This window comes from Lytechinus variegatus, chromosome 3, assembly GCF_018143015.1.
Source record: "Lytechinus variegatus isolate NC3 chromosome 3, Lvar_3.0, whole genome shotgun sequence".
In the NCBI taxonomy this organism is placed as follows: domain Eukaryota; kingdom Metazoa; phylum Echinodermata; class Echinoidea; order Temnopleuroida; family Toxopneustidae; genus Lytechinus; species Lytechinus variegatus.
The window spans coordinates 31,464,316-31,588,438 of NC_054742.1; the positions used below are offsets into that span (position 1 = coordinate 31,464,316).

The 124,123-nt window shown below is 35.1% G+C and overlaps 3 protein-coding genes and 1 long non-coding RNA gene across 6 annotated transcripts; 2 read left to right on the top strand and 2 right to left on the bottom strand.

Annotated features, from left to right (window-relative positions):
- Nucleotides 1–33,858: 33,858 nt before the first annotated feature.
- Nucleotides 33,859–63,562, top strand: LOC121412004 (ras-related protein Rab-27A-like). The gene is made up of 4 exons (XM_041604918.1): nt 33,859–33,873; nt 34,761–34,843; nt 55,744–55,971; nt 60,577–63,562. Exons 1-4 carry the CDS (start codon nt 33,859–33,861, stop codon nt 60,779–60,781), a joined length of 531 nt encoding a protein of 176 aa, XP_041460852.1. The 3' UTR covers nt 60,782–63,562.
- Nucleotides 63,563–72,326: 8,764 nt separating this feature from the next.
- On the bottom strand, nt 72,327–89,863 carry LOC121410768 (UBX domain-containing protein 6-like). The gene is made up of 10 exons (XM_041603060.1): nt 89,713–89,863; nt 88,255–88,403; nt 82,477–82,532; nt 80,169–80,309; nt 79,554–79,651; nt 78,374–78,528; nt 77,860–78,079; nt 76,353–76,483; nt 74,166–74,311; nt 72,327–73,267 (listed from the first exon to the last, which is right to left on the bottom strand). The coding sequence occupies exons 1-10, from the start codon at nt 89,811–89,813 to the stop codon at nt 73,139–73,141; spliced, it is 1,326 nt and encodes a 441-aa protein (XP_041458994.1). The 5' UTR covers nt 89,814–89,863; the 3' UTR covers nt 72,327–73,138.
- A 4,211-nt stretch (nt 89,864–94,074) lies between these two features.
- Nucleotides 94,075–107,121, bottom strand: LOC121410769 (cholinesterase 2-like). 3 transcript variants are annotated; one of them, XM_041603061.1, is made up of 8 exons: nt 106,514–107,120; nt 104,848–105,010; nt 103,855–103,932; nt 100,977–101,095; nt 100,223–100,393; nt 99,411–99,919; nt 98,488–98,661; nt 94,075–94,672 (listed from the first exon to the last, which is right to left on the bottom strand). In XM_041603061.1, the coding sequence occupies exons 1-8, from the start codon at nt 106,901–106,903 to the stop codon at nt 94,486–94,488; spliced, it is 1,791 nt and encodes a 596-aa protein (XP_041458995.1). In that variant the 5' UTR covers nt 106,904–107,120; the 3' UTR covers nt 94,075–94,485. The 3 variants fall into 3 exon arrangements, with proteins under 3 accessions (XP_041458995.1, XP_041458996.1, XP_041458997.1); XM_041603062.1 differs by lacking the exon at nt 103,855–103,932 and having other exon boundaries at nt 106,514–107,121; XM_041603063.1 differs by lacking the exon at nt 100,223–100,393 and having other exon boundaries at nt 106,514–107,121.
- A 1,474-nt stretch (nt 107,122–108,595) lies between these two features.
- Nucleotides 108,596–114,303, top strand: LOC121412199. The gene is made up of 4 exons (XR_005969567.1): nt 108,596–108,734; nt 110,502–110,636; nt 112,977–113,094; nt 114,150–114,303. It is a non-coding gene; the product is annotated as an uncharacterized LOC121412199 (long non-coding RNA).
- The last annotated feature ends 9,820 nt before the right edge of the window (nt 114,304–124,123 follow it).

Below are 124,123 nucleotides of genomic sequence, written 5' to 3' on the forward strand. Positions count from 1 at the left end.
CCTATCAAATGAGTATTGATTGCAAGCTGATACTGATGGCATCCTTCTCACTGAAAGCTTGGATGATCCAATATTAGATACATGTAGGTGGGACCCTATTGATTTTGAAACATAATTATGCCTCCCTGAGTAGTGCTTTCCAGCAAATATCTGTTGCTAGGGTAACCAAGATATGTAACCTTTGATCAAACATTTCTAAACTTAGACAACAATCTTATTTATCTTCTTAATTTGATATTTAGTGGCAACATGGATGTGATTCACAAACTGTGGGACTATATTTAAGAATGACATTGACTGCAACTATGGCAAGCCATTGTGATACTGGTAACTTTCACGAATGAAAACATTCCTTTCTTCAGTACTCTTAAAAATATAATGTAACTTTAAGTTATTATAGTTCAAAAATGACTGGACTTTTGAGCAGTGAAATACTCAACCTCAAAAGAATTTGAGCATTTTAATGGGCATTTTAAATGAGGATGGAAAGAAAGAATGTTGTATATACCGTGTTTACAAGCTGCATCGGCTCACGGTGCAGACGGAGAGCTGGTGCAGAATCAGCTTGCGGATTATCCTGCATCGCGTTTACATGATGCCCTAGCTTGCAGCGCAGAATTGGCTAGCAGGGTAAAAACACAGATCGATGGATTAAATTTACATTGTGAAATGCGCTAATTGCTGGTGCAGACTTGGCCATGTGTTTACACAAAGAAAAATTGCCCTGTCTGCACATGCAGGCTCGCGGTTCTAATCCTACTATTTTGGCGGAGCAAAATTGCCATGTCTGCACCGCGAGCCGGTGCAAGTTAATCGCATTTACATGGATAAAAAAGGCAAGTCTGCATCGTGAGCCGATGCAGCATGTAAACACGGTCATAGTTGCTAGATTTCCCAATAGAATTTTGGTTTCTATTGCAAGATTCAACATTCTTCATTGTATGGGTTTTTTCTTTACTATATTTTAGCTCTAAATTAGGTCTGTCATTAAAATTGCAATCAATAATAGTGGTTATCCACAAGATTGATTTTTTCCACAATGAGTGCAATATATATTACAAAATATTACTGATTTGGTCATGTCAGAAACTACCTTGCCATTGATAGGTGAAATTTCAGTCAATGTGGGGGGGGGGGGAATTTTGCAAAAAAGAGGATAAATCTTTCAAATTTTATTGTGAGCTTACTTGCAAATTTGTGACAAGATATTTGACACAGGTATGTGACAAAATACAAATCAATTTTCAAATGACATGGTTTAGAAGTACGGTATTTCAAAATATATATTTATGTATTTATTTTTATTTATCTATTTAAACGGGCTAGCCCCATTAGAGATTGAAATACTGTTTTTAATGGGGCCACTGCGTAACATAAAATCATAGAAAACAAACATGTACGGAACGTAAACAAAAAAATTGAAGTAAAACAAATGAAAGTCATTGAGTCATTGAATAAATCGTTAATGAACAAATTCTGAAAAAAAAACCTTGTATGTGTAGACATACAGGAAAATCAAAATTTTTCACTTTAATACAGTATCCATGATTAATAATTGTTATCAAAGCACACCATCATATTATGGATATCATAAAAGAAAAATGCATCCTGGAAAAGACATTAGAAGTTAATGAGATATTGATGATATGGATGATGCTCAGTAGATTGTGCCCATATATTGAGGGGAATCAACTACATGTATTTCCTTTTAGGTTGTAGGAAATAAAGATGATCAAGGGACTCCGAAACGGGTTCAATTATTCAAGAAATAAAAAAAGCCCCCAAACTTTAGGTTGTGATCAGACATGTTGCATGAATTATGAATGCATCATTTGTTAAGATGGTTGGATGAATTAAAAAATAAAGAATGATAGATAAGAAAAATATTTAAATGATATGTCAGAAAGCTTACTGATCTGATCATGAAGAATGAATGGGATTTTTGTCTGAATACTATGTTTAGAAAACAAATTGTACTATTTGTTTGATAGTTGACTATATCTCTTCCATACACTCTTGAAATAAAGTGACTAGATCAGTAGTTAGATGGATGTAACTGGTATATCTAGTCACATTTCTGATGTATATTGTAGTCAGAAAAATCTCTGTTCTTGTAAAATACGACTAGAATATAGTAAAATATGACTAAAATAACAGTTGCACCCAGTTTACCTGATTAACTAGTCTTTTGACCGATTTGTTTTGAAAGTGTACCATACCAATCTTTATTAGATGTGAACATAGTTTGAGAGCTTTTTATGAAACATCTTTTACCAACATATTTGTTCTCAACCAATCAGATGCATAACTTTCAGGGGTTATTGTAGTTGTCATTCAATGAAATATCACTGACAAATCACTTCATGATTATGGCCCTCACAGTCTATGAAACTGATAAAGATCTTGATCTGAACCCATAGATTGTCTTGTAAAAAAATATGACTGGAGAAGCTGTTTATAGATAAATAACTGTAGTTGCAGTAAACACCAAAAAATCTGTAAAACCAAAGTTATTAAATTGACAGTATATCAATCATTGTAGATCTAGATCTGGTGCAGTATATTAAACTAAAATATAAACTGAAAGCCTGAAATTTAAGCTGAAGATCGCCAGCACAGCTAAGTACATGTGGGCGGTGTAGTATTATCGTTTGGAAAAAGGCCCAACATCTGGTGGGTGTTTCATAAAGCTGTTCGAAAGTTAAGAGCGACTTTAAGAATGACTGGTGATCCTTTCTTGTTGTAAATGGTATATTGAATTGGCAATGGTTTCGCGCGTAAGGGTTCACCAGTCCTTCTTAAAGTCGCTCTTAACTTACGAATAGCTTTAGGAAACCGCCCCCTGGCTGGAATGGAATGCCAGGCTTATTCGGTTAATTTTTCAGCAACTGCATGATTTCTTCAAGAATCTTTTGCTACTTCGCAGACCCCTGAAAGGTGATTTTACAAACTTTCTTAAAATTTAAAATTGTTACCACAAATGGCATTCAAACCAAGGAACTCCTTGATTAAACATATTTGACACTCGGTCAATTTTATCCCTGAGAGCTGCTGAAGAGAAAGGGTTCATAATATTGAGTGATAGAAAGGCAAACTTATTTTGTGAATTGGAATTCAGGTTACAGTACTCTGCTTTGAAAATTTATGAGTGAGTAAAGTGAGTGAGCTGAAAAATTCTTTGGAATTGATGTTGCATACAGATCAAATCAGCCAGTGATAAGTTATATTTTGTTTACAATAAATAAAGTGACAGTAAGAAAAAAATGATTGAAATCGAAGTTACAGAACCATATTTTAAACTTTCTTTAAATCCCAGAAAGTCTTGAGCAGAATGCTGTTTTTTTTATTATGATACTAGAATTTCAGCTACATGTATGTTAGCTTTTTTTCTTTTGAGTGGAGACAATTGTCTTTTTCTAAATTCGATTTCCAATAAAAAATTGGCAGCTATATTCACGTCAGTGGTTGCCTGGAGGCCATTCACATCACCAAGCCTAGAATATTATATAATTGGCAAGGAGGTACCATGTTACGTGATTCCAGACAGAACTTGATTTTAAACCCCTCAGGAACCAGAGAGAAGATTGCATTTGAAGTGGGTCACTGACCAGTTATCGATGTTATGTTTGCTCTTGGAAATGATTCTAGGACATCTACCCCCTGGACATCTACCCCCCGGACATCCACCCCCGGACATCTACCCCCCGACATCCACCCCCTTAGGACAAGTACCCCCTAGGACAAGTACCCCCTAGGACATCCACCCCCCGGACATCCACCCCCCGACATCTACCCCCGGACATCCACCCCCGGACATCTACCCCCCGGACATCTACCCCCCGGACATCCACCCCCCGGACATCCACCCCCTTAGGACAAGTACCCCCTAGGACAAGTACCCTCTAGGACATCTACACCCCGGATATCTACCCCCTCATCTTTAAATTGATTTTGAATTGATAAGATATATATTTTTGCTCGTCTGTGAGCGATCATAACGAACGAGCAATTTTGACAAAAAATGACAGGGGGTAGATGTCCGGGGGGTGGATGTCTCTGGGGTAGATGTCCGGGGGTAGATGTCCTAGAGGGTACTTGTCCTAAGGGGGTGGATGTCCGGGGGGTGGATGTCCGGGGGGTAGATGTCCGGGGGGTAGATGTCCGGGGGTTAGATGTCCGGGGGGTAGATGTCCGGGGGGTGGATGTCCTAGAGGGTACTTGTCCTAGGGGGTACTTGTCCTAAGGGGGTGGATGTCCGGGGGGTGGAAGTCCGGGGGGTGGATGTCCGGGGGGTAGATGTCCAGGGGGTAGATGTCCGGATACGAATAAAGCGTAAATGTCTGATGGAAACATGGAAAAGGCCTGCTATGATATGTCTAAATCTCGTCACTTGATTCTTTAACATTCCTCTGCTTCCGGATGGATTGATTAATGTACTTCTTTCACCTGCAACTGATGTTGAAGGATATTGAAGGAATGTTTCCAATGATGTTTTACCTCTTCATTTGAGAATCATACCATGAACCTACATGTTTTATGTATGACTCAACTTCATTTGGATCTTAATTGATTATTCTAAATGATTGGCTGTACATGTATGTTGCTCCTGGGACAGATTTGATTTACATTTTAATGAGTTTTTTCCTCTGAGTTTCCTGGATGATGATCACACTATTCCTCAAATGAAATGAACTATTTTGTAGATATTGAAAAAGAAATGAACATTCAAAATACAATAGCATTATAATGAATAACAAATGATGCTGCTATCTGACTACAGTGTCGATGCCATGTGAGAATCTTTGGAGCAAATTGCAGCCTTGAATGTCATTAAAGTGATTAGACATGACAGAGCAGAGACAAGATGTACCAAGGCACATGGTCCGATGAGTCGAAAGTCATGTTTCTAATTTCACGCTGAGTTGGTTAGAAATGTATGTTGGGCCAGGAGCAAATGATAAGAGTGTCACTGACATCGGCTTCTTCGCTGCTGCTGTGCAAAACTGTCATGACTGCATGTAGGACTTGTAAAACATTTGTGTGAATACGCTCAAGGCACAGAAATGCTTTGAAGATTTACTTGATCTTTGGTCAGACTTGTACCCAGGATATAATATGAGCATATGTGGGTTTTGTTTGTTGCTATTGAGGTTCTGTCTCTCCACTCCCCTCCTCATTCTGTTCGATTTTACTGGTTAGGAAGGAATCATAGAAAAGTAGAATAAAATCACAAGGAGTAGTGGATAGTGTTGAACATATTTATGTGTGGCAAAATGAACCCCACCTACACCACATTACCCAAATGAAGCAAGGCTTGGCCTTCTGTTGTTTCCTGTCTTATACCATGGTCACATTTGTTCTACGGCGGCCATACGGCGAGTCGAAAACAGTCGTTTTATTAATTTTTATTCAAACCACCTATATGTAGTTGTTACAAGAAAGTGTTAAAAAGTCTGTTTTCGACTCTCCGTACGGCCGCCATAGAACAAATGTGACCATGGTATAAATATGACTTAAGTTTTGCAATTGTTGTTGAGCTTTTAAGGAGCAAGGAGGTGATTTGGATTTACATTTATCAGCCTGATTGACACTTTTGAGACCGCTAACATGGACCTACAACAAACACCTAACTACAGACTTGAATTCACCAAATTTTCTTCTGAATTCATCCTCAAAATTATTTCAAAGCAATCACATGTATGTGAGTCATGAATAAACTTTTGTACATGACCTTAATCTGATATGGTAGTCTTAAATGGATTACATTAAATACAAGTATCTTTGTCTGATTTGTTTGACATCTAATCATTACATGTACTTCTGTATTCATCTCTATTCATTTGTAAAGAGCATGTTGACTTATGGGTAGAATGTCATTCATGTATACCCAAGTAGTCTAGGCGAGGGGTGAAAAAAATGTTCAGATTCTGCTGAAATCATGAAACTTGGCACACTTGATCAATTTAAGATACTAAACATTTTCAGGGGTGGTGCCAAAATGAACTCTAATTAGCAAAGGGACGGTTGTTAGGAAGCCTATTTTCATTAGCAACCAGTACAAAGGATGTCTATGGACCAATGATTTTAAATTATTACGATGCAATTTGGCATTTTAAATTTCAAATCTCTTTTAGTAGCTACTTTTGAAACTGTGTTACCATGGTAACAGCTTATTACAACAAATAATCATTTCTTGTATTTCTCAGATATTGTGTTGCCATGGTTACCATACACTTTAGCAAAGAAAATGTCAGGAAAACTCATTGAGGGTCAAACTACTTCCTCATTTTTCAGATAGTTCTCATGGAAGTTGGCACACATATTCATTTTGGGGTAAAGATGTGCAAGATTTATTTTCTTAATGTTATGGAAACTGCGTTACCATGGTAACAGTATGGGGCAGTGTTTTATTCACCTTCTGTTGTATATCTACTTTCCAACTGGCACCTTTGGGGAGGGGGATAGTTTGTACAAGTAAAGGCCTACTTCATACTCAAGTGAAATTTGCAATTAGATACTAATGACATTGACATACAGTATAGTACTAACGTACAGATGGAGGGGGGGGGAGGGTGGAATGGACCCAAAAAAATTCGCCACCAAGAAAACAAGAAGACAACGCCTCTGGCAGTCTTTTCTGTATTACACCATCCAGTAGAACGGTAGTGCTGACTTGAAAGGAATATACAAAATTAACACCATTCATAATGATAATAAAATATTGATTTCATGCACCCCAAATGACCTTTGACCTCGATCATGTGACCTGAAATTAATGCCTGACTTTTTCACTACTTTACACACAAAGAAGGTATTCCCTTTACGAAGGTTGAGTGATTTCTTTACATTTCCCCCTATTTTGATTTGTATAATTCATTAATTGATTGGTTGACTGAATTTATATCATTTATTATTTTATTCATTTCTTTATTTATTACTATCTTGAATGATTTAATCAATTTATTTATCCATCAAATTATAATTGTTATTATTTATTTATTTCTTTTGGAGGGATGGGCAATTCTGTACATCAGTTTGATTGAAATATAAATCATTGGACACCTAGCACTCTTCATGAAAGACAGTGAAAATTCTGTACCCTTTAATTTTATGGGTTTTTTTCAAGTCATTATGTCAATGAAATATCTATCTTATTTAGCTTTTGTAATTGCAGTGTAGAGACAATTTAATTTTTTTGCGGCCATCACTGACTGTGCAGCCTGCCTGTAATATAGCCACATTGATGTAGCTGTTTAGCTAACTGCACTGACAGGGGTGATTTAACACCGAGTATAAAAACCTTCATGGCACTCACATACACCTGCTCCCATCCAAAAATCAATTACCACATCAAATACGGGTCAAAAACTGGACATGTTAAAGTAGTAGAAATTGATGGAATGGGAATCTGATTTGTTATAGGATTTGTATTGTGATGGATCAAACTGCATAGAAATGGAAATGTGGGAATTGCGTGGTGATTTTTCAATTATGGTGTGGGGTGATTCCATACGTGTCGTACGGGACATTTAGAGAACATTTGACAGTTTTTGACAAGAAAAAACAAAAAATGTTCCACTAACTATAGGTGGTCATCAGCTACTACCAGGGTGCAAGAAAAACAAAGACTTAACATGACTTGAATTCACATCCTGTATAATACAGATTAAAAATAGTAATGTGTCGTACGGACGCAGAAAAGGTGGCTTTTTTAGAAACCTCAAGTTTGTACTCAAAAGTCTGTGAGTTGGGCAGATAAATTTCATAGAAACTGAACTCAAATTGACACTCAATTACCTAAGAACAAACACATTTATATAAGAAAGCAAAATAAACATGCATGAATAAATAAAGCAAATTATAATTTTCGAGAACATTGTGGCGTACGGGACATTCAAAATGTGTCGTACGGGACATCTCTAAATTGAAGCCAAACTTTCTTACTTTATGTCACTTTGACTTCTTCAATCACATTATTTGGCTGATGATAATGATAATCCCATCAAACTAAGACATTCATTAGGTTAGAAACCGCTATTAGGTGAATATTTCTGTCAATATATCATAAACAAAATAATGTGTCGTACGGGACAATTGTGTGTCGTACAGGACACTTGTGTGTCGTACGGGACACTTGTGTGTCGTACGGGACACTTGTGTGTTGTACTGGGCACTTGCGTGTTGTACTGGGCACTTGCGTGTTGTACTGGGCAGCCTGAATAAATAAACATGAACTTTTTATCAATCAGAAGGAGCATTACCCCTAAATTCTTGCTTATTTATGAATAATCTTTTAATAAGCAGTCATTCAGGACAATACAATTAAGTAACCTCAATATATACCATTGGGAGCAATATGTTATAATTTTTTTCATGATGGGAAATGTACAAGTGTTCACAGCATTTTACGAGCTGAAAAACTTCAGGTTTTGTGTGAAGTTATATTTTAGGGAACTAATTGATGATTTCCCAACACTATTTAAACAATAAATGAATGAAACTTTGTATAAATTATGGGGCTAAAATGATGATGTTATGATTTTTTTATATAAAATGTATATCTACATGATATATGTCACCACTGTCACTTTTTTTCCTTTTTTTGGTCACAATTTTTTTCTAAAGAAATGCGGTTCTACTTTTCCAAACCCATCTGCATTTCATGAAACCATATGGTTTGTCTTATTTTCCAGGTTTTTTTTACAACTTGAAAAAAGTAAGGAGTTTCAATACTGTATATGAAAAAATAGTGATCATCAAGGGAAGTCCAAATAGATGATCCTGATGATTGATATGTATTTTTTTACATCTTATAATAATTCCACATTAGCATGCAAGAGGGAGTCATCTTCCAGGCTAGGTAAAAATAATTCTAAAAGTTTTCTTTTCATGCTCAATGAAAAGAAATTAACCTTCTCTGATCACCAGTTTAGCTGAAGGGATTCACAAAAGAATAAGCCTACATGAAATCAATTAAAATGTTTAGAATCACCTATTTCATGTTCTATGGAGATAAACAAAGTACTTTTTCAGTTCACTTTATGTTAAATCAATTAAATGACTTAAATATGCCTACTATTTATGGTTTCTGAATCCAAATCCTGCAATTAAATGCATTATTATATTGTGTGTCGTACGGGACATGTCCCGTACGACACAGCGTGTGTCGTACGGGACATTTTTTAATAGGACAATAATTGAAAAATGAAGGGCAGTAATTAGATCCGTATGGGATAAATCAATCACCCATGGGTCAAACAAAGAGAAACTCATTTTATGAAATTGCATCATCAAAAATAAAATTGTAGGAAAAACTTTTGTATTGTCATGTGTCGTACGGGACATTGCCAAAAATAGGTTCGGAAAAATCAGGACTGCCCCTATTATGGATCATGAAAATGTTGTAGATATTATTTGGAACCATCAATGATATATTATTCTATTGACCTGCAATATTTTCGATCTTCTCTTGCTTTGCAAATAATTGTTTCAGGTGGAATTTGTACTTGACTATTCAATGAGAAAAATTATTGAAAATTTAAAATTCCATTGTTCTCCCCCCAAAAAACTATATCTGTCTTCACTTTTGGTTAAAACTCATAATTTTCATAAAATTTAGGTATCATAGTAAAATAATACACTACTTATGACTTATTGAAAGCATGTTGAAATTTATGATATTTTTGAAGTTCTAGTGTGGAATCGCCCTGTGAAAGAAATCTAAGCGGTGACATTTACTTGATTTAATTGGTTTTCCAGTGTTAGTATGTTGAATCTTTGTGCATTTGTATAAAATAAGAGATCCCCAAAAGATTTTATTTTCTAGACATCATTCAAGTTCATATTTCTTTTAAAAATAGATCTACAAAATTAAAGTTTGTTGCTCCAAGATAATGCACCACATTTTATTACTTTCCCTTAGACGTACTGAATGTATGCAGTCACTGAATTCAAGTTCTATTTTTGTTATAAACATGTAGGTACTTTCGTCATATGAATCTGTCTCAATTTTTCATGATTTACATCACTATGCAGTATGGCATATCTCATTCATGGCATTCCTCCACCTGTTATGAATAATTTATGTGTCATTTCTCCTGCCATTTGCCATTTCTCACCAATAAATCAAATTTCTGTTTGGTGGTAAGATACATAATGACAGATGTTAAAGGAGACTTGATTATGATCATATGCTCATCCCATTCAATCTGACAAGAAAATTGTTCTGATGTATCAGATAGGAATTTATTTGATTAGAATGACTACTGTTTTCATTTTGTGTACCAGTATTTTTGCAGCAAAAGTTGATAAAAGTCACGCTTATTAAACTAGCAAAAATCTCTCCATATATGTATTTTGTAGAAATCAAATGATCTTCAAGTTCCGTGTTTGGGAGAATCCATGATAAATGAATGAATGCAATCCGATACATATTATAACACTGGCATGTAGAATTGAGAAAGTAGACACCCATGAAGTCCAAGGTGTTCAAAAGGAATATGAAATGCCTCTCTGAGTAGACTGTGGAAAACAAGTATGATAATGAAAGGTAGTGAGAACACTACTGCTTTTATGTGCAAGGGTGTGTGAAGGATGGGGGTTGCAATATAGAAATCACAGTACTATACTTCAATATCAATAACAATCCCCTGCATGCCCCCCCCAAAAAAAAAAAATATGAATGAATTAATAAATAAATAGATAAATAAGTGAATACGTGAATTTAAAAAGAAAAAAAGAAGTAATTAAAATTATAAGGAAGTATAAATAAAAATGAAAAGGAATAGATTTAAAGGTCAAGTCCACCCCAGCAAAATGTTGATTTGAATAAATATAGAAAAATCAAACTAGCATAACACTGAAAAATCATCAAAATTGGATGTAAAATAAGAAAGTTATGGCATTTTAAAGTTTTGCTTATTTTTCACAAAACAGTGATATGCACAACTCAGTGACATGCAAATGAGTCAGTTGATGATGTCCATCACTCACCATTTCTTTTGTTTTTTATTGTTTGAATTATACAATATTTCACAGATTTGACAATGAGGACCAACTTGACTGAACCATATAGTATTAAAAAAAATGCTAATTCCATATGTTTAGGGAGCAATTAATCCTTGTTTCACTTGTCAATGAGGAGAAAATTATAATATTTCATTTTTCATATAATAAAATACAAAAGAAATAGTGAGTGGATGACATCATCAGTCTCCTCATTTGCATACTGACCAGGATATGCATATAACTGTTTTGTGAAATTAAGCAGAACTTTAAAATGTCATAACTTTCTTATTTCACATCCAATTTTTATGAAATTTTCAGTGTAATGCTTGTTGGATTTTTCTCTTTTTATTTAAATCATCTTTTTGTTGGGGTGGACTTGTCCTTTAAGAAAAAAAAAATGGATAGATAGTTTAATGAACCATTATTGAATATTAACAGATAGTGTTGAAATTACTTTTTAGTTTTAGGGAGCCATTTTGAAAAAAAAACTGAGCCATTTTTCATTTTACCAGAGCCATTTTCAGTTTTTGAGAGCCATTCTTTTTTCATGATTCAATGCATGGTTTACATTGCAGTTTGTCCTGCTTATTACAAATTCATTTAATGTTTAACATTGTTTATTTCATTGCTATTTATTTTAACATTGTTTATTTTAATTGCTTTTTATCTTAAAATAATATGTATTTAATTATTTATTTTTTCTTCATTGCTATTAATTGTTAAATGATTATTTAATCTAGTGTTGTTCATTTAATGTTTATTGTTTGCATCTCTTGTATTAAATCAATTGGAAGTTATTTTACAATTTTGTCCATCAAATTGAATCAAATGAAGTTTATCAAATTTGAGTTACATCAACAAACCATTTCCCCTGTAGCTGTATGCCTCTCATACAGTCCAGCCACAGTGAAACAGATTGTAATTTTAGTCATTCTCATTCCGGCTGTTTTATCATTGGATGATTAAGCGAAAAGAGCCTATTGCCTCACTACATCAAGCAAAGAATGGGGAGACACTGATAGTGAACTGGTCTTAATGTCCCGAGAGACCAATTTGTCAGACATAATGAAGAAGTTGAGATGATATACCCTGGCTCTTCAATGAGCCATTCCGATAAACATCATCACGAATCTCCATTGATTGTGAAAGACGATTTGGTAAATTAAATACCGACTGCTCTGTCATTGATACCGCTCTATTTGAAAACCACATGCCATACGGTAACAGACTCCTCTCAGACAGAGTGAATGTTCTGGGTAGTCATTATATTCCAATAAACTTTATTTTCAATATTATTTGAATGAAGTTTATCTAAATGCTTTGTTGGACAGAAAACGTAAAATTTTGAAAATCATTTCAAAGAGTGAATAGATTTCAAAATCCAAACCAATTGTCTTTGTTTGATTGCTTGACCAATATAGTATAAAATTAATCCAGCTACCTAAAGACATTTTAGTAATATATTCACCTCTTTTACCCTTAAAAAATTATTTTGCATATAGGGGAGTTAATATATTCTAAATATTTTGCTTGTTATATACTTGTCAGTAAGATTTATTCAATTAACCCCACCCACAAAAAAGTTAACTCTTTGGGGTGCTCATGAGACTAAAGTATTTGTTCCTGAATTTCTACATTTCCATTGACATCCTGTACTCTGTTGTTAATATCATTAGAAAGACTTGATGGCAATCATAGGTTGGTGTATGTTAGGGGTTCTTGCTGATTATTCTCCCTGCATCTATCCATACTGGATTAGAAAGATATCTGATTGATAGAAGAGGCCCTCTGATGGGTCGACTAAAGGATATCAAAATGACCGATTTCATTGGTTTAAAGGGATGAGTTAGCATTTACAAATTCAACAAATAGGCTTCTGAAGGAATGTGAGGTATAATTATCTCTTGAGAATCAAAAATAAGTTTCTAGGATTCAAATCCATATTTTGAGTTTTCTTTGACAATAGCCAAACCAGAAATATTTGAAATAAAATGTTATAAAATGTTACTTAGAGTGTACTCCAAATGCTCAGTGATTATTGTACCTTTAAGATCAAGAGCACGAGAGTGTCAAAGGTAGCAAACAAGAAAAAAGGACAATTGATTGAGGCAGTCATGACCAGCATTGTTTATTTCAGCTGACGTTCTTTTTAGACGTTTTATTTCTTTGTTATGCTATGTTATTTTCTGTAGTAATTTCTATACTTCATAAATCAGCTTCTTTTTTTCTGGCATCTACATATCATCAATGGAGATAATTTCATAGTGATACTTTTTTTGCAAAAAAATATTTTTGAATGAAAAATACTAGATTCATATCTTGATTAGATGAATATCACACACTTGCTGATGAAAGAAAACAACATTACAACAGGTAAAGAGCAAGGTCAACAGATGTCAAAAATAGAAAAGTAGGATGGTCAGCGTGGAGAGTAGCAGATAGAGATGAGTGGATGTAAGGGTAAAGGAGATGAGTCAGAGAATGAGAGGCATGGACAGGAGGGGGGGCAAGGGAGATAATGGATGAAGATATGAACTGAACAAGGAGGAGATGATGGTAGAGAGAAAACGAATGGGACAAAGGGGGTTGAAATAGGAGAGGATGGAAGAGAGAGGGGAAGGTAGGGAGAGAAAAAAGGAAGAAGAGAGAGACTGGAGAGGAAGAGATTGTAGGGGAAGAGGAGATTTGGTATAAGATTTATAGAAGATGAAGTCATGAAGATAGAGATGTGTTTGCAAATATATTTCTTGTAATCAGATTTTGAATGAGAATGTGGTGAGAAATTGGTATATCAATCTACAAGATAATAGGTAAGAAAAAAATGATAAGAAATCAACAGGCATGGAATAAATCTTTCTTCTATTGTAAGCAATTCTGTAATGAAATTATTTGTCATTCTGTGACCTTCCGTTCCACCTAAGAAATGTACATTGGACTCACATGAGCTCACTTGAGCATGGAACAGATTCAATTAAGCTAGGTTTGACATTTTGCCTGCAGGTAAAGTACATTAGCTTGATTAAGTTAGAAGTATCATAATTCCCAATAAATATGGAATCATCCAGACTATAAGGACAGATAATTTTCGCTAGTTATCCTTTGCATTCTTGAATTGTGTTTTGAACATACTTTCTTCCATGATATTTTTTTTCCAAGTATCAAGTACCCCCAAAATTCATTCAGTTGAAATTTCTAGCAAATTGTCTTTCTTTTATTTTAATAGACCAAACCTATTACAGGTGTAAAGTAAACTCACTCACTTCACACTTCTGTTTGAATTAATTGTAAAATTCACAAAATTACACAAAATGATTAAGATTTTGTTATGCAGTAATTGTTATAGTCATTTTGGTTGGTAAGTAAAACAAACAGGAATCTTAAATAGGGATCATTAAAAAATTAAACAATATTTGCTCTGTGTGTTTGAAACATGATGTTGCGATACGTAATCATGGACTGCGGTCACAATAAACCTACATGTATACTCTGTATATTTCGGTATACTTTGCTGTTTTTTACATTATGGTCTGCTTGATTAGATCAATTTTTTTTGTGGAGTCTGCATAATTTTGTCATAAAAACGGTTGATGCATCCCAACGGATAAGGTCATAGTGGACTAATTTGAGTGACGACCATCCCCTGCCCGATGCAAGAAATAAGCCGTGGTCTCCTTGGATCAATGTAAATTGTGCAGGTGCAAGTACATCTTAGAGATGGATCTCACACATATGGTTCCTGCGGTGTATGCGGGGGATCATGTGAGAGGGGTTTTAAGTCAACTGAAAATTAGTAACAAAAAATTTTCACTTGCATGACCCCCCCCCAAGAAAAAAATCAATAAACAAATATCCAAGATTTAATATGAAGTTATAGGGAATGGATCAATAACAAGAAGGTTCTGACCCCCCCAAAAAAAAAAAAAAATTGTGTATATTTTATAAGCTAACATTGCAATGTGTAAGGCAAGCAAGGGCAAAAAGAGGTGATATGTACTTGAAAAAATAAAAGATAATACCCACTTTTCACGAAAATAGGAAAAGAATTTTACATTGAATTACAAAATGTTAGTTATATTATTGTTGATACTCTCTGTTCAGATTTAATGGGGTGCAATCTACCCCTTGCTGCCTGCCCCTTGTTCATAAATTCTCTGAATCTTTCATTGCATTGTGATTGGTTGAAGGTCAAAGCTAGCACATCCAAGAGAGATTCTGATTTATTTATGATGGATGTTTAATCCTAGGGACTTATAGTAATCTGGAGCAAGTCCCAAGAAGGCTATATTTATGTTTACATATTTGATGACATACATGCACATGAATAGAAATGCTAGCTACTATACTGTAATATAGAAATATAGAATGCTGTATGATTGCCTAGGAAAAAAGTATTTTGAAGTGATGCTTGTCTTGATATTTATTTGTCTTTGTGAACAGAATAGTCTACTAGTAGTATTCTGGCAATATTCATCTCATTTTCTGAAAAAAACAAACATTTTGTTTACTCTACAAGTAGACAATTTCTCCTAATAAGTTGATTTACATTTCACAACTATTGTATCCAATTGTAATTTATTGTTATGGCCAGGTGTCATGATTTTTTTCTATTCTCATCATGTTTTGGCTGTTTAGATTAAGTAATTTATAACAATGAATGGAATGATTTGTATTCAGGTACTTTACAAAGGTGTGCAAAATTTGCTTGCACTACTTAATACCCCTTTCACAAACCCAATTATGCGGATAATATCCGCATAATTTGGTTGTAAAATCGGAGCGGGACCAGAGTTATCCGCATTATTTCGATGCTGCAATTATCCGCATAATAACAGCATCGGGACCAGATTTTGGCTTTGTGAACGCATTTCTAAAGTAATGTGGATAATTGCCATGGTGCGGTCACAAAGCTCACCCTTTTCCAACACAACCCCATCGGAGGGGGCATGTGCAGTTGCCATGACAATTATCCACCTTTTTCAGGTCGGGCGCTCGTACAAAAATAGTGCGGATTATTTTCGGAGTTTGTGAATGCAATTTTTATTGAATTATCCGTATTACTCTTAGGCGGATAATTGGAGGATGGGTTTGTGAAAGGGGTATAAGTTGCATGCTGCCATTCTCCACTATGGTGCAGTTACATTTCCCCTACGACGGCCGTATGGCAGTCCAAAACAGCTGTTTTATTCATTTTCATTCAAACCCCCTATTTTTAGATGGTGCAGAAAAATGTTAAAACGGGTGTTTTCGACTCGTGGTACGGGAAATGTGACTCCGCCATTACAGTTTAGATCAATATCTCTTAACTTGTGTTTACATCTTCATATTCTCCAAGCTGAATTTATATTGAAAATAACTAGAAAGACTATCTCACTTAATCAAGAAATCATTAATTTGCATGTTCTATACCAAAATACAGAAAATTGTCATTTCAGATTAATGTTTGAAGAAATAGTAAATATAAGGAGACACTTTGACGCTGATATCATTGAGAATTGCTAAAAATTGCTCCACACATTCAAAATCACAGGTAGATACTGTTAGAGTGCAGAGGGAAATGTCATCCCTAATTATGTTTGCACTGGGTGCCATGTAAATATATACTAATGCAACTTTGAATTTGTAACTGAATCAATTGTTGACTCTGCTGTAAGAGAAAGACTGTTTGAGGATTTTATTATGTATGTGTACATAGCACAGGAATGACAGGGTCCTAATAAAATCCTCTTTACATCCACAAGATCATTTGGAAGAGGAGAAATATTTACCAAGGCTTACTGAAGTTGTTATCAATGAGAGGGTATGTGTTATGTACAGAAGCAAAGAAAAGAAATGACAAAGTATTTTTATTTTCTTTCTTTCATAACAAATAATGACTTGAGATTCTATGAAAATAGTATAAATGAATATTTTAACCTGAAAAATGTGTTTTCCATGAAATGATGTGAATTCTGTTTTCTTCATTAATTCTTTCATTAACTCATCTGTTTTGCCTATTTTGGAAAACTGGGACAAATTCTATAATATCTTGGATATATGGATGTACATTTTTGAAATCATCATTGGTTAGCATAATATCATGGGATGAGAGGGCACTGTATGTGAAAACTTAAGATCATTAGGATGCACTCCTATGTATGCCAAACACCCCAAATTAATCTAGGGGATAAATTTTGAACATTGATAGCAAGCAGTCATTTAAGCTGTTAAAACAAAAAAATAGCCAGTGTAGACAACAATACCTTTTCTTCAATTGTCACAGCAAAACATGAGCAAAAATAAACATTTATGATTGTGTTTTCATCAGTTAATATATGTCTACACCCTGAAAGTTTTTCAGTGTGATTACAGATTAGGCTTGTTATTTTCTCTAGCCTGTCACATCATCTGTTCCTAGTTCTAGGAATATGTTTAGCTTTGTGGACCACGGTTTTAATGATACATAAACAACTTAGATACTCGTTTAGAATCTTATTAATTGGATGGAGTCAAGAATAATGATTAATCAAGACTAATGATTATTGTCATTATTCCACCAATTAATAATTCCCTTGGTGGAATTAAGCCCTGATAGCCAAGAATAATTTCATGTAATTATTGGCCTCCTTTACGCACAAGGGTCATGATAAAGTGGGATAATGTTCATTAGAATTCACTTTCTATATGTAGGGTTATTCAGATGCCTGCTATGACAAAGCAAATGATTCACAGAAGCAAGTAATATGTTACAGAAAGCAAAGATGTTGCAGAAGGAAGGAAAGAAACACCCCCCCTCCCCCCCCCGAGATCCTTTATTTGTCTGAAATTTCTAAGAATAAACGCTGAATAGGAATAATCAATAACAACTCTTGGCTTTTCAGGAATCAAGATTTTACCAGGGACTTAGAGAATTCATATCTGATGAAGTGAAAATGTTCATCATTGAAATATCCTTGTTCAAGGCAAAGCTTGTCAACAATATCATTTTTCTGTAGTTCACTATTTTTATCTGATACAGGCATTCTCACTGCAAGTAAAATTCATGAAGATTTAATGTATTATCAAAAGTATAGTCCTATGTGTAAAACAGCGATATCAACAAGAATGTGTTTTGGGATTATAGCCTGTTAAAAGGAGGCTTCATGTAAAATGTAAATCAATCTAACATAGTTAATTACTTCATATGTAGGGACAGTGATTTTCTGTGATCACGAAAAATGGATGAATTCATGGAATCAGCCTTTTGAAATGGAAAGTGGCTTTTCAAACGGAAAATCATGGAAAACCTATTTTTCCTCAACATGCACAGAATAGCAACAGAAATTACTCCCGTATCCTCAGCAAAATGCAATATCAACTGGCCCCAAAACACGATCTCACTTCGTTGTTATACATGACAATCCACACATCGTGACTGCACTCAACTCCATCACTCAATCATATTGAAATTACATTCACGTCTGCATAGAGGCACAATAAACATGGCCGTGTGTTGCTGCCATCTGCGTTTGGTCATATATCATGATTGCGGTACCCCTCAAATCCAAAATGGCGAATAGGCGAAAGTCGTTGACAGCTGAAAACGATGTCCAAAAAGTCCCCAAATTATCTATAAAATCTCATTCAACCCCAAAATAATGCTAAAAATATGAAAGGTGAGGATGTCTTCATGTTAGTCATGATTCTTTAAATAGTTTTTGTACTCTCTTTGATTACAATAGATTTTAAGCGTTGTGAGTACAGTGGCAGATACAAATTTTGACCTTTTGCGAGCATTGTGATATCGCAACTCATAGCGGTTTGATTTTCTATGTATATGGAATGGTCAGTGTTTCATGTACACAAAGTCTATAGGGAAACAGAATTTTCGTTTTCAGACATGCTAAAATGGAATTTAAGATTTGCTGAAATGGAAAAGGCAATTTTTAGAAAAGAAAAATCACTGTCCCTACATATATGTATATGACTGTCTATTCCTAAAAATATTTGATGTGAATATGAGTAAAACATGTCTTAGTGGATGAATTTTGCAATATTTATGCAATCACTTAACTCAAAGAAAACTGTTAAAAAGGGCATTTTGAAAAAAAAATTTACCAAGAGAGAGCAAAAAATATCTTCAACCATCCAAGGAAAAAATTCCACAAAAAATCTTAAGATGAAATATGATTTGAATGGTTTCTACACCTATGCATGATAAGAATGTTAGTGATACTACAAACATACTGTTTTAGACAGCTTAAGTGTAAATGGTTTTTCTGATGTAATTAAACCTGACTACACCTCTTTCATATGTATGTAGCCTTACTTAATATATACTTATATTTCTCTGTGATCCTAGAATAGCAACTAGTTTTTCATTTGTACATGTTAGGATAAATGAGAGGGCCGGAGGGGGGGGGGGGAGTTGCAATGATATAAAAGTGCCTCCTTAGAAACATTTTAATAGACCTTTTGTGTTTTTCATATTGCTATGAAAACTTGCTTTCAGCCAGTTAGTAGCAGATAAGTTCACTTGCAGTTGTCAGTTGAATCACACAACACAAATCACTCTGAAATTCCCCCCGATGAACATACGTGACTGGGTTATCACGTGTCTTGGTTGAGTGGGTGCATGCAAAAAAAATGTATTGCTTTCTTATATTGAAAAGAGAATAATTGTTATGATTGAAATGCCTATTAGGAATCAGCTGAAATTTTATCTGTAGGTGGAAAGAGATTACTTGCCAGGGATGTTGTTTTCAGGCTAATGCTGATATCCAGGCTCTAGCAATATGTTTTTAGGCCATGGTTCTGGCTTCATTGTACGTTATTTCAGGTCGTGATGTGAACTTTGTGTTGTGTTCATTCTAAGAAATTTTAAGGAGTGTATAGTCATTCACCTGTGGACACTTGAATGCAAAGCCTACATTGTATAGGCGGTGGTACAATTAAATAGCTTGTGTGTATGTTATTTAAGTAAATGTCCTGCTTCACTTTACAATAGTTTACTGAGGCAGATGTAGAACCAATGAAATAAGTGAGAAAAAATCGGTAGAGCATTTGCACAAGCAACTTCACCTTTGAAATTCCCTATAGCGTTGACATTAGGCGGTTTCAGACCGCCTCGAAGTTCGCCAGTTCCAGGTATTCTCTGATCGGGAAATTTACCCCGATCAGAAAATACCAGGTATTTTGGTGTTCGCCAGTTCCAGGTATTCTCTGATCGGGAAATTTACTCCGATCAGAAAATACCAGGTATTTTGGTGTTCGCCAGTTCCAGGTATTCTCTGATCGGGAAATTTACTCCGATCAGAAAATACCAGGTATTTTGGTAATGTGAAAGCAAACTACGCGTAATTTCCCCGAAAGAAAATACCCGCTAAATAGTAGGTACTTGGCGAAATTACGAGAACTTTCGTGGGGATTTTTCCAACATTACGAAAATTTGTGTTTAAAAACAGATCTCCTCTGACACCCCAATTTCAAATTCCAAGCTGCAGTCGACCCCACCCCAGTTTAAACGAGAAAAACTTAACTTTCCCCAAAAACTGAAAATGGGGTGTCGATACCCCACTTGAGTTCCCATTGACTTACACGCAAGGCCTTATCAGCAGTCAAATGAACCCCACCCCAGTTTAAACGAGAGAATTGAAGCTCTCCCAAAATCTGAAATTGGGGTTTCAGATTCCCCACCTGACCTCCCATTGACATAACATGCAGGGCAATGGGGTTCCTGTGTTATAAGCTGGTGGGGTATTTTTTAAACACAGGATTCACGTAATGAAGGTCGCAGGTATTTTGGCGATGTGAAAGCAAATTACGGGAACTTTTATCCCAGCGTGTCGTTGGGCGCGGTGGCGTGGGTGGCTGCTGGGCTAATGATTTTGAATCTCCCGCCTTGCCTGCTTATCAGACCACACTGCGCATGCTCGTAACTCCGGGAACTTATCCCGAAGGATGTGTTTCGGGGCGGTGTGAATGCAGGAATAATTAACGGGTATTTTTTAGCCTTAAAAAGTTCTCGTAATTTAACGGGGATTCTTGTGATCGAGGCGGTTTGAAACCACCTTTAAAGTGTATTTTGATGGTGTGTATCAAGGGGAGAATTATCATTCGCTTTCTTGAAGTCAGTGCAGTTAAAGAGAAATGCCAGTAGTTGCAGTAAACACTGATTTCATGAGATAGTCTGTAAAACCAGGCTTAATTGTCAGTATATCATCGAGGATCTAGATCTGGTACAGTTACATAAACTGAACTTTGTGAAATCTTGAAATCTACGCTGAAAAATGTTCACACTGAAGATCACCAACAGAGATAGGCACACGTGGGAAAATGTATTATTATTGCTGGAATAAAGACCCAACGGAAGTGACAGAATCCACGCTTATTTTGCTTATTATTTTCTCAGCAATTACACAATTTCTTCCAGAATCCTTTGGCACATATTTTTTATTCATACAAACAGACACTTGGGTGGTCAGTATATTAGATTCTGTAAAAAGTTATTCTGAGATCGTTACCAATACTGGAATTTATCTTTAAACTAACATTTAAGGTATATTTGAAAAGTGATGAGAATTAATTAAAACAAAATTGATAAGGCTTGTCCATGCGTAGGTTTGACTATGGAGCGAAACTCTCTTTCACCTAAGAATATCTGGCTTTTTCATCCGAGTGATTCTGTTGTTCATTTTTCTCATAACTTCTTCTGGAGGGATTATGTCTGAGGCATTTTATTCTGTGGTTAGTGAGATGTGGTCATCCATGGAGAGAATGATTGATGCAATGGTCAGATGAGATATTCCACTAGGTGGTTTCAGACCGCCTCGAAGTTCGCCAGTTCCAGGTATTCTCTGATCGGGAAATTTACCCCGATCAGAAAATACCAGGTATTTTGGTAATGTGAAAGCAAACTATGCGTAATTTCCCCGAAAGAAAATACCCGCTAAATAGTAGGTACTTGGCGAAATTACGAGAACTTTCGTGGGGATTTTTCCAAGGTCGCAGGTATTTTGGCGATGTGAAAGCAAATTACGGGAACTTTTAGCCCAGCGTGTCGTTGGGCGCGGCGGCGTGGGTGGCTGCTGGGCTAGTGATTTTGAATCTCGTGCCTTGCCTGCTTATCAGACCATACTGCGCATGCTCGTAACTTCGGGAACTTATCCCGAAGGATGTGTTTCGGGGCGGTGTGAATGCAGGAATAATTAACAGGTATTTTGTAGTCTTAAAAAGTTCTCGTAATTTAACGGGGATTCTTGTGATCGAGGTGGTTTGAAACCACCTACTGTCCTCTGCTGTCCAGCAGGGGTTCTTGACTAAAGTAAATTCCATTGAACAACTTATTAATGCATGCAATTTCACTCTATTCAGGTTTGCATGCATATTTTAGTGCATGTAATTAAGCAAAGAGAAAGTTGTCATGCAGCATTTTATTGTCGAGCACTTATGAGCAGTTGTTAATTAGAAGTGAATGATCTCTTTTGTCTTATAAAGATTTATTCTGAAAATATATTGCAGTAATAGCTGTGAAATAATCCTCCCCTTTAAGATTTCAATTATTCCTTAAGCAAGGTAATACTTCCATTATGATTTGACTTTCATGGTTGATTTGAGTTGACCTGAATTGCGATGCAGTGATCCATTTTGATCTTATCCTCTTTAATTGAACCAGAGGGGTATTCATTCATTTATATGCTTATTTACTGTTCATTTAATTATTTCTTTTAAAGGTTGTTACCTGGTTTAAAACAATGTCATGGAAAAGACAGGGGTAAGGCAGGTTTAGAGATAGGATAGATAGGATACAAGGTAGAAAATTAAAATTACAACAACACCCACACAAACCCTCACCCACACCTAGTCACACATACCCTCCCTGCTTTCTGCTGTTGCCTATTGAGCTTAGTGCCCTCTTGAGTCCTATCTCCTACAGATGTCTAACAATGATATGATAAGTTTCATGGAATTCACAATGTATGCACATTCTCTACCAATGGGAATCATGATTTACCCCAAGCTCGTATCCTGTGTCCTAGGGCTACTTTGCTGCTGATGTAGGAAGGTTGTCATCTGCATACAGATGAGCTCTGTGTCACATAAACATATCTTTTCATGATATGAGAATAGTAAAAAATAACTTTGATTCACTCATTCATGCCTGTATACAATGTATGCACATTCTCCACTCATGGGGGAGTGTTTTAGCAAGTCATTATGAGTGGCCCTCACAAATTCTGGGGAGTCTACAATGACCTTGGCATCCTATTAGGTGCCCACTTGGCACTTTGATGGAGAGGGGCAACATGGTGGATGCTTAGGTGGTTTCAGACCACCTCAAAGTTAGTCCAGATCATCAGAATTGAAATGACAGTTCTATCTCATCCAGCCCAGTTCATCCCACTCTGAAATTGGATTGTGCAAAATACAAAAAAAATTTGAAAGTATTGATACTTATTGACATTTTATTGCATTCTCAGGAATTGGCTTGATTTGTAGTTTACACTTTATTTGCAATTTCATGAACCAATGTTATACGTTTCTTTCTTGAAATGTAAAATCTTGATTTAGATTCCTCCCATGTTACTCTTTCATCATATGTCTCATTTGATTTATTTGATAATTGTTGGTATGAATATACATGTAAGAATTAATATGAAGGATGAAGGTATCATACCTTGCCATCAAACTATTATTTTTGGAAAGTTTGAAATTATTACTCTCTGCAGTAATGTAGAGGCCATTTAAAGCGGCTATGAAGTGTTGAGGTGATATATGTTTTTCATGATTTAATGACAGAAAGAAAATGAACATGATTTATTGAATAGAATGGATTGAAATTGATACTCACAAGTCCTTATGCTTTGAAATACCAGCAAGTTATACCAGTTCATTTGTTCTATGCTATCTGATTACTGGTGTCCTGGTCATGTGATGTAGGCACATGACCCAGTAAAGTCATGTGATGTAGACACAGTAAGCGCAGTGGTTTCATGAGTGTTGACCTAGTAAATTTCCATGATGCATTCTTCTATGATTTATGAAATACAAAGTGTAGGATGTTAACTCATTTCAAATCTGATGAAATATTTTCTGCATCTTTTGTCGGATGGGTTGTCAGATCCAACCACTTTTCTCTTAATTGGCTAAGGAGAAGCGCAGATGTCTCATGTGGTTCTAACTTTTGGGTGAATCACACTTTGTGGGATAAAACATTCTAAGTCTAACAAGTGCCTTTATGAAGTGCTCCCCTATTCATACACTGTTGCATGTTCAGGGATTTTATTTCATCAGTAATTTTCTATTTTGAGTATAGATTTGATTTAGGGTATGAAGTTGCTCTCCTCCAGTGGATTCTCGATTAAATCATTGATTAATTTGTTGCTTTAGTATACATACCACACTTTCTTCTCTTCAGTTCTCCATGACATTCTTTTACTTACCCCCCCTTGTACCAAAGTGCATGATGATCGAGCCTCTTCAATTTATATGATACTCCCAACTACATTTAATTAATTCTGAGTAATTTATTATAAAGATTCAACTTAGGTGACCTTTTGTGACCTACGTTCAAATAAAGGTTGTTATACATGACAATGCACCCTTTTGATATATATAACATAAAAATAATTGCTATTCAATATTGTTTGAATCGTTTACAGGTACATGAATTGCTTACCACATACTTAAGTGCGTATTAGTGAAAAGTTTGCACTTTGAAAAAGTCCTGGGAATTGAAAAATATACAACATGTGTATAATTTTTTTCACATATATTTGTTTGGGTCTCATCTATCAAATGAAAGTAAAAATGTTGGCAGTATGTTACTCTTGAGTGAGCACTGTCCATTTTTGTAAAGCTTGCAGAAATCACTTTGTGCAGAAATTCTCATTTTCGCGCTGTGTCAAGGATAAGAGGCAAAAACAAACTGACCATGTTGTACATTTCTAACACATTTTTTTCTTTTGATTTTTTTAGCAAATTGAAATAAAACAGATACATTAAAATTATTTGTAACAACTTTGTCACCCAAATTCACATTTTACACTAAGCACAACCTTTACCCTTTTTTGTGCAAGCTGGATCTGAGGACATAACTGATTGTAAAAAAAAAGTATATTTCCGACTTCATCTGCATTCTTTCACTAAGTTTTTATCATTTAAAATGGGACCACATTTCATAATTCATTTAATACTTGTTTCTCCATGCTTTTCCCAAGCTTGACAGTCATTAACAAAATGAAAATCATGCTTAAGCCATTTCATGTGAATCTGTGTAAAGTAGATATCATCACGATGACCTCAGTGTGTGGGGAGGGGCAGGGGGGGGTGCAATAGTGCTTTATAAAGTGTTTTGGGCAAGGAAAGAGGTTAAAAAGGTAAAAGATATCTTCCAATTTATCTTCCTAGCTAAAGTTCATATTTATGTAACTTTTTCCAAGTTCTGTGCAAATCATTTTTCCTGAACTTTTCAAAAGGAAGTGGTGCTCACTCAAGTGGAAAGATTTTTTAAGTTATATAGTCATTTGTACGAATCCTTAAATGTGGAAAAGCTTCAGAATATTACAACACCAGTAATCAGATAGATGAACTAATATAACTTGCTGGTATTTATAGGCATACAGGATTATTTTTTTATTGTAAATTTTTTTAATGCACACTATATATATCATTTTCTTTGCTTCATTGTTTTTCCGTGTAAGAAATATATTTCAAATGTTCATATGTTGGGTATATTGAATAATGGATCATTGAGATGAGGTTTCATGGCACATTTCATTTCGAATTTATTTTTGGTATTGTAGCAATTTAATTATACCAGGATATATCTGCTTTGGGTATTTATATCCAAGACTTCATTGTTTTATGAGGGCCATCTAAGAGAGTTCCATCAATTTATCTGAGGATAAGTGGACACTTTACTTTGAATATATCATATAATTTCAAGCTTGTTCAAATCAGTCATATCCACATTTGTCTGATCATGACAAAACATCTGTTTAGTGAGCTTGTGCTGGTCTAAAACTGAGAAATATTTCATAACTTGCCTGAAACTTGACAAAAGTTTGTGATGGTTATAGCTTGCAGCAAAGTATTATATGGTAGAAATGAAATGATTATGAGCTCACATTTTCTAGCATTCATTGGTGCATTGCTTTTTATCTCATGTACGGAGAAGAAGTCCAATTTCCATTGAAGCATAAAACACACAGCTACTAAAAGAAGAGAGTATGAAAAACTATGAAAAGAAGTTGACCTTTTAGAAGAAAATATTGTATAATTCATGGATACATTTTGTCATGATCCATCAGTGTATTTCTCTCATAGAGTAGTGATGATTTTGGATTATGCCTGCCCCCACGCGCTCGCCCACATCCAAGATTGTCTTCCATTACTAGTACTATAGGAAAATCAAATTTTAAATGGAGCATGAAAATATGATTTGTTCATAGTCAGAAAAGCATGAATCTTGAGTTAATATTTAATATTACTTTAACACGCTCCTACTCTTCTATAGGGGCCTTCTATGACTAGTATTTAGCATATTGATTATAAACCACTTGGGTTCATTGACGAAGAAAAATTAATCCAAGATAATCAAGCAAATAGTGCATTCTCTAAATTCAACAGAAACATCCGCGTTCTGACTATCCAGACCCTGTCTTTACAAAGAGTTGCTAGAGATTCAAATTAAGATCATATTGTGATTGATCTCATCTTTTTTTATTTCAACTACACAGTTTGGGTTCAACTCTTTGAGTTTGATTTGAATTTATTAAACTTGACCTTATATGATAGGCTCCTGATTAATCTCATTCCTACAAACTTATTTTTTTTAAAGGTGACAGGTCATTCTGATGAATATTTTATTACAGCATTTTCCTTGTATTGTGGGTTATTATCGCTTTGGTACTTTTTGTTTGGGGGAACTTTTTATTTTATCACACCATTTATGTCCCCTTTCTCCTCTGAATGTATGCCAAATGTGCTCCTATACAGTAGTGGGGGTCTCTGTTTAGAAATGTTTTCCACTGGAGCTATAGTAAATGGTAATTTCAACACATATGGAGAGACTTGATTTGGCATGCAGGCTGTGGTTTTTATTGACTGATTTGATGTGTTTATCCATTTATATATATTTTGTCATACAATTTTCCATCTTGTCTGAACACCCTTAGTCAATCTCTCACAATGAAGTGGAATGAGAGATGAAAGCACGCTCCTAGTGATTACAACATGTCTGTGGAGAGTGTGTTGACTTTCATATTGACTTGATAACTTTCAGAGTTCTCTAATCAAAGCTTTAGGAAGATCAACAATTTGACGATGTTTAGTCTTGACCTCAGAAATAGAGATTTCTTAATTGACAGTTTAAGAAATTCTACACTCTAAATATCGTGGATTTTGGATCAATCCAGATTTGGTGTGGTAAAATTACTGGTCAGGCGAACATTGGACTAATGCCAGCCTGACACTTGCACGATTTTGTGTCACGCATTGGCACTACTCAAGTCGTGCTAGTGCGTAAACTAGTCTTGAACTGGCGTGAAGTGTGCGTAAACACGTAGTGACTGCGTGCCATGTCGGGACAAGAATTTTGAAATGATCAAAATTTTGGTCACGACAAAATTTAGCGACCGGGTCGTGAACTATGCGCAAACTGTTCGTGAACTCGTCGGGACGATGCGGGAGGATGCGTGGCAGTGCGCGCCATGCCACGACTGTCACGAATAGTTCAAGAACAGCTCGCGTCGTGTTCACGAATATTTAAGCACGACACCGTCGGAACTGCGCAAACTCGTCGTGCCAGTTCGTGTCAATGTGGACACTGACGGGCACGCATTCATGGACTATTCGTGAACTCATTGTGAACTTGTCGTGAACAAGTCATAAACAGTGCGGGAGCCTCCCAGTTCGTGCCCCAAATGGCACGACTTGCCACGACAAAATCGTGGCCAAAAGTCGTGCAAGTGTCGGCCTGGCTTTAGAAATAAGCTTGGAACGTGTTGCTAAATTGCTATTTAGCCCCACCTATAGTACGGGGTTAAGGAAATTTTAGCGTGTGTAAAAAAGGGTACGAGTGAAGTACTTTTACTACGAATGATCGACAAAAACCACTAGTCCGGGGTTAGCGAGTTTCGTGTGTAAAAAGCAAGCATTCCTTATCCGGGGTTAGCAATAACAATTTGGCATGTGTGAAAAGGAAAAAAACATAGTACGGGGTTAAAGATAGTACGGGGTTAGCGATATTCCGGGGCTAAGAAAATCCTGTGTAAAAAGGGTAATAGTAAACTTTGAAGTCAATTTTTTTCTGAAACGGGTTCGCACCGTTGTATGTGTGATACGACGGTTCGGAAGACCGCCGACGATATGTCACTATATAGACAAGGATTAACTTTCCCAAATGAGTCTTTCTAATTGTATGAATATTGCATCTTTTTCCATTTTGATAATGAGTTATTAGCAAAAGGGCAATTATACTTTCATGGTTCATTCATACATTGAGAGAGATAAGAACTACATTGATGAATGAAAGATAAGATGGCTATGTCAATCTAAGCCATTCACATTAAGAAATTATGGTTTGTGTATTGCATCAGAAGAAATTAAGGAGATAATAAAATAAGGATTTTTTTCTATATGTGTAAATATGTCGTCATTGCTGTAATGATAAGTTTGCGCAGAAAGAATAAAATAAAGAAGCAGATAATGGTTTATGGAAAATGGTTGTTTTTAGGAAAAATTATTTTTACATTTAAGAGGACTGTGCAGATATGAAATTGGCTATTTCGGAATGATCGGGGATAGTTTGAAAATGGATGGTAAAGAATAATTTAAGGATATGGCAGACAGCTAGGTAATGATATATGGTGTCTATAATCTACTTTACACCTATGTGTACATTTGCATCACATGATCATTCCATCAACTTCATTCTCTCAAATGGTGAGTCCATAGGAATGCACAAGGCAAGAAAAACAAAATTCAGGTCACCATTCTAAAAACATGCATGAACTTTAATCCTGCTTTCGAGTTTGTTTGTAGTAGATGATGGGTGGAAAAGGGAAAATATTGTAAGCATATGAAACAGAATACCTCTCCGGCCCTCAGGCATTTTCATTCCATCTGCCAGACGATGAATATTCCTGTCTTAGAAACCTTTTTTGAAACAAGTGAAATATGGATATAGAAGGCTGTTTGGCAGGAGCAACATTTCCCAAGTGAGAGAAGTAAGAGAATCTCATCTTCCTGTCACTGTAGAGTGAAATTGCCTTTATATTGAACATCATCAATGATTTTCTGACTCCATGATGTGCCCACTCATTTAAAGCAAAACAAGTCCAATCATTGCCATATTATGCAAAGCTGTACATTATTTACTGATTTAATACATGGGGAATTTACTGGTCTAATTAATCATGCTAATTGATAGTATTTTTAATGAGATAAGTAAGTTGTTAATTGAATTTTAGTAATAAAATATATGACTAAAGAAAATGATATTCTCAACCATTTCATTGCATAGTAATGTGATCTGCTAATGTGTGATGCTCTATGAAATAATAATTATCAGATTGTTGTATGATTTGATAAGTACTTATTTGATATTGGTGAAAATATACTTTTGTAATCATGATTTTGACTAATATATTCTGAAACAGGCCATGACTTAGACTCAAAATCGAAAACGAAAATGCATGTTATTATTTTTCATTTATGAAGGTTTGGACAATTTTCCAAATTAACTTTTTTATTTTGCTTTTATCATTATTTACAGGTATATAAGCATTTAATGTTTTCAATGATATTTTTGGCAATTGGCCACGGTGAATGACAATTTCATGTCTGAAATGGGCATCAAAGCACAGTAGACTATGATGGTGTTATGCACTTGTACCTGTTGTGACCCAAAAGTGCATTTCCTATCAATCTTATCAAAATTGTGACATTTTAACAATTTTGCATGCTGATGCTTGTTAACAACAAAAACATTTTTTTTTTTACTGAGATAGCTGATTGACATAAAATGATTGAGACTTGCTTTGGCACCCAGGAACATTTCACCAGTTGTGCATAAAGTTGTACGTAACTGACAAATAGCTTCATGAAACAGTCCCCTGAAGCTACCATCAGCCAATCCTCACTTGGTTGAGATATTTGGTACTTGAGGATGCTAATGTTCTGAACTGGACCAATATTGATACCAAGAGGATCCTTGGTGCGTAGGTAGACAGCAGGAGAATTTGCAGCCTATCTCCATCAGCCCAAGTTGTTTCATTGTCCCGTAACACAAAGGTTAGCGATTGATCATATGCTTGATTTTCACGATTGATTGTACATTGCAATCAATCGTAGGAAAATGTTCTACGATCATTGCTAAGCTTTGTGTTACGGACCAGATATATCTTATCCAGGAACCAATCGTGGTCAGAACAATCCTAATATCATTTTTAATGTATGACCAAATGATCTGGCTAATTCTTGGGTTTAATTTTCAGATTATATTCCTTAGTCATTTACATGTGATACTCCATTTATGAATTTGCACATTATCCCATCTTGATCCACACTTGACTTGCTAGCTAAACCACAACAGTCCCGAGGTTAGACTGTATCTTGGACTGAAGGAGTGGGGTTTCTTGAGATGAATCTCAAAGAGGGCTGGGCTGGCTGTTCAGCCTCAAATCTAGAGAAAATGTGGGCTGATGGAGAAACACCTTTAAGAGTCTGGATCGAGCATCGATTTCCTCACCTGCCTACCATTATAATTGACAATACAGCAGCTGACTCGGAATGGAAGCTTTTAATTTGTAACAAGTTGATACAATGGATGACTATTAACCCATTCCGTCTTGAAACCAGACAGATCCTGTGTTACGCCTGGTGTTATGACGGAGGTATTGAGAGATGAGTATACTCATATCTTGTTAATAAAGCAACTCAGCTGTGGAGATAAACGGGAAATAATGCTCTTTTCAGGAAGGAGTTTAACTCAATGATGGTTGATTGATTAAGTGCATGCTGAATACCAAAGTCATATTATTTTAGTAAGCACTGTTAATTAAATGGTAGATTTTTTTTATTTACTTGTTGTCTTAATTAGTACATTTAATATCTCAACTCATGGTTATAATTTGAGAATTCTCAAATTTATTGTTTTTTTTAAGCAAAGTATATAAGTGTATTTTCATATTGTAAATATTTCTCAAAAAGATATCTAAATTTTGTAAAAATGAACAAAACACATATAATTCCCAAATGCTATATTCATTTAATGATATTCCCCAAATCTGCTGCAAATCATGATTTATACCGTAACAACCTTTGCCGAAAGTGTTCAAGAATGATACTAAAAAGGCTGTTTTTAAGCCTTGAATTCTCTTTTTTCTATTAACATATATTATAAATGGCTTTCACTTTGAAAAACTTTCAAACATACCTGTATATCCTTGAATTTCTTGCTCTCCATTCTTTGTTCTGAAATTGCTCATGTAATGCCATTTTTTAACTTCTGAAATATTATGGGATCTGTAGACGCCATTGTGAACTTGTAAAACTGTCTGGTTGTCGAGATAAATTCTACAGACTGCAACACATTATGTGTTTGTGTGATAGAAGGAGTTTGTTTTCAAGTCTGCTGTATTATGTAGAGATGTAGAGACACCAAATATTCAGAGAGGTTGCCATATGGATTCACTTGAATATTGTGGTAAAGAGATTGTAACTCGTATTGAAATGGCAGTATTTGTCACATAGAGCACATTAGTCTGGGTAGTGTGCTCTTAAGTCTTAAGAGATTTACATGCACACAGTTGAATTTGTTGTCAATTGGACCGATATTTATTTCATACATTGAATTATGATGTTACTGGCTTTTCATAGAGATGGGATTGGATTCATCATTATTCAGATTGTGTCTTAGTAAAGAGTCAGGTCAAGTTTAAAACTAGAAATCATCATTTTGTAACCCTATTTTGTTATTTCAAGTCAAGACCAATCCAGTGTACCCTGTAAATCCCAAGAGAAGTAGGAGATAGCATTTCTGAGACATCAGAGTTCTTAAGAGCTGTCCACCTACTCTCTGACACTCTTTCCTTGTCAGACAATATGGAGCCTTGCATGAGAGTCATGTCACATGATCGCTACATGGGCCAGTTACAAATAAATGTCTAGAGTGTGTTTAGAAAGAAATTTGCATGTTTAATTCTCAAGTCAATGGGGAATAAGCGTGGTTTGGGAGAAGAAAAGTAAGGAGTGTTTGTGACTTGCCTAGCAATATGGAAACATTGGTAATGCGATGAGGCAAAGAATTTGTTGCATTCAAAAACCAGGTCATACGTGATCTTATGAGGTATCAGGTCCTTCTGAGGTTCTCATTCTGTGCAAGCTTCTTTCTCATATTCTTACCTCTCTATCGAGCTTATGCTTTATCTATGTGTCTCATATGTTACTTCTCTTGTTCATGATACAAAGAATGTTGTAATAAATTCCATCAATATCAAACAATAGTTATTAAATCTAGAATCTGTTAATCTTTTGTTGTATCATTATGTTTATCATTTTTGTCTCACCTGCGAAGCAAAGTGAGACTATAGGCGCCGCTTTTCCGACGGCGGCGGCGACGGCGGCGGCGGCGGCGGCGTCAACATCAAATCTTAACCTGAGGTTAAGTTTTTGAAATGACATCATAACTTAGAAAGTATATGGACCTAGTTCATGAAACTTGGCCATAAGGTTAATCAAGTATTACTGAACATCCTATTAGAGTTTCATGTCACATGACCAAGGTCAAAGGTCATTTAGGGTCAATGAACTTAGACCATGTTGGAGGAATCAACATCGAAATCTTAACCTGTGGTTAAGTTTTTGAAATGTCATCATAACTTAGAAAATATATGGACCTAGTTCATGAAACTTGGACATAAGGTTAATCAAGTATCACTGAACATCCTGCATGAGTTTCACGTCACATGACCAAGGTCAAAGGTCATTTAGGGTCAATGAACTTTGGCCGAACTGGGGATATCTGTTGAATTCCCATCATAACTTTGAAAGTTTATGGATCTGATTCATGAAACTTGGACATAATAGTCATCAAGCATCACTGAAAATTTTGTGCAAGTTTCAGGTCTCATGATTAAGGTCAAAGGTCATTTAGGGTCAATGAACTTTGGCCGAATCAGGGGTATCTGTTGAATTACCATCATAACTTTGATAGTTTATTGGTCTAGTTCATTAAACTTGGACATTAGAGTAATCAAGTATCACTGAACATCCTGTGCACGTTTCAGGTCACATGACCAAGGTCAAAGGTCAATGAACTTTGGCCGAATTGGGTGTATCTGTTGAATTACCATCATAACTTTGAAAGTTTATGGATCTGATTCATGAAACTTGTACATAAGAGTAATCAAGTATCACTGAATATCCTGTTTGAGTTTCAGGTCACATGATCAAGGTCAAAGGTCATGTAAGGTCAATGAACTTTGGCCATGTTGGGGTTTTTTGTGAATCTCTGTAAGTTTATTGGTCTAGTTCATAAAAAGTGGATATAAGAGTAACCATGTATCACTGAACATCTTGTGCGAGTTAGAGTAGTATTCAAAGTCAGCACTGCTGCTATATTGAACCGCGTGATGCAGGTGAGACGGCCAGAGGCATTCCACTTGTTGTGTTTTTTTCTTTATTCCTTTGCATTTTTTTCTCCTCTCTAATCATTTCTTTTTTTTTTTTCTTTATATCTCTTTCTCTCTTTATTTCTCTTTTTCTCTTTAATATTTTTACCCCCTCTCTCAACCCTCAGATCCTCTCCTTTGTCTTCATCTTCTTCATTCTGTTCTTCCTCATCCTTTGAAATCTTTAGTCTTAAATTCTTGTCCATGGCACCTTTGCTATATGCCTCTAATGAGGGTAAATATTGACAAGTGCATGTCTAGCTTTGATAACATACATCTTACCATTTCACTCAGCAGATCTTCAGGGCCCCATCTTACAAAGAGTTACCATTGATCCAATCAATCTTAAATCCATCTGTGACATACTTTTTTTATACAGGAAATTGCAAAAAATGTGCTTTGTAAACAAAGGAGAACACACTAACTTGTTATGAAATCAATATGGATATACATTTATATCTAGAAAAGTTTTTGAACATACATCCATATTTCCAAGTTGACTTTGCTGGCTTTCCATAGTTGTGATTGATTGGATCAATCGCAACTCTTTGTAAGATAGGGCCCTGAAGTAGATATTCCAATTATCACCAATTGGTTACTCCAGAGTTTGTAAAATAGATGTTAGAAAACTTGAATTTATTACTTATTACAAACGTGATAGAATGTACCTGATTATCTAATGAAGATATAAAACAAGTTAGTACATACACACTCTTTGTTATCATCATCATCATGTACAGTAAATTGGTCTGACAGTTTCAGATTTATGACTAATTGCTGTCTAAACAGTGTAACTGTAATTAATGATGTAATGAGTTCACATGAACACTTTAACCCAATTAACCACATATTTTTCATTGACTGTATGCAGGGACCACCACTCAAGAAAGATGGGATTTCCATTGGCTTAACTCTTAAAATGCCTAAAACATTCTAAGCATTTTGTAGTTCCAATAAACCTCAAATTGCTCTTGGTTTAAAACTATTTTGGAAGTTGAACTTTGAAGTGATCTTTATTAGATATGAAGTAAGAAGTAAGATTGTGTTTCTCAGAATTTGTTTTTTTTTACTATGAAATGGTTTGCATTTGGCTTTATTTTTTATTTTTCACTTTTTTTACAGACACATAGACCTAAAGGTGCAGATCCTACAACAAGAGGCCAAAGAGTACATTTACAATTATGGGACACAGCAGGTCAAGAAAGGTAAGAGATTATTCATCCATTTTATGAGAAAATAAAACAGGTTGGGTTTTCCCCCTTTGCCTACAAATAGTCTATTCAGTTACAACAAACACATATTTTTCTGCTAGCTGTTTGCTTTTTAGATTGGCATGATTACTTGCTGTTTTTTTTATTTAATGTAAATGTCATTCTTTATTTATGAGAAACCTGGAATACACTTCAGACTTGTATCAACTTCTATTTTTGATAAACATGTAGAAATGTACAAATCACCACCTACCATACTTTCCTTTAATATATACACCAGAGAATGTTCTGGCCCATATTCTTTGGAAAAAAACTTATAAGTGTCAAACATTTGCATACACTCTAAATTCCAAGGATTTAGAATAAATCCAGATCGGCTGTGAATAGTGACTAGCCGAATTTTGAATTTATTTTAAATCTTAAGGATTAAATTTTGAATAAAATTCAAATCTTTTACATTTATATGTCAATCAACAAGGTTTAAATCTAAATCTAATATTTGGCTGGTCACTATTCACAGCTGATCTGGATTTATTTTAAATCCTTGGAATTTAGAATGTACACCATATTTTTCCTGTGAATTTATATGGATCTTTCCATGTTTTAATTGTAAGGAACCTGTTAAATTTATCATTTCAAGACGGTTTGTAATCCTTTTAGAGCCAAATGATTTTATCATTTCAAGAGGGTTTGTAATCCTTTGTGAGCCAAATGTGATGATAAATTTATAATGAGGATTTGCATCACATTTGGTTTTCCATTGGCCATGGTTTTAAATTAAACCAAGTTCATAACATGGGACAGACTATGTTAAGTTTAAGTAAAGGGAATTAAGTGACTTGGGTGATAGTTGAGTTTATTGTGTTCATAATGTTGATTAAGTATTTAAAATAATATATATTTGTGATATGTGACATATTCAGAGCATATTAGAATTCTTGTTCAAATAGTATTTATTTATAAGACACAGCAACTCAAGCTCCAGGTTTAAGATTAAACATTTACACAAACTTTGCCACTAAAGGTTTGATAAATGAGTGCTTGGAATCCCCATGAGTGGGGTGAATGTCAATCTTTTAAGTTAGATTCAGATGATCTTTTTGAAAATACCACTGACATTTCAAGCTATTAACACCCACAGAAGATATGCATCAGCATTTGTTTACTCCCTAAGAAAAAAGTAAAAAATTATCTTGTTCTGCATGGCCTCAGACAGATAAATCATGAAATGTCAAGAGTAAGACATTTTTTCGGCAGACTCCAAGCTTAGGAATATGTTGTCGATGGAGTTGCACAATACTGCAATCATAGGCAAGTCATCTTTTCAAAGCTTGAGTGGCTCTGATGTTCTGATAAATCTAGGTCTAACCTGTGTGATGGTGATTTAAATCAACAATTAAAACAGATTATGGGGGTAATGTATATCATGTGAAACTCATTACATATTCAGGAAAGCAACATCAGTCTCAAGACTTAAATGGTTAATTCCATTTAAAGGGCCCAATAGCCTAGTGGCCACGTAATCTATATTTTAAACATACTATATTCAATATAATAATGGGTGAAGTTAACATGATAACAGTGATTCCACCAGATATTAATGATATTGATATAACATTGACAATTTGGGTTCTCTGCAGCCCTTTTAAATGGGGATTGATCATTTTATGTTTTATATTAGGAGTAAAATTGGGACAAGTTCTCTTCATTGAATATGCACATTCATTGTACTCTTTATATTAAACTGGTTCTTTCTTTTCTAAAGAAATGCAACTCTAGAAAAAAAATCACTGGTGTAGCCCACACAGTCCTCCTCCTCACACCAAAGTAAGAATCAAAATGAAAGCCTGGGAAATCTTAGAACAGGATTGGCAGAACTCAAGCTTTGCGTAAATGTCATGAACCATTCAGAAAGTAGGAAACCCAACAAAAAATGATTTCAGATAATACCGGTTTGAATTGAAATCCAGCGATCAGTGTTTCAATTGAAGAAGTCGGTGAACATCCGTATTATTATCATGATTGGCAGACTTGATATTTTGTGTGGGATCTGGATAGCATGATATGAAATCGAAGACAAAATGAATTTTTTCATAAATGGTGTGGAAATATGGTGACAGGACATTTGCTCCTACAACATTTGCTTAAAGTTTTTGGTTCAGAATAATGTAAAGATACGGATTAGGGTTTATTTAGTGACAGAAGATAGATTTTATGTTTGGCTTAATGTGCGGATTTTCCATTGGAGCAATTGTCACCAGAGCAAATGTCATTGAGCTGTTAATATAGGGTCTCTTGAGCATGGTACGTCTACAGAATTATTTTACATTTTCATATGAAAATTGAGTATGATGATGGTGGCAATGATCATAATGACAATGATAGTGATAATGTTAATGATGGTGATGATGACAGCAATGGTAATAATAATGATGGTGGTGGTGGCAGAGATGCTGCTTCTGCTGCTGCTAATGATGATAATACTGATGACAATGATGGTGATGATGATCATGATAATGATGACAATGATGGTGATGATGACAAAGATTATGATGATGATGATAATGATTGTGATGATGCTGATGATGATGATAATGATGATGATGACGATCATGATGATGATGATGATGATGATAATAATGATGACAATAATTGTGATGATGATGATGATTATGGTGCAGGTGGGTTGTTCCATCATACCTTTCATATTATTGTTTGGCTATAAACTATTGTTACACCCCTTAGAATGGAGGTTTGTAGGAATCAGTGTACTTGGGGGCCATCACATATTGTGCATTGAATTCACCCAATACTCATGAGACTTTGTATACACATTTGTCTTGAAATGAAGACATGCGGTTCACATTTTTGTTAATGTGTCAGGTACTGTGTTGTCATGGTAATAGGATAATGGATGGGCTCAGCTCTATGATACGCGAGAAGTCCCAGTCGCAGTCTCAATCCACAAAGAAAAAATAAAAAAAATATTCATATCCCTAAATAAAGAAAAACAAATTAACGAAAAAAAAACAACATACTAACGATCCTATTTTTCCCCTTCTATTATTGCAAACATTGCAAATTATTTTTTATAGTTATTTTACTCTTACCTTCGAATTTATTTCTATTGCAAAATTCTACATACATGTATTAATCTTTAAAGTTATTCGTATTTCATTTAAGAAGTTAACCAAAATGTGTGTTGACTGTTCATTTTCATTTGAAGAGCTAGGTGGTTCATAGATAAAAAAAATTCAAAGACCTGAAGAAGAAATACTAATTAAAAAATAAAGAGCAATTATCCCTCCAATATCAATAAAATGCATGTTGGAGAGCAATGTTTGTGCCTCTAGCATTTCTCTGTTGCTCGATCCTAGCATTTGAATTATTGCAGGGGTAAAAAACATTGCAGGGATAATGGCTCAAATTATGTATCTTTTCAGCTTGCTGGGAGCAATATGTTCAATGTGATGGATGCAGAAATTTAGAAGAGAACTTAAGAAAATGGTTTCATTGCCCCAAGATTCTGCATTTATTTTGACTGTGACTTCTGACTATTATTTATTCAAGCTACACTAAAACCATTATCTCTCTCCCTCTCTTTATCTCTCTCTTTCACTGTCTGTTTTACTTGAACCCTTTCTCTCTCTTTTAACTTGAAGCTTGTCGCCAATTGGCACAACAGAATATGTATAAATCCAATAGAGCTGCAATTCCTATGGCATGTTAAGAGTTAATCTCCCCCTGTCTGCTTGCCTGATTCATTGCATGCCTCCCCCCTCTCTCCCTCCACTCTCTATCTCCCCACCCCTCTATGTGTCTCTCCATCTTCATCTCTTTGTCATCCATACATGTAATATCCCATATATCTACCTCTGTCTCCCTCTCCCGTATTCTGTCTCCTTTTCTGTCTTCTGCACTCCCTATTTATCTTTTGCTCTGACTAAACTGAGACAGAGCTTGAGGCATCTGTCAGATTCTCTTACCCCAATCCTAGAAGGTAGCTTCTATTTTCTTTGGTAAGTCCTATACTTTGTCAGGGTCTCTATCAAGCACACAAGCTGCACTCAAAGATATTACATTTTGCATTGGCATTCATCCCTGTGTCAACTTGACAAAATCAAAATCAAAACTCAAACTCCTTCTGTTAGAAAGCACAAGATATGCATTTTCCGGTTCTCGGGAGCTCTTATGTTAAGTAAATGGTTTCAACTGGGATATTTCTTTTTTTGTTTTTGCAATGTATGTTTTAACAATTAGTGTCCTTTTAATCGCTTATTATTCTCTGGGCCCTGAAATATAAAGAGATGGAATTGATACAATTAAATGTAACTATTTGTGTCTGTATATTCATATAGACTTTAGTTTTGCTTCATGTTTACCTGCAACTGATTGCCTTTTTCATTGCTATAGGGCCCTTGATGTTTTATTTCATGTGCAGAGAATTTACATTGACCCGCAATATTAACACATTTTTTCCTTTTCAGCGAGTGAGTAAGACAGCTTAGTGTTTTATTAAGATATTCAAATAACAGTGGGGTGATGGATCTATGAAAAGGGGGATTTATGAAGAAGAGAGTTCCCAATGAGATGTAAAATATAAGATTCAAATACCAGAAGAAGAAAAGGCATAATTCTTTATTTAGCCTGTATTCCAAGTTAAGATACTGCTCAGAATTGCATGGTTCATGTTAATTGCCTCTAAGACGGGAAAGGAATAAGAGTGTGCCCCCATGAAGCATATACCGAATAAATATAAGTAAATGCCAAGAGGCCTCTGTAATATTAGCTTTTACATCAATATCATCACGCCAAGATTTACAGCTCAACTGGGAACCAATTGGGGGATTTAGAGGTATGAATTTCCCCCAAAGCTTAGGATAAGGTAGTGCTGAGGGTTCATGGGGCATTATGATGTTGTTTTCTTTCATGTATTTCATTTTTTTCTGTTCATTATAGTCTTGGGTTTATTCATCCATCAAATTGTTTTCATTTTTTTTGCTTTTTTATCCATATATGTATTTTTTCATTCATTCATAATATATCTAGAGATGAATTGTAAAATTTAACCATACATGTAGGTAAACAAAACATATTTGATTTGATATATCTACAATAAAAACATTACTGACAACTGTAAAATACTGTACTGAACAGACTTCACTAAATTTTGTTAATATATAAAATTACTTTTTTAAATGTGTATCAATTTGTCGGCGGTCATCCGAAGCGTCATATCCACATACGACGATGCGAACCCATTTCAGAGAAAATCGACTTCAAAGTTTACTGTAATTTTCACACTTAGTTCTCCAGCCTTACAACATATTCACTGCTAGAAAAATACATGGTTGGAAAGACCAAGACAATTGCTTGACAATGGTATCTTTATTTCTACACAAAAGCAAGGATCAGAGAAAATATCGCAAAAGAGCTCCATGCTTGTAATCTCGGTTTGAGCGGTTTAGATTTCCCCTGTACAAAAACACCATAGGGAATACAACAACCCTGAAAGCGATTTCAATGCGCGCGGTCAGTCAAAACGTTGTATTGCTTTTCACGTGCAAAGTCAATGTAGTGCAGACAGCCGATGCGACAGTTTGGCTGCCCGCACACATTGAAATCGTGGTCAGTCAAAACTTATCGCTCTGCTACGTACGCGTTTCCAATAGGATTTGTGCATTTTATTTAAAAAGTTTATGGCATCGCCATGAAAATCCCCTTATATCTCAAAAACTAAAATAAATTGCTGCCTAGAAATTCAGTTATGAATAGAATAGGACTTGTACATTCATTTTCTGCAAAAATCTCAAAATCAATTTTTTTGTGGACCAAAATTGACTGATACGACGGTTCGGATGAGTGCCGACGAATTGTATTTTCCCTCTACAGGAAATTACCCAGTGGAATATATGACAGCATGTTAACATAATGAATTAATTTTGTCAGTCTGGGATATAATGCATGGACATCCAGAATTCTGTTTGTGTCCTTATAAATGTTCATATTTGAGTCGAGTCAGTGCATCTGAAAAAAAAGTTGTTTCATCTTCTATACGTGACAGAGAATTTGTAGTAGTACCTATTTTAGAACCCCTTAATTACAATATGTCATTTTCATTATTAGTTCCATCTCCATTGGCCCAAATTCTCTTATTGTTCTTTTATTTCTTATCCAAAAATTTATCTCAATCATATTAAGATTGATTGTTTTGGAGAGGCAAATGGCTGGATATTTCATGAAATATTTCGGTAGATTACAATTTTTTAGACATTGTAAGGTTAATGGAGCCTTATTTTCATGCAGAATCATCCCAATCTTTTCTTTCTTGAATCTAAACCTAAATGTAATTCCAAAAAAGGCTGATCAGGCTAGAACTATGATTGTGCATACTTTGGCTTGTGAAGAACCATGGTATTGGAACGTATGTATAACCGCAGACAAAGTTGATTCATTCTATTTTAGGTACATGTAAGGCATGATGTGGTTTTAGGCTTCATTTCACTGCTCATGACAAATGATTTGTACATGACATGAGTACATATGAGATGGATTAGCATCCTTTGAAAAGAATTGAAAAAAGACGGCTTTGAATAGATTTTTTGTAAAAAAAAAAAACCCATTTGGCTAAGAAATTCTGTCAGGTGAAACTTCTGCAATGAACCACAACAAACTTTTCATGACTTCATGAAGATTTTATGAAGTGCCAGTTTATTAGAGTTTCATCATTTAATTGCATTTGAAAATGAAAATCTTGATGACTTGAATTATCAGATGTGCACAAATTTGCTATGTTTTTTTCAGTATATCTTCTGCAGCATAATCATAAAGCATTTAAAAGGATTAAAACCTGTTACATTAAACCGCAAGCTGAAAAGTTCATAGGCTTTAGAGAACACAATGAATCTCCTAAGATGATGTTGATGTTTATTATTTGTGAGAGAAACAGATGTTTTTCCTCATCAAGCAATGATTAGGGCACTTTACGGGATAATGATAGCATGTAGTGATTACATTTTGCAGGTGATTTTTTACAAGAAGAATTGTGTAGTATGGGGAGCTGTTAAGGGGTAACTCAATCTTGGATTATCGTGTAGTGGTGAATTTTGAAATAAACATATCTTGATCTACCTCTCCAGTGTTTAGATATTTTCTTGAAAAAAAAACTTATTTCACAACATATTCTCATTATGTTTTGCTTAAAATACTGCTGAAATCGACTTTGTGTTACATATTAAACAGAAATACCAGTAGTTGCAGTAAACACTGATTTCATGAGAAAGTCTGTAAAACAAGGCTTAATTGTCAGTATATCATCGAGAATCTAGATCTGGTACAGGTACATAAACTGAACTTTGTGAAATCTTGAAATCTACGCTGAAAAATGTTCACACTGAAGATCACCAACACAAATAAGCGCACGTGGGACAGTGTATAACAATTGCTTTGAATGTCGGGCCTGAAGCTTTACCCGAATCCTGTGCTTATTTACTGATTTCTCAGCAATTACACAATTTCTTCCAGAATCCCTGGGCACTTATGTTTTATTTATACAAATAGACACTTTGGTGGTCATTTAATTGGATTCTGTACAAACTCATTTTGATATCGTTACCAAAACTAGCATTTACCTTTAACTTCCTGCAACAATTTTTAACACTTACATCAATATTCAGTTAAAGTAGAAAAAAAGTTTGGTGACAAGTATTGATAGTGGCATGACACCTATTTAGGGTTTTGACTGAGTGTGCAGCCTATCTGCAAGTCATAGTAATGAGAATGATTTATAATAATGTCAATATTTGTTTGTGTTTGCAACAAGGATGATTTATGGTAAATGTTCTGTCATAAGATTAAGGAGAGTAAATCATATAATAGAAAATATGATCTTGAACTTAAAAAGTTAATGAGTGATTAAGTGATTCACCTGACAATTTGTCAGTGATTTTAAAAACCGGCATAAACCTTGGCTGGTCTCCAAAATAAAATTTTGAGTTAATCGCATTCAAAGTTTGGATGTTTTTCAAGAGCTGATAACTTTAATTTTAAAGAAACCTGAGCACAATTATTTATACCAAGTTAAAACATGCAAGGTGGGGCATCATGGTCTAGTGTTTAAGGCCCGTTTTTCAAGACTAGGGATGGGGGTTCAATTCCCAGCCATGGCATGTTTTCATTCAGCAAGAAATTTACCCACATTATGCTGCACTCAACCCAGGTGAGGTAAATGGGTACCAAAGGAAGTAATTCCTAAAAAAGCTGTGAGCACTGGAATAGGTAGACTAGCTTATCCGGGGTAATATAGGAACACCTTGAGCACCTAATATGATGGATATGTGCGCTATACAGTGCGTATCAAAAAAAGTTTACACTTAGAAAAAATCCTGTAAAATTATACATTTGTAATATCCTGAAGATTTTTCCACATTTTAACATCAGTACAGCTCCATTAAGCAAATGACGATATAACTGTCGAAAAATATTTCCGCTTGAGTGAGCACCACTTAGTTTTGAAAAGTTATTGAAAAAGGATTTGCGCAAAACTTTGAAAAAATTAAGTGAATAAAAGTAGACCTTGATCATGTAGAACACGTGGAACTTAGCCAGTAAAATTGATTTAAAGATATCTTTTACCCTTTTAAAACTTGTTTCCTTGCCCAAAACACTTCGAAGAGTGCATTGCGCACCACCCCACTCCCCCACACACATGAGGCCATCGTGACGATATTTGCTTTACACTGAGCTGTGATTTACATGAAATTGCTTAGGCTTGATTTTCTTTTTGTTAATCATTGTCAAGCTTGGAAAAAGTGTTTGTGCCAGTTCTTAAAATCACTCACAAATTAATATCCATTGACCATTTAGCGTATCAATGGGAGATGAAAAGAAAAGAAGAAAAAATGGCAAGGCAGATTTTAAGTTTTTCATTCTATCTAAAGCATTTTTCAAAATCATTGATTATATACCAGCATAGGGGAAATCCCTTCCCCCCCCCAACCAAATGCCCATCAAAATGCAACAAGATTGTATGGATATTGCTAAACGAGAGAGGCCTTGATCAAACAACTTCATCTCCAGGAGGTATCTTGTGCATCATGTCATGTGTAAGGCCAAGTGGATACATCTTCCTTTTCCATTCTTGATCTGCAACAATGCAGGTAAAACTTAGTTACCTGCAATAAGGCTTTAATTTCATAAGATTTTGTGGCAACACCGCCCTTAGGGTGAGAGTGATAATTGAACTGATGGATAAAAGTGAAACAGATGTTTGTTGGAGGAGTAACAGCATTGTTTTGTAAGTGACCGTATCTTAGAGCAGAAGACGCAGCTGAATTAGGTCTCCTTGCATCAATCATGGAGGGCATCTGTAAGCACTGTTCACGTTGTAATCCCTCTCAGGAACCAACACAGTTCCTCCAAAATCGAAATACGAAGCTTGTCAACTATTTAAACAGTAAAGGAGATAGAAGCAGTATCTTCACAACATGCATTAAATTAGACAAAGGTATTGTGTTATACCAAAATTTCTAGCTCCACCATCCATAAGGAATATAATTTGGACCTGTGACAAATCTGATACAAGTCATTTTCAAATTTATCAGCTGTTAAGAAGGTTGTATATCTTTATCTAGTTAATAATAATAATAATAATGACAATGATAATAATAGTAATAATAATAACAATAGTAATAATAATAATAATGATAGGCATTTATATAGCGCCATCTATCTAGAAAAATCTATTCCAAGGTGCATTGTTTATTATTATTATCCCGGCTTCAGCTCGAGCTGCCTTACAGCGCTCAGTGCATTTGAGGAATTAATCCTGCCGGATATCAGGTTGAGTGCAGCACTATGTGGACAAATTTCTTGCTCAAGGAAATTATGCCATGGCTGGGATTCAAACCCACAACCCTCTGTTTCAAAGTCTGAAGACTAATCCACTTGGCCCAACGCTCCACATTAGATGTGTATTTCTAATGATTTCTAACAATTTACCTTTTAAAAAAAAAAATTCATTTGCATACTAATGACTTTTGTATTCTCAACATAGGCTGCGGAAGCGGGGTGGGGGGGGGCATGTCCCCCCCCCTAAATTTTTAGCTGATGTCCTTTTTTTTTTTTTGCCTGTGTCCCCCTCAATTTTTTTGACTTGTCAAAAAATTGTGGTGGTGCCCCCCTAAAATTTTTGGCTTCCGCCGCCAATGAATATCAAAATCTACAAAGTCGTTTGTGGCATTTCAATTTGTTTTAATGATTACTCTTTATAAAGATAAAATACAGGCTACTGTTTTCTTATTCTATTCTATGTTTATTTAGAAATAGTGTTATGTATTAAATACAGCATGTGTGGATACAACTTCACCGTGTTTTTGAAAGCAGCAGTCTCTGATGGAATCCCCAATTTTGCCTGAATAGAGGTCGTTTGTCTAATTTGTTTTTCTTTCATTTGAGAGGAGGTGGGAAGAGAATGTTGAGGATAAAAGATCAAGATGGCAGTAGATGTATAACCTTAGTTTGTCTTGTTAAGGTGATTTTGAAGATGACAAATATCTATAAATCTGATTGTTTTTGAAGGTGTATTTTAACCCTATCTAGGCCGGAGGGGGGGGGCTCGGAGGCCCCCCTGAACGAGTCGCGCGATATTTACGCTGCACAAAATTTTTTGATCACGCCTCTCGCTGACTTTATACTCGCAAGTCTTGTGCAACTTTTGAGACCAAATTTGCGTCACCCGGGTACGTGGTTCCGAAGTTACGCATCGTTATGTAAGTGCATGTCAGACCAAAAATTGCTCAAAAACGTGAATTCCTGTACAAAGTCAATGTAAATTGTGTTTTCAACCAAAAATCATAAATGTATGATTATTTTTAGTTTTGCTGGCCTAAATGTATGTATTTTATGTTGTTTATGATCTTAGAAGAGTCCCCAACGAATTTCATTGAAAAAACAATGAAAAACAAAAGGTCAAAAAAACAGAAATACATAAGAAATTGCAAAAACAATATAATACATAAGAAATTGATCTGATATCACAATTTTTTCATGTGCACTTGCTAAGAACATCACAAAGAGTTTCTATGCCAAAAATTAGAACATTTGGAGCTTTATTTATGGAGTTAAGAGGAAAAAGTATGATTTCGCATACTAATTACGCATAAATTAGCATAGTTACTTAATAACAATTCGCATGAAATAAATTACTATACCATTTTGTAGATTATATCCCAGACAACCTGTGTGCCAATTTTCGGCGCGATCGCGCGGTCAACGGCCGAGATCTCAAGGGGGGGCCTGGGAGGCCCCCCTCGGCCATATGAACTCCCAAAATACCCCGGCCTAGATAGGGTTAAATACTACTTGAATGAGCTTCACCATTATTTTTCTCTAATTTTTCTGCTTTTATTAAAGTGAACTTATTGTCAGGATGAACAACAAGAGTATAATATGATGTTTGGCTACTTTGGCTATCATTCATTAACAATGATAATAATGACTATTGTGATTATATTTTCAGTAAAATTTATTTCAAAAATGATAGCTGCTGAAAAATAGATAATCAATCACGTTTGCATGAAATAAAAAGGATCTGACATGTGCAGGGTAAGTTATATATTTCATGGATGATAGTACTAACAAAATATAAATATTTGTGCAGGATACTCTTTACATACACACATATCACTGACTTATACCAAAAAAATTGCTTCAATATATTGACATTTATCTAATCTAAACATTTTGAGTATCAATCTTCTAAATTATCATTGCAGAAAAGTAAGTCCATTACTGTTCAGCGATGTGGAATTGATTTGAATTTTGAACATTTTTCTTTAAATTAAGTGTGCCCTACATTTCTAGTTGCAAACTGCAATAATCTTGTTGGAAAGGATGTCACTAATGGGGAAAGAGAAAAACACAATTTATCACAGTCCTTAGGGCTTTATTTGCTTTTTGCAATGAAGTGCATCCACTTATTATCCTGGTTCTTCTGTCTGTTCCTTCGTACTGTCAATCGAATGAGGATGAAATGAGTTTAATACTGCAAACCAGTAAGTCACCTCACAGGGCCCCCATCATATTATATTTAAAGATGTATTTTCAGGATCTATGTTTAAAGACCCAGACCGGACCCAAAAATGAAATTGACAAATTATATACCAATCGAATGCTTATAAGCTACTAAATACAGCATTGTGAGCTTTATTCATTTTCACCCTTCCCAGCTGAGTATTTTGCTTAAGAATATTCCAATTATCGGGCTTCGAACCCGGCTTAGAAAATAGGCTTTATTGTGCTTTTCAAATGCCTCGAGACCGTGACGTCACGTTGTGTAAGAAGCGTCGCGATTCCATAGGTTTGTACACAGAAAAACTGGGGGTTTTTTTTGCTTTCCAGATTACGCATTTCATTTTCTTCACTTCCATCACAGAGTGATATCACATACATTTTTTCCTACATGCTTAAATTATGAAATCTACAGTTTTTAACTAGTTTTTGCCATATTTTATTTCCTGCTTATTTGGCGTAGATTTCAAATCTATCTGCATTCAGATTATGTATCACAACTTTTCCTGACATAGCAATTTAGGCCCAATAAGACCAAAACAAAGAAGTCACAAAAAAGGCAGTGAATAGTTGTAGGTTTCCATCAATTTCAACAGTGAATAATTGTGAGTGCCATTTTCATCTGAAAACGGGAAAAAAATTGGATTCATAATATAGAAATGGAAGAAAATACCCAATGCTTTTGTACACAAACCTATGGAATCGAACCCTCCAGACACAACATGACGTCATCCTTTCCAGGCGACGTGGGGTGCTCAATCGAAGCGTACTTTGGAGGAGCAGTTTCTTTGATTTTTATCTAATATTTCTAAAAAATGGAAGGAGATGTATAGAATATTTTTGGTATATTTGTATTGTATGAATCATTGCCTTTCTTTTAATATATGATTGTTTTTACACCGGTCAGGGTCTTTAAAAGATGGAGAAACAAATGTATGTGGAATGGAGGACGGTTTCATATTTAATTTGAAATTCTGCAAATTTCTTCAATCTTGAATGTGATGCCTTGGCTGATCATATATCAATGCCATGATACAGACTTTATGAAATGTCATGAATGGATATTCTTTCCTGAGTGAACATACATGTATTTAATATGTTCTGCATGTTGAAAAATGGTTATGAAGAAATTCTAGAAATATAGGATATCAATTGAAGTTCACTTGGAATAGCACTTTTACATTCTTCAGTATAGTTGAAAAATGCATTTTGATTGGTGGAAGTAGCCTACATTATAGGAAGCAGTAGAATGATTATATCATTACAGAATTACTTTTACCAAAAGAAATTGCAAAACCACCTGTAAAGATTACCTATGCTTAATATTAGCAAATGTTACTTTACCCGCCGGTGAGTTTAATCAAGAATTTAGATTGGGGTACAGGGTGGAGATAACTTAGCTCCACCCTGTAATAGTCAAGTTTGTTGGTGTGCTTTCAAATTTCATTGATACAGGATTTGTAATCATACCTCCCTATACAGATTTCAAATGCTGAGTGAATACAAAATAGCATATGATCTGTATGTAAATTTCTGCGATTTCTGCCTTTCATGGCAGTATTATATTTTCAAATTAACAACACTGCCATCAAGCAATGAAACAATCTCTATCTGTATGTTGTTGTTGCTGATCTTGAAAGAAAACCCCAAATTATGAATAATAATTCTTTTTAAGGACAAGTTCATCTCAACTAAAAATAAAATAAAGAAAAATCCAATAAGCAAAACACCGAAAATTTCATCAATGTACAATAAGAAAGTTATGACATCTTTAAGTGTTGCTTAATTATACAAAAAATTTATATGCACATCCTGGTCGGTATGCAAATGAGGGGACTGATGACATCGCCCACTCACTATTGCTTTTGTATTTTATCATATGAAATATGAAATATTTTCTCATTGTCTTACGAAAAAAAGTTTTGTTCCTCCTTGAACATGTGAAATTATCATTGTTTTGACATTTTATGGTTCATTCAAGTAGGTCCTTATTGCCAAAAACTGTAAAAATTATTATATTGTATAATTCAAACAATAAAAAGCGAAAGAAATAATGAGTGAGGTTCATCATCATTCTCTCATTTGCATGTCAGTGAGTTGTGCATATGACTGATTTGTGAAAAATAGGTGAAACTTTAAAATGTCATAATTTTCTTATTTGACATCTGAGTTTGATGAAATTTTCAGTGATATACTGATTTTCTTTTATTGATTTGAATCAACAATTTCTGGGGAGGACTTGACCTTTAAATGAGATTTTGAGGCCTTAACCTCTCATTCAGTTCAATACGCTCAACACTGGATTAGGATTGTGGCCCTCTTTTTTATATGTTGCCTAATGAGCACAGCATTTCTTTATGATAAAATGGCTGACATAGCAGTAAAAGTCAAATAAGAGGCAATCAAATATATCACAAAAAAATATAGTCTATAGAGGTTTTATTCATTTAAGCATATAAATGATATAACATAAAAATATAATATTGGATTTTCAAATATAATTTCTCAGCAAATTATTAAAGGTATTGTAATTTGTAATCTGGTAAAGAAGAAAATTATCAATTTTTTTTTACATACATTCCCAAGTCATCTTTTTTTTTCAAATCAAATTTATCCTCAGATAAATTATCCTGCTAATCTTCAAGTTAAGATGCATTTTAGTTTCGGCTCAGGATAGTTATTCCATGAAACTAAGCATTACATATACCGGCACTAGAATGTACTCCATAGGCCAAGGCCACATTTTGCTATCAAGCAAAATCCCTCATATGGGATTTCTTTAATCTCAAGATTAATACATGTAATCCCCAACAAGGGTTGAGCAGGACAGAACCCCAAATTTGAACAAACCCGGACTGATTGAAACCAGTCTTTATATACCATGTTTCAGCTATAGACACCGTGTTTGAGCATGACCTTACTATAGATATTCTTTTACATCTAGGGATCATACTTCCATGCAGGCTTGCTTCCATGCTCTCCTTGCTTTAGACTCTAAGCTTTTTATGCCTCCATCTATCTAGAAGGGTGCTGGAGGCATTATTGGTTCACAAGTTTATTGTAGCAAATTGTTTCAAAGTAAAGGTTAACTTGAGGATGTCATGTGGGGGAGGTGAGACTCTGTACATATGCAGTAAACACCCGCGACCTTAAAGGTATTGTTTAACTTTGTGAGCAGCCGATTTGAAAAATCCTCAAACCAAGATGAAACATGTGTTACAAGTGCATGTATTAGAACTAATAAACCCTGAAACAAACCATTATTGAGAATGAGAAGCTAAAACTACAAGGCAAATCCCGATGTTGTAAATAGCCGTCTTATTGACGCATAAATAGTACACATTAGTGTATGGGACAAAATTAAGATGGTGAATCCGGTCAATTTATATTTCAATTTTTGAAGCACTAAATAATGATTTTCAAACGCAATTTTTCTGGGCTTCATTTTTGTAACATATCACAGACACAGGTGACAAGTGTGACCTTCTAGCTCAGATTTTTTAAAAGTCAAACCAATGTTAACCAATCACTTTAAATGAGAGTAAGGGGGTTTATTAGACTTTTATGTTCGGGTGAAAATTTTCACATTTTTACATAAGTGATTTTCAATGCATGTATTTTGAGATGTTGAAATAAAGCATATGGATATCTTTTTTATTAAAAAAAATGAAAAACTAAGAATATTGATTGAAGTTAAGGCTCATTTTTATTATCAGGAGAAATATGGATACTTACTGGATATGATATCATATCATCTTCCTTGGATGGAATCACACGTTTTAATTACTTGAAAAATTATTTGATAGTGGATTTGATATTCATGGCTTATAATTGACTTGAGAGTTTTCAAAAGTATGCCTATTTCATCTGCATGCCAACAATTAACCATTTTTGAGAGGCTTTCTGTGCTTTGTGTGCATCATGTATTCCACTAGATAAAAATGACTTCGGGAGAATGAAATCTTATTACCACTGTGTTGTGAATTTTACAAAGGTTTAGCATGAATTATCTGTGCACTAATGGCATAGCTGATGTGCCATCAATCTATGAAATCCATACCCTTATTCTAGCTCGGCAACTTTTAAGTGGCATTATCAGATCGATTTATTTGTACTATTTCCACATTAAATAAAAGATTATTTAATAAGGCACTAAACGTTTTATAAAATTGCACTAATCAAATAAAATCAAATAAATCAACTGCTACTACAGAATTCAGATTGTTAACTATAAAAGAAGGCTGGATGAGAAGTACATGAATTTATTTACTTAATTTGGCATTTATTGGCCAAAAACATTGGGGGAAAAAGAAGGAAATAGTTCATTATGTTCAGGTTATTGTGCTTTTATTTCGATTTTGTGTATGGAAAGGTCAATAAGTCTACAACTCTAGTCCCTTTTTAGGCCTTAGAGAGTGTCATTAATAGTGTAATTTATCATTTAGTATTAACATTTGAAGCTCATTTTATTACTCATATGACCTGGAATCTTTTACAAACTGATCAAATATAAATATGTATGGTGATTGTTGCTCTAGAAGTTTTTAACAGGTAGATATAACTTCATAGGTTTGATGGGGAGTCTTTTGCGGCAGACTATAGTATACATGCGTCCTGTTTGAGATGTAAACATCTGAACCTACGAGGGGGTAACACAATCCCATTTTAGGCTCGCTGTCGTAGGAGACCCCCCTTGCGATTGATGTGAGGGCATGGGTTTGGTGTCATGTCTGTTGTGAAGGCGCATTCCTGTTTTCTGCTCTGCTGCAATAAACAACAAGTACCCCTTTTCCCCCATTTGCTCTGGCATTTTGAATAATGCTAAAACCTATTTTGTACCCTTTTCCGTATTCCCTGTGCTGTGTGCCTGCATTTATTGGAAAAGTGCAGTTGGCCACAGAATTTAAAGGTATTGTTCAACTTGTAACAAACATTCTTCAAATAAGTTACTCTAAATTGAAGGAAATCTTTCAATTAATTTCTTTTACCATTATATATATTTTCATCAGTATTCAGGATTGTTTTTGGTTTCAATTTTTGATAACTTCCTGTAGAAGTATTGAAATGTTTAATGAATTGATGATTAAGTTATAGAACCTTATTTTCCAATGTCACCATGTATAATTCAATCAGTAGGTTCTTCCTTTCCTTACGGTGGTTGGGCCCCTCTTTGAAAAGAGACATGGGGGTTCTCACAAATCTATTGTTAGCTTCACGTATGCTCTGCAAACAGAAAACAGAGAGGAGAACGTCTGCAACATCCCCTAGAGGTTCTCATCACAAATTCTATCATGTTGATCAAATGAAAAGTTTGTATGTCTCAAACAGGTGCAAGGTTGGGATGCCTGAAGGCAGAGGAATTGATCAGAGAAGAAAATTACTGTAACCTGTAGTTCCAACATCCTGTACAAGATGCAATGGAACACCTACCGAGTTTACCTGATTGTCTCATAGAGACTTCCTGAAAGTATGATTCTTGATTGATTAATTGACAGGTATCACAGATATATGATTAGGAGTAACAAATATCCTGACAAGATAACCGAAACACAGGCTGTTTAAATTACCAATATGAATTCTCCATTATCCTTACTTTTTCCAACTCAGCTGGAATTCTCTGTATTCTCTCTGATAGTTGAATATAATTATCTGAGATGGTAGTTCTGTAGTACTCAACCATGTTATATGGTTTCATCATGAGACAGGAATCTAGTACAAAGGAAATGACCTGTTAATGATATCATTCTATGATTTTAATGCTTTTCCAGTTGCACTTCAAATTATTCTTTGCTATAAATATACTCAATAAACTGACATAAGGGTATTGATAATTATTCAAATTTGAATAGAACCTGAAATGCCATGCCACAAAGAATAGCTTTAGATTTGCCATGATAGAAAATATGAGACATGAGTGCTACCTTGGACAGTTTACTTGTTCACTGTTCACTCCTAATTACGGATATCTGAAATAAAATTTTATCTGTCCGTGGTTTGTAAATGCTGGATCTAGATTTACATCATAGCTTTAGATTTGAATTTAAAGCTAGCAATCGGCTACTCATAAACCACAGCCAAACACAATTTACATTAAATCCCTTAAATTTAGAGTGCAGAAGACACAACCATCTCCTTTCCTTTTACAATTTAATTCAAATACAAGGCTATTTCATGTGGTTAAAAGAAACATTGTCACAAAGAAATATCTGTTTAGTATGTGCTAAAGGACTGACATTTTTTTGGAGAATGATAGTCAATAGATAATTGACACCACACAACTCATTTGAAAAAGAGTATTTAAATTTGCTCTTTACTCTTACTGTCTCTTTTACATTTTTTTTTCAGTATTCTAATATAAGAGACAAATGATTTTGTGATGTTTGAAGTGGATTGGAATGGGGGAAATTGATATCAAATGCACGAGACAATCACACTCCAGAGACATTATCAAATCATGTAGCATCTCTAATACCATATCATTTGGGATAGAGTAGAATGTCAGAGATACATCTTCATCAACGATTCATTGAATTTTAGTTTGTTTCATGGAAACGAAGAATTCGTCATTTGTGGCTCTTTTGGGAGACGCTGTCAGAAGGATAGTTACATTCTGTTTTATCCAGCTTCTATATTGCTGTGAGTTTTGAATTTGTTTCAAATTGTAGTAGTTCAGTTTTTGCAAAGACAGAGGAAGAATACTGAACTTTTTATAAAACAAGGCTTGAAAGCAGAAAGAAATTGGAAATAATTCTGTGTAAGATGGAAAGAAAATAAACTATAGAGAGAGGAGAGAAAAATAGAGAGGAGAGGGAAACTTGGATAAGAGAGGAATGGGATGGATTGAAAAATATTCTTCAGTTCGTAATTTTCCTTCTCAGTTTACGAAACATGAAGCATATTTGTGAAGACAAGGGTTGATACTATCTGTAGATGTGGGTGTAGTTTTGATCATTCATAGCACATACTTGGATCATATATGTCTAATGCAGCAGGTCGCCTGGAGAGGGGGTATGGAACCATTATATCAGTTAGACCACTTTCGTGACTAGAGTGCAAATTGCATCAAAATGGTAAACATTTCAGAATACCCAAATGAATAGCCTGTGTCAAAACCTTTGATCTGACATTTAAATGTGGTGCTTTGCAGTTCAAAAAGGCATTAAAAAGTTTTACATACATGAGGCATTTTGACTGTAACAAAGGTAATAAGTAATAAGTAATTTACTTTCATGCCCGAGCAAAATGATGTTTATTTTATGAGGTAAAAATGTGGATCTTTGTTAAACCATCCTCATCTTAAATCCTTGACCTGTCATTAGTCTTTACTCATGACCGCTCATCACCGGTCATTAGTATATCTACGCATTAGGCCAAATAAATGACGGTCACGTGTGTGCGCAAGGATATCATATCATTAGGATTCTTTTTATTAGGATCCATTTTGTCATATTTTATTTTGAGAATATTACATGGGAATTTCAACTACAAGTCAGTGAGTGGAGTTTATTTTTACAGATTAAAAACCAAATAGCTTAGAGTAATCTAGGACTGAATGGATGCAGTATGTTACCATCTTCCTTTGATATAGGATATTGGTATATGTGGAGGGGATGGATGGTATAAGAGAGCTTTTTATAATGAAACGTAATTGTACATGTATGTGATAATCTTTTTTTATCAATGTAGTGTATGCTATATCAAATGTTTATCTTTAGGGGAAAATGATAACAGATATTTAGATATCTTATGAAATTTTTAGCAGTGTTGATGTTCCTTAAATGTTCTACAGAAATTACAATACTTAATCAGCTACTTGTAAGTTGTGCTTTTTTCTATGCTTTGGGAATAGAGAAACAAATTATTCTTATTGTTTCTTTAAATGTATGAATGTGACTATAATTGTAGTCACTAAAATATTTCAAAGGTTTTCCCATGACCAGGGAATTTCTGCCAGAGTAAGGGGTCTTTTTCCATGATAATTTTTTTTTCATCCTGTTGAATTCTGTAAAGGGATTATAACGTGATTTTAATGTTTCTCATGGCATCTCCTCTCTTTGCACTCAGTGTTGGGAATCATTAGATGATTCCCTTTTGACCACATATATAGAAGGTCTAGTGTATCATGATGGCAAATAACTACGCCGTAATGGTAATTGCATTGGAAATTGGATCTATTTTTAAATGTTGTTGTTTTGTACCTCTTTCATCAATTTTGAATCTGTGTCAGGAAGGAAATACATGTTTCTGAGTTGTTTGTCAGCAGTAAGGGAATTTCAAGGCACTTGGTAGGTTAACATCTAACACAGATAACAGGTTTCTTATTGTTTAGAGAGTGAGAAGGTGAAAGTCAATGAGAGAAAAAGAAAAAAGGAAGAGAAGAGAGAGAAACAAGGAGAGATAAAAGGTGCCTGAGAATGTGTGTGGTTGGAGTGTGGGTGTGTGTGTGTGTTTAAAGTAATACCTCTTTCATTGTGAGCTCTGCCTCATATAACCTCAGTGGGGAAGGTAGTGAAAAGTGTTGAAATGGTGCGGCATATGAATGGCATACATGTGCAACACCTATTATTTATATTTTATGATTAATCATTTGTTTCATTCACCCAATGCACCCCATTATGACACATCACTCACAGCATCCATTAACTTTGTTATCTTTGCATTAAAACTGTTGCATAGGAGAACCAGGTGGAGTGGATGTCTCAATGAAGGGAATAAGTTAAAAAGATCCATTCAGTAACAAAAGATAAGTTAATTTCAATATCTTAAAATGTAATCGTACTGACAAATTTCTAAGACATTGTTCTTTTTGTCATTTTTCCGTCCAGATTTCGAAGTTTAACAACAGCATTTTTCCGTGATGCCATGGGTTTCCTCCTCCTCTTTGATCTCACTAACGAGCAGTCCTTCATCAATATTCGCAACTGGATGACGCAGCTTCAGATGCATGCATACTGTGAGAACCCTGATGTAGTATTATGCGGTAACAAATCGGATCTCGATGACCAGAGGGCGGTATCAGACGAGAGGGCAAAGGAAATGGCAGAGAAATATGGGTAAGAGATCTAGTAGGAGGAATCCATCAATTCTATAGTTTTGTGGTCGTGTTATATTTGATGAAAAAATATATTCTAAATCCATATCCATCCTTTCTAAGAATATAAATCATCCTTGAAAACCCAACTTATTTCATATTTATACAGGAAATCAAAATTTCATCTCAGTCCGGCAGATTAAGAGTCTGTAAGAGAACCTCTTAAATTTTGCTTCTATAGCAACAGATATGCCAGCTTTTCCATTTGCCAGATTTAAGGTAGAGCAGGGGGGGGGGGGCATTATTTCTGTAAGAGCTCCAGAGCTCAGATTGCTATGCCTGATAAATTGGTATTTATACCATATTTCGTACCCCTTGTTACCACCTGGGTGGAGAGTGGCAAATTAGACACTGACATTTTGACAAAGTATACTAGTATACATATACCAAGGTGGGACTCAAATACATGAACCTTTGAAAACAAGCCGAGAGTCAGTTCTGACAATTTTTAGGATAAAAAAGCCAAACTGTTTTCATGCCACCTTCTGAAAAGCTGTAGTTCACACACGCACAAAAAAAGAACGATACATATTCTCCCAAGAATCATACTCGTAGAATGGAATTGGTTATGAGGAGATGGCAAAGCATTGCATTCAATGAAAAATGGTCTTTATTTCCTCCAGGTTCCTTGATTCTCATGCAGTTGAATTCAGAGTAGAACAATAAATTTCCCCTGATGCTACATCATGGGATATTACAGTTGCATAAAGATAAGATCAATTTATAATCCTGACTTTGATCAAATTTTAATTAGACTCTCTCTCTATGGAGACTTGGTTGAGAAACAATTTCTCTCTTGATCATGAGCAGCAGACTTTGTGGCTGCCTTGTCAAAGATGATCCAGAATAATTTGATTAATTTCATTGAAATCTAAGAACATTCTTTCTCTTCCCATTGCCATCATTTATGTTCCCATTATTCTTTACTTTAAAAAAAACTCAAATTTTAATCACTTGTTTCACTTTCAGTAGAGCAAAATGCACTGAATTCATAGAATGACACACAATGATATTAAAGATTACAAGGGAGAATAAAATGTATTGAAATATGAAAAGAAAGAGAATAGAAATAGAAGATAGCAAAAAAGTATTCAGAAGAAAGAGAGGAAATATAAGCTCAAGGATATAGAATTTTTGCTGGAAAGAAGATATTACCAGTACGCATAGCACCCCCCCCATCATTTTGACAACATCATGCTGCTAAATTTAAACGAGCATTTATTGACCTTCTCACGTCTGTTGTATTAACATGTTTTTGGTTGGCGCCTTTCTCTCCCTTTCCCGTTGATTTAGCAATTTGCAACTCCCATTGCTGAATTTACAGGAATGCTGAAAGCGTGTATTGTAAGATTCCTGTGTATTTATACAATGATGTCGATGGAGATTGCTAAGCCTTTCTACATCCAATATGTGAATAATGTTTGTTATTTGTGGAATGATTTCAGAATAGCCTACATATTGACGATTACCATGTGAATTTGATATCATTGTACATGTATTCAAATAATCAATAAAATAAATGAAGTCAATTATTTCTTTGAACAGACATATGTCAATAAATATTGGGAAAACAATATTGAATTTCACAAAATATAATTTCATTTTGTCGGGAGCTAATATAATTATATTAAACTTTTAATTTATTTCAAATCCCATTTTCTTCTATAATATTTTCAAAATACATTTACCATTAGTAAGAAAATAGGTCATTAACAAATTAAAAAACATATTTTTATTCAATATAAGTTGTAGCTAGGATATGAAATAAATTTAAAAACATATATTAACCTTATGTCTTTGAGGATGTTTTTGATGATGGTGAAGATTCCATTAGGGTGAATTGTTTTTCTTTCCAACTTAACAGCTTTCCACACAAGCTCTCTGTTTACTGCAAAGTGCAAGTTAGGTTTCTTTTTAGACGACTATAATCACTTAACCTTTAAGATGGGAAACTTATTGAGTTTCTGTTAATTGACCTACAGGGTTATTTGTTGAAGAGAACTTCTTCATTACAGCCATGAACCAAGCTCTGATTGCCTACCTAATGTGATGTAATAAACTATATTGATTTTGGTGTGGGGGGAGCAAATAGACATTTGACTAACCCTTATCAGGGAGTCAGAGTTGGACAAACCAGTTTGACATGCCGAGGAGGTCTAGAGGGAATAGTACATGCTGATAGAGAAAATTAAAAAGAAAAGATATGAAGGGATATGAAGTAATTACCGGTATGAATGTAAAAGAAGGCTGAATAATACCCTTTTCATAAACCTATCCTCCAATTAGCCGCCTAAGAGTAATGCGGATAATTCAATAAAAATTGCGTTCACAAACTCCGAAAATAAGCCGCATTATTTTTATGAGCGCCCGTCCTGAAATAGGCGGATAATCGTCATGACAACTGGACACGCCCCCTCCGATGCGGTTGTGTTGGAAAAGGGTGACCTTGTGACCGCACCATGGCAATTATCCGCATTATTTGGAAATGCGTTCATAAACTCAAAATCTTGTCCCGATGCTGCTATTATGCGGATAATAGCAGCATCAGAATAATGCGGATAACTCTGGTCCTCTTCCAAATTTACGACCAAATTATGCTGCTATTAGCCGCATAATTGGGTTTATGAAAGGGGTATATGAGGGGTGCCAATGCAAATCTTAGGTAGATTCCAAAACACATGGGTGTACATGCAAATTGTCCTGAGAAAATCATTGCAGATTAACTGTAAAAAGTGCTGCAATGGGAGATTACATACAGACTACATTTACTGTTACTTAAGAACTACATTCAATGTCTAGAGTAGTTGACATGTACAGCAGGAAGGAAGTGCAGTTAAGTGGCAAGTTACTGTATTGTTTGCACTTTTACCGCTTCTGCATCTATTAGCCTAGAAGCTAGGAAAGACATGTGATTGAATTTCTGAATAATTCATTGATGACAGGGTATAAGCATGTACAATTCTGAAACTAATAGAGAATCAGTTAGCAACTTAGCATTAAGGCCAAAACTAGAAGTATTCACTAGAAGTATTGACATTTCATTGATGGGTCTTTCAGACTCTTGATAAAACGCTGATTAAAATTTTTATGCAATGTTGTTTAATGCCCTCCCTGTCACATTGTTCCGTGCAAGCCTTGCGTGTGACTTTCGGGTGACAATTGTTGCTACCCACAGGTCGCCCGCATTGGGGAATCTCTCATGCATCTCACATGCTATTGCCCGCAGAAGCGCACGCAAGTCTGACTTGCACGCAGAAAGTTTTGAACAAGCTCAAAGCTTTGCTGTGGGTGAGTTGCGGGTGATTGCCCGCAACTCACCCGCAAGGCTGGCAAAAAAACCCCAAAAAACATACCCTTAAGATGTTTGGGTAGTCTTAGAAAAAAAAGCTTTGGAAAAAGCATACCCTAAATTCGTTTGACCCTGCAATTAACCACTGACCAGTCTTTCAAAACTACCCCTTTTAAAAGAAAAATTGGTGTTTTTGATACCCTTAACAAGTGCACGCACGGCCCGTGGCCAAAACTGAAAAAAAAACACCCCTTTAAACGCCTTTTTTTGGTCATGCGAGTGTACAGTGATATATCTGACTGCCCCCCCCCCCCCGCCCGGATTAGCCCTGTTGCGATGGTCATATGTTTGAGTTCAGAATAGAATTGACATGCTGTGCAACGTGACAAAGTATAATTAATATCGATTTCATCCGTTTGCAATTATCTGATCACAATATATGCATTGCAATGATCGGCCTCTTGTGAATAATGCCACAGTCAACACCTTAACTCCACCTGGTCTCTTTCCTTTCTTTTATTAGACTAGTAGAGCAGGAATAAGTTCATGGAAAAGGAGAGTAACAGAAATTATGTTGACAAAAATGAAGTAGAAGAAGAAAAACCTTGAATAATTGACCATCAATTCTTTCATTTTCTCTACCCCTGAATTCTTCCAAAACACAATGCTTGGTTATGTTGTCCCAAATGCCAAGGTCATTGTAACTCTTATCCCCTAGATATTTGTGGTTTGTCTAGCCCCACTGATCACATTATCATCTAATAATATTCTCTAATTCATACAAAGCTTGTTTTAATGAGGCATGAATAAAGAAACTCTAGAAAGCAAATAGCCTTGGCTCGCTGAACTCGGTTGTTTCAACAGTAATGCTAAACCCGTGCTATTTAAACCTTGGGCTCCATCTTATAAAGATTTGATTTTTATGAATATAAAAGTCAAATTGAGATAAAACTTAATTTATAGAATGAAATTCATTTGATTCAGTCATGACTCTTTGGAAGACAAAATGTGCCTGAAATGGGAAATAGGAAAATGCAGTTGATAATGGTCCAATGAAAGTTTTCTTTTTCATAAATATAAGAATGTACTCACTCAAGATTTGCATCTGTAGTTGGTTTCGCACACCACCAAGATCCCTGTTAATACCATTTTACATAGGTTTTTAGCTCCAAACTTTACATTTTATTCATTTTTTTATAAAGAATTGTATTTGATTATTTCTTGTTAATCAGATGATATTTATTTTGCATCTCTTTTTGTCTTTCAATTCTTTCTTAGATTACCCTACTTTGAAACAAGTGCTAAAAGTGGAAACAACATTACCAAGGCGATTGAATGCCTGCTGGATAACGTGATGCTAAGAATGGAGCGGAGCGTCGACAAGAGCCAGTTTCCAGGCGCGGTCATGACCCATGGCAACGGGCAGGGCATCCCAATGGAGTTAGACGAGGCAGGCGAGCACAGGAATGGGTGTGCATGCTAGTATTTACTTCAGTTTTAAACTGTGAGAAATAATGTAGGTAATGCTTGATATAGTCAAGCAGATGGAGCAAGCAGAATTTCATCTGCTGTAGGACCAGAAAGACAGTAATGCTTTTACTATGTGAGTCCACATAACTTGGGGTTGCAATAAAGCTTTCCTTTATCTACTTGAGCATGGTTAATGTCCATCTAGCACCAAGCAGATGGTACCATCAGCTTAGAGACAGAGAGATGTTAATGCATATAGTAACTTGTGTGTTTTGACACTTTTCTAGCTCTAAAGAAGGCCACAGAAGGGCTATCTCCTAGTTTGATGCATACAAAATTTTATTCTACACCTGAATAGAAGATATGATAGAATAAAGTGAAATGCTATGAGAATGTCACAAAAACTCCAAGGTCACTCTCATTGATACTTGCAAAAAAGACTTCATCAGCTAAAAAGTACATAAATGTTACATTGTTCATAGAGTGAGTACAATTTTGACTCATGTTATAGGCCTAGATGCTATGTTGGTAGATGTTCAAATCGACTTCTCACAAGGTCAGAGTACAATGCTCATCAAGAAATTTGTCAGATCTAGTTTAGAAATCGACAAATTTGTGTGCATGTGCAAGACCTATTGCAAGCTAGCTCTTTCTCCATTCTACACAAGTGCGAACAATGTTTGTCATTGATACATTATATATAATTATTTTGTTTTTCTCCCATTCGATCACCTTGATGACAAAATTTAATCAGTAATGAATTTTTCAGAGATATTAGTTCATTTTGAAACCAACCTCTACTGCAGGGTCTAAATGTAATAGCATGAGCTTACGTAACATCATGTAAAGATATTGACTAAAACATAACTATTCAAGGATTGCTTTTTAGCAGAGTAACAATTTAAGTGAAAATGTGTATTTTCATTAGGAATAAGAGTGATCTCAGTGTATTTTATTTTTCATAGTGGTTATAAAAAAATGGATGAAAATACCTCCCTTTTTCTCAAAAAATATTTTTTGTTCATATACCCCGAAGTCATTTTTTTTTCTTAGATTACTCCTCGAAAAATTTTCAACTCATCATTACAGAGTGTATTGTTTTAATACATCTTTATATGTTTCAGTCTAAAATGTACACCAAAACAGCTCGGTAAATGGCCATCTGATATTTTGGGTTGATTATATGTCCATCCAATTACCATATTGTGTTGACATATAACAATTTATGATATCAGGCCTGAAGAGATAAAGAACTCATTGAGCTGGAATTAAAAGTATGGCTTAATACATGATCATGGAGGTATATACTAGATATGATATTTTCATTCTTATCTAATATCACGTAGTGTTGACACGAGTGTGCTTGACAAATAGAGGTTGAATGAACTATGTTCAGGTAGAGACACAAATATCATTTAGCATGTAGGATAGGTAAACCATGAATGTGAGTATTGCTACAATTACGGACACTGTTACATATATGACATTCGATCAATTGTAACTATATTACAAATCATGGTAAAAAGCTACAATTAATTGTCATAGATCATATTTCTATGTTACATGGTTGTGGTGATGTTCTGATGATTAATTGTTCAAAATTATCCTACGTATTGCCAAATATCATAAATTGTATAAAGTCAGTATAAGTCAGTACAAGGAGAATAATATTTTTTCAAAACTAGGTGATTTGACACATTCAAAATTGAGGAAGCTATCTCTGTGACATTTTACATGTGTGGAATATTCTATAATTGTATGTTGATTGACTTTGGATATTGATAAATGTATATTTGACACACAAATGCAAAAAAAAATTGCTTCTTCCCCAAGCAAGCCTCACCCCCAAACAAGTGCTATGAATATATTGATGTACCAGTGATGTTTTGATTGTTACAGTATTTTGTTATTCTTAGGTAGCTGAACAGTTTTCATGGCTGCTTTCCTTTAGCGCCTTTTGTTGGCCCTGTAAAACAAAGTTTAGCAATCTATCGCAGAACCACTATTTTCAAGATTGATTGCATTGACCACAATGTACAATCAATCATCAAATCAATCACTAAGCCTCTTGTTACAGGACCTGTGTCTGTACAGGTTGTGTGTTCGGACAATTGATTTTAAATAGCCAGTAAGATAATTTGATGGTGATGATTACTAAAATGGATTGTTTTTCACCATAAAAGTATCAGGAAAAGAACGCAGTAAGCATAAGAATAATAAAATACTTCAGCTTTCCATAATTTTAGTATTTACTATGGCATTGGCTAAACTGGACTACAGACTATGGGCCTAAGAACTTTTTTTCAAATTCTTTTGTTTTGTTTTTGAATTGAAGTTTGGGTTTGAATCACTATGATACATGCCAATATGTGTTTAAAAATGGTAATAATTTCAGTCTACAAATATCGGCTAGTTAGCATCTATGTGTATAATAGAAAGGTGTAGGAGACATGAGAAATGTTAATAGACAGTTGATGAAGTATGTTAGAAAAGTGATACTCTATGGACTTTATGGGTTTTTAATAGGGATCAATCCAAAATTAAGATTACAAATCAATAAAGCAATCTAGATTTGTGCTAAATTACAATCTTGATTGATAGATTGATTTCTAATTAAGAGTGTATCAAGTGAAAGCAGAATGTATATGATAGCTAAGAGTGGCTTCCGTGCAGATTAAAGAGATGAAAATGGGAATTATTATGGAGAAATGCCTTGAATTGGAACTATATATGTTGCAGTCAATAGTTAAATTATAATATATCTTGTATATACAATACGATGTAAATAGTAAAATACATATCTCAGACTATTAATTATAAAATAAGTCTTGCTCATGTACATGCATTGCTTCTGTGGTGTATATGCTATTTCTAAATAAAAAGTTGAATGTATATTATGATTCATACTGATGGCTTCAAAGGTGACATATGTTGAGCTGGGAAAGATATAATATTGAATATATTTACTCATGTGAACAACTCATCTTGTTTGTCATATTGTGAGAAATAGTTTTTTTGTTTTGTTTTTTAATTGTTTAATGTTCCAGAGCTGTTTAATGAGATAGAAGAAGTATAAGCATACACCATTATAATTGAATTTGAACATTATACAAAATCCCTAACAAATTATATATATGTTGGAATATGCCAGATTCCTTGAGCAAGTCGAGTCCTGAAATTTTGATGAAGTAACCTACAGTTCGAGATTATTTCCATAATATGAAAGGTAAGCAAATTCTTTAAGTGTCTTGTCCATGTGTTTTGTTTTAGTGGTACATGTATATGTAGGCCTGCAAGTTACATTCAATGCACATGCAAGCCTGCCTTAAATTATATGAAGTTATATTTTGTTTCATTCTTTTTTTTTATTGATAGAAAACATATTTGGACATTTTCAGTAGATTTGAAAATTAGTGTAAGGTCCAAAGTTGTTTGATGTAGCCTAATAAGTTTATTTCATCCTGTCTTTTACAATATTGAATCATCCCAATTATATCGTATTAACATTAAATGATATAACTTAACATAATTTTTAATAAAGTAACAACACTTTGCAAAGGGATTTGGAGGTGTGCAGAAAAAGTTTTACAAAACATTGCATCAAGTAAATAAAATATTCATATCTGTTTATTTTATCCTGTCTTTTACATTATTGAATCATCCCAATTATATCGTATTAACATTAAATGATATGACTTAACATAATTTTTAATAAAGTAACAACACTTTGCAAAGGGATTTGGAGGTGTGCAGAAAAAGTTTTACAAAACATTGCATCAAGTAAAGTAAAATATTCATATCTGTTTCTTTTATCCTGTCTTTTACAATATTGAATCATCCCAATTATATCGTATTAACATTAAATTATACGTCTTAACATAATTTTTAACAAAGTAACAACACTTTACAAAGGGATTTGGAGGTATGCAGAAAAAGTTTTACAAAACATTGCATCAAGTAAAGTAAAATATTCATAAAAAGGTATATGAGTAAGATGTACATTACATACTTTTTGCATCACAGATGATTTTATCTATTTTCTCACAGTAATACTCATGTAACAGTAATTCATAGACAAGTTCAAACTAACTTTTTTTTCCTTTTTAAGTTATAGCTTGTTGTGTGCTCTTGTCTCTTATCTGTGAAATTTTGTCAGCAACTCATTTTTTTTCTTTGGCTTGTTTTAGAATGTACAATTTACTAGATAAATCAAGTTTATGCAAAGTTTTTATTAGCTCATACATAAATGTATGATATGTGTGGGTTTTTCGCCATGCCAATACCCCCCCCCCATCATTTACAATGTTTATACATGTAGGGTTAGGGTTCAAATATGTCAAATATTAGATTTCATTTCTTTGGAGAAAGCTATTTTAATATTGTCTTGTAAAAGGGATTGCTTATTATTTGGTTTAGAACTGTCTGTCTTTATTACAATCAAAATATATTGCTTTCCAATTACTTTGATGTTATACTTTATCTCAAGCAGTTAGATATTCTCAATAACATGCATTGCAATATGTATTTCTTATTTCTTCCAAACTGCATTATATATCTAACTGATATCAAGAATTTGAAAAGGAAGTCCACCCCTCCTCACTCCTTCCCCATAAAAAGAAAATGATAATGAACTTTTTGAAGATGGAAATTCATTTTGATCTCCCTTTTACATTCATCATTGATATTTGTAATGTTATGTCCATTGTTCTTATTTATTTGTTCATTGTCCTTTAAGTTAAGGGCAAGGAGTGGGTTTAGTCTGTTTTACAGTCAACTTTTTGAGAATCAGAATGTGATGATCTGTTTTTGCTGATAGGAATTTCTGACTTTCTTTATTATACAAATAGCGAATAGGCATGAGTGCGATGGTGCGAGATTTCGCATGAGGTGAAAGAAAGATGCTCTATTCAACGAGGCGTTAGCCGAGTTGAATAGAGCGTTTCTTTCTTTCACCGAATGCGAAATCTCGCACCATTGCACGAATAAGAATATTTGCTATTTGTGTTGTACAATGCCTTGTACAACGAATCTAGCGAAAAATGAAAAAAACAAAAAAGTTTTTCCCTGCAGTAATGAAAAGGGGACAAAAATATTGGAAGCGAAAAGCAAAATCCCACAAGCCAGGCCCACAAGCGCACATGATCTTGGACAGCATTGCGCATTTAGCCAGCGAGCTGTACGCGCTTTAATATTTAATCAATGAAATCGCATTGTGACGTCACCTCTTAAAGCCGTGCAATGGAACATTTTGGATGGTACGTTTTGTGTGCAATGGTACGAATGTGTGACATTCAGCCTCCCATTTGATCGCGTACAACAAGCTAAGTAGGCGTTGTACAATATGTATGTGTACTTCTTGCAGTATGCCAAGAACATAGTTCCTAGAAGCTATGATATGATGGCAGTCATGACATAATACAATGAAAAATGTGCTTTATAATGATTTAATAATGATGAAGATGAGAAGGGCATTATACATTCATAATTTCAAGCTTTGTTCCTCTCAGATGTAACCATTGATTCTAATTATCAGAATAACATGCACACTTCATTTGGACAATCACCACCATATGTATTGAGTGGGAGGAGCTGACCATCCTCAACTCCCTCCCCTGACCCAGGCATCCTTGTTGCATTGACTATCTCATATTGATTACTGCTCTCAATCATACTAAACTGGGCTCCAAAAGAAACTTATCAAACTTTACCACGGCACTGCAAAAATTCCACTCAGTCAAAATGAACAATATTTGTACACAGGCGGTAGCTTCAATAATCTTTGCTAGGTACAATTGGTTCAATCACAGAAAGGCTAAAGCCCCTCATATCAATTGGTTTCAGGATCCAAAGTCACAGACTGGCAAAAGAAGGATCAGTGAAAATGAGATGGGATTAAACAAACTTCCCAGTTTATTATACATGTCCTTCATGGGTATGTTTAATCACAAAGAAACTACAGGAAATTAACATAAACATTGTCAATGACTGGAACAATTACACAGTCACACACAAAAATTTAACTTCATGTTGCTTTTTTGTGATCAAGTCAACCACTGTGAAGGGCATTTGTGAAAAACTGGGAAGTTTGTTTAATCCCATCTCATTTTCATTTGTCTTTCTTTGGCTGTTATGTGACTTTGGATTTTGAAACCAAATGATGTGAGCAGCTATAGCCTCTCTGTGATTAAACCAATCTCTTGATTTTTGGAGTGTGCTTAGCAAAGATTATTGAAGCTAGCTTGTGTAAAAATGTTGTTCATTTTGACTGAGTGGAATTTGTGCAGTGCCTTTGTAAAATTTGATCAGTTTTTTGGGGGACCCAGTTTACATCAGATATTCATCCAGTTGGTTAGTATGCTGTTTTCCTGCAGACAGTTATAACCTTTTTCATCAAAATTGCCAAAATGACAAGACTGGAAATCATTTGGTTTTTGTGTGAGTAAAAATTACCCCCCCCCCAACATATAACAAAGGAGAATGGAACTTCCTCAACCATCAAACAAATTTTGACTCAATAAAATGAACTTAATTGCATTGAAGTGGTAGTTGCCAACAAGAACTTCAATTTATAAAGGCCATACTTTCAATTTTAGTTGGTGGAGATTATATGGCTTGAGAATGTTGTTTAAGCCTACATGTTCCAGATTTTTTTCTTAAGTCATGTATTACAAATTGAATAGCTTTATGACACACCCCCGTGTGTTCCTTTTACAAAGTCCATTGAAATAACATAATTTGATAATCATTGGTTTCAATCAGCTATTAGACATTTTGAGAATACATATAGTAGGATAACATAGGTTGTGTGGTTTGAACTGGATATATGGTGCAATATACTTTGTGTCTACCCACTCCTGAGGCACCCTGTAGACCACGCCACAGTGTAATTATCTTCTAATTGTTAGGTAGATGTCTAGCAATCTTGGCACTGGAAATTAAGCCCACCCAGAGGAAATTGGAAGTCATCCAAATAATGACTTTCTTTTGATCTCATGAAACAGTAATGAAAATGTGGCTCAAGCAGTTCCTATAAGTATTTGTTCAAGGGATGGACAAGTTATTTTTCATATGGTTACGTCATAGAAATAAAAACAAAGGTTATTTCTCAAAGTATTGTTATCGTCTTTTACATATCCCAGATATGTTGTAGCATGAACCTAGTTTTAATTTTGGACAGAGCTTGATTTATTCTGTCCACCTTGAAATCTTGTATTTAAGGGTTTTGCTCTCTTATTATTTTGCCTGTTTTGACCAATCTATAGCAGTTCACATTCCATTTTCAAATATTTCTGTATGTTTGCCCCTAAATGAATATTGATTGCACAATGCCATTTGTGTTGTTTTTCTTATGCTTGTTCAACTCATTGCATCTTTTTATTTTTTGTTGTATTTTTCACTAAATCAATCTGCTATTTTATCCCCCATTCTCTTTCTACTTATTTCTGTGCAGCACTAGTTGCACATGTACAAATGTTTTTTTTAACCTTCTCTCTTTGCATTTAAACTCTATCTATGTGGGGCTCGGTAGCAATAAATTATCCACTGTATTACTCACACACATCATCTATCTCCCTTCACCATCATCTGTTTTCCTCTCTTGTAATAAGGGACCACTAAGATCCCACAAATTGGTTCATACTTCACCACTTTCCTTTTCCTACCTTCCTTCCTTCATTCTACCAATCATCTATCTTTCTTCATCATTACCTCTTTATCTTTCTCTTGAGGGGCCAGATAGCGTAAATTGGTTCATTCTTGCATCGCCGCAACAGGCATTATTTGATTATGAATGTACCCTTAGTGGCAAGGATATACTCTTCTGAAGGCATATGAGATTGACTGCATGCAAAGAATGCGCCCACATGGGCAGTGAGACCTCAAATAGAAGTGACAAAACAACATGGTTAAATCATTGATATATAGAATAAAAAAAACACAATTCCCTCATCAATATTATTATTAATGGATATAAGCTGGTCTTTCATTGAAAGTCTCATTTAAAGTATTACATTGTCTATTTATGGTACATGACAAACAACCCTTTTCCATGTGATGCATATTTCAATATAGTAATTTCATATTCACCTACATATATGAATGGAACTATCAAAGTTTTAAGAACATTTGGAACTAAAAATAACCCTAAAGATTACAGAGGCATGATTTCATTATTCTGCATGGTAGATTGTAATGTGTTTATTTGTCAGATTGTAAAAAGATGTATATTTTGCAGAATTTATTAGTCAAATTTGATAGAATATGTATGGACATTGCTATGATGTATACAATTGTCTGATTACTCGTGCATTACTATATATTTTCATTATTATGTTCACTTGTCCCAACTCACTTTTACGTCTCTAATATTAATGGGGATATTTTTCTTCACTGAGATATTTATTTTCTTAAACTAAATGTGGTAATTTCCAATATCATTCTGTTTAGTGTAGACAGAAAGATTACTGTTATATCATCTCATAAAGTAAAATATATCCTTACTAGTATGTCAATTTTGCCAACATACTTGTACATGTCCTGTTATTTGTATTCAAATTCATGTATAAAAAAGTGGCTTTTTATACTTTGTTTTCCATTCTTATAAATGATTTTACAGACTTTTATTTTGTAAAAATTTACTTTATGACTGGTTGCATACTTGTATGTTTGAGGAACAAGCTCTATATGCAGCCTGTGACCAAGGTGTATGTATTTTTCCCGGGGTATTTTTTTCAAAGCATTAATTTGATAAGTGCAAATGATGGTTATTGTGACATTCCTTTTTCTTTTATGTATTTTGCTATGAATTTACATAGTTATATTGCATCATTGAATGTCAATAGTATTTATTTGAGTAAGAATATGGGAAGTTATTCATAATGTTCCAAACAGCATGCCAGAAGTATGAGAATGTGGTTATGCAGTATGTCTAAGATTAATGCTTATAATTGTTATTTAGTAAAATGAATCTATGAAGAGGAGTATTATTTTGAATCTTACATTGCACATGGGCTTATAAAAAAGGGAGTAACTAATGAAAATTAAGTGTGTGTTGTGTCCTTTTGTCTCTTGTTGGTGATATTGATAGAGATGCATAGTACGAATCCTGTAATGCACGAGATTGTAAGAAGGAAACTGTGATTTAGTGTTAAGATTGACAGGCAACATATATAATTTACCTTTGAAAGAGAATTTGGGGATAAGGACCAAGGGCCTTGAAGGCTGGTATCTTGCATCTGTTGTGTGATACTTGGCTTGTTTCTTAAATTCAGCTGTTCCATGGTATTCCAATTTGTCTTACGAACCTGCTCAAACCTTGTCTGGTCTCCAAAACATTTTGAGAAATTGCGTTAAAAGTTTGGAGCTTTTCAGATGCTTATAACTTTGTGCTTTGAAAGAAACCAGATTGTTTATTCCAATTTTAAGCATACATTCTATTCTTTTGTAATATGTGAAATTTTGTTTACAATTTGAATTTAGTTTTTCAATATTTGAAATGAAGCGCAGGTATGCATTTCAGAAACTCTTTATTTTTACCCAAAACAGGGGGTTAAGGTCACTTCATAGAATCATGTTTATTATGCAAATTGTTTTTTAGGGACAAAAAACACGGTTTGAGCGGGTTTGTAAAATCATTAAATGCCATGTGCCAGTTTCTTAAGCGGCTCAAACCTTTATATGCGCAACATCTAAGTTTTTTTTTTTAACTCTGCTTGTCATTCCGGAGACTTAATAGTACCCAAAGAATGGTTTACGCTGCTTCGTAAAATCAAAGGAGGGGTTTGAGCCAGTTCATATGAAATTTGAATACACTCTTATTCTTTTAATAATTGAATTTAGAACTTTAATTTGTTTATTCATAGTGAATCACAGGCTTTCAGGATATGCAAAAAATAATTTTAAAAGTTTGACCAAAAAGTAGGTTTGATCCGATTCATAAAATCACTTAACGATATTAAGAGGAATAATAAACAAATGATTGGCGCAATAGGGGTTATATAAGTATAACACTTTTCGTTGACTTTTATTTTGAATGAGTACAATTCAATTAAACACATATACAATCAATTTCGATATATTTCATACTGAGCAGATTTGATACATGGCCACTATGGTAAAATATTATTTTACTTTATAATTTGAAATAACACAATTTTAACTAGGATTTACACAATAGTGGCATTCTATAATACATTAACTCTTGGGCCATAACAATGTTAGGCCAATGTAATTGCGTATAGAAGCATAAATAATCGGACATACGGCGTGTTTATACAGAGAATCATTAAAAATGGTTAATCTTTTCCGGGATCAAAAAAAAATGTATCGCCCTTAAACCAACCTGTTTCTACAGAGCGAATAATCCAATCAACTCGCATTCCGCGTCACAAACATTGCAGAAATTGGGAAATTCAACCTATGACCTCCCAATGCTTTGTGGTATGTCAGCTGGTGAGACCCGCGAAATTGCACTTCCGGGTTCACAAACTTCTGCCAGACACGATATGCTTTTCACCATATGTTTCTACAGAAAGTTAAACAGATTGACACGGCAATAATCACCTCCCAGAGGTGGTTATGAGAAACGGTATTTTGCGTGATGCGATTTATAAAAAAAACGTATTTTGCGCGATGTGGTTTATCAATAAATCGCATTGCGTCTGTTTCTACTGGAAGTTTTCCGGAATTCTGGATACTTACGCGGGTAATACCATTCAACGATTCTCTGTAGGAACATGTCGTATGAGCTGGAAATAAAATGAATATTAATCTAACCAAGGTCTCGATTGCTTTTTAGAAATTCCAAGTCATGAAATTATATCAATGAATCAATGGTTACCTGCTAAAAGCTGATCATGGAAATTTGAAAGGATTTTATGAAAGTTGGCATCCAAGCTCATGACCATTAGTGTCATAAAACAAGGCCCAGATAACATTGAAATAATCTTTTTAATGATCAATTTCATATTTGTATGAATTTTGTTTTTTTATAGACACATAATACTCACTTTACTGTTAAATATAAGCCTGAATGTGCCTAGCACTACATTTTAAAGCTTTTAAAATCAATTCTCATCGCGAATGCTGTATGATAAATACGTTATAATCAATACTAAAATAGAAGATATTGTTTCAAAATGTGAACAGAACTGGATTACAGATAGATTATGAAAATGTCTTTATATTCTATATTGTTACGGGATATCGAAACAGAATAAAAATTAATTATGAAACTGAAAACGAGGGCAAATTTGTTCGAAACAATAAATGATTAGAATATAATTCAAGATAACTTTAGTTTCCACTACTTACACTGTTTTTCTTGTAGAAAAATATAAATACTATAACAAAGATGTATATAATATATGCTTTCTATCTCGACTTTACAAAATGAAAATTAAATACACATTCCACTATCATCTAAGTAACATATTGCACATTATTGTGTTCATCTTTCAAAATACATACATACATACAAACCTAAACCTGAAGCATACAAAATAAACAAAGGACATGAGCTTTCTACTGGAGCTTACATACATAACGTAAGTTGTCTTGACTTGTTAATAACAATTAATGAATATGTTTTGAACAGATCAAAACTAATACACTCATAGTGTGATATTTTACCAAATAATGACAACAAGAAATGTGAGTTGACTAGTTGACTACCATTATCAGGATTTTATTTATCCCAATAAAATTAAATTTTCCTTTAATCAATTGTGGCTTTCTCCCAGGGGGCTTCTTCTAGATCTTGATTTCAAAGAACAGCTTTCTGTAAAAGACCTGCTAGCACCTAGTTTCAATCAAGAAATGCCTTCAAAGATCATTCAAGATATGGCTAGATCTGTCCTCTTCGCTGTCCGTATGATGCCCATTCATTAACCACACAAAGCATTTTCTGTTGTGGGAAACGTCTGTTCCCTCAAGCCTCTCTCTGATTAGCAGCTGTCTTAGATCTTGTATCATAGAAACATTACACCTGCCAATTGGGCAAGGGATCATATCTTCCTTTCTTTCTCCCTTCCCATCATTCCATATTCAGCGATAGTTACACAAGTGTCCTGGAGGCTGCATCATCAGGTACTTCATAACGTTATGCATGACTTAACAATAAAATACCCCAAATTTTCCCTGATGTTTTAAAGAGGAAATGAATTTCTATAATACTAATAAAATTTCAACAATATAATAAACTAACACTATGCATCAAATTTCTTGTAAACTAAGAGTTTCTTCTACAAAGATCATATTTTCCTCACAAATGAATTAAATGATTGATAAGATTATCCACAGAACATATTCCCGCCATTTGTAACATCATGCATAACTTTAGTAAGAACTTCACGAAACAGCCTCCTGCATTGTTCTAAAGTAATTGGAGTTGTCTCATGGCATCTGGCTTGAGGTAGGTAACCTGTAGGCTTCCTTGACTGGCTGCAGCAATGTCTGCCATTACCTCAGCATCCCAGGAGAAGTTAATCACTGCTGCAGGGGCCTAGAAAAAACAATTGAAATTAGATATTGACAGTGTTCTGACTGATACATTAATAAAAACAATAATATGCAACACTTAATACAAATGTTTCCTAGCGCTGCATACTATTACCCTGGCTTTAGCACAGCCTTCCTACTGGGTACCCATTTACTACACCTGGGTGGAGAGTGGCAAATGCAGATAAATGCCCTGCCAAAGGACGCTGGTGCTGTTGTGGAATTTGAACCATGGACCTTGTGATTCAAAGTCCACAGACTTATCTACTGAGCCACAACACCTCTACACACAATCACAGATAAAGTGAGTGGAGTGAAATTTACAAAAGAAGGACAATGAAAGAATATGATTTTGACAGAATAAAATACATTTACAGGGAGATCAGGTGTGCATTTGCATACATTTATAGTTGAAATGCCCCCTCATTCCCTCCCCAGAGATTTTCATTTGAAAGTCCACAAGCTTGATCAACAATATACATGGTCATGTTAACATACCATTAGTACTTATTATAAATGCCAGTTTTGGCAGAATCCAATAAAAAGTCCACCCAAGAATTTGCATGAATAAAAATATGGGATAAATGATTCCGGTAGAATATATGCAACGTCTGAGAAAGGAGCAAACTAAGCATCCATTTCAGCCAGGTGTTGGGTCTTTCAGTAGGCAATAATAATACACTGTCCCACATGTGCTTATCTGTGTTTGTTATGATGTAAAGGCTTAGATTAGCTTAGATTAGATTTCATAAAGTTAGATTAATGAAAATGTACCAGGTCTAGAACTATGATGATAAACCTTGTAATCCCTGTACAACCTTGGTTTTACAGACTTTCCCATAAATCAGTGTTTACTGCTACTACTTTCATTCAACTTTTAAGATCTAATAATATCCACTAACCAGATGTAATTCAGCCAGCATCATGTCATCATCAGTGAGTTTGATGTTACTAGGATCAGTCAAGATGAAAGGCTGCCAGCTATTATCCAACTGAGACTGTACAAACTCCTTCAGGGTTTGCAGTTTGTCCCTTGCATAGAATGTACCTGAGACGAGACAAATTAAATGAAAATCAAATAATACATATAATCATTCCTTGAATGGAAGGTACCTGAAAATATTTGAAATCAAATGTAATCAAATGATCAAATAAATTGATAAATACAAATCAAACTAGACAGAATCTCATTTTATGCCTCCACCGTTTCCAGATCAAGTATACTTTGATAGGACTGATATTTCATCAATTAGCTCAATGAGGCAACTGACATTGCAATAGAATGTATGATCATTCAAAGTCAGAACATTTCCAGCCATTGGACCCCACTACCAATAATTATTATTCATACAGACAATTTTAGAGCCCAAATACAAGTGTTATTTTGTTGGTGCACTCGACCCACTTAAAAAGTTTGTTGAACTCGCCTAATATTTTTTCAGAGGTGACACAATATTGAAAATATTGGACGACTAGAAGGGGAATTCCCGAAGTGTACGCACCACTCATCGCGCGCGCATGCAGTTTTCAATGGCAAATGCGCACTCTGTGTGTGGAACTTAACTGTGACTGTGACTGAGTGATGAACAATTCCTATTAAATTTTTTCTACAGAGGCTGCAGTAAATCTCTAAATGCAGAGAAAACCAACAACTGATAGGAAGTTTGGAGTTATATTCGCTTTAATTTCATTTTATCCTATAATAATTTGAATATATTTTAGAAATTGAGGCACAGGAAATACTATTTTTTTGCATGATAAATCGAGTGCGTAGCTTTAGGACCCCTTCTACATCGGGCGGCGAAATCAAGAGGTGTTCGAAAAACACGACGGGATTTTCGTATTAGTGAGTTTTGTGATATTTTCTACTTGGTTAATGATCTTTAGAATGTTTGCCACAAATTAGTGAAATATAATTTGTTGAAATATTAAAATTGGGACAGTTTATATTGTTTGAAAACAAAGTGCGTAGCTTTAGGTCCCCCCATCATACAGCAGAGTCAGAGTCTCAGGGCGGGAGGGTAAGTTAAAAATTATTTGCTAAAATTCTCTGTATGAATAATAACCATAATACTGGATGTCCCATTTTTCGGTCAATACAAGGAAATATAGGACTCGCTTTGCAAAATATTGGACTCGTCTTCGACTCGTCCAATATTTCCTTGTATTAACCTCAAGGCCATCCAATATTATATAAATATTATATTGATACATACCCTCACTTGCCATACCTATTGTCCCATTTACAATTATTGATTTTTGGCAAATGAATTTTGTTGTTGTACCTTTTGGTCTGAATCATTAAAGTGTAGCTGCTACTTTTGGATGAAAACAATTATTCTTCACATGGTAATGAAATGTACTTGATAAAAATATGTTTTATGAATTGTGTAATATGTAAGTCATTGTATAGATGGGACAATATATAAGAATAAGGCAGGTTAGGGCACAAGCACATGCCCACACAAAAGCACATGTAAAGTCCTAACCAGAACAAGGCAAAAGCGATTTTGTGTCTCGCCTACTATTGAAAATAACCAGAAATATCGTGATTTGCGAGGGCATGCAACAGAATTGTATCGAAACTTCATTGTGAAATGACTGGGATGGTATAACACTTGTCATAAGAGCCTTGCAGGTAAAACTTTAATGTTGACCTGAAAAATGACCTTTGACCTTTCCACGTGACCTCCGACTGCAGCATAACATGCAGGTCACCTAAGTACATCTACCATCAAAGTTTGGTTGAAAAGTGACTTACGGTTGCGGAGTTGGGTCATAATAGAGTCTTGCATGTAAACTTTAGCGTTGACCTGAAAATGACCTTTGACCTTACCATGTGACCTCTGACTGCTGCATAACATGCAGGTCCCCCAAGTCCATCTACCATCCAAGTTTGGTTGAAAAGCAACATTCAGTTGTGGAGTTATATGTCATTGTGACAGACGGACGACAGACTACATTTGGATCCCTAAGTTTCGCCTTCACCTCTGGTGGGCGACACAAAAATCAAGTCCAATTTTGGAGAGGCGCATTACAAAAGAACATATTTGTATCAACAGATTTATTCAGACACAAGAATATCTCACCTTGTAATAATATACCATCTGGGAAACGAATCCTAATGAGTGCGTAGCGATATCTTCGTAGAGCTTTCTGTGCTTCGGCTTCCTTCATGGCCTTTGTTCTAAGAACTGAACTCTGCTCAATGACCTCTGCCCTGAAAATACAAGAGATGCAACAAGCTTGTATATTTTGTCTATAGATAACTTCACCAGCAATCAAAGCTATGTGAACTAAGCAAGTCATTTACATTGGATATTATCTATTAAAGTGCACATCGAGAAATGAGAAAAACAGTTCTCAATTTTACACAATCAATGCATGAACATGGGAGGGTGACACAGCATTTGCTCCTGTGATAATTGCTCAGAGCTATATTTTGTACTAGGAGTAGGGTTATGGTTGCAATAGTGTTTGATGTCAGGTATGATGTTTAGGGTAGGTTATAGTGACAAAAGAAAGGGTTGAAGTTAGTCATTTTATTAGTGTATGGAACTTATAGCAGAGCTATTGTTGCCCGAGCAAATGTCATGGAAACCATGGCAGATTTTTTCATTTTCCTTTCCCATGTAAAATATTACATGGGGGCTAAGGGCAAATTTCACCCCTGAAATGCTCAAAGAGCCCAAGAAAATAAAAACGAATCCCCCGACATTCCTATTTACTGCATTGTTAAAGCTTTAATATCCAATGTAGCCAATTAAGGCAATCAATTGTGAAAAGTAGCCCCTGAAAAAAATGTTTTGTCTGTTCTCTATGATAAAATCATTCAATTTTTAGGCAGTATCTCTTGACAATCTAGAGAAACTAAACTTCTGACTTTGGCTATTCACAGAGCCGCCAACCTTAATTGTGAAAAAATCCTATTACCATATTTATTTCTTTTTCATCATTTTATCATTTTCAAGCCTGATAGGCTATATTCTAAAAAAAAGTAATTCTTACAATTAAAAAAAAAATCTCATTCTGAGAGGGGATCCTATTTAGTGTCACTTTCTTTCCCCTTAAATATCCTTCTAAATAGGATAAAATCCAACTAATTGCTAGCTCTGCAAATTCATAGTGTATTTAGATGTTTTTTGTATATGCACAATTTTTGTACTTGTTTTGACTTGAAATGGTTTTATAGAACAAACAGGAAACAAAAAGGATATATATTTTTGAGGCATGCACTACAACCACTAACATTACCACCAATAGAGTCATCAGGTAAAATAAAATCGTCTAACGCACATCTTAGATTAGATTTTTAGAAAAATAAAATAAACCCTGAGACAAAGAGCAAAGAAAGGAACATGCTGATGCCCTCTGGTAAGGCATTAATCCTTAAGATTGTGTCCTTAAAAAAACTAACTTCAGACTATTAGTCCCTCGGCTCCTTATATTACAGCATTCATGGAAACCTAGCACTTACGTTTACCAATTCAACAAATGATCCCCCAAAAGAACGATCAGTTTCATGAGGATAGTTAAATTAAGTAGTTGATGACTGTCAAAAAGACAATACTTCTTGGTTCAAACAATGAATCATACCTGAGTTGTTGTTCTTTTTTGATCTCTTCTGGTGTGAGCATGTAGAACTCATTTGGAAGTTGAAATTGGCTTGCCCTCTGGGATGGTTGGTAGACTTTCATGTCTCTGTCAAGGACCGGTTTGTATGGAGCACCAGACTTCAACAGCTCCTTGAATGAGATCAGCCTGTCAATGTTTGAAGCACTCTCCTCATTCAAGACAAAGAAATCAGTCTCAGATTCTACAAACAAAAAGAAGAATGAACCATGGGCAGTGAATGTGATGAGATTGGATATGTGGAAAATGGAATATTTTTGTAAAGAGTCTATTACTACTCTGTGATTGGTACGATCGATAATGTACGGCATAAATACAAATTTTGGGTATTGTAATTTTTATTGACTTTCTAGGAGAAACATTTACTTTTTGATACCATATAGGAAACTTAACTTGACTCTCATTAATCTTTTTTACTTTTTCACTTGATAACAATTCAACCACCAACACTAAAATGATAGATAAAGTTAAAACTAACCTTCATGAGTGAGTATCTTCCTCTCAAAACCAACAGCTTGGATGAATTCCTCTGCTCCCACCAATCCAGAGACTCTCTCCTGAAAGGCCTTGTTGTTTGCTCTTATCTTACGATACTTCTCTTCTCCTGGATTCAGGCACACATTATCTAGATATCTGTAGCAGTGTTAACAAAGGCTCAGTGTCATCATTACTATCTAAAGCACTTCAAAAGGTCAATGATTGAAGAGAATAGGAGCCGAGGGATAAGGAAGTAAACTTTTGGATACTATCATATGGATTTAGATATTATGGAAGTGGAGTTGATATATGAGAAGAGAAATACATACAATAATAGAGTGTTGTGACACACTGTGGTTGCAATCATCACTGAGAGCATACAAACACTATCATCTTTAGCAGGTAAATAATATCCAAATATTTCAATCTAAAAAAATAATAATTTACATGTGTTTACTTTAATATGACCTTGGAACTTATCCAAATGATAGTTGTTTGAAGTAGCACTCATCAGGAGTTTTTATCCTGTATTAAGCACACACCTACAATGTCATGAACTTTTCTTTCTTTTTTAATTTCTCTTAAACTCTGAATTAGTCATTCTTAGGTTTTCAAGCTGAATATTTTTTGCACTCTGCACTTTCCTATTTCCATTCAATACTTATTGCATCCTGTCATCTGTTTGTCATACACCAAAGAGTGCACATCTGAAAAGCATATATATCAGTATTTAATATACAAATAATGTTTATGAATGCAATAAACAGAATACTTTATCTTTTACTGAATGAAGTATTCTGTCCATTGCACAAATGAAAAAAACATTCATTATTTGGTTTATATAACACCTAAATAATCTTTTTTTAAATGAAATTCATGAATTTCAATGCAAAACATGCTCATGCAGTGCGAGTTCGGTCTGTTCAGTGATTGTCACGTCATTACAATATGCGCACTGCTGGTGCATGAGCTGCAGTCTCGGTGCGCAAGTGCAATGGACAAAATCGTATGGATCCAAAATTGCGCGGTTGATGACATCATTGGAAAATGGGCTGAATGAACGGTATCAAACAACCAATCAATTCACAAGGATCTATCTAGGTGTCATATAATGCTAAATATTACATGTTTGTACTAAAATATTTCCTATCTGGAAATAAGGGGATGGTTGATTTACTTACTTGCATATTGTATCAACTCCTATTCTTATCTTGTCTTTATCCTTGTTCAGTGTGTATATCATGGTTGCTGAAGCTGAAGGGGGGTCATCAGCAAGTTGCTGAAATCAAACATGGTCAATCCAGTATATGTGAATGAGCATTTTTCCTTCTGTTAAATTTTTAAAACTCGGATGCTAAAAACAGACAATGTGCTGTCTTCAATAGTGGCAATAATCTGCTCCTTCATGTTGTACATACTGCCAATTGCAATGTGTACATCACTGTGAAGTGAAAAATGTCAAATCGAAAATGTCATAACTATCTTATTTTGATGAAATTTTCAGAGTTATATGCTCTGTTATTCAACTCAACATTTTCTAGAGTCTTCAGAGTATCAATGGGATAAGGAACTTATTTTAACTTGACATTGGAATTTAACTTGCATTTTGGGCTCCAACACCTACTAAATTGGGGGAAACGATCAGGAGATCCCTTTTGATAATTAAGAGACCAGTATTCAACTGGTTAAGAATACCCACATCTCCGAGTGGCTCCCAGGTTGTTTTAACCCAGTCTCTTTGTGCAACACTCCCCTGATTGTTACCCATCTGTACAAATCTAATTACACACACTCACCATTAGAAGACATTCAGTAAGGTGGGCTTCAAATTCTGGTTTCTTTAATCTCATTGAACACCTACACCTGAAATTAACACCTGACACCAGAAGAGCAGCTTGACTGTCATTGTAGTCTAGATTTGCTGCTGCTGCACCACTCTAAACAAAACAAGGACATAGAAATTATCAAATGATTTCATTGGATTTAATGTCATTGAATATATTTACACCTGAATAGCAGCCTGACTGTCGCAGTCTATATTTTCTGCTTTCTAACTCTCATAAAACAAATCAACTCATCTTTTTTTTATAAAAAAATGTCGCTTGTAACTCCTGCTTACATTATTTGACTGCTTATGTTGCATGCATTACATTGAAGATTGAACACAGTGCGATTTCACTTAATTTCATCTGTTTTGCCATTTGATACTATAAAGCGACGTTTCTCATATTTGAAATTCAGATAGGTGACTAAGTTTTATAAACCATTAGTCCAATTTACATCCCAACAATGGTTACCAATAGACAGTGAAACACAAAACAAGGAGGAATTTCAAAAATATTTAATTCTGACTTCAAGGAACAATTAGTTAGCAATACATCTAGCTATTTAACATACACAGCAGGGATGACATTTCATTTCAGCGGATGTAATATACCCACGAACTAAGAATACAAGTGGGATTTTATGTCACACTTACATGTAAAAGCCCCAAAATTCAAGTGTAAAACATTAGGTACATAACAGTCTAAATTCATTTCCGGCTTACACCCAGTAAATTAGATTGCGGAATTAATCATATTTAATCAATTTTTTTTCATTCAGATTAAACAACTGATTTACAAAGTATGATGGTGGTCCCAAAGTCTGCGCACCTACCGATTTGATTTAAGATTTAGCATGAATTTTTTTTTATTTCACAAAATCTTTCAGTTAATAATGTCATTGATTTTAAGTGTGCCAAATATCTCATAGAAAATTTGAAAGAAATATGTGATTTTCTTGGAAAAAATTCAGATTGAACCAAAAAATGGAGCCCCATGTCTATATCTATAAACTTTGAAAGTTATGACAGCAATCTAATAATTACCTCTAAAATGGCCAAAGTTCAAAGACCTTGAATGACCTTTGACTTAGTCATGTGACCTGAAACTTGCATGAGATGTTCAGTGATACTTGGTTACTCTTATGTCCATGTTTAATGAACTAGACCAATACACTTACAGAGATATGATGGTAATTCAACAAATACCCCCAACATGGCCAAAGTTCATTGACCGTACATGACCTTTGACCTTGATCATGTGACCTGAAACTTGCACAGGATGTTCAGTGATACTTGATTACTATTATGTCCAAGTTTAATGAGTCAGATCCATAAACTTTTAAAGTTATGATGGTAATTCAACATATACCCCCAACATGGCCAAAGTTCATGTGACCTGAAATTCGCACAGGATGTTCAGTGATACTTGATTACTCTTATGTCCAAGATTTATGAACTAGACCAATAAGCTGTCAAAGTTATGATGGTAATTCAACAATACCCTCAATATGGCCAAAGTTCATTGACCCTAAATGACCTTTGACCTTAATCATGTGACCTGAAACTTGCACAGGATGTTCAGTAATACTTCATTACTATTATTTCCAAGTTTCATGAATCAGATCCATAAACTTTCAAAATTATGATGGTAATTCAACAGATACCCCCAATTGGGCCAAAGTTCATCGACCCTAAATGACCTTTGACCTTGGTCATGTGATGTGAAACTCATGCAGGATATTCAATACTTGATTAACCTTATGTCCAAGTTTCATGAACTAGGTCCATATATTTTCTAAATTATGATGACATTTCAAAAACTTAACCTTAGGTTAAGATTTTGATGTTGATTCCCCCAACATGGTCTAAGTTTATTGACCCTAAATGACCTTTTGACCTTGGTCATGTGACATCAAACTCTGGCAGGATGTTAAGTAATAGTTGATTAACCCTTTGGCCAAGTTTCATGAACTAGGTCCATATACTTTCTAAGTTATGCTGTCATTTCAAAAGCTTAACCCTTGGTTAAGATTTGGTGTTGACGCCGCCGCCCCCGTCGAAAAAGCGGCGCCTATAGTCTCACTCTGCTATGCAGGTGAGACAAAAATTGAAAACATAGTTTCACAAATCATCTAAAAATAAACAGATGATTCTTATTGGGAATAAATGCTTTTGACAGTACAGCATACACACTAATGCAGTTTTAAAAATTGGGACTGTTGGTGACTCATACAAATTTAAATCATAAATATTCAGGATGACTATTTATAGTTATTTACCTGATATTGTGAAGATAATTTCATTCTTTCAGATTCATTCTCAAGTTGTGCAATAGCTGTAATAGAAACAAAAAAATATCCAAATATTTAAATTGATCTACTAAAAGAATTTTTTTTCCAAAAGCGAGCATGTGACATCTAGACTTTGTCAAAATAAGCAAGTTTTTTTCATTTTCCATTTGATTTTTATGAAATCTATTTATTCAATTAACCTGTTCTTGGGCTAGACTTGATCTTTAATTAAGGTGCACAAGCAGAGAATTCATGACCATTACACCACCTGATTGACAACATATGGTAGTGTATCCTATTGCAAGACACCTTTATTTCAGTGTTTTAAAAATGACAATTAGAGGAAATACAATCAAGACAAATTCACACTTGCTATTCCAAATATCATGATAATTATGAATATGGTAAATTATTTGATATTTACCAACCATTTTATTTGCATCGCACTTGCCGCAAACCCCTCCACGAAAAAATAATTATTTTCGTGTGTGACAAATTACATCATGATTCCGGACGCGTGACACAAGGGAGACGATATTCTTGTCTAATAATGATGTAAGAAAGAATTTGTGTGATAATTTCTTTATATATCACATCATGCGTAAACTCTAAGTTTGATTGCTTTTTTTCATATCGAATCTGAGCAGATGTTGGTAATAAATTTGCGTTTTCTAGATCTAACAAATTCTATATTTTCTCATTAGCTTTCCAATATTATGCTCGTTCATATCATGATGCCTATCAAGTTCTATCCATGCGCCGTCGATCGTCGATCGTCGACGGCTACACTCACGATAAACAACACGCACAGTATACCTGGAGTCTAGCCGTCAACGATCACCCACAATACATCACACGTCAACATTCGATCGAAGGCACAGACGAGATTGAAATTTGGCAAATTAGGCCCAAATTCCCGTCAGAAAATATATCAATTGTTAATGCAAAACTATGCTATATGATTTTTTAAGCATGAGAGTAACTGCATCTGTGCACGGCCGGGGGGTTGGTGTGTGGCCGTTCAGCCAACTAAGGAATATTCCACTGAATTTACCAACACACTCTGAACATGAAAAGTACACATTCACTAACTCACTCCCACACATAGAGATGTATTACTACATGTAGTTTGCTAGAGTGCGGACTCGCAATAGGTGCACGTACTTAACGTTTGTGATTGCGCGGAGCATGGTCGGCCATTGCTCAATAGGTCTCGATTTGCAAAAGTACCCGGATGTACACATAGCATACGTTGTAACGCTGAGAAAAAGGGATGCTGTCTCCAGCTTTCTTATCTTCAAGAAAAAAATCCAACCTCATTTCAATCGAAAATATGAATGACAAATTGCTTCTCAATAAACTATTAGTGTGATTACATGGGGATTATGCTATTACTTTGGTATTTTTACCTGACTTCTCAGGATGAAATTCTCCTATTATAATTTGCATTTACCTGTCCATATGATAGACCTCTTATAGATAATAATAGATAACAATACTGATGATATCACATAAATAAATAGAAAAGAATAAAACATTAATAGTAATTTTTACAATTAATTCAAAAGACAGTGAATCGGCCCATCTTCTCTGGATTTCCCTACCTTTGGCTTTAACTGCCTCGTCCTTTAGCACATTCCCTTCATCCACGTCCTTTGATTCCACACTGTTAGAAAATTTATCCTTAAAATAAAAGAAGTTCCTGCAGCAGTCTCGAGAACACCTATAATCTTACCAGATTGCGCAATCTTACAGGAAATTGGTATTTGGTGTATGGAATCTTACACATTTCCTTCAATAAAACACTGGATTTTCCCCTTTTTAAACAGACCTGTTCTGTTAAATTGCAAAAAAAAAAAATCCTGTTTCATGAATTTACAGAATGATTCTGTTATTGCTTTCTGCAAAATCTTCTTTTTTCTGTAAAATCACATTTTTTTAACAGTGCATGTTCTCATGACCAATTTGTATATATTGGAAATAATTTTAAATTTCAATTCAATTCTTCATTTCATTTCCATTCAAACATAATACAAAGTAATATAAATCGAATACAATATATTTTACAGATGAACATTCTTATCTCATAAAACAAAAACAGTATAAAATTGAGCATAAATGGCATACATGTACTATAACTTGCCTCAATTTGTATGAAACATATTTATTATAGTTTTTTTTCTAATGTACACTATTTTGTATAAGTTAGTGTTTTGATATTTGATTACTATATGCACTATTGTAATTTTATTGATTAAAACAATTCTAGAACAACTTTTTATTGTTCCAAATTTCTGCTTTTATTTCCATTCTCTTTAGTTAAAACATACCCTAAATACATTTGACCCCACGATTGACCATTGACCAGTCTTTCAAAACCAACCTTTTTCTTGAAAATTGTTGTTTTTGATACCTTTAACGAGTTCACACGCGGACCGCGTCCAAAACTGAAAAATCACCCCTTTAAACGCGTATTTTTGGTCACGCGTGTGTACAGCAATATATTTGACTGGCCAAGACAACTTTTTTGACTAAATTTCTGAAGGCAACTTGAACACCAGATCATATATCAAACCATGTTAAATTTGAAGGACCTAGAACAATATGCCTAGGCCTACATGTTATTTTTTTTATTATTCATCCCTTCCAAATCATTAGAAAATAATAAGTCATATTAATGTATCGAAATGTTATGACCAAAGCAAAAACAATTGGGGATGTATCATTGACCTGTATATAATGCGCTATTGATATTCCTATATAATAATGATAATAATAATAATACATATGATTTATATAGCGTCTTTTCCATTTTGATTAAATGCTCAAGGCGCTTTGAAGGGAGTAAGACATATAAAAGTAAAGAGAACTAAGAGAAGTACAAAAAAGGGCAATTTTAAAAATGAGGAAAAATGACTGTCTTCAAACCTAGTACCTGCTGGTGAACAAAAGCAATTTTAGGTTGCCCTTAAAGGATGTTGCAGAGTTTGAGTTCTTCAGCTCCAGTGGTAGTGAATTCCACAGGGCTGGTCCGGCATGAGCAAAGGCTCGATTGCCCCAGGATTTTTTAGATAGTGGGATATGCAAGAGACTAGATTGGGATGATCGCAGTGTGCATGCAGGTTGATAGTGGTGTATAAGAGACTTGTAATCGGGTGCGGATCCATTGATGATATGATGAACCAAAAGTAGAATTTTGAAAACTATGCGATCCTTTATGGGCAACCAATGGAGGTCTTTAAGAACAGGAGTGATGTGATCGTGTTTATTTGACAGAGAAACAATGCGAGCTGCTGAATTCTGAAGTTTTTGAAGTCGGGTAATTTTGGAGTTAGGTATATTAATAAAGAGAAGACTATTACTGAAATCAAGATGTGAGGAAATGAGTGAGTGCACAAGTTTCTCTGTTGCAGAACGAGTTAAATATTTTTGAATGAAACCAGTGTTGCGCAATTGATAGCAGACAGATTTACAAATACTTGTGACCTGATTTGATATTGACATTTGGGAATCAAAAATGACACCAAGATTGCGTCATGAATCAGAGAGAGGAACAGGATTATCAGCAATGAAATTGGAGTCTATGTTAAGTTTACTTAATTGAGATTTGGAGCCAAATAGCATGAACTCACATTTACTGTGGTTTAGTTGCAGTGAATTTTATTTCATCCAGGTGTCAATGGCAGAAATGCAATTTTCCAAAATGCGCAAAGCTTGGGAAGCTTGAATTTGGTCCGGTGGAAGAGACAAAAACCTGAATATCATCGGCATAAATATGGTAATGAACAGGGTGATTTTGAAAAATATAGCGAAGACCGAGTAGGTAAATTGAAAATAAGGTCGGCCGCCTACAGAGCCCTGAGGTACTCCACAACCTAATGACTGAGCGGAGGATGAGAAACCGTCAAGAACGACAGACTGTGAATGGTACGATAGGTAAGATCTAAACCATTCAAGAGCCTGGTCCTGGATACCTAAACTTGCAAGAGTATTGAGAAGTATCTTGTGATCTACAGTATCGAAGGCCGAAGACAGATCAAACAGGCATTTTGTTCTCAGTTTTGTTAGATTTATTTAAAAAATTTAAACTTTAATTCAGTACATTCAATACTATTCAACTTTTTCATATGCTTTCGTGCTCATATGACATCATTTTGTTCCGTTTCTGTGCTATCACTCTACATGCCCAATAGGTATGGTTGGAACTACCCCTTATCGACCACCTAATTTTCTAAGCATCGTGTCTGCGAAAATATTTATCACTTTTACGTTGATTTCATCTCATTTAAGCAGAAAATTGAGCAGATCAGATTCCCACATTTCGTTAGACGACTCTGATTCTACTTGCGTATATATCGGCGAGCAACGAATGCAACGATTTTACATTTGCTCATTTGCACCAGTCTTTTGAAACCGATCACCCGCAATACACTAAGTTTACCGCTGATTCTTGTCGCATTGGTGAAATATTTCAACTCTTCCAAATCAGTTCTATGATATCAACATGCTAAATGATCGTCTCACTACTTCCACGGCGAGCTCCGGCACATGATTCGACGATTGACGACGGATATTTGTTCTAAAGCCGTTTCCTATCGGATTTCTTGGTATGAACTGTTTTTCGGTGGGGTTCGGGTCTAATCAAAACAATTTTGATAAATTCTACTGAATTTTTACCTATTTCCCCTTCTTTTTCTCTCGTAAATTCTTACCGTTCCTATGGACACTGCGCCTACTCTATCGTGCGTATCGTTTGCAATACGCAATAATTTTAATGCACGCAATATGGTCAGTTTCAAAAGAGGTGGTCGATATGTGGTGGTCTCACCATACTGCACGCGCATGGCAGGCTGCGAAGATCTATCGAGTAATGGCGGCCGGTCTCCGCGTAATCACAGCGATTTGACGAAGTACGCCCTCAAGGGTTATTAGTATATATCTCTATGCTCTCTATACACTACAAAATCATCCAGCGACATGGGGCAAAATCTCGAATAAAAAGTGAAATTTTCTTACCTAAATCACCATATCTCGCGTCAAAAATATCACCATCGGCACTTCTTAACATCGTAGTTAAGAAACAAGGGGTCTAAAAAAGTGGATTTTTCGCGGTTTTCCCGATGTTCATGGATTTTGAAAACATGTCCTCTGTAAAAACTAGCACTTTCGCGAGCCGATGTCGGCTGCCATTTTTTTCCGGAAGTCAATGCTATGATTGAAAAAATATTAAAAAACATGAAAAATACAACAACACATCAAAATGTAGTGCCCTAAGTGCGGCTGTTGCGTGTACACTCACTATTTTCACATGCGTTTGTTCACATGAGGTGAATTGCAGCTGCCTCACGGAGCTTGCGGGAGTCCCATAGGAATTGTACATCGGACTGTGCACCGGAGACAGGGTGGCCGCACACAGAAGAAATGCTATTGCGGTCAGAAGTGGTGGTCAATCTTGACCACTGCGATTGCTATCGGCCAATATTCGCGATAAAAAAGGTAAGTACCATCAGTCCTTTTTATATGATATGTATGGATTAAAATAGTTTGTGCAAAATTGGTACAGGATGGGAAAAACCCTTAAGCGTCATTTTAGAGATAAATAAGGAAAGTGTTTTTTTTTACTTGTTTTGGAAATCTTGTTCCATGGATTGCTCTGTGAAAATGAACTGGGGAAGTCTCACGGTATAAAGTTGTTTCGTAAGCAGTAATATGCGAGTCCGGAATCATGATAGTGTCCGGTAATACAATACATGACTAGATGTTTACCCTGTGCTTTGATTGATGCTGAAGCTGCTGATCCTGGTCTTGCTGAACCAGGACCTGGAGTCAGTCTACTCAGTGCTGCCTGGCCTGCCATCTGAGAACTAGTAGTAGGCTGCATCCTTGGGGCTACAGGTTTAGACTGACCAGATGTACTGGATGGAAAAAAAAGGGAAAAAAATAAAGCATATCTGGTCAAATATAAAATAATAATAATAATAATAATGAGACTTGTAAAGCGCCAAATCCACTCTGTAGAGTGCTCAAGGCGCATAAAGAGCTAAGAGTTAAATAGCAAAGTTTTTAGAAGACTTTTGAAAGTTTCGACAGAGGTACATTTTTTTATGTCTTCAGGAAGGCTATTCCACAAAGTGGGGCATGCAAAAGCAAATGATCTTTCCCCCCAAGTTTTTGAAACTTTCGGAATGAGAAGTAAGCCAGAGGTGGATGAGCGCAAGGATCTGCCTGGTCTGTAGTGATTGGTAAATGAAAGACTGTATTGTGGTGCTGATCCACGAATACTATGAAAGGCAAGTAACAAAATCTTAAAGATAATCCGTTTTTTTATAGGGAGCCAGTGCAGCGAATATAAGATGGGGGTGATATGTGAGTGTTTCTCATGGAAAATTTCCCTTTTTCACTGCCTACTTTTGTTTTGATAAGGATTTTTGTTGTCATCCACACACAAAACAAATGGGCCTCTGACCTTAGCGAGACAAAATTTTAGGTGGAAAAAAAATTACACTTTGTTGGTGTTGTTTCTTTTGCAAAGCAAGTCTCCAAAGGCAATAATAACATATGGAGATTGTCTCCCATAATCTCTAATTTGCCGAGCGCGGTGTGCCTCTTCTGTTCATGGCCTGAGGATAGCCTCCTTAAATTCTCTTAATAAACTGTAAGGGAAAGACTTCCTTATGTCCCCTCCACCAATTTTAAAAATACTTCTCCAAAACCCCCTTCTATCTTCATGCTCTTTCTCAATATTACGACTAGTCTACTCTCCAAGAGTATTGGGTATTTATTTTTCTGACTAAATAAACTGATGCAATTGGGAATTACACACACTCAAATTTTTGACGGAATAAACTCCGTGATATTTTGGTATCTATCCAACTATTCCTTCTTGATAAACAATCTCCATATTTCTTTTCAATTTTTTTTTAGTGGAGCCTAGGCCGTAGACATATGGAAATCTTGCCACCGTCTGTGGAAAACAATTCAACTGAATCTTGTTATGGAATTTTAGAAATTCATTTTTAAACGTACTATTCTGATAAACGTCATGGGCATGGCAGGCATAGCCATAGGCATATCATAAAAGCAAAGGGCAACCACTGCAGGCAGTGAATGGCATGGAAATATTGTGCAGTCCCATGAATGGCAAACCGTGTCATCATGGACATGGTCATGCAAAGTTCGAGTCTAGTTCTAAAGTAAAGACTTCGATTAAATATTCGCAAATACCTGGGCTGTGGCGTACTTTCGTTCAATTTCACTCCACGACCAGCTCTCTTGAATTTCATATCAGTTTTCTTTTTGTCGAAGAATTCCCCAATCTTCTTCATTTTGAACAATTAAAGAGACTAAATTTCGAAACGGCAACAATTAGTAACACTACGACTACGAGCAGACGAGAGATGAATCGGATCGGATGTAAACAATCATTTAGTATGATAAACAGCGCCAACATCTTGTCGATGTCTCGAAGCCGAAGGCCAAGGCTGGAGAAAATCAACTCAATTCATGATGTACTAGTATGACGGTTCCCGGTGAGTTGAATCATGTTGAATTTATTTAAAAGAGGTGGGGTATGGGCACATGTGTGTCGGGATGTGTGTTAGAACACAAATGAATGGCTTGTTGAGTTGGAAAATGGCATTCATACAGCAGGGGCGTCGATCCATTTTTCAGATTGGGGGGCAAAATCATATATATATATATATATATATACACAACAAAAAAAGTAAGTCCCCCCCTAAACAAACATCAATAATTTCCGAACCAATGCGAGTTTTTGATATATTTTTACATGAGCGTGTAGGTAATTTTATAAGCTACCCTATGAGTAAATGTTGTGGATGTATCTTACGTCATGCTTCAGTGAGCACCGTCAGAAGGCAAAAATGTAACTTTTCAAAAGTCACAAGCAAAATATCACGACTTTGATTCCATTGGATTGGAACTAATTCCACATTCTCATCATGAAAACTAGTCAGAAGGCTTGGAAATGGTACTTTCTAAAAGACGATACAACTTTTTAAGTTAAATTTCACGGTTGAATAAACTCAAGTCCAAATTTTCTATAAATGGATTTTTACACATGTCTTTCAATAAAAAATGCTAGAATATGATGACACTTATTTTGGGGAAGACTATCTCCAACAATATTCACCGTTTCACGGTTCAATGAACATTTATTGGAAACAAAAAATGCGATTTTCAAATATCGTAGGCAATTATTGTATCATTTTTCTAACTGAAAATGATCTTTTCTCAACTTTTTTGTTATGTTCATGACCAATTAACATGTTTCAATGATTCAAAGGTGTCAAATTAAACATTTACGCTTGAATGAACATGTGGAATGTGATTAGCTCTTTTTTACGTTATTGGAAAAACTGCAATTTGTAACTATGGATATCTGTCACACAACTCCTTGCACATGTCATTTGATTTGATTTTTATGAAAATCCCTATGTTTAATGCATCAGTGAGCACACAATATTCGAAAATTATGCAAATGAGAAGAAAGTTCAAGGCCTTGGCCCCACTCTGTACCGAATCGAATGGTTATTTTGGTGTGCGCACATTTTGGATAGTGTTACTCTGAAGCCATGTGCGAAGTTTCATTAAATAACTGTTGGCAGAAGTAACAAAAACCGTCCATGAAACAAACCCTCATTTCATATTTGTTAAAATTTTGACTTCCTCTCTCATAGACTTGTGTACATTATGGGTGCATATGTTTAAGCATACGTAAACCCTTTATTCAATATGGTGGAACTTTTTTTCAAGACTGTCTTTAGCAATGTCGTTTGGCAGTAATGTTTATCAACCTATGGGCAGAATTCTGTGCAAAAATGAAATCGATTTGTTTGTTTATGGATGAGTGAGCACGCATCAAAGTGGGAAAATTGGTATTTTCAATGTCACAGACTCATTTTAAAGGGTAATAAAGTGAATATTGGGGGCAAATTTGGTTTGAAAGGTGTCTTTAATTGCTGTTGTTTTTATCATCCATCATTTCTATCACCAAACACTTTCCGAACTTTAGCCATTTCATGGTTGAGCGAGCACGTTCGAAAATTTAGGAATGAATACTCTATAAACTGCATAAATGTAATCTTTTCCTAACAATTTCTCAGGATCAGATGAATGTATGGACAGGTCAGTGGTGGATCCAGAATTTTAAATGGGGAGGGGCCTATAATCGGGGGAGCCATCAACATTTTCAAATTTTAACATGATCTAACAAGTTGTAAAAGATAATACCCCCAAAACCCTATGATGACACGTCACAATACAGGGGCCGCAGAGCAGTTTTCAAAGTGGGGGGGGCTGACCATGCCAAAAATCACAATCGTATTACATTTTTGTACTTGCTTATGGAAGAAAGTGGGGGGCTGAAGCACCCCCACTCCCCGCTTCCGCGGCCCCTGCAATACATCGTGCTCACTCAATCATGAACATACGATATCAAAATTTGGTCTGAAATGGTTAAATGATGGATAGTAAAACAGTATAACACTATAAAGTTCACCCAAAAAAATTTTTTGCCTAACTTTGTATTTGCACAATCTGAAAAACGACTCTTGTGACTTTTTTTTTAATTCAATCTTTAATTACTCATGCATGACTCAACCGATCAATCTCATTTTTCCCCAGGAGTTGCTTAATGAGTGTATAAAACCACCCATGAAATATCATATCTCAAAATAATTCCGTTCAAAAGTTACAGCAGTTTGATTTAGGGGGGACTTACTTTTTTTGTTGTGTATATATATATATATATATATATTTTATATGTATATATATATATATATACATATAAATATATATATTTACAAATTAATGCGAGCGTGAAGCGCGAGCCGAAATTTTTTAGTATACTGACCTTAAAACAGGAAAAGCGTACCTGTTAAGGACTGTTTGTAGTAACTCATGAGGAAGATACATATTTCACAAAACAGATATAATGGTACCAATGATTAAGATTGGTATTTAAAAGAATAATAGATGCGAGGGCGAAGCGCGAGCTGAAAATTTTGACATTTTGATCTGAAAAAAATGACAGTTTAATGGACGTTATTGATAAAAAACGAGATATATATCCAACAAAAGATTATTGCAAATCGAAGTGGGAGTTCTTTTGAGGTTTAGAACTGAAAACGGGACATTCTATTACCCTATTTAATCATGAAAAGTATGGTTTTTTCTACAGAAATGATGCGAGCGCGAAGCGCAAGCTGAAAATTTTTATATTCCAATCTGAAAAGATGACATAATTTGAGCACGATTGGAAATAAAGAACGTTTTGTGTATCTCAATCTCACTTGCTGAACATTACAATCTTATTTTATTTTTGCACATTCGGAATTATTGGGGGGATGATGTTTGCCCCCCCCCCCCGATATTTTCATTGGTGGGGCGATCGCCCCCCCCCCCCCAGGATCGACGCCTCTGTCATACAGGGATTCATACACAGGGGCGGAAATCTCTTCCAACTTTAAGAGGCTGGAAAATTGAAGCAAAAAAGGGTTATCATCCCAAATTTAAGATCATTTCGACGAAAATAAATTGACAAGCCCCCCCCCTCTCAAAAAAAAGTGGTTATCATCCCAAAAGTAAGGTCATCTGGTCTTAAAATGCATGTTTTATTTCGTTTTTGAATGATGTATTTTCTTACCATCATAGAAGACCACAAACTAGGGGGGACATTTGATATTGTGTTCCCGCCCCCCTACTATGTTGAGTAGGGCCGGGGGACACGTACCCCCCCCCCCCCGGGGGATTTCCGCACATGTTCATACAAACTTCATACAGGACTAATCAATTATTCCACGCTTCCATCAAATAAAGCACCTCCATCTCCATCATCATTACTTATTTCATATTATTCATAGTATAAGTTATTATTTTATTATCCATGATATATATATATATATATATATATATATATATACATGTGTGTGTAGTTATACATATACGTATGTAGAAAAGGGGAAAGAAAGAAATAGCGTAATTTAAGATTAAATTGCTTTCCACTTGTTTCCTTTTTTCTTCATCAGTGAATCTTAGCGATTAGAGATTATTATCTTTTATGTATCTTTTGAAAAAATTTTGAAAAAAAAATCATTTAAACTGCATCGAATTTGGCAGCATCATCGTCATCATCCTTCTCATCATCATCATCATCTTTGCCATCATCATCATCACCACCACCACCACCATCATTCTCATCATCCTCATCCTCATCATCATCTTTACCATCATCATCATCACCACCACCACCACCACCATCATCACCATCATCTTCACCACCACCACCATCATCATCACCACCACCATCATCATCACCATCATCATCATCATTATCCTCATCATCATCTTTACCATCATCATCATCACCACCACCACCACCATCATCATCATCATCACCACCACCATCATTTTCATCATCATCATCTTCACCTTCACCACTACCACTATTTCATCATCATCACCAACATCATTCATTTAGGCCTAAATCAACAACGCTAAAGGTCAAATGTTTACCACAGGGGCCAACTCTTAACCGAGAGAAACACGACATCAAAACGTTGATTATTTATGATGACACCATATTTTATTTATCATATGAAGTAATAGTGCCTACAATCATATCTTCCGGGTGCTGCATTGTGGCGTGCGCCTGTAATACACGGGGGAAGTAGGGTGATGCAGAGGTCCGAGCCCTGTGGTCTTTGAGATGGTGATGTTTAAGCCTGTTTAAGGTCCCATATCAGATTGATACACGTCCTTAAAACTCAATGACAATGACACACAACGTATTCTGGATTTGGTCATTTAGAACTATTTTTTTTACAATCAAAATACTATTTATTATTGTTAAGTGATGATAATGATAACAATTATTATTATCATTACTATCATTATTATTATCATTATTAGGTCTATTATTATTGTCATTATCATTACTACTGTTATCATTATTATAATATCATTATATTGATGTCTTCAAAGATGAGTTTGTAAACGCGCGAAGATCATATTCCAAAATCTACATTCTCTAGATTTGAAAGCGGAATCATCTGTCATTGCTGGTGAAATATTCTTCGAGAGATCTGTTGTGATGGGATCGTAGAGCGGCCAATCTGGTAAGTCTTTCATCAGCCATGGACTGTCTTCATTTTGATTCGGGTCTCTGCATGTATGTAAGAGAGTTTATAAAGAAAAATTATGAACTCAAAGTAATTCTCGTCATATTTCTCAGACTGATGCTAAATTGGCACGAAGTTGTACCATTGACCCATCCAGTGGTGTCTAGAATATTTAGTTTAAAAGCGCAAGTTTTCATGCGCAAGTTTCCGACACTAAACAGTCGTTGGGTCTGTATAGTTTTAGACTAAGTATATAGTCAGGGGCCTTAGCAAAATTTTGGGGACAGGATTTACAAAAGCGCCATTTTTAGCATGTGGGTCCCTGGTATCAAAAGCATTAATTCTAGATAGGGTGCCCCGAAATCGGTGAAGGGCACCCTATTTTAAAATGCTAATTTATGCAAATTTTATGCAAAAAACTCATAATTCACAATATCTCACTAAAAATAATTTTAAATGCCCAATTTTTGTGTATTTGGGTCTTCTTTTGCTAAACATTCAACTGCAGGTCGATTTTTATAAAATTGGTGAGTATGAATCAATTTTTAAGGTTAATTTATGCAAATTATATGCAAATCACATGTAAAAACACATGTATTACCATATATCGACATATAGAATTGTCAAAATCACAATTTTTTTCCACATGTGTCACTGGTACCAAAAGCATTAATTCTTGATAGGATGCCTCGATATCAATGACTGGAATCCTTTTTCATAGGGCTAATTTATGCAAAATTATGCAACATCACACTATTCACCGTGAATTAATGTATATGTATAGTACAGACCTCAACTTTTCTATAGAAGCCTATTTCTTTTCTTTTTTCGGGGGGTGGGGGTATTTGGGATTTATTTTGACGGGGCATCAAATCTAGATTGATTTCTGTACAGCTCCTGAATAAGAATCAATTTTCAATGTTAATGCAAATTTATGCAAATATGTGTAAAACTCATCAACTATCCTATTTTGAGGTTTTAAACCGAGGGACAAGCACAACACTGCATATGAGACACTGTTACACAATTCATTCATTATGGTGACTTTCCATGCGACCAGAGGAGAGCATCATGTTTAAAATGCAAATTTATGCAAATTATAAATCCTGTGCATACCCCTTTCACAATAAAAAAAACCCTCGAAATCATATGGAAAAGATAAACAGTATTTCATCTTTCTTTTCAAAGCAATTCAAAAGGTCAGATTTCTTTCCCAAGTAGAGTTTTCCCCTGTCAGAAAGAGGAGGGTATAGGGATGGTTCTCATGGCAGGAAAAGCTGTCCATGTCTGCCCCTCTGACAACTATGTACATTTTTTTTAGAACAGGGACACATAAGATTTGAGCAAAGAGACCTGATCCTCCTTTTTTTTCTGTCGTCCCTTGATTGAAGGTGACTTGAATAATTTCAGTGATTTTTCTTTATTGGCTTATGAATTGATCTCTATCTCTAAAACTAAGGTAACACCAAGACCAATTTCTCCCAATCAATTTTAGGCCGAATCAGAGTCGAATCTGTCTGGAATAGGTCCCGAATCAGAGCTATCGACTTCCCAAGATAATTGTCCAAATGCCTCCCCAAAATTAATTCAACCGAATTCCATCCAAATACATCCCAAATGTGGCTCGAAAAAATGTGTCTTGGCCACATTCTGGAGTATTTTGGAGGATATTCGGCTGGTTTTAAAATTTTCAAGACAAGCAGAATCTCTCCACGAATGTTTCCATTGGGGAGGGAGAACAGAATAGTCCCGGATCCTTCCGAAGCGATTCCGGGAGCTCCCCGAATCCGAGATGAATAAGTACCGAATCCAGGCCATTTTGGGCAGAATTGATCCGACTTTGTTCGGGAGAATTTGGTTTTGGTGTAACCCTTTGCTTAAAGCTAGGGTTAGAACGGAACCGAATCAGCTGCGAATCTACCATATACACGTATTCTGGTGGATTCAGGAATATTCTGTTTTGCCTTCGTAAATGCAAGAAATTCGGGAACATTCGCTGAAAAATTCAGCTCATTTTGAAACGTTCAAAACCAGCCGAATACCCTCCAGACTATTCCCGAATGTGACCACAAAAATTCCATTCGGGCCACATTCGGGATGTATTCAGATGGAATTCGGTTGAATTTTTAGAGGCATTTTGGGAAGACTCGATTCGTATCAGTCGTAGAGTAATTAAAGGTCTGACTCTTGCCCCCCCCCCATATCGTATGAATCATTACTCGAATACAAAGAAGAATATAGACGAATGAGATGAATTGGCCAGAAATTAGAAAGATGGCATCCAAAAAGCTGCCAAATCGGTAAATTATAGCCCATTTCGAAAGAATTTGGCACATTTTCGGAAAATTCTGTGGCGTACTTTGCAAATTCGGGCATAATCGTTCGATTCGGGTCGTTATTCAGGTCGTCATTTGGCGAAAATCGGAGGATTTGGGCTAAATTCGGCTCGATTCTGGTTGGCATACGGCTTTATGCTTTATATAATATATATTTGTCAATGGAATACAGCTTCATACATTGTACATAAATTATTGTTAATTTACATAATAGAACACACTTTTGCATGGAAACAGGATTTTCAATAGCATACAATCGAAGATTTGAACTGAGTGATCGAGGTACGTCAAAGGTTTGGCCCCTTTTCCACTGTTAGACCCACTGGAATGGGATTAATTTTAATACACATATAAAATAATTGCTAATTTACATAAATTAGCATATTTTGCATGAAGACAGGATTTTCAATGGCACGTTTGATAGGGTATTAAATCTATGGATCTGATAGAGATTTTCTTTAAGTTTGGTTTCTTTTTATTCCTTTTTACTAATTTTTACTATTCATGCATAAATCAACTGCTAATTTACATAAATTAACATATTTTTGCATAAAAACATGATTTCAATATCATGTTTGATAAGGAAATTTAAAGCTATTGACCTAAAAGAGACTTTCTTTGGTTTGGTATCTCTTTATTTACTTTTATTAATCAATTCCTATTGGCATATGGCTTCATGCATAAATTACTGCTAATTTACATAAATTAGCATATTTTTGCATAAAGTTGCAATTTTCAGCACCAGGTTCTGTGGGAAAAATTAAAGCTATTGACCTGATAGAGACTTTCCTAAAGTTTGGTATCTTTTTATTAACTTTTATTAATTCCCATTGGCATATGGCTTCATGCATAAATTACTGCTAATTTACATAAATTAGCATATTTTTGCATGAAGATGCAATTTTCAACACCATGTCCTGTGGGAAAAATTAAAGCTATTGACCTGATAGAGACTTTCCTAAAGTTTGGTATCTTTTTTTAAAAAAAAATATTAATTGATTCCTAATGGCATATGGCTTCATGCATAAAATACTGCTAATTTGCATAAATTAGCATATTTTTGCATGAAGATGCAATTTTCAACACCATGTTCTGTGGGAAAAAATGAAGCTATTGACCTAATAGTGACATAGGGAAAGTTTGGTGCTTTTGTAAACTCTGTCCCCAAAACTTCAAATTTAAGGCCTAAGGCCCCTGACTAATAGAAAGTAGAACAAATTCACAAAACTAAACCAGCAAATGGGGTCTGACTTTCAAGTCGCATTTCTCCTTCACTCTCTCCTGATTTATTTCATATTTGGAATTAGTCATCAAAAAAGGGATTTGAATATAGCTTTGTACTAAAAACATCTGATTAGTATCATTATTATGCTATCATTGTGAATCTGTGAGGATTTCAAACTTTTGAACGCATTTACCAGAATAAAAACTAAGATGAATTATTTACAAGTGGTTTATAAATGCAAATTCTGGTTGTCAAAGTGAAGTAAAAAGTATGTTTAAAGTATGCCTAATATAATTACCCCGAAGAGGCGAAGTTGGTCCAATACTGGATGATGTGTGACGTCATATTTACTTCTTCTGGTGTTAAGGTCCAATTGAGATGGGGTAGGAAGTGTACCCCAAATACAAAGAGAAGATTCTCACCATGGTTAACACGGGTCCAAGTTAAGGGACGCCAAAATGACTGGCTGGGTCTGCATGTAAAAGAAATTGTGTATATTTTCCCAAGTTAAGAATAACAATAATCAATCATTCATTCAATTGATTTCATTTTTTTTTCATTTTTCAACTTCGACATACACATACTGAATGATTAATAAGATAGAAAAGAATCGTAGTAAGATTAAAACACATTATCACCAAACACAATCGAATTAAAGAAATAACATTTGAAATAAGAACAATTTTCATTAGCGTGCCTCAGAATAGATTAATACTTTACCGAAAGATGTCATGACGGTATACATATTGTTACATTCTTAGGGCATGTGACGGGGTTCACGAAACCGATATATTTTCCGTCTTGGCATTGGGATGCCATGGATTGCCTTATTCCAAGCACTTCAATCAGGGAACATAACCAATTATTACCATGGCCTACTCATTTTTTTTCAACTTAAGGCAGGTTTTTTTTTAGGGGGCGGAGGTCTAGCCCCTTGCCCCCTTTAACCGGAACTGCTGGTACGTCAGGAAGGTGGAACTGGTTGCAAAACCTAAATAAATATTTCTATAACTCAAGATTAGGGTAACCGGCATTCGTAAGAAATCAAAGCTACATGGACATCATGGATAGAGGATACGAAAGAGCTGAGGTTCGAGTCATGGTTACGTCTTTCGGATGGTGACGCTAATGTTCACTCCCATGTGGGCGTAAAATAATATCCAATTATTGATACACATCTGTCAATGACACATCCATACTCAATATTCCTAAAATGCCCACCTGTGAGTCATATGATAACGGTATACTTTCAATCCCGCATCGGCTGCAAAATCTGCCACAGCGATGGTAGGACAAAACATGGTCATATCGCCTACGATGTCATTGAGCTTGTCAAAAACGTTCAACGTTCCATCATTCATGTACTCAGATAAGTACTCATCTTCATTTTGGCCACGATCACTGTACATCCTATTCGTATGAGAAGGATTTTCATGTATGTCCACATCGTATACCAATTCGATCAGGTCTTGAAGGATGGAATCCTCCACCTTGATAACGGTCGACATGTAATGTCGCAGCTCTTGACGAGTGACTGTGGGTGTCGTAATCGCCTTTGGAAACAACTTCATCATGGCCATCATCCCCTCATCTGTGTTAGCCCCAACGATGAGACTAACATTGTTGTACGAACCCATTTTGCCAACGGTGTCCGGAGTATCAGGGATGACTACATGATCGATGACGGGGAGGAATGCGATATCAGCTGAATCTCCCATGTCAGCTAACACCTGTTAAATAAACACGATGAATTAAGATAAGAGCTCAGATACACCATTAACCCTTATACCATAATGTGAAACATCACTGTGCAATATGCGAACAAAACTTGAAATTGAAAGAAGAAAGTATATTTATTTCATCTTCTTCCGATATTTCTCCTCAAGATCTCCTATCTTCTTCTTTTTTCTGTTCGTTTTTCCATTCCTCTGTATTGTTCCCCCTAAAGTCTTTGATATCTATGAAATGGAAGTTTCTTTTTCGAATTCTAATTCGATGCTTTACAAAATGTATTAAAGGGAAGGTGAACATACTAGTTGCTGCTTAGCAACAATTTCATGTGCAGGAATTTGTTCCAGACATTCTAAAAGTTGTGCAGAAGATGGCACTTCGCCACACCCCACCAGTCGACCTAGGGTATGAGCTCTGTTTCTTGCTGTTGCTAGGTCGGGAGACCTTGCCCATGATGATGTTGATGCTCCACTCTATGAAAGAAGGGAGACAATAACAAGTAAGTCAAGATATGAGTCGATATCCATCACTTGATATAAGAATATGAAATATTGATCGATTAATAAAAATAAGCTTCTTGTCTGCCTGTAGTCATTTTGCCCCCATCCGATTACTCGCTAGGCTAATTGTTAATTTTTGTTGACATCCATTTCCACAAATTGTATTCCATTTTTGTACATAATTCGTTTTATATGAAATTTATACCTTTAGATAGTTTAATGTCTCATTTCCCCCTTAATTTCTTTATCATTTTCATTTCCTGTTATTTTTGTTAGTTCATAATAGGTTATCTGAATCTGGAAACTATCAATAACCAGGCACCCGCTAATACAAAGCTTAGCAATGATCGTTTATTATTTTTCTACGATTGATTGCATTGACTATAATGTACAATCAATCGTAAAAATCAAGATGCGATTAATCGTTAACCTCTGTGTTACCGAGCCCAGGAGACAATTTATGTTGAATACCACACTGGCTATTCTTAACCATATAAGGTACGCGTGAGATATAATATATCTTTCAAAAGTGCCCGCTGAGTATATATATATATACCTGCATTATTGCTCGATGAAATAGACCAGACGACAACGGAGACATGAGATGGATATGAATGCTTGCTGATCCCGCGCTATCACCAAAGAGAGATACTCGATTTGGATCACCTCCAAATGCTACAGAGAAGAGATTGAAAAAGGCACTTAAATATAACACATCGAAAAATAAGACATTTATTTAGCACTGATTAATAATGAATTGATGGCATCTAAATTTTCCATTTTTATTTCACATTGATATCTATATTTGATTGTAATCATCAAAAGCAATATACAAAAAAAGTAAAACAATGAAAGAGTAACAAGCAAAACCAGGTCCATGAACCTATACTGGTTCAAGGGAAATTGAAATGTACATAAACAGTAAAATTACAAAGAAATAAGATATTGATTGCAAACAAAAAGCAATCATACAATGAAACTGAATGGGTGAATTTGCATTAACATGAAAAAGTATTGGCTTTAAATAGACTTGCTTACATGAGCAAAAAAAAGAGCATTCCATACATCCGTTATGGTAGCAATAATCATACATAACGTAGTATTATACATTAAGGAAGGCAGAAGACCCCCCCCCCCAAAAAAAAAAATGTCAGGTTCAATTATTCAACTTATAAGTGGGCTATCACACCCCAAAAATCCCAGATGGGTTGAATATTGGAAAAGAAATTATAACTTAGGATTTTGTACCTTATCCCAATGTTGATCTTTCCTACTGTATATATATATATATATATATATATATATATATATATATATATATATATATACATACATATATATATCATGGATGATATGAAACATGATTAAGTAAGGATGATGGAGGTGGAGGTGCTTGGCGATATGACGACGATTCAAGTTCATGTAACCTATACCTAAAGAGGAATATAGTGCATATAATGCATTTCATGTTCATTGCTTATCATTTGATGGACGCATGGAATAATAATTGAATTAGATTAGTCCTGTATGAAGTTTGTATATTATGTATATTATACGCAGTATATGAAACTAAGGGAGTCGATGATGTAAGGACTCAAATTTTTCTAATTTATTATTTCAGATTCTTGATATCTAATTATATCCATCAATTAAACACTCTAATTGCGAGGGAGATGGTCTGGTCCTATGGTCGCACTCCTCTTGGAGGGTTTCGGGGCGGTCATTTTGGGGTGGGCTTGGTATCTTTTGGGTGCATTTTGGTTCCTTCTGGAGTGAAAATTAAAAATAATAAATAAAAATAAATATAATGCTGTTCGCTCCAGAGGGAGCTATGGCGCGCTCTCGGGGATATGGATCCCGCTTTTGGAGTGACTAGTCTCTTATCTCTCTCTGGGAGGGGTGTGTTTGGGGGCCGGGGTGGCTCTTTTGCATTTAGAGTGAAGATTCAGGTGCACAAGTTAGATCATGCTTGTGGCTCAGAATGTAGACTGAAATGGAGGGTAGCTAGGGTTGAGGGGAGAGAAGCAGGCCGCGCTTACTGGGCTTGGATGGGATGTGGGGGGGGGGGGGGCAGGTGGGATGGGAGGGCTTTTACTTCGTTCACTCATTCAGTTCAATTGCGTCGCTATAAATTCTTTTGTTATAACTATTTTGTTCCTGATGACTCGAATGTTATATTATGTATTTTTTTTGTGTGTGTACAATTCTTTTTTGTATTTTGAATAATTATTTATTTGACTTTGTGAACAATGTTTTGTTAATATACTATTGTATGTATGATTTTGAACTGAATGTTTTAATGAATACTACTTCAAAACAAAAAAAATAATGAAAATGTGAAAATTGGAGATTCAGCAGGTTGCCTTCGGTAAAGTTTGATCATTGTCTTGTATGTTTGAAATAGTAAAAAGCCGGGGTTGGGTGTTTCATTTGCAGTTTTTAAGTTACGCAAGATATGACTTTCCTCAAGACGATACGGAAAGCATAAACATTATGTTTTTTGTACAGAGAGAGAAAGTGAGACGGAGAGGGATGGAGCGGTGGGTGTTGTCGGTGTCCAATGAACAAGTAGGCCTTCGAAGTTCATTGAACAAGTAGGCCATAGAGGTTCAATGAACAAGTAGAGAGAGAGAGGGAGAGAGAGTGAGAGAGAGAAAGAGGGGAGTGGGAGAGGTGGATGTAGCGGTGGGTTGTGGGTGTGCAATATAATGAACAAGTATATAGAGGATAAAAGAAAACGAGAAGTTTAGTGGTATTGATGATTGACAATGAGAATATCATATTTTTCTCGACATACTCAATATACCCGCTCTATTCTTTTCATCTGGACATTCGTCCCAGTTTATAAAGAGTTCATATCAAAACCATTCAGGTTTATCCGCCGTTCTTGCTTCACGGGAATATAATTATTTTATAGTGGCGTATGTGGGGGAGGTGCAAAATCGAGGAGTCGGTACGTGTCCCAAATGCCACTTCCAGGTGCCAGCGAAAAAAAAAACGCACGCAAAAAAAGGAAAATGAGAGAAAAATGAAAGAAAGAAAAGGCCCTTCAAATTGTCAATATCTGACCAGTGATCAAAGACGACAGCAGTGTAAACAGTTAAAAAGGCGATAGTTTTTTGCATGCTTCAAAATATTGAATACCGCGAGGGGGGGGTTCTTTACAAGTCACTGAAATAAATCTCCAGTGTGCAATAAAAATAATAATATCCCATCATACGATCTATACCATTCACTTCAGTCCAATATCGTTTCCTCGGCATTATTCAGTGGTCCATATAGAATATAGGTATGTACAAATATCGTAACAAAGAATTTGGATCATCACAAGAACAAAACCTTTGATTTTGAATGATGCATTTATATCAATAAACCCAAACACATAATAACCAAAAATATCTAGAAAAGCGTAGAACTATAATTCGACCGCTCACCTGATATGTATTTCCTAATCCAATTCAAGGCTGTTATTTGGTCCATAATACCGAGGTTTGGTGGTATGATATTGTCCCCTGAGTTTAATAAGAGAGAAAATAACATATAATGCACGGTCATATTACGAACAGTCAATTACTGAATAAAATGAAATAAAAATGGAAAGACTAAAAGCTGTGACCATGCATGCATTATACAGTGCGTCCCAGAAAAAAAAACCAAAGAGATTCAGTGTAATTATTGGCTATCATGATCATGAATTTGCTTAAAGGGGATTGAAACATTTGGAATAAGTCGGTTTGTGGCGAAACAAAAAAAAATCAAAGAATAAGAACAAAGAAAATTTGAGAAAAATCGGACGAATAATAAGAAAGTTATGAGCATTTGAATATTGCAATCACTAAGGCTATGGAGCCCCTATGTTGAACATCAATTCGGCGCCCCTAGGTCAAACATCAATTCGGCGCCCTCCCCTTCCATCTTCTTCAGGTTTTTTCTTCTCCTCTTCTTTCCCATTTTTACCTTTCTCTTCCTCTTTCCCTTCTTTTCTCCATCTCTTCTTCTTTCCCTTCTTTTTTTTCTGCCCTTTTCTATTTTCTTTTTTTTTCGCGCCCCTTTTCGCCTATTCTTGGGGCCCCCAAAGCCCCCTTCGAATAAGCGCATGGTAGAGGAGAACATAAGGGTGAATGATGTACGCGATACTGTACACGATGTTAACGATCATTATTTTAATCATGTCTATTGATTATTTTGTGTGTTCGTTTTCATGACATTTCTGCTTGTCCATAAAATTTAGTTAGTGAGAGAGAAAGGGAGTAAGAGAGTAATTTTACCAGCTTAATAATGCCTCCGTGTAAAATCAGTTCAGATCCAGACAGACTTCACTGCGATTCGATAAAACAACTGGTTATGCTCATAAGCTAAGACAGAGGCCGATGGGGGGGGGGGGCAGACAGAGAAAAACTTTAAAAACTGAGAAGTGACTTTATTACCCGTGGTTAGATATCCAAGAGCTCCTAAACGGTAGTTTATGGTTACCACTATGACGTCACCTAAAGCGACCAATGGAAGGGGAGATAACATTGGAACTGTTCCAGCGCCATACATGAAACCACCTCCATGAAGCCATACCAGCACAGCGAGGGGCACTTCCCTCTACATAAGAAAGAAAATATATGGATAAGTTATGAGTTATTGACACGAAGAATCAATAAAAAGTGTAAACATAAATCATAAACATTTTCAATTTCACTTGTTCATCACACGTATTCCATGACTTGTATAAGCTATACAGTGCGTATCAACAAAAGGTTTACACTTTGAAAAAGCCCTGGGAATTAAAAAATATACAACATGTGGGTAATTTTTTCACATATAATCTTGGGTTTGGGGCTCATCTATCTCATCTATCGTACACTGCGAAACAGTTCTCGTCCATTTCTCTTGCACTTTTAGTCAATTGAAACAAAACGGATACATTCAAGCATTCTGTAACAATTTGCCACCCATATTGAAATTTCAACACATAGTAAGCACAACCTTTACCTTTTATATGCCAGCTGGCTCAAAATCTGAACAAAAGTTTAGATCAGACATCTCCAGCATTTTTTCACTAGGTTTGTATCATTTAAAGTGGGTTTACATTTCATGTTTCATTTTATACTTGTTTCTCCTCACTTTTCCCAAGCTTGACATTGATTAACAAAATGAAAATAAAGTCTAAGCCATTTCATGTAAACCACAGCTCAGTGTAAAGCAAATATCGTCACGACGGCCTCGGTGTGTGGGGGAGTGGGGTGGGGCGCAATGCACTCTTCGAAGTGTTTTGGGCAAGGAAACAACTTTAAAAAGGTAAAAGATATCATCAAATCAATTTTTCTAGCTAAATTCCACGTGTTCTTCATGATTAAGGTCTACTTTTACTTGCATAACAATTTCAAAGTTCTGCGCAAATCGTTTTTGACTAACTTTTCAAAAGTAAGTGGTGCTCGCTTAAGCGGAAATATTTTTAGACAGTTATATCGTAATTTGCTCGAATGGATCTGCACCAATGTTAAAATGTGGAAAAGTCTTCAGGATATTACAAATATATAATTTTACAGGATTTTTTCTAAGTGTAAACTTTTTTTTGATACGCACTGTATATACCATGGAAACATTGGCTACTGCGTCCTGTTGCCATGGTAGTTGCCAAATGTCAAAGTTTACTATAATTTTAAGTCTTCTATGAAACGGACCCTGGTCTCACCAATGAAATGCCATGGTAAGTCCTTGGTCTTACAAAGAAAAATTGCTACCGATTTTAAATTAACTGAAAACGACATTTATTGTGTAGTATATAGACAGAATAATTAGGCCTATATCAATCTTAATTCGGATCGTTTTGTAAGACGGTCTATATACATGATGTAGCTAATATTTCCAATGTATGGCGTACAGTCGGCCTAAACAGGCATATAACCCCTATTATATGCTACAAAATTAATGATCTGGTACATAGTATACCGCCTTTCTGATACCAGAACCAATGGCAAGCCTTTTATGCATTTTTAAACTTTTTACATTTATCATTTCGTGCAATGTTACGTTGGCATATGCATAATGTTCTTGCATGCAAATTTCAAACTACATGTAGACATGGGAAGAACTTGTACCCACTTGTGGCAGAGGCACAAAAACATCAAGAAAGAGGCAATCTTCTTCACTGCCAGACTCGGTGTTGTATACTGGATGAGGTCCCTGTGGACAACTTGGTCCGCCCGAATTTCCGTCTACTTTCAAGTCCAAATCATGCAATTCTGGAGGAGTGAATCGTCGGCGTCCCACAGGAGGCTTTGCATAGCGAAGACCACGGTAAGATGCCACTTGGCGCTTAACTCCAAGTTCATTGGCATGGAACGTTGAACAAGATCCCTCGATGGTGCTAGATCCGGCGTGGATCGTTGGAGCTTTGCAGTTCTCGTTGCAAGCAACAGGTTGAAATGCGTGTAGTCCAAAAAGAAATTGAACGCAAAGAGAGGAAATTACAGTATTGTAAAGAATCATCATCACCTACCCGTTGTCTTCAATGGCGGATTAAACTTCAATTTGTCTGGATTGTAAATAACGTCGAACCTATTTAACTGTATATCCCATACGCATATGAATCATGAGAAAAACACACAAGTTCAAGAAGACTTTAACTTCTGCATGTTTGTAAGGTGAATGAAAAATCACTTTGCAGTTAGATACTAAATCCTCATACATTTACGAATACTAAGTAAGAACCGTTAAGAGTTAAACGCCGGTATCTTATGGCCGTGCAGGTACCAGTAGCTTTCAATTTGACGGAAATTTGTTAGTGGGAACGACAACATCTCTCACGAACCAAGAGACGCAAATTTCAAGAAACTGTATAGATGAAAACTCACACTGCATTTTTGATAATGAAATAAAATCTTCCCCATGTACGGATTTCGTCTTCTAGCCGACTCCTCGAATAGGGTTTTATTGGAATATCCTATAAATGTATAGACTACAGCTATAAAGGATTGTATGAAATATATAAAGTGGTGTCGACCGCTAATGATATTTTCATCTGAACCTTGTTCAATTCCTTTAATAATCATCGTCAAGAAAATTATTACTTCCATACTTTATGTGTGAATAACAATTTTATATCTATAGGTCAAAATATGAATTGATATTCTGTTGCTATGGGGGCAATTCCATAAAATATGTACGTCCAACCCCGATGTGGAACCTTCCATGAAATTTTCTGTCTCTGGTTTCTTGTTCTTTTTGACAGTCTGTAATGTTCTTAAAGGACTACGACTTGGTCAGTCTATGAAGTGAAGTAACACTTAAGTAAAATGGGGGTCGGATGTACGAATAGGTTGTTCATTATGGAAGTGTCCTATGGGAAATAATAGGATAAAGTGTCTCCTGACAGGTCAAATTTGTGTCTATACCATGATAGGCGAATCATTCAAAATAAAGGTTTCCACTTGAGTTTGATAGTGAGTTTTATGCAACGATTGAGTTAGACTCATATATGGTTATCAAAATCAAGCTTTGCATAAAGAGCGATCACTCACCATGCATGAAATAAACAAATGCATACGAGTGTGTTTCAGCTCATGAATATCTTTATAAAAAAGATTGTTTTCGCATCTACTGGTACCCCGAAGGAGAATATCATTTCCATTACTGGTTCTAATTAGATTGTTGTTTCTGCGTTGTTTAGATTAATTTCATGTTTAATTTAGTAGTTATTAATAGTTTTTTTTAATCAATAACAATTGACATGATTGATAGAAACAAAACCACGGATCTAATAGTTCATGACCTCCTTGTCATATAGATCTTCACCAAAATTAACAGACATTGAATGTATAAATATATTTGATTGATTAATATAAAAACGATTATCCACCTGTTTGGGCGATACCACTCAAGCCTTCTATAACATATTGAAAATAGTTATTATTGTTTATCATTTTGATAAAAAGAACAATGAATGACATATGGACTTTGGAAACAATAGTTTCAGTAAATTTTCAATGAATATCAAATCGGAGTATATAAATCAATCAAGACATCGAATTAATGGTGCAGTGCAAATGAGCAAGGGCCGTAACAAACAAACAAATGTAATTTGTTCGATATCTTTCAGATGAAAAATTGATTTCGACGAACTGCAATAAATCTTTAAATTGTTATTGTAGATATGCTGGTATTGCCTTCTCTTCCCATATTTAGGTCACGAAAGGAGGAGTCACGGTGTCCTTTATAAAACAGCGTTCATCAGTTTCTGATCGTGAACAGTTCTTTACGCCACCTCGTTGCTACTCTTCTCGTCATCTGTTTTGTTGTTGTTGAGACCTATAGGCTCGATAGGGTAAGTAAGTCAATGGTGGTAACGTATGTAGGACATAGGGTAACGATTCTTGTGTTAAATGGGAGGCCCCCTGAAATTTCCCTCGTGTTCTAAAAAAGTGGTATTGAAATTCCAATAATCCTAATAAAATTCTTTAAAAATTTATGAATTTGCATTCAAATTTTGTACAAAACACTACTGCATCTCGAAATTGACTATGTAATTATCCGGGAGGGGAATCAAATAGTTTTGATGCAGGATGGGATCCTCTCAGACTTATATACTTCATTATTACTAATAGAATCTAATTACACTACATGCAATTTGTATGATTTACGAATTCTATTACGTAACACTCGTATAAGTCTTCAGAGGATAGCATTTTCAAAGCAAATCAAGGATACAAGAAGTCAATTTAATACAGTTTCTCCCATTATGATCTCCTAAAATCATATCTCAACGTGGACATACAATGTTGCCAACATAATTGTTTCATAAAAACATCAATTTTTTTTTGACATTATGAGAATGTACATGTAATAAGACACATTTCTGGTGCCTTAAGCTAATTGTGTTATATTATGATTACGACATGTATGTTATCAACGTTGACATATAAGTCAATGAAATGCTATTACAAAGGCATTTTCAGATATTATATTTACTCTGTGCAACCACTTACTGGAGAAAGAAACTTGAGAATAGTAAGACTGAGGCGAATTCGTAACATTAAGGGATGCATGTATATCCGTGGATACTTGGTTTTAAACTTGGCACTGGTACACCCCGTGATATACTAATGAACAGTATAAGAATTCCGTAACGCAGAATGCATTTAAGGACCAGCCAAAGATAATATGAATATTCAATTATTTTTTTTTTAACAGTTCGATGATATTTTGCGAGGGAGCGTTTAGCTACCGAGCGAGAAAATGTTAGAATTTGGATATTAAAAAACTTTGATTTTAGAGCACTTAACGACATGAATGCAATACTGTATTATTCAATTTTTTTTTTTTTTGGGGGGGGGCTTCAGGCCCCAAAGGACCACTTCTCCTAAAACCGTGCCTGTCGGTACCACCCGCCGTAAAGCCCATAACATTATATAATGTACATACAGACCCTCAAAAAAATAATGAAAACGTCGCTCGTCTGAAAAGATATAATAGGCATATTGATGGGGGACTTGGGTAACCTTGCCCCCCAAAAAAAAAAATATATATATATATATTTCACAACCCAACAAATCTAAGAAAAAGAAGAAGGAAAATGGAGTAAAGGTAAGAAAATGGGTGAAACATTTTTTGTTCGATTATTAGATTATCGAAATTTCATGCAAAATTTCGATGTTGGTGCTGATGGTGGATATAGGGTTTCGCATGCCTTCAACAGTTCCAACCTCGATCTGGGTATACAGAATAATGAGTCAAACCATAATTAGGCCTATTAATGATAGCTTGACCAGGTTGACCGTATGTTTGTTCCCAGATACTGAACTAAATCTTCCCTATACCAACACCAAAAAGTCACCACTTGAAAATCAAGCATTGCAGTATATTCTCCATCTACGAGTAACAGTTTACGTGGTTTAAAAGACTTAATTTCAAGTTACATTGTATGCCTTCGTTCATTCTTTAAAAATGCAAGACAGTCCATGACAGTGTGGTCAGTCGTAATGTAGGTAATCATCAGCTTTCTAATTTGACATTTGATTTTTCAGTTATAACTCATTTAATCTATATTGTTGAAATGTGAATACTTTTTGCTTTTCATCCTAAACCAATATAGACTTCATCAGGAGAAGACCCGCGAATTGCATTCCAATTTCCAAGATGGCGCACAAGATTATTTTCATTTCCATATTGCTGTGCTGTGTTTTCGTTGATGTCATGTCTCAAAACGGCATAAACAATGCTGAACATTGTAAGTAAAGACATGAATAAATACTTACTTGCCTTATTTCTTGAAATGGGACGGAATCAGAACATATTAATTTTGTTAGATCACATGAATTGACCAAAGGTGTGAGAGTTCAGCTCTTTAGCTATTTTTTTTTCAGCTCAAATACACCTTTTTGTGTAACTACAAAAGTATCTGAGTTTTCGCAATTTAAGCTACTGATCTCATTGTTGGTCACATCCCAGGTCAATATTACATGATATCATAATGGAGATTTCAGAATTCTTTCAGTTTATTTAGACATTCTAGAGGAAACAACTTTCTAATGACTTACTTATATAAGAGGAAATTTGAATTAATATGATAAAAACAGAGAGCTTTGATTTACAACTGTAACAACATGAAAGCACATAATAAAACAGAATCCGGTCGAAATTTGACTAGACATTCCTTGTCAGGAGCTGCTCCATAACGAACAAAGAGTAGTCAAATGAAGCACATTTTTGAAGAAGAGTATATTAGCACGCCTATCAAAGCAATCGGTTCCCATGCAGGCGCGGTTCTAGACCTTTTTTTTTTTGGGGGGGGGGGGGCTTCAGGGGACTTGAAAAATTTTCGACGTTGGGTTTTTCAATACAATGAAAATGGCCTACTGTGGATAGCCTTATACACACCAAACAGCTAGTCCCCCTCCTATAATATTATTCCTAATATCATGCGAGGGAGTGTAGTGACCAAATAAAAAAAAATCACATTTTCAAAGTGTTTCAGAATTTTCCATCTATATCATGCATCAGGGCTTGATTGGTGTTACGGATGTAGATGAGGGAATTTAACGATAAAGGGGGGGGGGGGGGGCTGGAATGGATTTCAGGAAATGGGTTTGTGTTATTTGTTACTTTCTCAGAACTGAGGGTTTTTTTAAAGACTTTGAACGCAAAAGGTATAATATAACATTGCAGGAGAATGAGAAGATGGGGTTTTAATATCATTGACACCCCTTGAAAATATTACGATTAAATGTGGTGACCAGGGAGGAAATGTTTGAAGTGAAACCTAGCATTTGGAGCAATTTATGAACTTTACAAATAAATAGGCCTACACCTGCAACATCGTTAAATTGCTGAATGGGATACTCATTCGACTTTCATAAAGGCTCCCAAAATGGCCCAATGATAACACAAAAATATACACACGAGCATATTGTAGAGAGAAGACTCATTCATTCTACATCTTGCTTCTATCATGGGGTAGGGGACGATCGCCATGAAAATATTGGAGATGCGGCAAACATATCGATTTGCCCTGCCCAATAATTTTGACAGATTGACGAATTTAAAAATCCATTGCAAAAATGTGTTTGACAAACATCTGAAACCGCTATAAAACCATCAGACTTGACATGAAAATACTATTTAAACATATAAGACTGTAAACTTTTCGATGAGCTTCACTTGCAAAATTCTGCATAATAATTTAGCGCGCAGAGCGCTCCGAAATATTTTGGACATTTTCTTTACCCCTTCTCGCCATCCAAAACATGGATCGATACTACTGACTCTAAAATACATGTTTTCAATAAGTTTAGCCTCTATCGGGGAGTATTTAGCGACAGAGACATTTTTAAAGAAAAATATAAAGAATGACAAATATTGGAGTGCTTTTGAAATGCAAAACACGACAGGTTAAGAGTTTAAACTTCAATTTTATGGCATTTCTTCGTGGGTGAAGTATACATAGGGAGATTAATTTGGAAAAAATGTTGCAAGGTGGTTTACTATAGCCTATTGCATGAGATTATTTATTTCTTATACTAACACTTTGAGAGAGCATTAATGTATTCTTCATTTAGATGATATTTTGCGAGGGAGCGTTTAACGACCGAGCGAGAAAATGTTAGAATTTGAATATTAAAAACTTTGATTTTAGAGCTCTTGACGACATGAATGGAATACTGCATTAATCAATTATGTAGCGATTTTTTTTTTTGGGGGGGGGCTTCAGGCCCCAAAGCCCCCCCCTAAAACCGCTCCTGTCGGTACCACCCGCCATGCCCATAACATAACATTATAATGTACATACAGACCGTCAAAAAAAGAACGAAAACGTCGCTTTTCTGAAAAGATATAATAGGCATATCGATGGGGGACTAGGGTACCCTTGCCCCCCCCCAAAAAAAAAAGAAAAAAAAATTCACAACCCAAAAGGCTAAGTTAAAAAAGAAGGAAAATGGAGTAAAAGTAAGAAAATGGGTGAAATATTTTTTTTTCGATTAGGCCAAAATCTAATACGATATCAAAATTCATTCAAAATAAAAAAATAAATAAATATTTTTTTGATTAACTTTCTTGATATTTCTTACAGTCGAAGATAACTATCCTCTGGATGAAGCTTCGGTACAACTGTGTCTCCAAATGAACTTTCCTGTGGAATTCTGCACAACTAAACATGGTGCACAAAAGGAGCAATCCTTCGAGAAAAGGTGCAAAAAAAACTAAAATTTTAAAAAATATTCCATTGCTTCTTTTAGTTGAAATTTATTAAATCAAGCTGACCCCTGCCATAGAAATGGTAAAATCAAGAACAATGATGATGACAACATGCGGACAATAGCGTGTGGTCAGGCGCCTGACTACACCATGAAAGTCTAGGGTTCGATTTCCGGCACGGCCTTTGACTGAGTCATTTTCATCTACATTGATTTTATCTTGCATCAAATATATGAAATACTTTATTCATTATTGATACCAACGTGTGCACGTGTTTAAACAAATTCCTATTGTCTTTTCTCATCAGAATGTTTCATTTTATCCCTCACCAAAATGGAGCTAAGAAGTAGACATGAATAAAACTAAAGGAAAATGAAATATGGCTGTATAGTTATCATGTATATCATTGAACTGACTTTTATAGCAAAGTGTGCCAAAAAAAAGAAATTAAAAAGTATATTTATCATTATTTAACGAAAAAAATAATGTCGATGTGCATATTGAATAGAGATAGCCCTGGAAGAAAGATAAATTATATAAAATCCAAACAGCGATAAACCTATTTAAAAACTAATGAACACTTGCTTATAAACTTTCAAATAATCTAGCGTCAAGTTTAAATTCGTCTCCATCCGATTTGAAAACCTGTATTAAAATCCAGTTGAGGCTAATAAAGAAGACATGGGTTGTTTTTACAATTAAGGTAACAAAACTGCCATATTTGAATTTAAAAAAAATGTTTTGTTTTTCCAATATTTCGTGTACGTGAAGTAAATAAGTGAAGAAATACTTAAAAAAACATTTTAAAGCATAAGCTCATTCACAAAACATGAATCAACACATACAAATTCGGAGAGAACATTCTTGGGCAAAACTGGCATTCGAATTTTGGTTAATAGTCACCAAAAATAAATCTGTAGCTTTGGGGTTTTCGGCTTTTAGATAATTGCATTTTTATCTATTAAGATCGGTAAAACAGTGTCTTATGATTGCCAATAAATTAGAGAAGTAAATGTGTATTTTCTCTCTCTCTCTCTATCTCCTGCAGGTTGTTCTAACCGGGTCCAATTGGTTTCCATCGTTGATTTGAGATTACAGAACAAATGTTGTTTGTATGATGCACAGGACGCATTTTTTTTTTCGATGGTATACCCTGATTGTAAAACAACACAGAGTAAAAATAAAGAGCGAATATCAACAATTCATTCATAACGCTTGCTATTTCAGTATTCATGTGTGTTTATATGATCATTATTTCGAATGATAATAATCACGTTGTGGTCTAAAGCCCCTTTCACAATTGGTAGTGCGACTGCTTACAACCGTTGCGATTATGCGCAACATATTGTGACCAAATGATCGCAAACGATCGCACGAGCAATTGCCAAAGCCCCTTTGAATAATATGATTGTTATAAAGAAGCTGAGGGAAGGACCCGGGAGGCGTTGAGCTAAGGGGGGGGGGGGTGGGGACACGTCGTGAGTGAGAAAGAGTAGGTCTTATATGGTAAATATTGAAGAAGAAGGGAATATGTTTCGTATTGAGACCACTGTAAGAAGAGAATGACGATGTACAGGTACACTAGCGTATCCAGCATCAATTTTAAAGCCGAGTCCACCCCCAAAAAGTTGATGAATATAAAAAGAGAAAAGTCTAACGAGCATAACACTGACAATTTCATCAAAATCGGATGTAAAATAAGAATGTTATGACATTTTTAATTTTCGCTTAATTTCACACAACACAATTATATTCACATCCTGGTCGGTACGCAAAAAATAATGAGGGGACTGATGACATCACTAACTTACTATTTCTGTTTTTATTTCATTGTATGAAGTACGAAATATTCCAGTTTTCTTCCCGTTGTTCAGAGAGAAAAGTTTTTTTCCTCCCTGAACATGTAGAATTACCATTGTTCTAACGTTTTATGGTTCAGTCAAGTTAGTCCTTGTTGTCAAATCTGTAAAAATTGAAATATTGCATAATTCAAGCAACAAAAAACAAAAGAAATAGTGAGTGAGGGACGTCACCGACTCTTTTATTTGTATGTCACTAAGTTATGCATATAACAGTTTTGTGAAAAATAAGCGAAAATTTAAATTGTCGTAACTTTTTTATTTTACATCCGATTTTAATCAATTTTTCAGCTTTATGTTTGTATGATTTTTCTCTTTTGATTAAAATATAAGAAGCTTGCAAAAAAATTTTGATACTTTCAGTGAGTTTTTATCCATATTGAATACATTTCCCTTTTCCTTAATCGCCATATCAGAAACCTGGTTACACTCAACTTCACCAAACATTTTTAATATTGACAATTATACATTTAAACATAGTGATCGTAAACGTGGAATGGGAGGGGGTGTCGCTTTTTACATTCATAATGATTTACATTTCAAGATAAGACATGACATTCAACTTGAAGGTATAGAATCTTTATTCATTGAAATTATTGATGATAACAATAAAAACAAATTAGTCGGAGTAGTCTATAGACCACCAAATAACATCGCTAACATTTTTTTCGATAAATTGGAATCCTGTCTTGAAACAATATCACACGAAAACAAGGATATTTATCTCATGGGAGATTTCAACATAGACATATCAATGCCTTACTTTCCTCTTGGCCAACAGTTAATTAATTTGTTTTCATCATTTTCTTTTAAACCTCTGATAAATAAATCAACGCGGATAACAAGTACATCACACACAATAATAGATAATATATTTTGCAATGCAAATTTATTAGATAATAATAACAACAACGGAATAATTTACTACGACATTTCTGACCATCTACCAATCTTTACGATATGCCGAGATTATAAACATTTACATAAGCCACACATTAAAGGAAAAGTCACCCGGCGAAAAGAAACTAGACATAACATAGATGCTCTTAAAACTGATTTGAGTGCAGAGGGATGGGAAGACGTTTTTGGAGAAGATAATGTTAACAGATCGTATGATATATTTCTAAATAAACTTCTTCAATACTATGACAAAAATATACCTCTGACGAGAATCAACCCAAGTAAAAAGAAGAATAAACAACCATGGATCACCCAAGGTATAATTAAATCAATATTCACTCGTAATCGATTATATAAGATATCGCTTAAATCTCCCACTCTAGAACATATACACAAATACAAAAAATATCGAAATAGATTAACATCAATAATCCGTCTAGCTCGTAAATCGTATTTTTCTAACAAAATAGAAAACAACAAAGATAATAACAAAACATTGTGGAACACAGTAAATGAAATGTTAGGTAAAAAAACGCATGATCTTAATAATGTTGATTTCCTTCTAAACGGGCATAAAACGCAAGATCCTTCCGAAATTGCTAATGCATTCAATTCTTTTTTCACCAATGTTGGCCCTAACATTTCATCTAAAATAGTTACTAATGCAAACGACTTTACAAAATATTTAGACAACCATACTGAAAATTCCTTATTTTTCAATCCCACTAATATTTATGAAATTTTAGAAATAGTTCGATCATTTAAACTTACTAAATCTAGTGGTCATGACGGTATCAGTGTACATTTACTTAAACAAATAATTCATTTTGTGGCTTATCCACTATCACATATATTCAATTTATCTCTCATAAATGGAATTTTCCCCGATCAACTTAAAATTGCAAAAATAATTCCCATATACAAAAAAGAAGACCCTTGCCAAATCGCCAACTACCGCCCTATTTCATTATTAACAAGCATTTCCAAAATACTTGAAAAAATAATTTACAAACGACTATATTCTTTTTTGGACACAAATAACTTATTAATTCCTAATCAATACGGATTCAGGTCAAAACATTCAACTGACTATGCAATTTTACAATTATACGACAAAATAACAGATTCCATTTAAAAAAAGAGCATACTGTCGGAGTTTTCATGGATCTATCGAAAGCATTCGATACTATCGATCATCATATACTGTTGAATAAATTACAAAAATATGGAATCAGAGGGATTGTTTTATCATGGTTTCAAGATTATCTGTACAATCGATATCAATATGTTTATTTTAACTCTAAATCTTCTGAAGTTTGCAATGTTAAGTGTGGAGTACCACAGGGTTCTATCTTAGGCCCTTTGTTATTTTTAATTTATATGAATGATATAATCAATGCTTTACCCCTACTTACTTATGTTCTTTTCGCAGATGATACCAATGTATTTTTTTCACACAGTAACTTAGAAACGCTTGTAACAGTACTCAATAATGAATTGAATAAATTGTCCATGTGGTTTAAATCAAATAAACTCTCCTTAAACATTAACAAAACAAATTTCATATACTTTAAACACATCAATTCTAAGCATATATTTCGTGGCTCCATTAACATTGATAACATCCATCTTGCTGAAAAACAAGAAACGAAATTCTTAGGTGTATTCATTGACTCTAATTTAACTTGGAATAGCCACATTCGTTATATTAGCACACTTGTTGCCAGAGGTATTGGCATACTATTCAAACTGAAATATTGTCTTTCCCAAAGATCGCTATTTATGCTTTACAATTCTTTTATTTTGTCACATATATTGCAACATATTGTGGGGCAATTGCAACAAAACCAAAATAGACTCAATTCTACGCCTCCAAAAGAAAGCACTCCGCATTTGCTCTCACTCGCAATTTTTAGCACATACTGATCCAATTTTTCGGAACCTGAAAACATTAAAAATTCATGACATTCATACTTTCCAAACTGCCATTTTTATGTACAAGTTTTCAACTAAATCTATACCTACACCCTTTCAAGATATTTTTGTTTACAACAGCAACATTCATTCATATCCTACACGCCACTCATCCAACATCCACCTCACAAACCCGATAACAATATTCGCACATAAAACGATCAGACATCACGGCCCAGACATCTGGAATGATTTACCCAATGATATAAAACTCACTGCATCTATCTTTTCTTTTAAAGCTTCATTGAAAAAATATCTTTTATCGAAGTATTCTTAGTATCACACCTGCACGTTCACCCACTTGCACACACACGCACTCTTCATTTCTTCTTTCTCCTTTTCTAATGATTTGTGACGTAACATTTTCTTCCAGACCCGGACCAGTATAAAATATTAGGTTTTCATGTAGCGCTCTTCCCCCTTTGGCTGCTATTGCTCAAGCATTTTTTTTGCTTATATAGTGTGCCACTGCATTTGCTTTTTTTTTTCATTACTTTGTCTTATCCTTATTGTATTCATGTCTAAAATTTTGTTTATACTATTATAAATCTGTCACATTACAATGTACTTTCATGTCATATCACGATTATGTTTTATGTATTGTAAAATTTATTTTGACTTTACAATAAATGCAGAAACTCCTGCAAAAAAAAATCAACATTTTTCTAGGGTAGACTTGACCTTAAACAAAGAAATGTTTGGCCAATTCACAAGCATAATAGAGTAATATACTGCCCCCAGACAATTGGGCCCATGAAATGCTTTGTAGGATTTGATGTGGTTACGCGCCTGAGGAAGGGGTGATTGTGAAGAAGGACGCAGATGATGCAGAGATGTGCTAGTATATAGGTAGTTTTCACTTTTACGACGCGGAACTCTCGACAACGCATCGATTCCTTTGAAAATGCAATTAAAATCACAATGAGGCTTTTGCCGAAAGTTTGTGGACTGGGACAGCAGATCATCCGAAGATTTGCCGCGCAAATTTAATGTCGTTGTCCAGAGTCAAGAGATTCCGATGCTGCCCGGTCCACCTACTTTTAATTGGTGCGTTCTAGAGTTTCCTCTTCGGAAATGCGAAAGGACCGGGGTTTGTGAGGAAAGAGGAGAGTGGATCAAGTGAACAAGTAGCCATGGAGATATGGAGAATTCATATTTAGGAAGAAGATAATGGGGTAGCAAGGGAGGAAAACAGTGTCAGAAGCAATATATGCAGCTTATCTGCAGTTATATTTGGCCTAAACACGAATACATATTTCTTTTATTTACTTTGATCTTTTATCCAATTTCCGCCCTTGTTGTGGAACCTTAGTGTAAGTATGTACCGTCTTGTTCTTGTTCACCGATACGTCACTGATTACATAGCTATCAATATAGGAAAGGAGAAAGTGAATACGAACAACAAAGAGAATTAGGAGTGTGACAAGGAAAAGGAATAGGGTTGGTGACTTTGGAAAAAGTAAAGGTGGAGAAAGGTGTTATTCGGGGGATAAGGGAGGGGACGTCTATAGTAAACAGTGGCGTATCTCTGACACATGCCTAAGCAATATTCATGCAAGTACGAGGGGTAAGCGTTGTTTTATACTTACCTGAAAGGGGGGGGGGGGTGGGATTTTACGGACTATTCGTGAAAAGGATAATGTATTTCATCGGCGTAATGCGAGCGCGAATCGCAAGCTGAAATTTTTATGTATATATTTTTTGGTATATAACCTCACCTAAAAGAAACATTTTAATGATTGTTAGAAATTGGTAACGCCTTTACCAAATCAGCGCGTGATAAAAAGATTTGACAATTAAACCAGAAAATTTGTATTTTAGAACTGTTTGACAATGAAGAGTAACGTATCAATATGCAAACCCGCAGCTAGAGATGAAAAGTTACGGTATTTACGTTTGAAAATAAAAGGAATATTTTAAGTTCGGTTTGTTTGAATTTCTTGAAGAGAATAACTATATCACTTTGAAAAAAGTTGGAACGAATTTTCATCACTATAGGTAAAGATGTGTAAGCTTCATTTTCTAGATGTGTTGAAAACTATAATATTGATAACGTCATATCTTACACAGGGTAGCCACTTCAGTTCTGAAAACTGTTCTACCAGCGGACCCTGCTGGTAGATTAGGATAGGGGTACTAATCACTTTCAGTGGTATCCCTTTTTGTGCCTTTATTCCTTTGACTTATTTTCTCTTCAATTTCCCCCTTTTTCTTCATTTGCGCCCCCTTTCCCTTTTTGTGCTCCCTTGAAAGTGACGCCCGAGCCACGTGCCTACATGCACCCCTAGATAATTAAGCCACTGGTAAAAGGAGATTATATATCAAACAGAAATAAACGGTGAATATAATGGGTAGTATTATGAGTAGGGTAAGGAGGGGAAATGAAATAGAGAATTTCGATGAAGAAAGGAAAATAAACAGCATTAAAAAAGGAGGGATGAGTGGTTGGAAGGAGAACGATAAAGGGGACATCGACTGGATGTTTGTAGAAGAATGGAAGGGGAAGGGGAGGGAGTATTCTAAGGAATTAAAATAAATCAAGAGCAGTTGTGAATTCTGACCAACCGAACTTTAGATTTAGATTTAAGCATTGTGGATTGAATAGAACTTGCGATTTGAATATCATTTGATATTTAAACCTAAATCCAAATCAGTATCACTCTGGATTTACTCTAAGTTCTGACATTTGAAATTAAAACTATACGATGAGATATTTATCGCAAGTTCTTCTTAGGCCATTGTGAAGCGATATTTATTTCGTAATTTATATACATTTCTATTTGTTTATTAATTAATCAATAAATGAATTAATTCATTCATTCCTTTATTTAGGCATTCATACGTTCTTCCATCCATCCATTCATTTATTCATTCATTCATTCATTCATTCATGCATTCATTCATTCATGCATTTATTCATGCATTCATTCATTCATCCATTCATCATTCATTCATTCAATCATCATTCATCATTCATTCATCATTCATTCATTCATTCGTTTGTTTATTTGTTTATTCACTTATCTCTATAGGCGATGATTTCGTGATATTTTATAACATTTAGGGGGCGGGGTGACGAGACGACGCCTTCTCAATAGACTGGTCACTGGATCCAGGGGGCACATCCGGAGCACCCCCCCCCCCCATAGCATGAGAGGCATAATCAGAATTTGTAATGTAAATTTGCGGTTTAACATAATGTGCCCCTGTCCTTTTTGAAAGCGATGACTTTTTTTTCTTTTTTCTTGTCAAATTTTTCCACTGGGAGGTGTGCCCCCTAGGAAAATCCTGCGCCTATAGATCGCTGCAATGATTACGATGAAGGGCGATTCCACACTAGAACTTCAAAAATATCATAAATTTCAACATGCTTTCAATAAGTCATAAGTAGTGTAATATTTTACTATGATACCTAAATTTTATGAAAATTATGAGTTTTAACCAAAAGTGAAGACAGATATAGTTTTTTGGGGGGAGAACAATGGAATTTTAAATTTTCAATAATTTTGCTCATTGAATAGTCAAGTACAAATTCCACCTGAAACAATTATTTGCAAAGCAAGAGAAGATTGAAAATATTGCAGGTCAATAGAATAATATATCATTGATGGTTCCAAATAATATCTACAACATTTTCATGATCCATAATAGGGGCAGCCCTGATTTTTCCGAACCTATTTTTGGCAATGTCCCGTACGACACATGACAATGCAAAAGTTTTTCCTACAATTTTATTTTTGATGATGCAATTTCATAAAATGAGTTTCTCTTTGTTTGACCCATGGGTGATCGATTTATCCCATAAGGATCTAATTACTGCCCTTCATTTTTCAATTATTGTCCTATTAAAAAATGTCCCGTACGACACACGCTGTGTCGTACGGGACATGTCCCGTACGACACACAATATAATAATGCATCTAATTGCAGGATTTGGATTCAGAAACCATAAATAGTAGGCATATTTAAATTCATTTAATTGATTTAACATAAAGTGAACTGAAAAAGTACTTTGTTTATCTCCATAGAACATGAAATAGCTGATTCTAATCATTTTTATTAATTTCTTGTAGGCTTATTCTTTTGTGAATCCCTTCAGCTAAACTGGTGATTTTCACTGATCAGAGCAGGTTAATTTCTTTTCATTGAGCATGAAAAGAAAACTTTTATATTTCAACCTAGCCTGGAAGATAACTTCCTCTTGCATGCTAATGTGGAATTATTATAAGATGTAAAAAAAATCATATCAATCATCATGATCATCTATTTGGACTTCCCTTATTGAATATTGAAATATTGAATATTGAAACTCCTTACGTTTTTCAAGTTGTAAAAAAAATCTTGAAAATAAGACAAACCATATGGTTTCATGAAATGCAGATGGGTTTGAAAAAGTAGAACCGCATTTCTTTAGACAAAAAAATTGTGACCAAAAAAGGGAAAAAGTGACAGTTGTGACATATATCGTGTAGATATACATTTTATATATAAAAAAAAATCATAACATCATGATCATTTTAGCCCCATAATTTACACAAAGTTTCATTCATTTATTGTTTAAATAGTGTTTGGAAATCATCAATTAGTTCCCTAAAATATAACTTCACACAAAACCTGAATTTTTTCAGCTCGTAAAATGCTGTGAACACTTGTACATTTCCCATCATGAAAAAAAATTATAACATATTGCTCCCAATTGTATATATTGAGGTTACTTAATTGTATTGTCCTGAATGACTGCTTATTAAAAGATTATTCATAAATAAGCAAGAATTTAGGGGCAATGCTCCTTCTGATTGATAAAAAGTTCATGTTTATTTGTTCAGGCTGCCCAGTACAACACGCAGTGCCTGTACAACACACAGGTGTCCAGTACGACACACAAGTGTCCCGTACGACACACAAGTGTCCTGTACGACACACAATTGTCCCGTACGACACATTATTTTGTTTATGATATATTGACAGAAATATTCACCTAATAGCGGTTTCTAACCTAATGAATGTCTTAGTTTGATGGGATTATCATTATCATCAGCCAAATAATGTGATTGAAGAAGTCAAAGTGACATAAAGTAAGAAAGTTTGGCTTCAATTTAGAGATGTCCCGTACGACACATTTTGAATGTCCCGTACGCCACAATGTTCTCGAAAATTATAATTTGCTTTATTTATTCATGAATGTTTATTTTGCTTTCTTTTGTAAATGTGTTTGTTCTTGGGTAATTGAGTGTCAATTTGAGTTCAGTTTCTATGAAATTTATCTGCCCAACTCACAGACTTTTGAGTACAAACTTGAGGTTTCTAAAAAAGCCACTTTTTCTGCGTCCGTACGACACATTACTATTTTTAATCTGTATTATACAGGATGTGAATTCAAGTCATGTTAAGTCTTGGTTTTTCTTACACTCTGGTAGTAGTTGATGACCACCTATAGTTACTGGAATATTTTTTGTTTTTCTTGTCAAAAACTGTCAAATGTTCTCTAAATGTCCCGTACGACACGTATGGAATCACCCTGAACAGCATTTGCATAGCGCCATTTTATGTTAAAGGAGAATGAAACCTTTGAATCAAGAAAGCTTGTGTGAAAACAGAAAATCAAAGAACAGTTCAACGAACAGGGGCGGATCCAGCTTTTTATAAAGGGGGGGGGTTGGGGTGGTATGCGAGGGAGCGTAGCGACCGAGTCCAAGCGAGCGAGGGGGGAGGATGTGGGAGGGGGTGTCCCCCCTCCCACAGTAGTAGGGAAAATTTTTGAAAATCTGTGTGTAAAAATGGCGTTTACTTGCATCTAAACACCACTATTTTTGGTATAGAGGGCGTTGCCAGGTTAAATCTTCACAAAATCCCCACCCAAACGACACTTAAAATACTCCCAAAGTTGCCAAATTTTAACAGAAAATCCCCAAATTCGTTTTTCATAAAACTCAATATTATTTTCATTCCCAAATATTTATTTTTCATCCCCAAAGACTTCAACAATCCCCCAATTTTTTTTTTTTAATGTGGGGATTTTGGGGATGAGAATCGGCAACGCTGGCCTAAGCTTGTCACTTCGGCGGTGGCCCGTGTCCTAAAAAAAGCTGATGGGGGGGGGGGGGGGCAAGGGACTCTATAACATTTGTTCGCCCAACCCCCCCCCCCCTCTTCCCAAAAAGAAATAATAATAATAATATTAATAATAATAAATGAAATAAATACATAGAAATATAATAAAATAGAATTACAAGTTTAAAAAAAAAAGACAAGATTTTAAAAAATGATCCCGGATTTTTTTTTTTTTTGG

What these genes read in the sequence shown, in the direction of transcription:
- LOC121410768 (XM_041603060.1), bottom strand. Translation starts at nt 89,813, where the DNA reads ATGAAGAAGATTGGGGAATTCTTCGACAAAAAGAAAACTGATATGAAA. An exon ending in TTACTGAATGTCTTCTAATG is followed by an intron (nt 79,652 to 80,168) that starts GTGAGTGTGTGT and finishes GTTTGATTTCAG; the next exon opens with CAACTTGCTGATGACCCCCC. An exon ending in TGCTGGCTGAATTACATCTG is followed by an intron (nt 73,268 to 74,165) that starts GTTAGTGGATAT and finishes TGTTTTTTCTAG; the next exon opens with GCCCCTGCAGCAGTGATTAA.
- LOC121412004 (XM_041604918.1), top strand. An exon ending in GACACAGCAGGTCAAGAAAG is followed by an intron (nt 34,844 to 55,743) that starts GTAAGAGATTAT and finishes TTTTCCGTCCAG; the next exon opens with ATTTCGAAGTTTAACAACAG. An exon ending in GAAATGGCAGAGAAATATGG is followed by an intron (nt 55,972 to 60,576) that starts GTAAGAGATCTA and finishes ATTCTTTCTTAG; the next exon opens with ATTACCCTACTTTGAAACAA.
- LOC121410769 (XM_041603061.1), bottom strand. Translation starts at nt 106,903, where the DNA reads ATGATGATTCTTTACAATACTGTAATTTCCTCTCTTTGCGTTCAATTT. An exon ending in TTTTTGTGCCTCTGCCACAA is followed by an intron (nt 105,011 to 106,513) that starts GTGGGTACAAGT and finishes TTTCTTATGTAG; the next exon opens with AGGGAAGTGCCCCTCGCTGT. An exon ending in TCTTGGATATCTAACCACGG is followed by an intron (nt 103,933 to 104,847) that starts GTAATAAAGTCA and finishes TATTAAACTCAG; the next exon opens with GGGACAATATCATACCACCA.